The 112693-nt window shown below is 43.2% G+C and overlaps 1 protein-coding gene across 4 annotated transcripts; it reads left to right on the forward strand.

The window, feature by feature from the left end:
- Window positions 1-3850: 3850 nt before the first annotated feature.
- On the forward strand, window positions 3851-101131 carry Pak1 (p21 (RAC1) activated kinase 1). Of its 4 annotated transcripts, XM_075953036.1 has the most exons (16): window positions 3851-4229; window positions 23642-23748; window positions 62182-62395; window positions 68212-68312; window positions 68757-68904; window positions 72669-72706; window positions 76659-76775; window positions 78638-78812; window positions 80917-80980; window positions 85093-85141; window positions 89898-90010; window positions 91636-91753; window positions 93327-93426; window positions 94351-94547; window positions 96599-96736; window positions 99846-101131. In XM_075953036.1, the coding sequence occupies exons 3-16, from the start codon at window positions 62206-62208 to the stop codon at window positions 99930-99932; spliced, it is 1635 nt and encodes a 544-aa protein (XP_075809151.1). In that variant the 5' UTR covers window positions 3851-4229; window positions 23642-23748; window positions 62182-62205; the 3' UTR covers window positions 99933-101131. The 4 variants fall into 4 exon arrangements, with proteins under 4 accessions (XP_075809151.1, XP_075809150.1, XP_075809148.1 ...); XM_075953035.1 differs by lacking the exon at window positions 23642-23748 and having other exon boundaries at window positions 3852-4229; XM_075953033.1 differs by lacking the exons at window positions 3851-4229; window positions 23642-23748 and adding an exon at window positions 49018-49380.
- Window positions 101132-112693: the final 11562 nt, after the last annotated feature.

The following is a 112693-nucleotide window of genomic DNA, read 5'->3' on the forward strand; positions in this document are numbered from 1 at the left end:
TAGCCGGGCGGTGGTGGCGCACGCCTATAATCCCAGCACTTGGGAGGCAGAGACAGGCGGATCTCTGTGAGTTCGAGGCCAGCCTGGTCTACCAAGAGAGTTCCAGGACAGGCTCCAAAGCTACAGAGGAACCCTGTCTCGAAAAACAAAAAAAAAACAAAAAAAAAAAAAAAAAAGTCCTGACATAGCCCTAGCACAGGGATGCCCAATTTTTTTTTTTTAACATTTGTCCTTATAGGAATAAAGAAGAATTAAAGCTGTCCTAGCTAGGGTTTCTACTACTAAGATGAGAAATGAGGACCCAAAGAAAGTTGGGAGGAAAGGGTTTATTTAGCTTACACTATCATACTCCATCACTAAAGGAAGTCAGGGCAGGAACTCAAACAGCGCAGGAACCTGGAAGCAGGAGCTGATGCAGAGGCTGTGGAGGGACGCTGCTTACTGCCTTGCTCTTCCTGTCTTGCTCAGCCTGCTTTCTTACAGAACTCAGGACCACCTGCCCAGGGGTGGCCCCACCCACAACAGACTTGTTGCGCCCCTCTCCAACCCTGTAATGGATCACTAATTTAAGAAAACGCCCTCCCTACAGCCAGATCTTCTGGAGACATTTTCTCAATTGAGATTTCCTCCTCTCAGATGACTCCAGCTATGTCAAGTTGATGGAAAACTAGCCAGCGCAAAAGCCTTCCCATTCAGACAAATGAAATGTTAAATAATAGATTTTTTAAAAAAGATTTATTATGTATACAACATTCTGCCTCCATGTATGCCCGCACACCAGAAGAGGGCGCCAAATCTCATTACAGATGGTTGTGAGCCACCATATGGTTGCTGGGAATTGAACTCAGGACCTTTTGGAAGAGCAGCCAGTGCTCTTAACCGCTGAGCCATCTCTCCAGCCTAAATAATAGAATTTTTATCAAGCAGTACGGCACTCCATAGGCCACACACCATTATAATATCTAAAAATGTTCTCCTGTGTAGGTCCCAGATTTCCATGGAGAAATCTCAGCCCTGCGGAGAGAATGCTCAGCACTGGAGAGATAGAAGGGCTGCATCACATTTTGTGTTGTTGGTTGTGTTTTGTTAGCAATCTTGAGAGTCTCGAAGAAATTTCAGGCTCAGGTCATTACTTGCGTATCAACTCAGGATGTCACGTGAAATCCAGAGAATCTCCACGGAAGACTGAAAAACAACAAAGCCCGTCGTCTTTGGCAGCTGGGGGAGCAGACCATGTTTCAGGGGATGTCCTGAATGAATGGTTGTGTGTTCCATGCCTGTAATCCATGCACTCAGGGCGCTGAGGATCTTGACTTTGGGACTAGCTCTAGGCTATACAGGAAGACCCTGTCTGGAAAACAAACAGAGAAACACAATGTAAAAGATTACTAGAGATGTCTTGATGATTTGCTTTGGCACCAAACAGCAAATGGTATCTAACAATTGGGGTAGACACATTAGGGTGTGTTTGCCTCTAGCAAGCACCCCTGATGTGGGATTTCCCTCTATATACCACTGATTAATAAAGAAGCTGCCTTGAGCCTGTCACAGGACAGAAGAGAGTAAGGTGGGAATTCCAAGCAGAGAGTATTAGCAGTTTGGAAGAGATCCTTTTTGTCTGCTGTGCAGATGCAGAGATGGTGTAGATTAGGATGGATTTTCTGGCTCGTGATCCTAGAGTATATTATGCCCTGTGCATATGTCTCAGTTTCCCCATCAAAGAGAAACAGTATGAAACCTCAAAGGGTTGTTAGAGGTTTCTTTAGGGAGATAGTGTTAATGAGGTACTCAGAACAGGAGCACACAGTAAGCATTTATTAAATACATTGTTTTGGACACAGGATCTCAGCGATTTGCCTGCTCCCACCTCTTGAATGCTAGGATTAAAGGCCTATGCCACCCCTAGGCTATTAAATATATTTTTAACATATCAATTGATGCTACGTAACACGCTCCAAGTGTGGAAGATTCAGAGAGGAATAGGATTTGTGAAACTGATGGAGTCAGACAGTTACAGTTACTACACCTGTACTTGAGATAAAAGAGCCAGGCGAGGTGGTGCACACAAGTGGGGGGTTGAGGCAGGTGGATGGTCACAAGTTCTAGGCCAGCCATTCAAGAATCCTGAAAAAAAGAAAAACAGAAAGAAGGGAAGGAGGAAGGGAGGGAAGAAGGAAGGAAGGAAAGAAAAACGAAGAAAGGAGGAAAGAAAGAAAGAAAAAAAAGGGACAGAGAGTAAGAGGGAGAAAATAGATGTGAAAAACTTGATATTGTTAAGTTCGGGGAACCTTAGAAATAATAGTCAAATTCCTAAACAAATGTGACCCTGGAGTTTCACAGTGCAGAATGAATAGGTGTCGTCCAGTCAGATAAGGAAGAAGACTGTTAAAAGGCATTAGGTAGTGTTCTGACGTGACCGCAGCGAGGGTAGAGCATACGATGAAGTCAGAAAGGCTGGTATGAGCAGCCAGCCTGTATGTGCTGTGTTAAAGTTTGAACTTTATCCTAAAAGCTACAAAGTCTCCCACACTGTTCAAACAGGGGAAGGAGAGACCAGAGACCATAATGGGTTAGATTTCTAGAGACTAAAGGTTGCTTCTGTTGCCCAAGTGATGGTAGTGACTAGAGAGAAGGGCAAGGCTTGACAACCTTTATTTTTTTTTTGCAGATTTTACAAGTTGGAAGCACAGTTTGAAATAAATGTTGAGAATGAGATCTGGCTTCGAGGGCTGCTGGATGGTGGTTCATTGGCTGACCACAGCAAGGGAAAAGGACTCTAGAAATACCCATTATTTTCAAAGACAATGGTGGCTAAATTGCAGCTATTATTATTACTATTATTATTGTTGTTGTTGTTTATTGTAAAGCTAAAGTTTAAAGAGGCCAAGGCCAAGTTAGGATAGCCAAGTGTTATTTACTATGAAGAAGTTGGAAGGGTTGGAAATTCAAAGTTTTTTTTTTTAATTTAATTTTTATTTTTTTGTCTTTTCAAGGCAGGGTTTCTCTGTAATTATGGCTGCTCTGGAACTTGCTCTCTAGACCAGGCTGGCCTTGAGCTCACGGAGATCCGCTTGCCTCTGCCGCTCGCGTTCTGGGATTACAGGCGTGCGCCACCATGCCCGGCTTGGATGCAAAGTCTTAACTTGAACATCTGGGGTGTGAAATAAGGCTTTGAGTTCGGCTCAGAGTTATAGTGCCTCGGTTTTGGACGTACCGAATCCGAGTCACAGCAGGACAAGTAGTGAACGCTGTTTCCCAAGGAGTGAGAAATAGAGAATCTGAGCTCAGGAGAAAAGTTTGCGTCAAAAGTAGCCTCGGTGGTGGGAGAGAGACGGAAAAGGAGCCTCTTCCCCCCCCCCCCCCCCACATGAATTCAGTCTAGCTCGACCGTCTCCGCTATTTCTTCCACCACCCTTGCATGTGACACCTAACGTTGCTCAGACCGCCAATCCCAAGACAGAAGAGTAGATGTCCGGCTGGGAGATGGCCCGACAGCTTTCACACATTCAGCTCTTGGCGAGCTAGGGGATGCGCTGGTGCTTTGCAACCGAAGGTATCCCCGCGTTCCACCCCTCCAGACTCGCAGCAGACGCCCAGCCCCAATGACGTCACGTGGCCGCCAGGTGATCCTCGGCCTTTGGCGTCAAGTGCTGATGACGTCACCCAGGCGCGGAGCCTTCCACCTCCCCCCCCTCCCCCGGCGTGGTTGGTCCGGTTCACGTGGGTTGGACAGGCGCTCCCGCCCCTTCCCACCTGCGGGGGGCGGAGTCCGGCAGGAGGGGGCGTGACCTATCTGAAGGAGGCGGGGCCGGGGCGGGGCTGCAGGGCGCGGCGGCGGCCAGCCGGGCTGCATACAATAGCCAGGCTGCGACGGGGGCCGAAGGTACGGCCGCGCGGTGGGCGCCCCGCACCACTGCCCGACCCTATCCCGCCCGGCTCCGCCCGTAGGCTGCACGGGGTCCCCTCCGCCATCGCCGGCTCCCCGCAGTCGCCTCTCCCCGCTCAGAGCCCGCGCTCTCCCCAGTCTCCCCCTCAGCGAACGCACCCCGCCCCCTCGCCATCCCGGCGCGCCCCCCTCTCCCCGCGGCCCGCAGCGGCCCTCCTTAGGACCCCGGGCGTGAGGCACCCGGAGAACGCAGGGCGGCCGCCCGCGCACCCTGTCGCGCTCTCCCCGGGCTCGGCGGCCGCCGCCAGGAGGAGGAGGAGGAGGAGCAGAGCGAGTGCAGAAGGTGAGAGACCCCCTCCCCGCCCGGTGCTCCCCGCATCGCGGCGTCCGGGCGCGGGCACGGGTCGGGGAAGGCGCGGGGGCAGGGGCGTCAGGTGAGCAGAGGCGGGCGCCGCCTCGCGAGGCCGACCGACCGCTCCCCTTCGGGCCAACAAAGGCCCCCGGTGCCAGCTCAGAGGCGACCGCGGGTCCCCGCAGCCGGGACCCTAGGGGACCCCGAGGGCGTGCTCTGGCGGGAGAGGGACCACAGGTCCCGGTCCCTTCGGGGTTTTGGGACGCTGGAACGGACCCGTGACGCAGACGTAAAGCAGGCGGTTTTGGGTCTTTGGGGTCGGTCCTGGTTTGAGAGTCACTTTGCGGGTTCATCGTCTTGAAAAATAAAGACTGGAAGTCAATGACTTGTGCCGCCCCTCCCCCACGCCGAGAGTACCCCGTAACTTGGGAAGTTCAGCACAGACTTTTGGAAAGGGGGATGAGAATCCTAGTCTTTTTCACGCCCATTTCAAAAGGGCGTGAATTATTCCAACCTTTCCAGAATTATTCAACCTTTTAACTGTAAACAATACTGTGAGTGTTTTGGAAGAATACTTGACAATTATTGGGTGATTAAATCTTTTAACCTAAGTTCCTTGTGTTAAACCCCTTGGATAATTACCCTACCCTTTACAATACTCCCAGAACTGCGACAGGTAAAAGGAAAGGTTAATCGTAATGTTAGTACTTCTATTTTAAGGATCTTTCTTGAGGGAAACTTTGTCCCTATGTTTAAGGGTCTCAACCCTGTCAGGAGGGTTGTTCAGAGATACCTCTTTCGGCATCACCTTCCTGTGTGACCTTGAACAGGTCCCCTCCAGCCTTCAAGTTCCTGGGGTTTGCTATGAATCTTCAGAAACAAGCAGCTAGGTAGCAATCACCTATTCCGCTTTCAGGATTCCACCGAAGAATACTCCTCACTGCTCAGTCTTTGCTGGCATCCTTCCTGGTAGAACACAGTTGTCCCCTTTGGGGCTCCTAGTGGCCCACAGAGGTTTCAGTGTCTGCATTTTTAACGCGCTCGCTCTGTTTGGAAATCCGAAATCATGTATACTCGAACTCAAGCCACGTCAACGAGAAGCCACATTCCCCTGAAGCCTCTTCATAGTCTTGTGTTTGAACTCATGGCTTGGCCTGATCAGTTTGCTTATTTATTCATCTGTTCACCCAACATAGTAATAACCTAGGTAACCTAGACTCTGGAGTGCTCCAATGTTTCAGGCTGCCCTGCTAAGGTCTTAAGGTCTGTGTGGATTTCAAGTGCAGGATACAGTCGGTCTTTGCTCACACGTCTGAGAGCTCAAAGTTTAGTGGGTGAGGTAGACGTGTAAACAATGAAAGCCCTCTGGGGGACTCTAGCCCAGCAGGGAATGGTGTGCAGTAATTGAGGTTGCTGGACCTGTCTTACAAGTCTTGTCCTGGCCAAACCAAGTCCTTAGGGAAAGTGACTGCCCCTCATCTATAAGAGCTGCCCTTGACACGTAGCTTATCCAGTCCAATTCAATGTATGTTTTCTGAGAATCTGCTTTGACGCCTTGTGCTAGGTTTGCAGGAAGCTGTGCACCTTGAGGGAGGTCTTTGTAAAACAAAACTGGTCATGGAAATGCTTCCTACCCCCACCCCACCCCACCCCTCCCTCTCTTTTCACAGTTGAAGGATCAGACTCTTTAGGATGGAATAAGAAACCTCTGGAGCCCAGGCCATGCATGGTGTCCTACGTCCCCTTTTTCTTGTCTCTTTTCCGTGTGCCGCTTGGCCTGGAGTGCTGCTTTCTACCCCTTTCTTGCCTGGACGGAGTTCTTTGTTGAATCTCTGAGAGCTAGTCCCTCTTTTCTCCTAGTCTTCTTTTGGAGTGAGCTGCTCCTGTAAAGTCCTCTTTCCGTAATCAGTCTCGTAGTGAGAGTCCACACCTTTATCTCTCTCTCTCTCTCTCTCTCTCTCCTTTCTGTGGTACTACGGATCAAGTGTTCTACTGCTCAACTATATCCCCAACCCTTATCACATTGAACATTTCAAAATTTTGAGTCAGAACCGGCCTTGGACTCATTCTGTAGCTCAGGCAGTGAACCTGTGGTTCTCCTTCCTTAGCTTCCTAGCTGGGAGACCATTAGGTCCAGCGTCTTGCGAATCTCGTAGGGCTTGTATGAAGATCAGAGGGCAGCTTTGGAGAATCGGGTCTCTTCTTCCTAGGGATCAAACTCAGGTTATCAAGCTTGGAGGCAAGCACCCTTTCTGGGTGAACCATCTTGCCAGCCCTACATATTTTTAAGTGTTATCTATTGTTATTGTGTGAGTGTTAGTGGGAGTTTCATGGAGGTCAGAGGACAACTTTCAGGAGTTGGCTTGGTCTCTCCTCACAGTGGGTCTCAGGGGTGGAACTCAAGGCCATCCATCAGGCATGCTCTTTAAAACAAGGACTTTTTTCCCGCTTTGACCTGTTGACCCATCTCGTTGGATCTACTTTTTAATTTGAGAGAGGACCTACCCAAGTTGCTCAGGCTGACCTTTGAACTCCGTGTATAGCTCAGGCAGTCCTTGGACCCAGTTGGAATCCTTCTGCTTCTAGCTTCTGAGTAGCTGGGGTTCTAGGCCCAGGCCATTCAGCCTATCTCTGTGGATTATTTGAGGTCAGGTTATATTTAGACTTAGCTCCTAGCACTGTTCCTGGGCCTATGAATAAGTGCTCGAATGCTTGAATATGAGAATGGATGAAAGAAGTCCTGTGAGCTCCTGAGCTGGGTTACCTAATCTGGATGGAACAAAAGCCTGGCTCTTGGACCAGCGGTGTCAACCAGGGAATTTGTCAGCTTATTGTTGAGTCTCATCCCAACCTACAAAATAAAAAGATCAGGCTTGGGGCCCAGAGATCCCTGCTTGTTTAGGTCCTCCAAATGATCCTGATGCTTATTAAGGTTGAGAAACCACTACAGAGTTTAAAGATCTTTGTTTTGGTCAAACCAGCGCCGTGTCCTCTGTGTCCCGTTGTCCCCCCCCCCCTTTTTCTTACTTGCAGAATTTGGACCCTGCCGTTCCCTTCCGTTTACACCCCTTCCCTCCAATAGATCTCTTGCCACCAGAGTAAATGCTCCTTGAGGGCTGGAAGTCTCTCTGTTCAAGTTCATCGCTCAGAGCCTCGAGGAGTGACTGACCACAGCAACACAGACACTCAGGCGTTTGTTGGGTGAATGCTGTGATTTAGTCCTCTGACAGCCAGCTGCTGCGTTGCAGTCTTGTCAGAGAATAGCGGGAGTGAAGAGCAAGCCTTTCCGATTTGCAAGTCCAGAAGAATCTTACCGTTTTGGGGCATTCGTTTTTCCTTTAGCCATCTTAGTTAGCTACCTTCCTCCCCTCCCTGTTTTGTTATTTTTGTTTTTTTAGTATTTTGTGAAATAAGGGTCTTTGTAGCCCAGATTGACTATAAATGTGAGACACTACAGGCCTTTTCCTGGCGTTGCTGTCTCTTTACTAGAGAAAAAAAAGCCTCCAGAGCTTTCCAACTTAGAATATTGTTTTAGCCACGGCCTGAAAACTGCTGAGATATCCTAGGCCAGGATTCTTTCTTGAGAATTTACAACTTGGTTTTGTAGGCCTAACTTCTGCAAGTCAGACTTTTGGGTCTGAACTTGAAACTGTCTCTTCTAGATGGCCTGTGGTTTTTGTCTTTTTCTAGTGATGTTTAAAGCCATATAAAGGCTTACTTGAGTCCATGACTTCCTTATGAAACTCTACAAGTGTTTTATTTTTTTCACTTTCTGTTTGTGTGTGCGTATATATGTATGCATGTGCTGTTTTCTTGTGTGTATGTGGTATGTGTGTGCATTTGTGTCTGTTGAGCATCTTCAATTGCTTCTCCACCGTATTCTTTGAGACGTGGGTCTCTCACAGCCAGGTAGACTGGCTGGCCAGCAACCCCCGGGCATCCTCTTGACTGTCTAGCCAGTGCTGGGATTAGCGGTCTACTCTGGCTCCCAGCAGGGTTTTGCGGTATATTCCGGCTCCCAGCTTGAGACACAGGTGCTAGGGATCCAGATTCAAGTCCTCGTGCTTGCGTGGAAAGCGCTGCACCGAATCACTTCTCCATCCCAGTGCATTTGTCAGTTTCTTATTAGCCTAACCCAGCGTGTCCAGGCGTCCCCTTGCCGCCTAACATCCTTCAGAGAAGTGGCTTTGTTGATTCGTCCTTGACCTTAGGAACAGTAACTGGGCTCAACTCTGCGCATACCAGCCCTTCTCTGGGGTGGGTATTCACCTGTGTATAGGGGATAGCCCAAGCCCTTAAGGAAATATTGAAATGAATGGACAAATAGAGGGATTTGATTGTAAAGGTGAGAGGAAGCTGCCTTTGTGCCCCCTCCCCATTTACAGGTAGGTTGTTAAGCAAGTGTCATTTTAATAAACACACTTCAAAAAATCATTTTGAAGCTAGGAGTGTTGGCCAGTGTTTTTAAATTACAGCAAGTAGAAGGTGGGGTTTTTTCCAACCCGCGGAGTAACCACTTATGATAATGTTGGTGTCTCGGAGGTGAAGAAGCAGAGGCTTGTCGCGGTACAGGAAAGTCGTTCAAAGACTGGCTGCATGTCGGTGACAAGCCTCAGTTCTCATCCATAGCCACCTGATCCTAGCAGCCACGCACTATTTCCTGTTTCCAGGCTGCTGGAGTTTTTATTCATGGGGGCATGGGAATATTTCACAAATAAATATATTGCTGTTGGAGCGAGAATAAAATCTTCTTCGTGTAGCCTGCCCTTCTTTGTGCCTTAGGAAGGCTGAAGGACTGATTTGCGCCATGAGCAGTTAATCATTTCTGTGGGAAAAGGGTTTTTCCTGGGTGTCATTTTCATCGGTTTCACAGTAGCCCTGTATTCCCATTTTTTGAGTTAGGAGACCAAAGATCATAGAACAGTGTTGGTTTGCTGGAAAACATCTCAGCCAATGCCTGAGTATTGGCGTGGAGCACACTTCGGGATTCTAAGTACAGTAGCTTACTTCTGCCTCTATTGTATTGACTTTGGAACTCTGTCCATCTAGACTCTGGGACACTAGAAACATCCCTTTAGGTTGATTCCTAATTTCAGTTTTTTGCTTATTTTTTTAATTTTTTTCTCAAGACAGGATTTCTCTGTGTTACCTCGACTGTCCTGGAACTCTCTCTATAGACCAGGCTGTCCTCAAACTCATGGAGATCCGCCTGCCTCTGCCTCCCAAGTGCTGGGATTAAAGGCATGTGCCACCATCGCCCGGCCTAATTTCAGTTTCTTTTTTTTGTTTGTTTGTTTGTTTTGGTTTTTTTCGAGACAGGGTTTCTCTGTGGCTTTGGAGCCTGTCCTGGAACTAGCTCTGTAGACCAGGCTGGTCTCAAACTCACAGAGATCCGCCTGCCTCTGCCTCCCGAGTGCTGGAATTAAAGGCGTGTGCCACCATCGCCCGGCCTAATTTCAGTTTCTTAATCTTAAGAAAATCCTAACCAGAGAACACAGTTTGAGCTAGATAAAAAAAATTGCTGAAAATTTTATGATGGCATAAATTTTATGAACTAGAAAAAAGTTGTTAGCAGCTTGAATGTAGCATTTCTTGCCCTGCCTTGTGTATTTATTGCGTTATGCACTGTCCTGTTTTCAGCCTTTCCTCAAAAATAGCTTTCTCTTCTTAGAACCCCTCTTTTTTTAAAAATATTTTTTTCATGTTTCTGTTTTTGCTGTCATGCATGTTTTATGACTCTCTAGATTACGCTGTGGGCTAGCATGTGGCTCGGTTGATAGAACACTTGCCTAGCATATACGAAAACCTGGGCTTGATCCCCAGCACCACAGAGAGCCAGGTTTGATGGCATGTGCCTGTAATTCCAGCACTCTAGAGTGAGAGGAAGGTCAGGGTCATCTTTGGCTATATAATGGGTCTGAGGTCAGCCTGGTGACCAGAGACCCTGTCAGAACAAACCAACCAACCAAATTATTCCTTGTCAAGGATCTTGAAGTAATAAGTCTAGGAAGAATTTGAGGTTCTTTAATTCCTCATTACTATGATTTACTATTTTTTTTTAAAGGCAAGTCATAGTGTTTTGAAGTAGTTTTTCTTTGTTTTAAATTTTTTTTTTTTACACATGTGTTTTGCCTGCCTGTGCACCACGGCTGTGCCTGGTGCCTGAAAAAGGCTGGCAGAGGGATTCTGATTCCCTAGAAGTAGAGTTCCAGCCTACAGTGAGCTCCTGTGTGGGTGCTAGGAACCTAACTCAGGTTAAGTCTTTCTACAAGTTTTCTAACCGCTGAGCAGTCTCTCTAGCCCCTCATTAATAGGATTTTGGGTGGTTTCGATTAATCCTCTAAAATGGATCCAAGTCTTAAGTTATACAAGTCCATTATGTCTTGGCTCTTACTCTCGAGTCAGGGTTAAGTAATTTACATACAGCCTTGGGAAACCCTTTCTATCGTGGAGCTTTCTCCTTTCTTCCTTTCTGCTTCCAGCTCCCTCAAGTTCCCTTTCCCTTTCAGGCTGGGAAAAGTCCAAGAAGGGGGGGCAGGGATGTTGGGTCTTTCTATAGAATCTGCCTTTGGAGTCTTTTGTTACGATAAACAATAATGCCAATGTCTGCCCCTTTCTCGATGGTCTGTCTGTGCAGACTGGATCTTCAGGCTCCGCTCTGCTTGTTCCCACCCTGCTTCCCACAGAGCTGAGGTTTATGTCTTCCTGATCTAAACCATAGTTCCATAGTTCTTGTGTGTTCCCGCAACCTTTGTCGCTTTCCTGGGAAGGAACTGGGTATATATAAAGTTACCCAGAAAAGCAACTTACTTACTTAAATCTAGTTCTTCATGAAGAAAAGAGAAGAAACGCTTAACTCACATAGTTGTTGTGAAAGTTAAATTAATGTTTGTGCAGATGGGTTGCAAGATTTTGATCTGTAAGGTCTTAGAGTAATGTAATTTATGTGTAGGTAAAAGTTTTTAATTTTGATTATGTTTGAATTACTTTTCAATATTAATAAAAGCACTGATGTCTGCCTTAAGTTTACTTTAATCTCTCTCTCTCTCTCTGTCTCTCTTTGTATGTGTATGTGTGTATGTTTGTTTTAAAAGATGGGGTCTAATATGGCCCATGGTGGCCTCTAGCTGTATAGCAGAGACAGCTTTGAATTTCTGATTCTTTGCCTCTACTAGTTGTGCTAATATACCTTTCTTAGTTAACTGTTTTAAATGTTTATAGATGATTCTAATATGCAAACATGATTGCCAGTATCTGCTCAATATCTCAACATTTGCTGTGAGTATCTTACGTACTTGTTACATAACAATAAGTGATTGATTGCTATTTGAAGTCCACTCATTTGCCAATCACAGTATGTCTTAGGCGTTGTCTGGGAGAAGATGGACCTGCATGTAGACAGTTACGTTCTAGTGAGACAGAAATGACAGGTTAAGTTATGTGCAGGTGCCATGTGACATGGGAAGGGAATCTGCACCACTAGTAAGGGGGAGGCTTGGCACACCTTGTTAAAGGAAGTGACCCCGCGGATGAGGGAGGTCTGAAGTAAGCAGAGGTTCCTAGGGCGGGATTGTGGAAAGGGGAGAGGAAGGACGAAAGACAGCAGTTAGGAAGGCCAGGAGACTGAAAAGCTTTTCTGCTGAGTCCCGAGGAGTTCGGTATGATGATGGAATCCTCCTGTGGGCTACACAGGTCCTTTCACTGTAATATGGCTTCACTTTGCTCTTTGAACAGTTCTCTGGGTTAGTTAGGACAGGTGCTGTTTTATCTCTGTTTTATAGAAGAGAAAACAGAGGTTAATTGAATTGCCTGAGGCTGTCTGGTGTAGCTGAGATTGGAAGCAGATCATCCTTGCGTTTGGGCTCAGGTGGTTTGCGCCTTTCCGGAGCTCGAGGGTCAGGAGAGAACCAGGGGTACCGGAGCTTGAGGGTCAGGGGCAGTTTGTAAGCTACACCGCTCTTGACTGACTTTGGCTCTTAGATGGGAGTTTCTGGTTGGAACTTTTATTTTTTTGTTTAATGTACTTTTGGGTTTTGCATGTATGTATGTCTGTGTGAGGGTGTCAGATACCTTGGAACTGGATTTAAAAGTAAAAAAAAAATGATTTTATATTTTACTTTATTTTGAGACAGGGTTTCATGTATCCGCAATCTTCTCCTTTCATCTCTAAAGTGCTGGGATTATGGCATGGGCTGTCACACTTGGCTTATAGTTCCTTTAGCTCATAATCTGTGGGCGTTCCTTAGAATTCTCCTTAATATCCAAGCATTTTCTTACCCCATTGGAGTTGCTAACCAGGCTCCAATAAGCTAGAATATTGTCAGCTAATTCTCCTCCAGTTTTTTTTTGCTTGCCTGTCTGTCTCTCAAACTATTCGTATCCATGTTATTTTGAAGCATTCCAAAATAAGTTGTAGGCGTTAGTATTTTACCGTTAGACACGTTAGTATTCAGTATTTTACCGTTAGACACACTAGTATTCAGTATTTTACCATTATTAGACACGTTAGTATTCAGTATTTTACCATTATTAGACACGTTAGTATTCAGTATTTTACCATTATTAGACACGTTAGTATTCAGTATTTTACCATTATTAGACACGCTAGTATTCAGTATTTTACCATTATTAGACACGTTAGTATTCAGTATTTTACCATTATTAGACACGCTAGTATTCAGTATTTTACCATTATTAGACACGTTAGTATTCAGTATTTTACCATTATTAGACACGTTAGTATTCGCGTCGTCTGTTTTCACAGAGCCACACCCATTTGCTGTCCTGTGGTTTTATTTGATTAATGGCTGTCTGTCCTACTGGAACCCAAGCTCCAGAGACTCCGTCTCTTTAAAACGTGACGACTTAAAAGAGAATGAGGTCGTTTTTGTCTCGTGGTTGTTGTTTTGGGGACAGGGTCTTGTGGAGCTTAGGATACCTCGAATTGGCTGTGTAGCCACGGATGACCTTGAACTCCTTGGTCCTTCTGTCTCCACCTCTCAAGTGCTGGAGTTAGCAGGTGCTTGAATTTATTGAAATACAAAGTAGAATTCCTTTTCTGTTAAGGGCTGTTGTGCTTGAACCTGGCATGTAGTAGGTATGTAATAGCATGTAGTAGGTATGTAATAGCATGTAGTAGGTATGTAATAGCATGTAGTAGGTATGTAATAGCATGTGATAGCATTTGGTGCATAGTGAATGAAAGTGGAACCAGCAGACACGGGAGCCCGTGTTACTTCCTGAGTAAGAACATTAGCTTAATTTTTCTCCAGCTCAACAAACATAAAAGAGTACTTGTGTGTTTCTCCTTTGGATCTCCTCCCTTGCTTAGGAGTTCATTCTTTCTTCTTAATCTATGTTCACACAGCTTTAAAAAAAAGGTTATTTGAATATTTGTCTAAAAGGTGATAGGGGTTGCTAAATAGATGACCGTTTAGTACAAATACTGCTGACCCGAGTAAGTGCCGAAGGCTTTCTTGACGACCTCTAAAAGTGAAAGTTTCAAGGCCACCTCCAACTGTCTTGCCACTCTGGGTATTTCTTTACTCCATTTGAATTGAGGAATTAACGGGTTATCAAGGCCTTTGTAGGATGATGACCTTCTGCCTGGCAGTTTGTTTGGTTTGGTTTGGTTGCACAAGTGCTGGCTGTGAACCTTGCAGGTTCATTGTAATTATTCTGAGGGCCAGGCCTTTCCTCCCAAGGCAGGGCTTAAAAATTGCAAGTTTTTTTTTTCCAATTAGTATTAAGGTGTTTGTTTCTTTTAAAGTACTTTTTTTTTCCTTTTGGCAAGGTATCTGTGTATCTTAATTTGACCTTACAATCTTAATGCTGGGGTTACAGCCAGGTACTACACCTACCACACCCGGTTTAATGTTAGTATCTTTCTTGTTTAAAATAAAAGATGGTAAAGAACATTGGCTGCTCTTCCCGAGGACCCAGGTTCAATTCCCAGCACCCACGTGGCAGCTCACAACTGTTGTACCTGCAGTTCCAGTGGATCCCGCTCCCTCATACGGACACATGAGCCCAAACACCAATGCATATACAGAACTAAACAAAGGAAAACAAAAAACAGATCTGGGGCTGGGAGCCTAGCATAAGTAGACTGCCAAGTTCAGTCCGCAGTACCACAAAAAAACAAATCAAACCAAAGCAAAAAAATCCCAAAGAGTTACTTTTCTCTTGCTGTAACGCAACACCCTGAGCATGGCAGATTACAGAGAAAGTTTCTCTGGGCTTGTGGTTCAGAGGGCTAGAGTCCCGGTGGTGGAGCGGAAGCAGCAGGCGTGATAGCAGGGTCGAGAAGCTGAGAACTCATCGCTAAAACTGCAAGCTTGAAGCAGATAGAGCAAGAATCCTGTAACTCTCAAAGCCTGCTTTAGTGACAAACTTCCTCCAAAAAGGCCACACCTCCTAAGAGTCCTCAGACAGCACCACCCACCGCCTGGGGACTATGCATTCAAACGGGGTGGGGGAGGTGGGTGGTGGTGGTGGTGGTGGTGGTGGTATTTTTCACTCAATCACTGCACTTCTCAACCACTTCCACCATCCTTCCAATTTGTTTGCTGAAGACACCACATTATTTGGTAGGGTTATTCGCTTCAGAATTTGTATCCTATTGTTAAAATGACTTTTTGGGGCCTATGTATTTATTTATTTTTAAAACTATTTTAATTTAATTTTATGTATGTAGTTTGCTTGCATGTATGTGTGTGTACCACCTGCGTATCTGGTACCAGAGGAGGCCAGAAGAAGGCATCAGATCTTCTGGGACTGGAGCTGTAGATGATCATGAGCCTCCGTGTGGGTGCTGGGAATTGAACCTGGGTCCTCTGGAAGAGCAGCCAGGGCTCTTCGCTGTTCAGCCTTCTCTCTATCCCCCTCACCCCTTTTTGTTTCTACAAATCCATAGCTGGGGTTAGAAGCCCAGCTCCATCCTCCCCTCTCCTCTCCTCCTATCTCCCTTCCCTCTCCTCCCCTTCTTTAACAGGACCTTGCTTGTGTTAGACAGGAGCGGTAGCCCTGAGTCAGGTCTGCAGAAGCGCGGTCAGATTACGTGCATTTTACTGTGTTTTGAATGAGTGCCACTTCATTGTTATTGGTGTGTTCTTTCACCCAGAGGCTCACGATTCCCGGATGTCTCTCTCTGTGTGTTAATAATCTGGATGTTAACAGCTGTGGAAATTCCCTCTTTGTTCTTAGATTGTTGTACCTTTCAACCTTTGCTATTCTTGTTAAGTTCCTTCTTTTTTAAAAATATTTATTATGTATACAGTATTCTGTCTGTGTGTATGCCTGCAGGCCAGAAGAGGGCACTAGACCTCATTACAGATGGTTGTGAGCCATCTGTAAAGTGGGAATTGAACTCACGACCTTTGGAAGAGCAGGCAATGCTCTTAACGTCCGAGCCATCTCTCCAAATGACTCTGTACTTAAAGATGCTTCCTGCCAAGTCTGAAGACACACATACATACATACAAGCAAAATAGGTAAATAAAATGTAATTTTAAATAACCTTCCTTTGTTGGGTGTTACGGCACATATGCACTTAATAGTCCCAGCTACTTGAAAGAGGCAGAAGTTTTGCTTGTGCCCAAAAGTTGGAGGCCTGTTTTAGTATTATTGTTAATATGTGGAATAATTCAATTGTTTAAAAAACCAGAATTCATGCATCTTTTTCTGTTCTCATTCCTTTTGTCAGTAAGAGCTCCCCCCCCCCCCCCCGCTGAGACAAGGTCAAATTGTCTTTTTATTTGAAATTTTTTTGTGTTATACACTTTTCTCCACTTCCTTCTCTTCTTGTCCTCTCTCCTCCTACCCTCTCCCATCACACCTACCCTCCCAATATACTCAGGAGATCTTGTCTTTTTCTAGAGTACATCCATGTATGTCTCTCTTAAAATCCTCTTTGTTGTCTAGGGTCTCTGGAATTGTGATTTGGTAGGCTTTTTTTTTAAATGTCTAAAAGCACTTATGAGTGAGTACATGTGATAATTGTCTTTCTGGGTTTGGGTTACTTTACTCAGTATGATGTTTTCTAGATCTATCCATTTGCCCGCAAATTTCAAGATGTTACTTTTTTCTGCTGTGTAGTACTCCATTGTGTAAATGTACCACATCTTCCTTATCCATTCATCAGTTGGGGGCATTTAGGTTGTTTCTAGGTTCTGGGTATAACAAATAATGCTGCTATGAACATAGTTGAGCACATGTCCTTGTGGCACGATTGAGCATCTTTTGGCTATACACCCAAAAGTGGTATTATTGGGTCTTGAGGAAGGTTGTTTCCTACTTTTCTGAGAAATAATCACACCGATATCCAAAGGGGCTGTACCAGTTTGCATTTCCACAAGCAATGCAGAAGTGTTCCCTTTTCCCCACAACCTCTCCAGCATAAATTGTCATCAGTGTTTTTGATCTCGGTCATTCTTACGGGTGTAAGATGGAATCTCAGAGTTGTCTGATTTGCATTTCTCAGAGTTGTTTTGATTTGCATTTCTCTGATTACTAAGGACATTGAACATTTCCTTAAGTGTCTTTTAGCCATTTTAGATTCCTTTGTGGAGAGTTCTTTGTTTAGGTCTGTACTCCATTTTTTTTTATTGGATTATTTGTTCTTTTGATGACCAATTTCTTGAGTTCTTTGTATATTTTGGAGATCAGACCTCTGTCTGATGTGTGTACCCCACTTTTTTAATGGCACAATATTAATATCTAATAATATGACAGATTCTAAAATGGAATTGAAGAATTTTGGGAAGTTGAGATACAGTAATTCTGGAAGATGGCTTGAGCCACACAGAAACCCTGACAGGTGAGAATTAGATTAGGTTAGAGCACTTTAAATTTGAAGGGATTGTGTACAGTTAGTATGTTTAAGCTAAAAGTTTAAATACAACTGGAAGAAAGATTAATGTGGGCAATGAAACGACAGGAGATTCAGAAGACACCAACTTAAAATAAGTAACAAAGGATTGAGAAGAACCTAGGGGAAAATTGATGAAGTCCCGAATATTTTTACCAAATTGATCGTATCTACATAATTTGGAAGTTAAATGTAAAGCGACCGATGTTCTTTACGATTTTTGTTAGTGACAATTAAAACAATCTTAGTAATGACGATGAAAAATTGATTTTGATTTATTTTGATAGATTATTAAACTCCTTTCTTTCCATCAATTTCTTTTTCTTTCACTCCCTCCCTCCCTCCCTCCCTCCTTCCCTTCCTCCTTTCCTTCCTTTCTGTCATCTGTTTTGGCAGGGGAGGGAGGTTTACTAGAAATTCTGGTTAAATTTAAGTACTATTTTGGGTCCTAGTTATCCTTGGATAACAAGAACCCCTCTAGTGTCTGATGAGACCGGGATATCCTTTATTGGTTGTGTTTCTGTGATGTCTGAGAAGAGCATAGTGAGAAGTAACTGAAGGTATTTGGCATTCTGTGGTCTAGGGCGTGTGTGGCAGGAGTATAGTAGGTTCTGTCCGCCAAACGTTGTTAGGTCCAAGTGGAAAACCTCTTACTCTTCCTTTTGTTACTGTGTGGTGTGTGCTTTAATATTCAGAATCTGTTCTCTGCCTTTGTAGCCCTGGTCTCATTGTGATTCCTCTTGGAGACTGAGATGGAAATGAGAGGCTGTGGGCTGCTGCCTGGGTGTCCACACTCTGGAGAACTTAGAGATGCAGAGGACCAAATGCCTTGACTGACCTAGCAGTGCCGGGTCAGCCAGTCACTGCTTTCCTGATCTCCCTTTGTTCTCTGTGCCTTTGGCCTTTTATCTGCTGGAGTTTTGTGCTACAGCTGTTTCTACCAATTAATGTGATGCTAATGTGCCCCTTAATGAAGTCTTGGACACACACGGTCCCAGTCGGTGGGCAGGAGCTCCGTAGCAGCAGCCTTCACAATGCCTTTTCCCCAACAGATGGACACCTGGAAACCTTTTCATCCTGTGTTGGAAACCATAGAAACCATAAGCTGAACACACCGTTTGGATCTGGGAATCTTGACTCCTCATTTTATTTAAGAAGAAAGACGAGAAAACACAACAAACAAAAAACCAAAACGGGCTTATGCCAAATTTACTCCGTTATCACATACGTCAACAGAGATGTCCGATCTAAATTTTCTCTGTTGTATAAACAGTTAAGCTTCTGCCCCTTCCTAACTCTGTAGGCTGCGATGCTGCCATTCCCTGACTGTGTGTTATGGGAGTGCTATACTCCGTAGTTTTGGTTTATTTACATTTAAGATTGTACTGATCATACCTGCTTATAGGTTTGCATTAGGATTGCATGAAGTGCTAATTATATAACACCTAGCAGATTTTGAGACTTAACAAACGCTCAGCAGACGCTGGCCATCACTCCAGGTTAAAGAGGCAGCTGGGAGGAGCTTAAACAACATATAGCTAGCTCTGTGCTTGAAACCTGGCCTCTTAGTTCCTCAGTTAGGATTCAAGCCTTGTGAAATCCAGAACCTTCTCTCTTACTACCCTGAAGTTTTCTTAGCACCTAAAAAATAATTTTTTGAGACAATAGTATCATATAGCCTGGGCTGTCCTTACACTCACTGTGAAGCCAAGGATCTTCCTACTTTTAATTTCAAGTAAGTTACCTGAGATTGCAGGTAAGTAGCACCGTGCTCAGGTTATGTGATTCTGGGGTCAAACCCAGGGCCTCTCCCAATGGAACTATATATCCCTATCATTTATAGTACAATTTTTAGTGTATCATGGATGCTTAATACATACTTTCTTTCTCTCCCCTCCCCCCATTTTTTGAGACAAGGTTTATTTTATCCTTTGTTGGCCTGGAATTCACTATGTAGAGCAGGCTGGCCTTGAACTCAGAGATCCCACCTGCCTCTGTTTCCCGAGTTCTGGGATTAAAGGTTTGTGCCACAATGCCCGGGTCTGTGAATTTTTTTGAAGGAGTATTTTCTAAATAATGTCTAGGTTTAGATACATTGTCCTTGGTTGTTTTTTTTCTTTACAGTTTTTTTTAATATATAAATTTGTAGTTTTTGAAAAGGTTTGGGCTGGCAGGGAGGCTCAATGGCTACTTGGCTGCCCACCCCACCACTTGAGTTCACTCCCAGGATCCACATGAGAGCCAGCACCGCGACTTGTCCTTAAACTTCCACGTGTGTGCTGTCACCTGTACCTGCATACACATGTGTGCACACAAAATGAACTGTCTTATGTCTGCTCGTTCATGGATCTTTGTTTCCTTTGCATTGTGAGCCTTCAAGAATGCGGTGGGGTGCACACCTGTAATCCCAGTGCTTTGGAGGTGAAGGAAGGAGAGGGGTCAGGAATTCAAAGTCATCTTGAACTACACAGTGAGTTCCGGGCCAGCTAGGGCTCCTTGAGTCTCTATCTCAAAAGCAAGCAAACAAACAAACCAAAAACAAAAAAAAACCCAACACCCCCACAACCTAACCCTCAAAAAAGCAAAGTGACAGTGATCTTTGTTGTAAGAATCTTCACCATAGCTCATAGTATGGTATTTTTGTACAGTTTTGAAGATTTAGTAAATATTAACATTAGGTTATAAAAATCATTTGGATTCAACTTTGTTGAGCAAAAACTAGTATAGGCTGTGGAATCATTCCAGACTCTAGGAAGTGAATTTTATAGGTGTAATTCTCATGGCATGGAGTGCCTTACTGCCTTTATGAAGGTCGCTCTTTGTCCCCGAACTCACCCTTCCTGTCTCTCTCCTGTACAAGGACACTGGTCATTTCTGGTCATTTCTTCGATGCTCTCTCACTTCTGCCAAGTCTCCCTGCTGCTGCTTCTCTGGGATCAGCTTCTTTCTATGTAGGTTGGCTGATGAGGTGCGACACTAATGAGTCAGTGCAAAGATATGGGCTGGGCATTATGGGAATATAGTATATGTTGTGTGTTATTTTTCACGTGGGGCTGTTTACCGAGTCCGTATGAATCAATAGAGGCAGAAGCAGAGTCAGTTTTAGCAACCTTAAACAGCATGGATTCATTGGAGGTTATGAAGGGAAGATGCTAAAGGCTCCTTGTGATGGCTAAGGATGCAACTCGATGGTAGACTGTGTGTCTGGCGTGCTCAAGGCCCTGAGTTTGTCAGCACTCAAAGGAAATCTGACGAAAAGCATCCAGGTTGAATTCATTTGAACAAACTCTGCAGATTGCATTAAAGAACTGAGCTCCCGAGGATGAAGGTTTCTGATGGAAGCTGTTGCTATGACAGCTGGATCTAGACTTGTGCTGTCTCTGCTGCAGTTTGTTCCCACAAAAGGATGCGCTGTGCCTAGCCTTATCCTTTCTCTAATCTGCTTCCAAATTGCTATTGAGTTTGAGAGTAGATACTCACTCTTGGCAAAACCTAAATCATACTAAGTAGAGCGTATAGGAAATCAAATTATATTTCCCAAACTGTGTAGTACCTAGAAGGAGATTGAAATAGGTTTGAGAAAACTAGTTGACAGATTGGTTGTAGAGTATTCAGATCCTAGTGCATTTTCCTAGTGCCAAATTTGAAATTCTATTAATACAAAATCTTAATTTTTTTATAGATCATGTAGACATTTATATCATGCTTGTTACCTTTGTCCCTATGTTGACGTAGTGAATTGGAGAGAGAAAGAGAGAGAGAGAGCGCGAGCAGGAGGGGAGGGGAGGGGGAGAGATTATGAATACTTGCAATCTAGCTACTAATTTGGTCTGGTGCTGGAAATTGAACCAGGAGCCTCTCTCTGTAAGAACAAGCGCTCTTAACTACTGAGCCATCTCTTCAGCCTCTTAAAGTGCCCCCTCATCTTCTAAAGAGTCAAATTGTACTTGCCTGTCTCTGATTGGTTAAACTTAATCGCTTACCAGGAAGTAAACCTTGACAAGGAGAATGGGATTAATAGGCCTGGTTTGGTTTTATAACCAGCACCTGTCACCTTTCCCTTAGGATAGCGTGGTTTTCAAAATGTGGCCGTCTAGTAATTTTTTTTTTTTAATGTGCTTGCTTTTTGTATTTTGAGACTTGGTCTCTTAGGTTGCTCAGGCTGGCCTTGGAGTCTTGCTGTGTAGCCAAGCCAAGGATGACTCTCTGAGCCCAAGCTCCAGGTCATCCTGCTTCTGACTTCTCCCACTCCTGCCTCTGGAGTGTCCAGATGATAACACTGGCAATATACAAAGTTTTGAACCACATCCCAGACCTAAGTAAAAAACTCTAAATGTGGGGCCTAAATTCCAGGTGGTGCCGATGATATATGCTTGTTACAGATGAGGGATGCTAAGTCTGAGGACTCACTTAAGAGAAGGGAGGCAGGATAGATGCTGTGGGGTTTCAGAACTGTAATGTGGATAAGGAGCCAATTCACGAGGGATCTGAGTGTACTTTCTAAGGTTGTGAAATATAGTGGGTAGTGTGTGTCTGAGGACTTGTAGGATGAAGGAGACAACGGAACAGCGGGAGATTAGATTTTCATCCTGGACTCTTTCTCTCATTCAGCTTTCAGCTCTCTTTCTATAAACAGAACATGGCCATTAGGGTGTTGGGAGAACTTAATGAACAACACACACTTCCTCCAGGGACCAGACCTCGCCTCATTAGGGTCGTCAGCAAGCGCCTTTCCCCACTGAGCTATCCTGATGGCGGCTTCTTCTTCTTCTTCTTCTTCTTCTTCTTCTTCTTCTTCTTCTTCTTCTTCTTCTTCTTCTTCTTCTTCTTCTTCTTCTTCTTCTTCTCCTCCTCCTCCTCCTCCTCCTCCTCCTCCTCCTCCTCTTCCTTTTCCTTCTTGTTCCTCCTCCTCCTCCTCCTCCTTCCTCCTCCTCCTCCTTTTTTTTTGAGTTAAGGTCTCACTCACCGCATTGCCTAGTGGCCTCAAACTCACCACCCTCCTGTCTTAGCCTTCTGGGAGCTGGGATCAAGCATCTTTCCTTTAAGATAATATCTTGATTTTCAGTGATTATTTCAGGACTCGGGCACTTGATCAGATTCTCCCGCCAGCTCTGGTTTAGCCATATGGGATGTGTTCTGCCTCTGCAGTCTTTGGTGCCATGTGAATTGTTTAATTCCGTTGTCCGAGGGACATGGAGGTTTCTTTCTGCTTTTAGAGCTAATGTGTAGTAGGATGATGCCACCATACATGCCTTATCTTCTACCATAGCATTATACCCCATTCCTTTTTAATTTGTGCCACTATCCCCTTTCCTCCAAATTTTTATCACTTACATATTTCACATTTTGTAAGATGGAATATTTTCTAGGTTACAAACAGAAAAGGTATTTAGACTTGATTTAGCTTCTTCCATACTTATATTTAATGAAACCAAAACAGAAGGAATTTACCCAAAATTTTAAGGATCTTGCCACTTCCCCTTTCACATTTCTGGGCAGAAAAAAATTACATCTGAGGTTAAACACTTTTTTTTTATTATTTTATTTTGTGTATTGGTATTTTGCCTGTTTGTATGTATGTATGTATGTAGGCAGACATGTCTGTCTAGTGTCCACAGAGGCCAGAAGAAGGTATCAGATCCTCTAGAACGGGAGTTACAGATGGTTATGAACAACCCTGTGGGTGCTGGGAGTTGAACCTGAGTCCTCTGTAAGAGCAGCCAGTGCACTTAACCACTAAGCCATCTTTCTGTCCCACAATTTTTTCTTAACTATATTACTTTTTATCCAAAGTTATATGTAAATGCCTTGACTTGGGTTACAGACTTTCTGATGTAAATGAAGCAGAGCTAAGGTCTTCACCTAGGAAGAGAAGTCAGCTAGTGGACAGAAGTGTAAATCCAGCAGAGAGAACAAAGGTTCCTGCTCCCTGACTGAGGGCATACCCTTACATATTTGGTATTAGATAGTCCAGCTGGGACTATCTAATACCAAATATGGCACGCCTTTAATCCCAGCATTCAGGAGGCAGAGGCAGGCGGATCTCTGTGAGTTTGAGGCCAACCTGGTCTACAAGAGCTAGTTCTAGGACAGGCTCCAAAGCTACAGAGAAATCTTGTCTCGAAACTTCCCCTCCAAAAAAAGAAAAAAAGGAAAGAAAGAAATTCTAGTATTGGGTTACTGGAAGGCATGAGAGCTTTGCTTATCTAAAGTGTTTGGAGGAAGAAAAGGCATGAGTTGAAGTGGGTGACTTCATGTGGTAGTAGTAAAAATGACTTGTTATTCTCCTTTCAGAATGTAACTCTGTGGAAAGGAAACCCAATAAGCTGCTTCTTGTAAACATATCGTGACTAATTAAAACTTAGATCACCAGACTTTGGGGACTCGCTAACCAGACATTAATTTTATGAATGAAACACTGGGACTCAGAGAAGGAAAACTCTTGATTTACCTGTTCTATTAGAAGTTTGGGTTAAGGCTACGTTTTGGCGCTCGTGCCTCCTTGATGAGTCTGTTTCTGTTGGACTCCTTCTAGGCGTGGTACACAAGGACCTGTGACAGATAGCAGAAAGAGGACAGACCTGGAGGCACAGGTCTACCTGCACGCGCATCACACGCTGCCTCTTACTCATTTGCCTCTGAGTCGGTATTACTTCCTCTGCTGGTTTCCTCAATTGTAAAATGAGGTTATGCTGCTCCCTCTCGAAACTGCCTTCCTCCCCTCCTCCCTCCCTCTTTTCTTCTTTTCTTTCTCAAGACAGGTTTTCTCTGTGTAACCCTGGCTGTCCTAAAACTCAGAGATCCACCTGCCTCTGCCTCTTCCTGATTCTTCTGAGTGTGGCATTCACCACCACTGCCCGAATGACCACTTGTTCAAGGATGGCACTGCTCATAGTGAGCCTTCTACACCAATCAATAATCAAGAAAATAGCCCACAGACTTGCCTCAGTCTCATTTGATGATGCATTTTCTTATCTGTCTGTCTGTCCATCATCATCATCTAACTATCTGTATAAACTATGGTACCAGAAAGGAAAGCATTATTCCAGAAAATCTACAATGATAGCTAGCATAAAGATCTTAGCTGGGGTCAGGAAGACGACTCAGTGGGTAGAATCAGATCTAACTAAGCCTGATGACCTGAGTTCATTTCTGGATCCTGGATCTCATGTAAGAAGATAGGTACCATCTGTAATTCCAGCACTCCTGTTTCAAGATGGGTGGTAAAAACAGGAGGGTCAGCTGGGAACTCACGGGCCAGCTAGCATGGAGTATACGCCTTAGTAAAAGAAAGAAGAGAAACCTTGTCTCAACAAGGTGGAAGAGAGAATTAACACCCAAAAGTTGTTCTCTGACTTTCCATGCAGGCTGTGGCCCATGCTTGCCCTGGCACGCGTGCGCGCGCACGCGCGCGCGCACACACACACACACACACACACACACACACACACACACTGGACAAGGTAAAGCATACTTATAGTTCCACCTACTCAGGCGGCTGAGGCAAAGAATCTGATAAACCTCGGGACTTTTGAGCCAGTTTGGGCAGTTTAGTAAGATCAGTCTCAAAGGAGAGGGGGTAGCTTCAGGGTTGATCCTTGGGTAGTTTGGCAAGTACCTTATAGCCAGCACTGCCACCATCGCCACCATCACCACTATTCACAGAAAAAGTTTCATTAGGAAAAAGACTACTTCTCCATTGAGTAATCTTCTAAAAATTCAGGGTGCAAAGAGCCTACCTGAACTGTGAAGTGCCCTGCTGTCCCTGCTCAGCACCCTCTCCGGTTTTCGTTGGTCTTACATAAACGACGAGATGGATGTTCTCCTTGGCCTTGAGAACTTAGATAATTAGATAATGCTCTTGCTTGCGTTACCATGGTAACGGAGATGTTCTGCAGCTCCTTTGCTTCTTTAGCCCATTGCTTATTTCCTTTCAAGTTTGTTGTCTACTTTGTTTTTTTTATTGACCTATTTTATTTATTTTACTTTTTAAATGTTTCTGTGTAGACCTGTGTTCCCTTTTGAGGTTGAGTTTTGTAAGGCCTCAGGAAGTGGTGGAAGCACCTTCCTCAAACCTGGTTGCACCAAAGCCCGTCAAGTCAAGCCTGGTCCCTAAAGAGGAAGAGAAAGCCGAAGTTCCTGACCGTAGATAAGAGCTTCTCTTTTGAGCTTCCTGGGTTAGTTTCTCCACTAACAGAAGGGACATTTCCATTTAGGTGACAGCATTTATTGTCCTGTGTATTTTATACTCCATTCTCTGGTAATGGTTCTCATATCCTGTCTGCCCCTAAACATTTTCTTACAACCATCTATCCTTCTAAGGTTGGAGGTAGCTATATGCCAGGTGATCAATAATGAGGAGAAACCACGTGCTGAGAGCCTTATAAGCTTGTAAGCGCCCAATAAATATTTCCATGTGGTCTTCACAGTGGTCTGTGACATGAGTATTATGTCCCTTTTACATAGGATGTTGTTGAAGCCCAGAGAGAGAAAGGGGTTTACAGCGTCGTGACTGATAAGCTGGGTTTGCTGACCCCATGCATGAACTGTGATTGGAACTCTTCTTGTGATTTCCAGTCTAGCATTCTTCCCATTGCTACTGCAAATGCAGAAACCAAGTGTGGCTTTCTTCAATGTAGTGGTAGAGAGGAGTTCAGATGGGAGCAGGCTGGAATGGGGGGCATATTGGTGCAGCACACACTTTTTGCCAAATTACGAAGTTACCTTGGAATCTTTATAATGTCCTCACTGGAACTGTAGGCAGTCCATAATTTGGCATCTTAAAATGATTTTGCGCTGATTAGCAGATGTAACACCACCAACCTTTAGGCGTGTTCCGTCCTAAAAAGATGAAAAGCTGCTTCTCACCACCAAAGGCAAGGTAGGTGAGCTCAGCTTTGACTTGAAACAGTTCGTACTTCTGTTTTGCCCCCAAGCTTTTTTATTTTTCAATTTTTAAAGCCAGGTGCCAATAACCTACATTTTCAGTGCTGTAGAAGCATTAGACAATTGGGACATGGGGCTCTTATCCCAGCAGCCATTTCTCACCAAAGAGTCAGGTATTAGGCACCGTGCTTGCTGAAAGATAAGCTTTGAGACATGACTCTGCCTGCTTGTGTTTGGCACGGGTTGTTGATTCAGTCTGAGGTTTCCTAAGAGGACTAAGTGATATTGTGTAGCAAGGTAATAAAAATAATACCTGGGCTCAAACTCTTGTTAACCATGTGAGCTTGAACAAATGATTTCTACCTTCCAAGCCTTTTCCTTCATGTGTTTTAATGGAGCAATTCTCGTTGTCTCTGCAGGAAGAGACTGCAGCCAGAGACCTGATAGTAGTCTAGACTATCAATTATTCTTGAGTCAAAACCCCTCCACTTGTTATCTGTGTTCTGAATGGTTGCTGAAGTCTGTAGCATGCAAAATAAAAACCCAGAGACAGATATTGGGGTTCAACCTCATGATTAGAAAAGCAAAGCGGCCAGCCACTAGTTCCCACCTCTACCTCAGACTGGAAATGGGCGATCCTGCCTCCAGGAATCCTCAGATTGAGACTGAGCTGATACCTGTCTCCTGTCTTATATTCCCCTCTAGTGCTGGGATTAAAGGCATGCACCATCACCTCCCGGCCTCTATGGCTAAGCCTGGCTTCTTTGCACTGATCTGCAGGCAAGCTTTATTTATTAAAACACAAATAATGCACCTCCATAGAAGACCTTACTGCCTGATATCTTCATCATTGGGCTTTATACCTTCTGTATATTTTAAACTGCCATTTTAGCATGAATTTGAGGGAACATGGGTAAATTTATTTTTGATCTGCCAACTTGAATTAGAAGCAAACTTCAAAAGAAGTTAAAGGAAAGATGAAATTGGTTTTGTATCCAGAGTTGCAAAAGCTTCTCCATGAGAGTAAATGAGATGAGGGTAAATGAAGCTGGTTTCCTAAAGAAGAGACCAAGACTGAAGCCTGGCCGTACCTGGTATCTGCCTTTGTTGTATTGCTGTACTCACAGGCCGGCCCTCTCAAGATGGGTGAAGATTACTTTTGATGACCCAGGCTAGCTACAACATTTATAAGGAAGTGAACCTTTCTAAGCAAGCTCTAATTCTGTTGCATTTTCCAGGCTTGGTAAATACGGGGAGAATTCCCATATGTCTTTAAGGGATGGTTTTTGCCGATGCATGAAGCTGGGACTCCTTCAGAAGCCTCCTGGGTCTCATTTATCTACGAAGGATCTTTCTTAGTTATACCACAGTTATGCCTGTCTCTACACACAGCAACAGCAGGGTACTAGTGAGAGTTGGGAGCACCGGGGATTGCTTTGCTGGTTGGTGCTCTCTGGTGAAATCATCCTCACTAGTCTGAGCATCTTAACTTTTTTGACTATATAGAACATTAACCGAGGGAACAGTACTTTTCTTCAGTACTTGGTATTTTTTTAAAAAAAAATTGTTTCGTTCATCTTCTCCTGGTCTTCCTAAAGGAGAAGTGTGAGGAGCTGGAGACTAAGTGGCCTTGCAGTCAGTGTGGGTTTGCCTTTGGCATTGATTCACAGTGAGGTACAGTCACCCTCTGACTTCAGGACACTAAGCTGGAGAGTCAGGGCTTTGAAGTAAACTCTCATGGGTTACTGGGTAAATTTGGGAAGTGGGAAGAAGCTGAGGAAGTGGACTTACCCTTCTCCATTTCAGACACAATAGTTCTGCTTTTGTTTATTTAAATGTTGAGGTTATTTTATGATCTGATTGGAAAGAAACTTTTGAGACTAAAAAAAAGCTTGGAAGTGGATTGCTCTAGTGATTAAAAGTCTTAAAGTTCTCAGAAGAAAGGGGTAGGCTTTTTGTTGCCATGGATAAGGGGCCTAAGGGATGTGAGGATACCCTCTTTTCTGTATTTCTGAACAAAAAGCAACAAAATATTGCACCTAAATGACTCCTAAGAGACCAAGATTTTTCTTCCTCTGAGAATTTTTATTTATTTATTTTAACTAGTGCTTGCAGATATAGGCATTGGTTGCTAATGGATATATCTCCTGTCCCTAAAGTGGTATAGCTTCTTCAGGGAACCTAGGTCTTGAGGGATAAAGACATTCCTTGGGAAGACGGAACGTATGGTATACATAGATCAAGCCTTCCAGGTGGAGCAGGGGATGGGAGGGCAAAAGAGGGAGGACTTCAGTTGACATTTGCTTTTAACTGTTTAGGATATCTCTTTTTTCTTTTCTTTTTTTTTTGGAGGGTGGGGTTGAGACAGGGTTCCTCTGTGTAACAGCCCTAGCTGTCCTGGAACTTGATCTATAGATCAGGCTGGCCTCAAACCCAGAGATCCACCTGTCTCTACCTCTCCCGGGATTAGGGATTAATGAGATTAAAGACGTGCGCCATCGCCGCCCCCAGCTCTCTTATTGTTTATGGCTCCAGTGCTCACTGTTATTTCCCTTACGGTAGAAAACAGTTGAGGGAAGGTAAGCTGTTATCCGCTCCCCCATTCTGTTTTCTTACTTTCCAGGTAAACATTCTGGTTTGGAATAGAAGCCTAGAAAATAATGGTTTGGTGAAAGAAGGATTGGACTTGGAATCAGTAGAGCTAGGAGAAATTCCGTGTCTTCTGTTTCCCTGTGTGGCTTTGGGAAGGCTTCGTACCTTTCTCCGTTTGTTCCGTTTGTAACTAGGGGTTGTTGGGAGGACTAAAGGTGTAAAATGAGGCCCTGCACTACACTTAATCCCACATTCATTGCTTATCAGGTGCAAAATATTTGCTATTTTCATTCATGTATCTTTGAGACTTTTGGATAGATACTAATTAAAAATTTAAAAATAGTTTATGCCAGAGTAGCAAAATTAGTACTTGATGAAATTTAGTCTTGTCTGATACATTCATTTACAGTTCTAAATGTTCTAAAGGCAGTTTGTCTTTGGAGTTGTTCAGGCTCTGAGAGAAGCAATGAATGGCTCAAACTCATCTAGTCGAGGCAGCAGGCAGCTCGATGGAGCTAGTTTATAGTAGTATGGGCGTCTGGCACGACTAAACATCCATACTAGGTTCCTAACTTCAGTTTTGAGGGTCGTTCATCTGTGTAGCTTGAGAAGCCGGCGGCTGCCTGCTGTTGGGTAGAGGATCTTACATGTTCCTACTGTCTTTAGATGTTTTCTCCGATGTGGGTCTAGGTTCTTCCCTGCAGATACACCTGACTCTTTTCCTATAACTTAAGGAAAAGAGCCCTGAAAAGGAAAAGCAAGGAGCACTGGTGCAGCCTTTACCTTATGTTGGGGCTCACAGTGTAGGTTTCAAGGGGTTCAAGTCTGGGTACCGCAAAACAGCAGAACAGAGCAAAACAAAACACCATGTAGGGTAGATTTTATCCTAAAAATATCAAGCTGTTTTTCAACTTTAGAAGGGAAGGTTAAGAATCATACCCACAGCATTTATGGATCACAAGAGAGTTTATAGACTGCTTTAGACATGAACAGAATACTGTGTTCTAGCTTCTATATAAATGTGGGAAATTCCAGCTTCCACACACGTGTCAGAAAACTTCACTTTTCTCAGTCACTTGTTCTTCCCCGCCTTGTTCCCTCACTCTGTTTTTTCGGTCTCTCACGGAAGTGTGCCCCATTATAGGATTTATTACCACATGCATTGGCTCTGTGCTGCACTAAAGAATTTTGACATTTGATCTGGGCAGCAGACCTGGGTTGGATTGGAGCAGAATACTAGACACACAGTTCTTGCCATGCTAGCTCCATCCAGCTCCATTGTAATTATTTTTATTGTTGTTCATGCCTCTTTTGTCTCTTTTCGTCTGTGAATTTCTCGAGGTCAGTGTTGTTTCAGACTATTGAGCTATAACTGGTGTCTTTAAGAGGTTCAGTATTAGATGATAAAACGGCTTAGCAGGTGCTTGCTGCCAAGCCTAGTGACTTGAGTTGTCCTCTGACCTCCGTAGCATGGATAATAAAAATCCAGAGACACTAGAGAAGTCTACTTCTGCCAAGGCTAGGCGACCACAGACTAAGCAGCCTAAGCCTTTCCTCTCCCATTTAATATTCCCTCTAGTGCTGGAATGAAAGGCGTGGCTTCTTAGTACTGAGATTAAAGGTGTGTGTCACCATTCCCTGGCCTCTAATGGCTGTAGCTTTGCCTCTGGTCTTCAGGCAACATTTATTTGTTAAAATACAAATAAAATACCACTGAATTTCCCATTTTTTGTATAAAATAAAAAAGAAAGGCTATAAATAACATAAGAAAAACTATATACAATTAGTACAACGACTATATATATTATATACAGGCAGTAATAAGTGCACCAACAATGTCTAGTCCATTTGCATTTGGCAAATTCAGAGAAAATATTTCGTATCTATCCTATCTTGTAGTGAGTCTAAATTTTTGTACCTAATTTACTTTCTATCATAACTTGCTTTCTGCATCAGATAAACAAGGAAAACTATAACCATCCAGTCTCCAACTCCCTCAGAGACCCGAGAAGGAAATAATATTAACTGAGTAAGAAGAAGTGTGAGCAAGCTACTTCCAAAAAATGTGAGAAATGACAGAAACAGCTGGCTGCCTGGACAGTCACCCAAAGTTCCTCTGCAACGTTGGGGCATCTGTCTTTGTCCTACAGGCCTAGCATATCTGACAGACTTTTCTATGCAGCAGGATGTTCTGAAGGGCTGTCCCTCCTTGTGTTGACAATGTTCGGCAGTCACTTTCTTCTGTGTCCTGCTTTTCCAATTTTTTTCTTTTGCCCAGTGGCTTACTTTTGCCACAAAGAGAGTAAACTCCATCTGGAGTTTCTTTGATGTCTATTATCTTCTCTGAAGTAGACTGGTGCTACCAGGAGCAGACATGTATCATAGTCATGAAAAAGAAGAACCTAGGTTATAAAAACATCTTAAATGCCATATTCTGTAGATCTCTGAAGTGTTTGAAAATGACCTGTCTAAAATATATTTTTGTTTGACCTTGGTAACATACCTAATGTCACTACAAGTTCAATTACACTAGATGATTAACTACTAACCTGCATTTCCTTATTATCCTAAACAGTTAGTAATAATAATTATCAAGGACTAGAAATTTGCATCACATTGTTAAATGAGTTATATAGGACCAATACCTTGAACAAGGTTAGAAATGTATGTACAGTTTGCTCTAACCAAATTAATCTCAATATACAAAATTTGTATACAATATACAAAAGTCCAGTCCAATATAAAACATTAAAACTAGTAGTTGCCTTTTAGAAGATTCAATAATCTACTTTTTTATCTTATATCTGTCTCCTCCCGTTTTTCTTTTCAGAGTAGATTAAATCTACCCTTTTATCATATCATATCTATATTCCCCTTTTTTCTTTTCAAAACAAGAACCTTGAATCTAATTTCCTTCGTTTAGTTCTTCCCTCACTATTACCAATAATAATTGCAATTAACCCTGTAAACAGTGACAAGCATCCATGATCTATTGCATAACCAAACACCATCCATCCCACCTCTTGGGAATGTGGGTATTGTGTTCCTAAATTTACTTTCTGCTGTCTGGGGGCAACAGCATCTTTAGGGGATCCTGAAAAGAAAATTTTTTTTGTTAATTGTCAAGTCCTGGGAGAGGTGGCTGTATCATTTGTTGTCCCGTCTCTGTGTAATGGGAAAGTGCAGGGCTTGTCTCAAGTCCTGGCTAGAGCAATCTGTTAGCCTGGATCATCTCAGCTAAGTCACCTCAAAATTTTCCTGAGCAGTTTGTAGTCCAAAGCCCATCTTTAGAGGGTGCTATCCGCTGAAATGGCATCATATGAACCAGGTGGTATTGTTGTGGGGCCCCAACTTCTTCCTGGAGACTTCAGAGATTACTGTCAGAAAATGTATGGCTCACTATGGAAAATTTAGACATTATTCATATCAAAATGGAAAGTTTGAATTTCAGTAGACATGTATTCAAAGAAAGGTACCATAGAGACAGAAATAGGTAAGGGGAGAAGTCAAATTTTTGAAAACAGAGTTTTGATAACCTTGGTCCCTAGATTTTTGTCTTCCTTCTGCCCCATACTAGGTGACACTCCTGCTATGAGACAGAAACTCTGAATTTTTCTTTTAACAACATGCTTGGGTTTAGAGAAGGCGAGAGCCACACTCCAACTCCAAAGCCAGTTTTAGTCTTTAATTGTATTGGGACTACAAAAAAAGACATTATATGTCTGTAGAGAAGAGCAGAAACAAACATTTGAGAAGACTTATGGAATTTTATTTACCCTGTTGGAAATGAAATATACCAATAGGCCAATTTACTCTTTTTCTTGAGACACTTTTTCTCTGGATGATTTGTTCTTTTTCTTCAGATGTCTCATTTGTCCAGTGATCTTCAGACTCCTCAGCTGAATGTTTTCGTTCTCCTGAAGACAAAAACAAAACCCCTCCCCAACCCTAATTTTGGGGAGAGTCTTTTTTGACAAGTTATATCTGATCAAATTAAAAGCATTTGTTAGTTTTATAGGTTAGTTCAGATGAAAAGGCCATGATGTTTGATGAACTGTTATCTCTTCTAATTAAGAGGTGTCTCTTGTTGAAATTGAATCTTTATGAATTTTGATGGTCTCTATAGCTTTTCTTCTCCAGTAGAAACAAAAGCAAAACCCCTTTCCCAGCGTAACACATGTCTCGGTTTCCATTCTGAGGTCAGTACATCCAGGTCTCCACAAAGAAACCCCGTCTCCACAAACAACAACAACAAAAAGTTCTCAGAGAAACCAAAAGTTTTTATTATAAATAAATGAAAAATACTCCACTAGGTATGGTCTCAAGTACTCAGGTGTAGGACAAATTCTAGTTGATTTAAATTAATTAAAACCCAGAGTCAGATATAGGGGTTAAAGCTGGAGATCAGAGAAGCAGAGCAGTAAGCCACTAGAGAGACTTTTTACCTCTACCAATGCTCAGACCGAAGGGGACGATCCTCAGACTGCCTAGACTGCATTGTCTCCACCAAACCTGACTCCACACTCCAGTGTTCCTGTCTCTTCCCCTTGTATATTCCTCTCTCCGCCCAGCTATTTTACTCCCGTCTTCACCTCCCTAGCGCTGGGATTAAAGTGTGTGACTCCCTAACACTATGATTAAAGGTGTGAGCCCCCACCACCTGGATCTTGTGTAGCCCAGGGTAGCCTTGAACACACAGAACTCCATCTGTCTCTGTCTCCAGAGTCCTGGGATTAAAGGTGTGAGCCACCATTCCTTGGCCTCTAGTGGTTTGGCTTTGCACTCTGATCTTCAGACAAGCTTTACATATTAAAATACAAATAAAATGTCACTACACTCAGGAAGTTGAGACAGGAGAATTTTGGTGAGTTTGAGGCTAGTCTGAGCTACATAGTAAACTCCAGACCTGCCTCAGAAAATTCAAAATATCCCTCCAGTAAATAGTTGAGGAAAGGAGTTGAGAGATATGTCAGTGGGAGCTTTCTCTTAAATCTTTATTGCGAGGTGTTGGCTCTTGCAGTTATAATGTAGGATGCTACTTTCAAGCTTGAAACCTAGTAAAACCGGGCATTTATCAGTTCGAGTCTGAAGGCCTATGAATTGCAGCAGCCGATGATGTAAATCCTCTTCTGAGGGCGGAAAGAAGAGAGGACACAGCGTTCAGAAAGGCTGGCATACAGGAAGCAAAAGGGGTGAATTCCCTCTTTATTTTGTTGCATGCAGGCCCTAAAAGGACCGGACAATGCCAATCCACAGTGCAGAGGGCCCTCTGCTGAGTCCACTGATTCAAATGTTAATGTCATCTTGTAACACCCACTAACAATATAATGTTTAATCTGGGCAGCCCGTGGCCAGTCGGGTTGGGACGTGAGATAATTATCACAGCAGCTTACCTTTCTGGCATAGGAATAAATTTCAGCTGTCACTTATTGCTTGGGTGACAAAAGGCAAGTTAACTACCTCCCTAGCCCTCATTTTCTTCATCTTGGAAATTGAATAATACCTCAGAAGCTGCTTGTGAACACCGAGTGAGGTCAGCGTCACACAGAGGCTGACATAATCAACGCTTGCTCGATACCCTCCCCAAGAAGAGGGGCATTTGTCCTTACAATACCGGTGAGAACTGGATGTGAGAACTACCTGTAGGTGTTAGCTGTTGGCTACCTCTGAAGCCCATTCTCCATGTTTTCTCTCGCTAAGATACCCACAGTCTTTTTCTCTTCAAAGCCACTTCCTGGGGAGAAAGTCCAAAGTAAGCTGTTAAGACTTGCCTTGGCCCCTCCCTGAGCCCAGTTCATTCCTGTAAGCTGGGAAAGGAAATGAGTTCACATTGTCCAACCCAAGCTCAACTTTTCAAGCAAAATATCTGCCTAACCTTGGGAAGGAGTAGCAGTAGGTGTAGCTTTGTATGAAAGGGACCCCTGGACAAGGTAAGTAGGAAGGCTCTTCTGACCCACAGACCAGCTCCAAATGTGAGGAAGAGAGGTCACTAGTGGCTGTCCTTTGATGAAGGAGCTAGATCTTGATTTAAACTTGTGGAAGGGTGGAGAGAATACTTGCAAGGTGTCTGAGATGTATCTTTGTGTTAGCTCCTAGAAAAAGCAATAGCCTGGACATGGGAGAAAAGAATAGCTCTTCTCCATTGACCTGAGTTTTAGTAAATGCAGCTCTGAAATGTTCACTCCCATTTAATAAGGTGTAGAAGATAGGTTTATGTGTTCATACAGTTCAGAGATATTCAGAAGGTAGAACTTCTGTTTTACTTGTTTTGTATATAGACCTTGAAGTCATGATTCTGCCTCCTGAGTGCAGGGTTTTACAGTTCTGTTAATCTATATTTATTTCTCAACCCCAGGAGTTGTTTCAGGCAGCAGAATTCTCTGTCCAGTGGATGTGGAGCAGTCCAATTAATAATTGAACGTTTACATAAAATTGTGTGCCTGTGTATATCTGTGTCTGTGAGTGTGTGTATGTGGTGGATTCTTGTGTTTGCATAGGGTTCTTACTGCTTGTGTACGTGGAGGCCAGCAGTCAACTTGGGGTGTCTTCCTCCGTTGTTCTCCACCCTTTTTATTGAAAAAAAAAACTTATGGTGTCTTATATGCTTGAATGTGTGTTTACTAAGTGTGTGTGTCCTTGTTGAATCCTCTGGACTGGGGTTATGGATGATTGTGAGTCACCATGTGGGTGCTGGTGGTTGAACCTGGCTCCTCTGCAAGAGCAACAAGTACTCACAGTGGCTGAGCCATCTCTCCAGCCATACCCATCTTGTTTTTTGACACAAGGCCTTTCACTGATCCTAGAGACAGACAGAAAGCTACAGGTGTTTCTCCGTCTCTATTTACCCAGTTCTGGGGTTGCAGGTTTGTGCCATTGTCTGGTCTTTATGTGGGTGCTGGGGATCTGAATTTAGGTTCTTGTGTTTGTGGAAAGCTTTTTTCGTAATGAGCTGTCTCTCCAGCTCTGGTACTACTAGATGCTAACATACTTCTTATCCCACAAAGTTCTCCTAATTGTAAATGTCTGGATACTGCTGAATGTCATTGTGGGGGCAACTCAACTGCAGCTGAGACTCAGCATTCTCTCTGTACATAAGTTATAGTGATAGGTGGAAGAAAAGCTAATATTGATATGATCTCCTATTGTAGTCGCTATGTGCCAGCCTTAAATATAGTAGCTTGTTTAATCCACTTAATAATTTTCAGTTAACTACTGTTACTGCCGTTTTATAGGTCAGAAGATGGAGGGAAAGAAAGGTTAAATGAATTAATAGGTGCTGATGTTGTTACAAGTGTATGTTGTTAGGGACTACCCCAAGTCCCTTACCTGCATATTATTTTATTATATCCAGCTTGAGTATTCTGTAGAGGTGGTTTTGTTAAACATAGACTTTTGCCTTCAGTAGTTGTCTTACTTGTGTGAATACTGAATTGTCAGTAAGTGAAGGAAGGTGATTGGAGGATGATGTAGTCAGGATTAGGTAGCATTTTGATAGTAGTTTGGGCCTGCCCCTGAATTCTCCGTAAACCACACACTGCTTGCCTTTTGTATTCTCATGACTAGAACTAAATGATTTTGTGCTGTTTGCTCCTCAAGTTCCTCAGTTTTCCTTTAACAGAAATGATAAGCAGCTGCTCTTGTGTCTTTTCCATTTTGGTTGCTCATAATAACCTTCTAGTATAGTCTCCGACCACTGAATAAATAAATGTCTCTGGAGGACCAGGGAGGCTGTGCTGTCTCTGCCAGCCCAGACTTGGAAGTCATGCTACAGCTACTATTCTTGACAACTGCTTCCTATTTCAGTGATGACACGGTGGTCAAGGCATACCAGCCAAAATAGAAAGTTAGTTTATAGGGAAGAAGGCTCCTTACAAAGAGATTCACTGCGTACCCTTGGCTGGTCTGGAACTTGCCCTGTTGACCAGGCTGGCTTCTAACTCACAAAGATTTGCCTGCCTCTACCTCCAAATGCTGAGATTAAAGACACCACCACACCTGGGTAACCTTTTTCCTCGGCATGTGTCATGTGGAGAGGGTTGTCTTTCCCTTCTTAGTGAATTTGGAGAGCTGCTCATTTTCTTTAGCTTATGGTGAAAAGACACAAACCTACTTAACTAAAATAAGAAAAATGCTCTTGTCTGTTGGTTTCAGTGGTTTTGGTATTGATAGCAGTGATAGCAGATTGATCAGGAAAATAGATGTCTCAGATAATTTAACAATATATAAAGTATTTTCATGTTTGTTTGTTTGTTAAACCCAATTCTCTGGATATTCCTATTATATCCTATTTTACAGATAAAGCAGCTAAGGTCCAGTGAGCGTATAGGCAGTGAGTGTTAAAGTTAGGGTTTTAACCGAGGCCGACCTCCTAAGTCCAGTGGGTGTTTTGCTTCTTTACCACAGCTTAGTCTGAGTTATGTTTAACAGCTTTATTTTACTTTTGTTTATTTATTTATTTTTTGAGATTAGGGTCTCCTATATGGCCTCACCTGTGTAGAGCAGGATGACTTTGAGCTTCTGATCCTCCTGCCTCTGCTTCCCCAGGGCTGGGATTTCATGACTATGTGGCTGTGGCCATGTATGGTGCAGTGCTAAGGATGGAACCCAAGATGTCATGTGCGGTAGGCAAGTACTCTGCCAACTCAGCCGCAGCTCTGACAGCTTTAGTAGATAGAATCATACACTGTAAAGTTCACACAGAGCATAGACAACTCAGTGTTAGTTTGGTTTATTCAGAGCTGTTTGTAAAACCAGTGCTGAAGTCTAGTTTTATACTATTTCTCCATCAAAGAGAAACAAACCCACTAGCGTTCACTTTTAGTCTCTTATAACCTCATTGTCCTAGTCTTAAGAGATGATTGAGTTACTATTTTATTTTTGTATATTTGATTTACTTTGGACATTGCCTGTAAGTGAAACCATACAACATGTAATCTTTGTGTGTGTGTGTGTTATAGGTGCACACATGTAGGTGCATGCGTGGAGGCCGGATGAGGACATCATATATCCGTCACCACTCTCTGCTATATTTTTTTGAGACAAGGACTGTAGTAAGACCTATTTTGTCCCACCAGCCAGCTCCCAAATAACTACATGGAGACTTCTTATTATTTATAAAGATTTGGATGATGGCTTATACTTTTTACTAACTGGCCCATATCTTTAATCTAAAGGCTCCTTTACCTTTACTCTGTATTGCCATACTGCTTCTTCTGCATCTGCTGGTGACTCTGGCATCTCCACCCTTTTTCCCAGCATCCTCTCTGCCCCCCAAATCCTGCCTAGCTATGGACTGTTTAACCTTTTACTAAACCAATCCAAGTGACAAACCTTTGCAGTATACAAAAAGATTATTTAATAACAAAGCACTCTAACTAAACCTGGGGTTACCTGTTTTTTTTTTTTGTTTGTTTGTTTTGTTTTTTTTTTGTTTGTTTTTGTTTTTGGCTAGACTGCTAGCCAGAAGTCCCAGCAATCTTTTTCCTTTCTCCTCTCATCACTGGAGCTGTAGGTATAGGGAATCACCCGTGGCTCTTTATGTGGGAGTTGGAATTTGAACATTTTAGGTTTTCACTGTATTCTTTGTATTTTAAATGTTATTTTTTTAAGACTTCACAATAGTTATTTTTCCTCATTTGACAGACTAAAATGTCCAGGTCAGAGAAACACATAACCAGCTCAAAGGATGGAGTCAAGAATCAAAACTGACTGGGCGGTGGTGGTGGCGTGCGCCTTTCATCCCAGCACTTGGGAGGCAGAGGCAGGCGGATCTCTGTGAGTTTGAAGCCAGCCTGGTCTACAGAGTGAGTTCCAGTACAACTAAAGCACACAGAGAAACCCCATCTCGTAAAACTTAAAAAAAAAAGATTCAAAACTTGGTTCAACTTTAAAGTCTCTATTTTCCTACTTCATTTTATTTCCTTTTGGTAAAGAGATCTTTCCCTCTGGCGCTCTCTTTTTCTGATAAAAAAGGTCTTGACATTGTGGGCGATATGGGTACTTTTTAAGGAAGGATAAAATTTGCTTCTCAACCTTCTTGATTTTTAATGCTATGTAGAGGTGTCTGGAACGGAAGAGAACGAGAACTCAGTTCTTAGGGCTTACTGGTCTACCCACTTGTTCAAACCATAGCTGCATGTTGAACCTCTCTTATTTATGAGTCCATTCCTTTAGGCCTTTCTTTTCTATCCTAAGCTGGAACTTTGTGGATTTCTGTCTATTCATTGGTGTTCTGTGATAGTAACAGTGATTAATAAAGAATGGGTTGTTTACTTTTGTATTTTCATTTAATTTTTGTTATGCTTGTTGTTTTGAGACAGGGTCTCACTCCTGGGTGGCCTGGAACTTACTGTGTAAATAAGGCTGGCTTCAAACTCAAGAGATCCGCCTGCCTCTGCCTCCCCAGTGCTGGGATTAAAGGCATGCACCTCTGTGCCTGGCCTCCCAGGCAAGTTTTTTTTTTAAAATAATTTCAAAATTGAGATAAGGAAATTTCTGTCTCCACAGAAATGGAGTCAAGGTGTTTATCTTTGTCTACATGGCTAACTCAAGAATATGTTCTTTACTCAAGATGGCTTCCTGGTGGTATTTGAATCTAAAAGGAATAAAACCTACTTTCAGTAATTGGGAAGTAGTATAGAAAAATGTACAAGATGGTGGATCAGATTCTCTTCCAAGTAGTGGCATTACTAGGTTTATAGTCTTTGTCAGGTGTTAAGCTTTCTGTGTCTCATTTTTCTCATTTGTAAACGAAGATAATAAGGCTACTTTGGGTGTGTGTGTCTGTGTGTTTGAGCGTGTGTGTACAGTGGTGGGGAGTGTGTTTCATGGTGTGAAGGAGATTGCTCTGAAGCACAGGAAGTAACCTAAGTCTTATGTATATAACATGTCTACCCTACACACTTAGAACTTGGAGACCTAAGTGAGAAAGCAACCGGTGCTGAATGTCTTCTCCAGGCTGAGGGCGGAAGCCTTGCCGGCGAGGTTGCTCTTCTGGTGTTAGTGCTGGCTGTCGCAGCGAAGAGGGAGCTGTGTTCCTGTTCTCGCATCCAGTGCGCTGCAGTGGCGCAGCCATTTCTCTGTTGGACTAGATCTTCAGTGTAGCTTTATGCTTTGTCCTGAAGTTTAGCCTCCAGCCCCTTTCTCTCTTCATTTCCGTTGCTTGTGAGACACCCAGTATTAGTAAGTTCATTTTCTACTCAGTCGTCTAGGCCTAATCCTTAGAGTCCTAGGCTGCTGCCTCTGGGACACGTCTGACATGTTACCTCGTTTGTAATAAAAGTTCTATTGGATGACAGCTACGTTGTTCATTTATGCATTGTCCATGATCTTTATGCTAAGGAAATAGAGTTGAGTGGTTGAGACAGAGATGACAGAACCTACAATACTAAAATGTTTGACCTCTTGCAGAAACAAGATAATTTTGTCTCTTAACAAATACTGTTTTTATCAAACAATGAGTGTTTGACTGCCAGTTTCATCAGAGCAAAATGGCTGTTTGACTGCCAGTTTCATCAGAGCAAAATGGCCCTGAACTGTAATGGCGGCTTTTAGCATGGGATGTTGGTGGTATGCTACAGTTTTATTTTTATTATCTGAGTAATGTGTTGTGTGTGTGTTTTATATGCATATTTATATGAAAGTCATTTTAAAAATAGGTGTTAATGTTTACTTTTTTAATGTTTTGTTTAAAGGACTTATTGGGAATATAAAATTTATGAAGTGTGCTTATTAGTGCTTTCATATTCATAGCCTCTGTAATTTAGCAGTAGAAACAGGGTTTCACGTATGTTAGAGACCACTGGCTGCAAACAGTAATGACCATAATAAGTAAGGGGACAGTGGTTAGTGAGGAATCGGTGTTTCTGACTACTTACAGTAATCTTTTCTCGTGATTTTTCTGTGCTCTGTAGCTTTATATCAGCAGCATTTCCAGCTGTGTGGAGTAGGGAACCTGACAGCAATCTGAAATGTAAAAATTAGATTTCTCTACTCAAGGAGGAGGTGGCTGGTGGCTGGCGTGGGTGGTGTTGCGCTAGCGTTTGGGAACCAGGTGTTTTGTCTTTCTTCACTCAGCTAAGGTTGGAGCATTTGCCTTAGGCCTTCCTTGTGCTGTGAGGTCTTGACTAACAGTCTGGGGACTGGAACGCCACATTTGAGGAAGGAAGGACGAGGGAGAGGCAGAATGAGGAAAGGAGGAGCCAGCACCATTTATGTCTATGCCCTATTTTACAGCTAAAAGTGACCATTTCCTTTGAATTCTTAAAAAGCATCCTGGCTGTAACTGTGTCTTATTATCACATTAAACCTTGGGGGAGGCTGGGGAGAGAGCATAGATGCTCTTCAATGTAATATGATGGGCGTGTGCCACCATGGAGCCATCAAATTGTGTTTATGTGTGTATATATGTGTGCGTGTGTGCGCGTGCATGTGTGTATGTGTGTTGCGTGCTTGTGTGCACACATGTGCGCGTTGTACGTTGCATGCTGTGGAGGTCAGAGGACAACCTCTGCTGTCAGTCCCCATTTCACCTTGTTTTGAGACATGGTCTCTCCTTTTACTGTTGCGCAGGACCGGTTAGCTGGCTAGTGAGCTTCTGGGAATTCCCTTGTCTCTCATTTCCTGTTGGTGCATGCTGGGATTACAGATGCTTACGCTACCATATCATGATACTGCATCCATCCTCTCTCTTGTGAGTCCTGGGGATCCTGAGCTCAGGTTCTCAGGTTTTCTAAGCAGTAGCCATCTGAGAGCTCCTTCTCTCCTTCTTCCCTTTGTCTTTGTTGTTTGCTTTTTGAGGCAGGGCATCATGTAGAGAAGTTTGCAAACTCCTGTAGCCAAGGATGACTTTGAGCTCTTGCTCCTCCTGTCTCTGCCTCCTGAGTATTGGGTTTTTATAGGCATGCTCCACCATGAAGCCATTCTATACAGAAAGCATTGTAAATTAAAAGTACATTTAGACAGGTGATCGCGGCGCACACCTTTCATCCCAGCACTTGGGAGGCAGAGGCAGGTGGATCTCTGTGAGTTTGAGGCTTGTCTGGTCTCCACAAGTTCTAGGACAACCAGAACTGTTACATAGAAAAAAGTACATTTAATGCATCAAACCTATTGCACATAATAGCTTAACATCACAGTGTGCTGTATCGTATCAGCTGCTTATTCTTGCGATCCCATGTTGCCTTGGGACAGCACAAGATGTACCTACCATGTTACATACAACTTGTGAAAGATCAAAATTAAATGTGAAGGGCGTGTTCTGTTGACTAACTGGAGGAGCATGCCTGTAATTCCAGCACCTGAGAAGTGGAGGATTGAGTGTTTAACATCAGTTTAGGCTACATAACAAGAACCTGTGTGGTGGTTTGAATGAAAATGGCCCCCACGATTCATAGGAAGTGGCATTTTTGAAGGTGTGGCCTTTTTGAAGTAGGTGTGGCTTTGTTGGAGGAGGTGTGTCACTGGAGGGTGGGGTCTGCATCATTCCACAGTGATGCTTGATGGTGTCCGTGTTTTACCAGAGTCGCCAACTTCTGGGCTGGGGGTAGACTACGTATTAAAAGAAGAGATGGAGTGTCTTTTTAGCCAAGAGCTGAGAAAAAGTATTAACAAAGACTCTTAGTAAATCAGAATGACTATTTCGGTATCTCGCTCTCTCTCTCTCTCTCTCTCTCTCTCTCTCTCTCTCTCTCCCTCTCTCTCCCTCTCTCTCCCTCCCTCCCTCCCTCCCTCCCTTCCTCCCCCCCCCCCCCTCTTCCTCTTTCTCTCTCTCCCTTTCTCTCTCCTTTTCAAGACAGGGTTTCCCTGTGTTGCAGCTCTGGTTGTCCGAGAACTCACTTCTCCAGATGAAGCTTGTGTTTCCCTTTTAAGTTCTTGGCTTTGTTGCAAATATAGTTTAATTTATGTGGCTTTGTGACTGACTGCTGCCAAATAGATTTTACTTTTTTCATTTGTCTCTTCTTGCTTGTTTTATTTATTGATACAGATTTTTGAATCTGAGTCTGATCCCAGACTGACTGTATAGCCAAGGGTGTTCCTGATGGTCCTCCTGCCTCCACAGCCTCCATGTGTTGGGATTACAGTTGTGTGCCATCACATAACCTCCTGATTGCTGGGATTATAGACATGTGCCCCCATGCACAGTTTTATAATACAGCTTTAAAGTTGGTAGTGTGATTTATTTTTTGGTCTTGTGTTTCCATACTATTTTGTAAGCTCAATTATTTTAAAAACCGTTATTTATTTTATACTCTATCTCGTTTGAAAAAGTCTCCTTAGTGGGCCTTGCCGTCCAATTACTTCAAGAAAGAACGGCACATTACATGGTTATTTTATACACTGTTGTTGACTGACTTCTGCGTACATTTAGTTGTGGTATCAGAAGAGCATAATTTCCATCCAGCAGTGTTTATTATTGTTTGTGATTGTAAGTGAAAACCTATTCAAATTCTGCAGCTACTCCAGTCATCATAGGCACCAGTTAAGTACATACATAGGTAAATTAAAAGTTTTAGTTTCTAAACAAAGCCAGGTTTCTGAGTTAGAATTATTGCTTGTTTGCTTTTATAGTAGAGTTAGCAGGTGGTCTATGCTTATATGCCTAATAAAGGGCCCAGTTAGGTCTAAGAAGATTTCACAGACGAAACATTGCTGTCCAAGGTCCACAGTTTATAACCTGTCAATTATTTACTTTGTAAATCAAAGGGATATATCATAAATATGAGGACGTTAGGTAGATTTCAGTAAGTCATCTGTTATCTGATTGATTTAATTTGTGTTTCAAACATAGAGTCTCATCTCTAAATTGCCTTCTCCTCATCCAGTTCTGCTTTCCCCTTCCTTTGTCTCTGCTGTGGAGACGAGATGTCGCTCTGGTCACTCTGTACCATTGACCAGTGATTCCCCTCTCTGTGCATGCTGAGTGCTAGATTGTAGGCGCTCCTCCACCCCTGGCTGATCCAAACGGTTGTCAGTCCTCAGTAACAAACTCTTGGCGTCTCATCAGTGTGCCTAGTTCCGCACGTCGGTGTGGCATCAGAGAGAGCCAATGTTGTTGTTGTTTTTTTTAAGGGTCAGTAAGTATCTTAATTTCTTCTTATTTTTAAAAATTAAAATGTAATTACACAACTCTCCCTTTCCTCCTAGTCTTTATGGGAAGGGAGCCAAGTTTCTTATGTCAGTCCTGAAAGTGAGAGGGGACAGAGTGGGGGGGGGTGCGATGGTGACGTTGGATTGCCTGTGCTGGTTAGGTATACAAACAGAGCTTTTGACAGATGGTTTTCCACAATTGAAGGCTAAACAGAAGATACCTGAATTTGGTCTTTCCGTACCATGTGATAGACATTTTTGTTTCTTCTGTTTCATTCTACATATTTAGTTGTCTAGTATACCAATTTTCAGTCTATTTGTGTGTTTGTGGTTGTTTTTGTGTGCACATTGTAGATGTGCAGTGCTTGCTGGCCTGGAACTCACGATGTAGACCCAGAGATCCTCCTGTTTCTGTCTTCTGAGTGCTGGGATTAAAGTACTATCTTACCACGCCACCATGCCTGGCTGTCTTGCCCTCTTCCCTCCCCTCCCCTCCCCTCCCCTCTCTTCTTTTCTGTGAAGATACAGTCTCATATAGCTCAGGCTGGCCTAACTTGCTTGTAGCTGAGGATAACTTTGAATTACACATCCTCTTACCTCCACCTCCAAAATTGTTTGTTTGTTTGCAGGGATAACGGGTGTGTGATGTTACCTGGATTACTTTTCAGTTATCCTACATATGTTGACCTCTATTGGTGATTTCCTGTAGATATAGGTAATTTCTTCATTTTTTATCTCTAAAATCTAGAACATGCAAGAGCACTTGATGGACGTGGGCCTGGTGGTCCAGGTATGTCATCCTAGCTATGGGGGAGGTTGAGGCAGAGGAAGCACAGTTTCAAGGCTTTCCTGAGCTAAAGAGTGAGCTCAAAGATAGCCTGGAAAACTTGGTGTCATCCTGTAACAGAGAAACCCTGTCTCAAAAAAACGAACCAACCAAACAAACAAAAAACACCCAAAAAACAAAACACAGAAAAAAGGAAGAAACATAAAGAGAAGGAATAGAGGTGTATTTCTTTGGTAAAAGGCTTGTTTGGCATCGGGTCAGAGAGCCTTGAGTTCATTTCCCAGTACTTCAGAGAGACAAAAAGAATTCATGATGAATGTTTAATAAATATTTTTAAAAACTGCATAATTAATATTTTTGTAGATTTGCGGATGGTCGTGTCCAGAAGGGAAAGCCAGTGTGCTCAACTACACACTGAATAGATGCCCTGGAGTTGAAGGATGAAGTTTAAGAGGACTGTTAAATTCTGCACTTTAAGTCTCAAAGAAACGGCAGCATATGGGCTGAAGGGGACTTAGCGCGATGCTGATCTTATGGATGTGGTGCTGTGGGCTGCCTAAGTTCCACTCCATCCAAAGGCATCGCGGTGGCTATCACTTTCATGTATCTCTTAGTTAGTAGAAGTACTAGGTATAAGGAAAGTAGTAGCACTGTGACGAGCAGGTTGTATTTAAGAGTAATTCCTTGGGTTATGCAGACAGCTGTGTTTAGTGGAGGCTGCCCTAGACCACCACCACTGTTCACGGTCTGTCGTCAGATAAGCATGGAAACTGAGAAGTATTTAGATACTGCAGCAATTTGCCAGTCATTTTATGTCTCATGAGCTTTGCTGAAAAGAAAGCACATCTTATCCGTGTCTTTGTTTTTTTCCTTAATGCTTTCTCTTTTCTGATCATTTTCAGTGCAGTTATAGATCTATTAAAAAATTGGGCCAAACATTCATTGATCCAGTACAATTGACGGAACCAGTATTGAATACATTATTGTTGACTGATGTCTGTAGCTTGAATTAGTCGTTTTGTAGGTTTTGAAACGTACTTAATACCATGTATTTATTATTATAGTGGTGTGAGACTCTTTATTCTAGAAACATCCCATGCGTTACATATCTATTTGTTAAGCTTTCTCTTCCTACACTTTTACTGTTTTTGTAGTTTGCCTTTTTCAAGACACCATGAGGTTGGAATCATGCAGCCCTTTTTCTGAATGGCTTCTTTTCACTTAGCAACCTACATGTAAGGTTTTGCCATGTCCCTTGGTAGCTTGTTAGTTTCTTTTTTGCGTATGCTATTGTGTGGATTTATCATAGTTTATTCATGTACTAATATGTGTTGATTGTTTCCATGTTGGAACTGTTGTATGTACAAGGGGGAGCTTTTTGGGTGAGCTATAACCGATTATTTTCATTTAGGTAAATACCTAGCTGTTCAGTTGCTGAATTGCTTACTGAGCCTTTATTTAGCTTTGTCAGAAACTGCCAAGTCGTCTTCTACAATGAGTGACCATTCTGTGTTTCAGCAGCAATGAAATAAGTTTCTGTTGTTTCCCGACATCTTCAACATTACTGTCAGTACTGGGGCGTTACCTTGTCGTAGGTAGGAACTAATCGTGGTATCACATCATTGTTTAAATTTGCAGTTCCCTAATGGCTTGCAATGTTGAGTATGTTTTTGCATGATTGTTGTCTTGGTAAACCTTTTGTTCAAATCTTTTGCCTCTACCTGCTTTTTAAGATAGTGTCTTACCATGTAGCCTAAGTTGTGTTAGAACTCATGATCCACCTGCTCCAGCTTCTTAAGTGCCCGGTCAGCACACTAAGAACCCCAGCCATTTGTTCTCATTTATTTATTAATCACCTACCTACCTACCTATTTGTTTATTATTTATTGCTGTGGTGTGCACTTGTCATTGTGTGCATGTACAAGTTGGAGGACAGTTTTGTGGAGTCAGGCTCTCTCTCCTACATTTAAGTGCTTTCTGGGAATCGAACTTAAATCATCAGGCTTCTGCAGCCATTTTTCTTAACCCACTGACCCATCTCTCTGGTCATACAATATTGGCGGTTCAACCTCAGCTCCACAGTTGGTGGCTCTCCACCCCACTCACCCCTACCGCACCCGGTGACTGAACCTAGGGCCTGTGCATTTCAGCCAAGTGTTCTGCCAGTGAGCTGCAGTCCCCAGCTGCTTTCCCATTTTTTTGATTTGATTATTTTCTCATTGCTAAATTTTAAGAATTCTTTGTGTATTTTGGGTACAAATCCTTTATGTACTTTGCATATGTACATAAATTTTGAAAATAACTTTTCCTTGTCTGTGTCTTTTCATTTTTTAAATATTGTCTTTTGAAGAATAGATTTCTCTTTTAATCAAATTCAACTCATCTAGTTTTTCTTAAATGAGTTGTGTGTTTGATAATGTATCTAAAAAACCATTGCTAACTCAAGATCAAGTGTTGTGGAATATTAGTCGAAGATGTGTTACATTCGTTTATGTGGTGGGATATTTGTTTAATGATGCAAAGATGTGTCGCGTTCTCTTATGTTGTATTTGTTTAATTCTGCAAAGATGTGTTACTTTGCCTGCCTAAAACACCTGATTGGTCTAATAAAGAACCTAACGGCCAATAGCTAAACAGAGAGAAATAGGTGGGGCTGCCAGGCAGGGAGAATCGGAGAGCTCTAGAGAGGAGGGAGGAGTGAGAAAAGGAGAGAGCACCAGGGCCAACCACCCTGCCAGGCACAGAGTAAGGAGGAAAGAAAGATATATAGAATGAATAAAGGTAAAAAGTTCAGAGGCAAAATGTAGTTAAAGAGAAATAGGATAATATAAGTTAGAAAAGCTGGATAGAAGCAAGCTAAGCTAAGGCCTGGCATTCATAAGTAAGAGTAAGTCTCTGTGTATTTATTTGCGAGCTGGGTGGCAGGCCCTGCATTATACTATAGACATTTTATAGGCCCTTTCTATCATTCAACCTATATAAATTAGAATGGGCAGTGTACAAAGGTAAATGACCACCTTTTTGGCTTTTTGAGACAGGGTTTCTCTGTGTAAAACCCCTACCTGTCCTGTAACTAGCTCTTATAGAACAGGCTGGCCTCAAAGTTACAGAAATCTGCTTGCCACCTCCCAAGTGCTGAGATTAAAGCACCAACACCTTCTGGCCCGTGAATGACCATCTTAAAACCACTTTAAGCTTGTATAGTGGTTGCATAACTATCTCCAGCATTTAGGAGGCTGAGACAGAATTTATCAGGGTTCAGGGGTCTCCTAAGATCCATAAACTGAGTTCCAAAGCAGCTTGGATTGGCACACTGTTTTACAGAACTAAACCAAATTAGACAAACTAACAAAATATGTAACAACAACAGAGAATGGGGGTCAGATCTCCCGGAACTGGAGTTAGAGATGATGGTGAGCCACCATATAGGTGCTGGGGACCTATCCTCTGCCAGAGCAACACGTGCTGAGAACCACCGAGCCATGTCTTCAGTGCGTGTGCATGTGTGTGTTGCATGTGTCACGGTGTGCATGTGGAACCTAGATAACACAGGAGGAAGAGTTAGTTCTGTCTGCCCTGCTTTCAGGCAGTGTCTTCTGAATGCGGTATTTCTTTTCATCCTAGACATCCGAATAAATTAGTCCTGTCTCCTCTCTGTTGCCTAAAGCTCTAAAAGATTCTGTTCACTCTCTTCTTGTCCATACTCCCTTCCATTGACCAGGGATCTTTTTAAGTTGTCAACTTTCGTTGTTCTGTTTTTCCCGAGCAGGTGAGGTGGCTCAGTGAGGCGAGGCACGTGTCACCAAGCCCGACAACCCAGGTTTGGTCCCTAGGACCTGCATGGTAGAAGAGCATTGATTCCCATGCGTTCTCCTCTGACCTCTGCGTGCATGCTGTGGTACTCGTGTGTCATCTACCATACCACAGAAAGAGTAAATGACTTAAAACGTTTAAACTCATGAGTTATGACCTGGAAGAGATCATCTGCATAACTTGTCTCCACTCATACACCTCGGAGAAAAGGGATAAGTTGGGTGACTGGGGGGAGAGGTACCGTCCCCTGGGGAGCACTGGGAAATAATGGGAAGGTAGATTTTTTATCATTTTAGTCTTTAGGAGGCATCTTTTATTGGGAGGTGGCAGTTCAGATACTGACTGGTATCTAGCAGGTCCTTAAGAAATTTGAAGAGCATATTTTTCTAGGACCCAGTTCTGACACCCATGAATTAAGGTTTGTAAAGTGCCGGGCCACATGCAGTAGATGTCCTTAAGAAATGGTAGCTGTTGCTGAGCGTTGTTCAAAGGAGCGGAGGGTATAAGGCCACCTAGTATCTGTAGGAGACGAGTTTTAGAGAGTCAGGGTAAGAGATGCATTCCCCATACACTCTAGTCGGAATGAATCTTGACTCCCATTTGAGAAGGTCCAGGAAGGACTCCCAGACTCCCTCGGTACCTGGCTGCAAAACTAAGGCGCAGAGGACCTCCTGTTTTCATCCTGACCCTTGGGCACAAGAGGACTCTGGCGGTTCTAGAAAGCCTGCCTGGCACCTCTTGTTGGAGCCTGAGCTGGGAGACCGGCAGAGACAACCAGAATGGTGGGAACGCTGCTATTTCCCGCCCACCAGCGCCTCTGCAGAAAGAAGGGGGAGGAGGCAGCGCTCTCCCCGCCCCCTTCCCCTCCCTCTGTCTGTTCCTCCCTCCCCGCCTCTTCACAGAGCCACTCCGTCTTGCTGCCGCCCAGCGAGGGGGCCGAGTGTGCTGCTGCTCCGAAGCTGGGTGGCTGCGCTGCTGCGAACAGCAGAATCCAGCCTGTCGGGCTGGTTCAGCCTGGGCTTTGTCCCAACTGCTGAGCGGGGAGAGGTGCGGCTCTGCGACAGATACACAGGATCATCAGAGATGCTGGGCCCCGCACTCCCTGCCAGGTAATGCTGGTCTTTTCTGGGCCTGGCACAGCTAGGCTGAGGCAGGATAGGTGGAGGGGGTGTCCTGCTGCCTTCCGGGGCAGAATGGGAAGAACATTATATTGCCTTTACCTTAAGGGACTCTTAATGAGGGAAGGGCCCGAGGGTGGAACCTTGCGATAAGCCCACTCAGGGCTAGGCCTGTGTTGGAATTAGAGATCTGGCTGGGGAAGGTTTATGAAGGGGAAGCTGGATTTTTGGGGAACTGTGTGCCTCAGGGGCTGCTCTCCTTTGTGAGCATGCTTCTGCTCGGTGGCCTGTTGGTTTAGCTGCCCGCTTACTGAGACCAGAGGTGCTGTTCCCTGGTGGGAGAAGCAGCGGAGATAGGAGACCCTGGAGCTGTTCCTGTTGAGGCAGCCTCAGTGAGCCTCAGTTTCCTTGTTTGTCAGAAACTGCGGCTTTCCTAGTCTGTCAGATTGCCCTGGAAAGGTGAACCAGACAGGGACAGGGAGCCAGCATTTTGCTGGTCTGTGTGCATTTTCCTGGTCTGATTAGAAGCAGTGACTTCAGAGCCAGACTGGCTGCAAATGCTCATGTTGGGGGCAAATGTAGGTATGGTGACTGTAGGGAGGTGGGGTTGAAAATAAACAGGTAAAAGTATATTCCTATTTTTCTCTGAATTGGCCAGTTCTTCGGTGATCAGACCATGGCTGTAACTAGGCTGTCTTCTCTGGAGCCCTGGTATTGATCTGCTAAGTAAATGACAGACCATGAGATTGTATAATGTCTTAATCACTGTAATTCCTTCCTCTGTTGTTTGGCACCAAGAAATACAAATATTAGGGTACCTTGATTATTTTGGACCTTTTTTCTCATCTCAGTTTCAAAAATGCTATGCATTTCCTCTGGCAGGCCTCCCTCTCCTTCCCCCTCTTCCTGGTTTTTTTTCCTTGCTTGTCCCTCACCTGTTTTCCTACCCCACCATCTTCCTTTCTTCCTGTCCTTGTCCTCATGCCTTCTACTTCTCCATCTCCCCCCCTCCATAACCAATTGTTTCTGGTTTTGTTGTTGTTGTTATTGTGGTCGTCTCTTTTCTCCCCGGTCCTCTCCGTCTTGGTTAGGCCTCTTCTGTTTTCCTTTTAGAATTTCTGACTGCTTTCTTGGTGGTAGTAGGTTTGCTGTGATGATCCTAAGGTTGAAACATTCTATCTAGTTTCCTTGTTTTTCACTTACACTCTGTTTTCTTTGAGTGCCAGGCTCCCTCCTTACACGTCCCTCAGGCTGTGTTTTGGTGCCTCCCAAAAATCAATCCTTCTTCCTGGTTTTATTCCCCATCCGTCCTTTTCCTTGAGTCCAGAGTAGGGAAAAAGCACAGGAGAAAGTCAAGAGCTTGAAGGCTGGAGCACCAGTACAAATCCAGCTAGATAAGAGACTTTACCAAGTCCGCATTTCCATGAGGAGTTGGGGGAGAGCCAGTTACCAGCTGGCAGCCCAGAGGTACTGCTGCCTTGAAGGAAGGAAGGTTGATATCTCTCTCTCTCTCTCTCTCTCTCTCTCTCTCTCTCTCTCTCTCTCTCTCTCTCTCTGTGTGTGTGTGTGTGTGTGTGTGTGTGTGTGTGAGAGAGAGAGAGAGAGAGAGAGAGAGAGAGAATAGCACAATGGGGGGAAGAGCAGAAGGTGGAGTTTTGGGGGTAAGAGAGTGTTCTTTTGAAAAGGAAGGTGGTCTTGACATCAAGATAGAGGTTATTTGGGGGTAAGGGTGGTTGTGGAGGGAGAGATTATAGGATGTGTAACAGGACCAAATTCTTTTCTCTCCTGATTTAGGGGTCTTTGAAGTGGTTTGTTTTTGCTCTGTAGTTCCCCCCCACCTTGGGCAGTGTCCTAAGGCAGGAGAGTAAGAGGGGACACAGAGATGAAAATGACAGGGTTGTTGTTTCATTGACACTATCTATAATATGCAGTTTGTGTGTGAGTGTGTGTGTGTGTGTGTCTGTGTGTGTTTATACACATATACAGAAAAGATTTCAGTGTGGTATCCATTATTAATTGTTCCCTCCGGCTGGTGAGATGGTTGGGCCCAGAAGGGCGCTTGCTTCCAAGCCTGACCTGAGTTCTATTCCCAGGTCCCATATGGTGGAAGGAGAGAACCAACTCATATAAGCTGTGTAGTTCCTGAGCCATGGCATACAGTCGCTGCTACCCCAGCACAGACATGCATATATAAATAGATGTAATGTTAAAAAGAAGTATTTTCTCAGTCAGCTATACCATGTTATAGTAAAAAAAAAAAAGTGGGAATTGATTCATTGTTTGCCTTCAGTTGGGGTAAAAGGTGTAGATCCTCATGAGTGATGAAGACAAAGGTTCAGCAGACCAGAGGCAGGGCTGGATGATAAACTATTCTTTAATGGTGACATGAATTTGCTTTGACCATGTCATCTTGTGACACGTGCATGTTGTGTGTGAAGGGTTTTCTTGTTTTTTCTGTCTTTGGGACTAGAGTAGTAGATATTACGGAGACAGGAAACAAATTTACATGTGGTAGGTTATTGTGCCATGGCCAAACAAATTCTCAGTATCTTGGAAGGAAAAAAGACTTTGTCCCTGCTCATTTCTGGCTCCATACCATTTAAGTGACTCACTGCTGAGCACCCTTTCTGAGTTATTTGATTCCTTTCTGCCCCTTTCTCCCCCTTTATTTTAAATTCAGCTTCTGGCACGAGATAGACTAGGTGTTTACTTCTCTGACTTCTGTCGAATAGAAACGTCACGCCCTGTAGGGCTGGTGAGGATCTAGTGAAGCAGTGAGTGTGCATGAAGACACTTTGTACAGTGATGAGCCCATTTTATTTTATGCTCAGATGCTGTAGCCCTGAAGCCTGAGGATGCCACTGGGTAGCCTAAAATTTGAGTTTCATTCTTGGTGAACACAAGAAAAAGAGGGACTAGACAGAAAAGGCTTTCAGGGTTGACAGTTGAACTCCTGCTCAAATGGAGCCAACTGGCGCTCACGCTTTATATGCAGATCAGAGAGATGGTGGGAGGCCAGTACAGACGATTGTATTTTCAGTGATTCTTTACGATAAACAGACTTTATTTTAGAAATCGCTGGTTACTTACTTGTTAATCTAGGTTTCATATATAAAATGAAAGGTAATTTATATTACCACTGAAGAGTTTATTACAAAGTTTAAAAGTAACTTTATAAAGAATAATTGCCTGGAGAGATGACTCAGTGATTAAGCATATCTGGGTTCAATTCCCAGCACCCACATGGCAGCTCACAACTGCCTGTAACTCCAGCTCCAGAGGATCTGGCACCCTCACGCAGACATACATGCAGGCAAAACACCAATGCATTTTTTAAAATAAAAATTACACGGTTGATAAGAGTTATTCTTATCCTACAGAAATAAACTCTGAAGTCATCTCTTCAGAAAGTCTTCCTTGGCCGGTAGGGCCTCTTCTGGATTTATGCCGCACCTCCCTGCACTCGGTGGTGGTGCTTGTGGCTGTTGTACTAGGCTGTGCGTTTTGAGGGCAGAGCCAGAGTCTGTACCTCTGACAGTCAGCGAAGTGTCTGTCTAGATGTTACGTATGTGTTAATAAATATACCATATTTAGTTGCTACTGCTTATTAAGGAGATGTGTAATAAATGAACATAATTAAACTCTGCGATAGCTGCTGTGATAACCAAGAATTCCTTTTGGTCATGTTAAGTTTAGTAGTCTGTGAGACAGCGGCACCTGCCACTACTGGACCCTGCAGTTTCACAGAAGTGTAGGTGGAATTGTCTGCCAAACAGAGCTATTTGGTTAAAAGGTGACACGTGGGTGTCATGTGCCCGTGGGCTGGGTGAGGTCATCTTGGGGACAGTGTTGTGTATGAGTAGAGGGTCTGGAGTCTTGGATGTGCGACCGATACGGGAGGAAGAGTGTACAGAGGGGAGAAGAGGAGGCAAAAAGATGGACGGAGAGAATCCGAGAAAGTATTTAAAGGAGAGCTGAGGTTGACTGCCGATGAGCAAGTGGACCAGGTAGGGACAGAAGTATGACCATGTGATTTTTCAAATGGGGATGATCGGCGATCTTGACAAGATTACTTTCGGTGACATAGGAAGGATGCCAGGTGGCTGGGAAGGGAAGGTAGTGGAGACAGTGCTATACGTATGAATAGATACCTCTTTGGAGAAGCTCTGCTCCTGAGGGCAGGCAGAGACAGAGCGGTGTTTGGAAGAGGAGTTGGTGTCAGAGGAGAGCATGTGCGCACACAGAGGATACTGTAGAGTTTTGTGTGCTATTCCAGTATTTCTTGGGTCAGGTAAAAATAACTACTTAGATCTGATTTTGCGTTTCCTTTTTCTTAGCTCTGCTCTATGGGTTCCTAAACCCTTTGGCTCTACCTTTAAGATACATTTATCTTTGAAGTTCTTTCTACCCGCTGTTAGTCTTATATTTAACCGTGAGTTCTTACCTTGATTTTTGTAACTTCCTAATGGGTTTGCCTTTATTTTCCTTTGAAGCCAGTTCTACTCTGGCTGGAGTGGTCTGTCTAAATTACGAATCAGGTTACTGCTTTAAAACACAGTTGCTGTGCAGTCCAGGTTCTTATTGTGGCTTATGAGGCCCTATACAGTCTGACTGTGTAGCTGATCTTTCTGTTCTCTGCCTCCGTCCCCATCTCTCCCCTCTTGCTGTCTGGGGTTGGGGCTCAAACCCAGGGCTGGGAACAATCCAGGCCATTGATTCTATCACAGAATTTCTAGCCTTAGTCACTTAATCTTAGTCTCTTGACATACTTTTTCTTTGCCTATTGAGTAAACTTTTATCTTGTTGGTCTTTTTGTTGTTCTGGTGCCCAGTATATATAGTTCTATAATCTATATTTGTATTTATGGTTCTGTCTGCTTACAATGATCATCTTCTGGATGTTACTAAAATCTGTCATCTCATTTCCTTCTTACTTGCTTCCTTTCTTTTCTTTTTTAAAGACAGAGTTTCTCTGTGTCACCCTGACTGTCCAGGAACTACCCTGTAGACCAGGCTGGCCTTGAACTCAGTGAACCACCTGCCTCTCGAGTTCTGGGGTTAAAGTCATGTACCTCATGGCTCAGCGGTTAAGACCACCTGGCTGTCTTCTCATTTCTTTCTTTTTTTTTTTTTAAAGATTTTATTTATTTATTATGTATACAGTGTTCTGCATCGTGTATGCCTGCATGTCAGAAGAGGGCACCAGATCTCATTGTAGATGCTTGTGAGCCACCATGTGGTTTCTGGGAATTGAATTCAGGTCTTCTGGAAGAGCAGCCAGTTCTCTTAACCACTGAGCCATCTCTCCAGCCCTGTCTTCCCATTTCTTAACCTCTGGGCCATCTCGCCAGCCCTTGTCATCCTATTCCATTCAGGTCTTAAGTGTTTCTTCCTCAGCAAAGTCTGTCCTGGTCAACCCTGCCCCATCCACGCACCTGTGCGCGGTTTTATTGAATCGCTTGCTTCTTGTCTGCCTCTGTTACTAGATGCAAGATTTACACGAACATAGAAATTCTGTTTTACCCAACTAGAGTAGTACTAAGACATTGTAAGTGCACGATATTATTTGTTAAATAACAGAATGCCAAGTGACTGGCCATATCAAACAGAAGGAAAGCTTGGTGTAATTGAAAGGCCATTCTAGGGAAGAAGTCAGGCAAGCAAAGAGAATATGGAAAAGAGAGTCGGTTTGGGGGGAAGGAATGACGTCATCACTTCATCATAACTGGAAGCCGGAAGAATGTGGTTGCGTGAGTAGGGAGGCATGTAGCATTTGGGGTGGAAGCTAGCGTTTTCCTGCAGAGATTTCTGTTCTCTTATTAGAAATAAGCTTCTCCCCATAGAGAGGAGTGGGGAACCATACAGTGTCATGCAGGAGGACAGCGACAGCTCGGAAGTGACCGGGTTTTAGTGTTCTCACACAGCGCTGCTGCCGTCCGGAGACATCAGAGAGAGTGAATCCCAGGGATCACACTCAGGTCGTTAGGCTTGGCAGCAGGTGCCTTTACCCTAGAGACAGAGTAGGCAAGGAGACAAGTCAAGGTGATGGCTATAGAAACTGGTAATTTTAGTGGAGATTCTTGAACTAGTTAGCTATTGTGTTTTAGAGGGTCTGTGATTCACTTTATAATGTTGGAATTGGTTTGTATTTGGTGATCAGGCAGGCCCTGGGTGTGATCCCATGGGTGTTGTCTCAGTTGGACCCGAGGTGAGAGAGTGGAGTGGTGTTGGCAGGGTCTTCCCTGTGGCCGTTGCAGTGATAACTTAGAATGGAGGAAGCAGACACTCAGGAGCTGAGTGAGGGTGACTAGGAAATGAGCTGTAAGGAGCAAAGCAGTGGTAGCAGCCGGCCGAGGTGACTCACAGTCGTCTCTCCAGACGGAGGCACAGAATGCTTTGCACATCACCCTGAAAACTAGGGATAAAGTCTGCAGTGTGAGCGTGAGAGCACAGACAGCCTCCAGTTTGGGGGGTGGCTGCAGTGGCATCTAGAGGAATCCCTTTGGGTTTCTTTTAAGGCTGGCATGCAGAGGAGAGATGGCCAACAGCAAATGGGAAATTCCAACAAAAATCGTAGAAGGGTTTGAATCAAGAGGGGTGGTAGAAGTGAGGATGGTGTGTGTGTGTGTGTGTTTATGTGTGTATGTGTGCGTGTGCGTGTGTGTGTGTCTAAGTACATAAGTACCGGGCAAGACTAAGTGAATTTTAAGTCTTTTACTCCCAATCTCTTCCATTTCCACATCTTTGTTGCCTTTCCTATTCCTCTTAACTTTGGGAAGCTTCTCAGTGTAGCGCTCTGTCTCAAATTATAATTAGTGTCTAAATAATACTTTAAAGAGAATCAAAATAATTAAATTAGTTGTGCCCTTGCCAATAATTAGTTTAGTAAGCTTAGGTCAATTATATACCCTGATAGGTTTCAGATTGACCCTTCAGAACCTTTCAGTTTCTGTATATTTTCCGCTAAGTGAGCTGTTGCCTGCTACCTGAGGCTCTCCATGTCTCTGCTGGGTAGAGGCCGTGGAAACATGGGGATTAATTATAGTTTTGTCCCTTGAGTTATTCCTTGCCGAGGGACCCCAAGAGGTAAAGATGAAACTTGGATATTGCTTCATAGAAGTATGTATAAAATGCAATTAAAATTTGAGGGATGAGGTAAGTAAGAGGCTTCTTCTAAAGTTTCTTAGAGGAAGTGAGTTCAGTTGGACCTTGAATGAGCAGGAGTTGACTAGGCAGACTCACTGAGACGCCTTAGGCAGATAGGACGGTGTAGGGAAAGGTGGGGACAGGAAAGTGTATCGATGGGTTTGGGGAGTGATATAGAAAAGTAGACAGAGAAGAAACAGATATTTGTTGGACATCCTTTTGTGCCATTCAGCATTCTAGGAACTGTTTCTTTTAAAAAGCTTTTCTGTGTTTAATTCCAAACTCTGGAATAGGCAGTCTTATTTGTGTTTCCCTTAAGAGTCAACAGAGGATCAGAATTAAAGTGGCTTTCAGAACAGCTCAGAAGCCACCTACAGTTCTCCCCCTGCAGCCCCAGCAGTTGCTGTCTTGTTGCTCTACCGGAGCCAAGTGGCTGGCTGAGGGCTACATGGTGGGAGTGTGCTTTGACGCATTAGAAGGACATCCCTCAGCACATTCAAGGCTGCAGCATTCCAGGCTCCTGCCAAAGCAAACCTCTTGGCACGATTTAATTAAAGATCAGATTCTAATAACCAGGCACCAAGGGCATACAGTATTCCTCAGCCTGCGGCTGGCCGTGAGTGTTTGCAGCTGCTCTGGGTTGTTTGGAGTTAGAATGTAGTTAGGATGGGAGGTAGACTTTACTTCTTCCTGTCCCTCCTTCATTCTGTTGACTAATTTATCGTAAACTCCTAACAATCTCTCTCTCTCTCTCTGTCCCTCTCTTTCTCCCTCTCTCTCACCCCCCCCCCCCACAGTGCTAGGTATTGAACTCAGCACTTTCATACTGTTCTGCCACTGAGCAATCCCACCACCCTTCCTCTTCTATTTAAGTCATGATCTGAGGGATTATCTAGAAAGTGTCTGCTCAGAGGACAGGTAGGATGGCTCAGTGGGAAAAGGCCCCTATCCAGCCTGATGATGTTCTGAGTTTAATTCCCAGGACCCACAGGGCGAAAGAGAGAGCTGACTCTACACCCCCTTCTGACATCCCCATGCTTGCTGGGTGTGAGCATGCGGCCACATAATAAATAAATGGAACCAAGTTGTTTTTAATTTAAAGCAAATTAGACATGTAGTTTTTCCCTTTACTAATAGAGGTAGCAGTGTGGTCCAGTGATCACACAAACTGTTTTTTCAGGACCCTGCCTCTTGTGCCCACCACGTGTGTGTTGTGGGGTAACTGGCTACATCCCTGAAACTGCTTGTTTGGATTTATTTGCTGTTCTATTCCTAGCACCTAGCAGAGCCTAGAATGAGAAAAGTGAAACCTACCAACTTGGTTTCCAAGATTTTATAAAGTGCGATCTGATGCTAGTGATTATTTAAATGCTTGTTCCAATAATGGTTGAAATCTTATATGTAAAAGTAATTAAGCCAGCTGGTTCTCTAGGGAAAAGGTTTCACAGGGTTTCAGCAACTCTGTTTGGGAATGTTAAGGACTGTCCTGAACCCCAGGTCCCATGTTGTAAACTCAAGACTCCCTGGGTTCCTCAGTGCAGGTGGAGTATAGCTGGTCCCCGCCTTTGGCGACACCTCTTTTCTCATTGTAGTTTCTCCATGGCCGTGTTCTGGCTGCACGTGAGGCGGAACATAGCAGACCTACAGTGACCCACTTTACTCCATTTTTGTAAAAATTATATTTTAAATTAATATTTCTTCCTTTCCTCTCATCCTCTCTTTCTTTGTCATAGAGTCTGGCCTCGAGTTTTCAGTTCTCCTGTTTCTGTGCTGGGATTACAGGTGTATGCATGTGTGCATACATGTTCTTGTGCGTGAGTACACATGTATGCAAGTGCATACACATGTGGAAGCCAGAGATGAACCTCGAGTTTTTCCCTTGGTCATTCTCTACTTTATCACTGAGACTGGAGCTCTCCTTTCCGACTAGCTAGCAGGTTTCCCTCGGGATCTTCTCAGCTTCCCTTCCCAGGTGCTGGAGGTGATGGGAAACACAGATTAGACTTCTGGGTAGGGAAGGGCTGGTTGGAGAGCTGCAGGGAACCTGGAAAGGAAATCCAAGCCCCAGGAGGCTCATAGGGCAGTGGCCAAGAGCACACTTCTGTGACTGTAGTTTGAAGGGACTAGGGGTGTTTAGCTCTGAGGAGGTAGGTCTGAATGTCTTGAAAGGTTACTTCAGCCACTTAAAATTCTGTCTGGAGGAGGTTTTCTGAAGATCCCTAAGAGATGGTACTCTAGTATGGAAAGGGATAATTATTCTTGTTTATTTTACTTGCTCTTATATTTGTTCATTCACATGTCCAATATCCCCCCATTTTTTTTGTTACTCATTCTTTGCCAAAAATTGAGTGAGGGATTGAAAATCATGTAAGATAGGAACCATGTAAGATAGGAACGTTTTTCTTCAGGGGTCCATAGTCTCAAGTCCAGCTGAGGATGGTGAAGGGGGAGGCAGGTGTGCAGACAGATGGTTGCTGTGCAGAATGAGAGACAGACCTTACGTGAGAACTCTTTAGATGAGGTCAACAAAGATAGACCAGGCTACCCTTTGATGATACAGATATCCTCCTGCTGTAGGTTTCCGGTGGAATATACATGACCCAGTCATCGTGTGGTACAAGGTTTCAGACATTAGATCCCAATAGATTAATCTACCCACCAAGAATTCTCTTAAACATGATAAAATGACCAAGAGTGAAGAAAAATACGTATCAAGATGGTTGGTGAAGCTGTCCTGGCATAATCCCGGCCTGTGGGCCTAATGGGAGTGAAATGTAGCTGCTGGTTGAAGGCTGGGAGGCCAGGAAGAGCCTGTTTTGGGCAGTAGGTAGCTGTGGGAGTATAATTTTGGAACTGGCAGCCTGGAGTAGGAGGGCATCGCCAACTATGATGCTGGATGCCTTCTTGGAAGAGCTGAGGAACCTGAGTTAGAGCTGGAAGAGAAGACAACGGCAGTCATATATGGGAAGTGAAGCTAGAAATAAATTAAACTGAAATAAAATGACCCAAATAGTCATATAGTTCATGCAAACAGAAGTATCTTTACTTGATTTGATATTGTTTGTTCAAAAGGGAAAGGAGTAATTAATTGGTTTGCCAAAGTTTGGTCAAGATGAATTAAAAAATCCAGTTGAGTTTGACTCTAAAAAGTTAAATAAGATTTTGATTAACGAAGAGAGAAGTCATTGGCACAGAGCTAGACACCCTCCATTCCTTGTCACTGGCACAGAGCTAGACATCCCCCATTCCTTGTCATTGGCACAGAGCTAGACATCCCCCCATTCCTTGCTCCTTTTCCCTTTCCTTCCTGTGTGTGAAAGAGTATTTGGTGAAGGCCAGGTGTGATGGCTCACATCTTTAATCCCATCCCTCGGGAGGCAGAGGCAGGTGGATATCTGTGAGTTTAGCCTGGTCTACAGAGTGAGTTCCAGGACAGCCAGAACAACATAGTGAGACCCTGTCTCAAGAAACAAGACAAAAAAGAATATTTAATGAGCTAGCAGGCAGTGTAGCTTGGTGATAATTCCCAGAATCTAACACTAGAAAGAAAGACAAGAAGAGAGAGAGAACTTGTCAAGTTCAGAGATTTCTGAGACATAAATTGTAGACTGTGTGTATAGCCTATCGATGTCCTAATATAAAGGACTGAATTTCATCTGTACTAATAAATTCTTTTCAAGGCAGTACACATACCTTTTTTTTGGTAAACTATTAACATGTTATCTACTGTACATTAAAAAGGCAAGATACTTTGTAGCCTTTGGTCTGCAAAGATAGCAAAATGGCTCTTTGGAAAGATATATCAGTAATAATTATAACAATACAAGGGAATATGATAACCTGGAAATAAATCACTGCCTTGGGGCATAGAGAAGAGGCACCTAACTTTTCGGGGGCCAGAACACTTTCTAAAGGTTCCATAGAAGAAATAACTCAATTAATCTTCAAAGGATGGGTGAATTCACTGTTTGATAGGGAAATAGGCAGATGGAACATCACGTGTGAGGGGACAGAGGTGTGAAAATGATGGTGTATTTAAAGAAATTAAAGAAGATGGTATAGCTAGACTGTACCAGGGACTAAAAGGAGTGAGTGGTGGCGTGGCTGGTGCATGGGCCTGGTCACATAAGAGAAGGCCTCTCTTGAAGACGCTGAAGAGCTTTTATTCTGGCGTGTCGGAAGGAGTTTGAAATAAAGAAATAGTATGTTTCTAGCCTGGTTTACAAGAGCTAGTTCCAGGACAGGCTCCAAAACCACAGAGAAACCCTGTCTCGAAAACCAAAAAAAAAAAAAAAAAAAAAAAAAAAAAAAAAAAAAAGAAAGAAAGAAATAGTATGTTTCTGTGGATGGCCCCTGGAGAAACCATTGAGGAAGAAATCAGAGGTTTTCCATTTACTAGAGAATATTAAAAAGACTAATATAATATTTTATAAGTTTATAAAAACTGTTACTTTTATCGAATACTAATCTTTTTAATTATTAGAATGGCAGATGTATTGCATTTTAAAGAATTGATTTTCAAAGCAGTGGTATTCCAATCTGGCCAACACTGAGCTTTTAATTTCTAAAGCACTGTAGTATCTAACTCCAAAGAGACTATAGTATAAGTAGTTGTGATTTAATATACAATTTCTTCCATTGCATGCATTAATAAGGAGACAATATAAACTCTGGGCGCATTCATATCTATATGTTGTCAAGAACTAGAACATATTTTAAGGTAATACTTGTTTTCATTAAAATCCCTGTTGGCATATAATGGGGATTTTCCTCTTTTAAGTTTTATTCTATGTTTCAGAAGCATGGGGAAATGCTAGTAAATTAAGCAGGACGGTTGCATCCTTGAACACTGTATATTAGAATTGAATAGGATCTGGAGGGGGATCCAGAAGAGCTGGCAGAAGGGCAGTAACTTCCTTGTGAAGGACCAAGAAGTACTTCATGTTTTCGGGCGTATGATCACTGCCTTGACAGCCTAACCTGAAAGAGAGATAGGTAAAATGTAAGTGAAGGAGTCTGGTTTGGTCTCGGTAAAGCTAGCTCCAAGAACAGAAGTTTCGCAGACAGTCGGCAATTGTCTCATCTGAACACGGAAAGAGTAACTTGTCTAAGAATTAGATGTCGTCAGCAAACTCAGTCCGTGGGATGCTGCTAGGTGCTAGCTCAGGGGTTCTCAACCTGTGGGTCGCATATCAGATGTTTTTATGATTGGGGGTTACCACGGTATGAGGAACTGTGTTAAAGGGTCGCAGCATTAGGAAGGCTGAGAACCGCTGTTCTTGTTAATCTTCGTGTGATGAATGAATGGACCCAAAGAAGCCGTGGGATTTCACTGCATCTGGTGTTCCTGGGTTTCCCACTGAGTTCTTGCCTGGCCTGCATCTGCCTTTCAACTACAGTGCAGGGTCTGTCTTTCTTCTGTAGGCTCTGAGGTGAGAATGCAGAGAAAAGTAAAATCTTGGTTTCACTTTTATCAGTGTTTGGCACACAGTAGGGAAGTGCGACTGGGTTACCGACTACATAGGCTGGTAATATTCATGGCTGGCAGCAGAAGGGATGTATAATTTGAATTTTAGAACATTTTAAATATGTATTTCCTTGTGCTAAAAAGTAGTAGGAGTGACTGTGTTATTCCTTTTGATTCTAGTAGCTGCTGCTGCTGCTGGTGACAATGTCTAATAACGGCCTAGACGTCCAGGACAAGCCCCCAGCCCCTCCCATGAGAAACACCAGCACCATGATCGGAGCAGGCAGCAAAGACCCTGGGACCCTGAACCACGGCTCCAAACCTCTGCCCCCGAACCCAGAGGAGAAGAAGAAGAAGGACCGATTTTACCGATCCATCTTACCTGGAGACAAAAGTACAGTATTTAATTTGTTTTCATAATTTTTGTGCTTTTAAGAAGGAATATAAACCAAAGCAGATCGTCTTTCCCCACTCCTAATCGTCTAAATGAAAGATCTGGCCTTCCCTGACTTCATTCTCCTTCCTACCTTTTATTTTCATGTTAACTATTCTCCATGTCTTGCCTTCCTAAAGTGGCTAAAACCAAATGAAAATTAGACTCATTGTTCAGAGTCATATTTGAACAGAATTCTAAGAATAATTTTGTTCCTGTTAGCTATCAGACAAATTGAAGGCAAATCTATGTATGTATCTCTTTTTTTTTACTTTTTAAAATGTTTATGAAATTATAAAACCTAAGCACTTTTAAAATGTCTTGGTTTGGAATTTTCTTTTGCCCAGATTGCTTTCACTTGGAATGCCTTCTTTGCATATTTTGATCCCCGCATTGTTATTTTCTGTCTAGATCTCTGTTTCCACACTCAGATTGGGGATTTAGTATCAGGAAGGAATGGCTGAGCAAAGAAAGCAGAGATAGGAAGAACTCACTGTGAGTTCACTATGAGTACGACTTCCTAGGCGACTTCATTTCCTGTGTGTGTGTGTGTGTGTGTGTGTGTGTGTGTGTGTGTGTGTGAGCCTAGATCTCACTGTGTGGGCTGTAAATGCTTGCTATCCTCCTGCCTTGGTCCCCAAGTGGTGAGATCGCTGACATAAGCACCCTGCCCCCCCCCATTACCTTCTTATTAATAGAATTTGAAAGTAGAATAATCAGAATCTTAACTGTGGACCTGAAAAAGTCACTGACGTCATTACAAAGTAGTGGGAACATAAAGGTTTGAGTGTCCTCGTGGCCTTTGCTTGGTACTAAAATGCTGACTTCGGTGACCGTTGACCTTCTTGTGTGGTTTTCATCTGTGAATAGTATAAGCTTCAGATTCAGATGTGCCTGATTCTCCACCATCAAGGAAATCAGACAAGAGATGACTTTCTGAAATTGCATATCTTATAAGGAACTTGCATCGCAAATACAGAAAGAATTACTACAACTTAACTAAAAATCAGATAACTAAGCTTAAAACTGGGCGAAGGATCTGAACAGACATCTCTACAAAGAAGATAGACAAATCACAATTTAACATATGAATTAATGTTCAGTTATCATTAATTTCCAGGGGGGGAAACGAATTCAAACGACATGAAATCCCACTCCACACGCACTAGGATGGCTGTAAAATGGGTGGATAATGTCAGATGTTGGTGAGAACACGGAGGTGTTTGACCCTCATAATTGCTGGTAGGAATGTAAAGGTAAAGCCTCAAGGAAAGGATCCTGGCGGTTCTGTAGAAGCTCAAATATAAAGATAAGTTACTACCCAGCAGTTTCACCAAAGAGAAGTAATGCTTTACCCTCATTTTTCATAATACCCAAATGTGGGAACAGCCTAATATTAAAAGTAAAATAAAGCCTCCATCTAATGAAGAAAGAAGTCCTGAGCCTCACTGCACTTACGAGTGCTTGAAGGTCCTGTTAGGGAAAAGACCCAGTCACAGTGGTCATGTAGTGTGTGGTTCCCTTGTCTAGAGATGTAAGTTCATGGATAAAAGCCATGTTAGTGGCTACGTAAGGATGCAGGATGGGTAAACATTGGATTAAGGGAGTGATGGCTAAGAGATACGGAATTTCTCTTTGGAATGATGAAAATGCCTGAGATGTCGTGGTGTTTGTCCAGCTCTGAAAAGACTAAAAGCCAATGATTTTATGCTTTATAGGTGAATTATACTAGTATGTAAATTACGTATCAGTAGAGCTGGTGAGTCCGTGTGTTGTGTGTGGTGTATATGCACATGTGGAGGGTGTGCTCACGCGCCTGTCTCATCCAAGGAGGACATCCTAATCTGTCACATTCGACCTTACTCCCTTGGAGCCAGGCGGGCAGTCAGCAAGCCCCAGTAACCATCCTGTTTCTGTTGCCCCAACCCCTCCACAATGTGGGGTTACAGACGCACATGGGCAAACCTTGTTTTTGACATGGGTGCTGGGGATTTTAACTCAGATCCTCATTCTTACATAGCCAACACGCTTACCCACTGGGCCGTCACCCAGCCCCCTTTATTTGTCTTTAACTAAGATTCCCATCTAAAACACGGGGTAGAAGTGGCTCCCCATGCATCATCGCAGCTGGATGTCAGGTTTGTGTCAGTGACTTCTCCGTAGATGTCCGTGTGTCCATCTAAACAGTGAGAGGGCCAGAGCCAGTGTCTCTTAGCTCTGCAACTCTGTATTGATGTAGATGACATATCGCAAGATGCCAGTAGATCAGGCTTGTCTATGTAGGTAGAGAGAAACCAGGCCATTGTGAGCTATTTTTATTGGTGACAGAGCGAGCTGTAGACCTGGAGGTTCTTCCGCAAATCTGATTGAGTACCCCTAGGCCAAATTGGGTCTGAAAATAAGTCTTCGTAGTTTGCATTTTTGTAGGTTGAAAGCTGTTAGAAGAAGTTCTTGCAAGGCAACCCCAAAGCCTGTATTTTCTAGCTTTGGGTTTTCTCTAGATTCCCTTAGCAGTGGTTTTACTCCTGCTTTAAGACCCTTGTTGGCTATTGTTAATGTGCATCAGGATGGAAAAATGGCCGAGTTTTTTCCGTTTCGTTCGGAATCTTACTTCAGCGAGCCATCTATTCTCAACTGCAGGGTACACGGCAGTGCTAGTTTGTACCAGGCTCTGCCTTCATATGTATTTGAAGATTGATACACGCTGCATAGAGAACTGGAAATGAACTCCCAGTAACCTGTATCGAAGTCTTCCTCCACATTAACTCTGTCATTTATTATTTTTAAATACCGTAATTTTAGAATCATCTGCAAAGTGGGAGTCACGCGATTCATGCTCATCTTGTATCAGCAGTGAGCACTTGTGTACAACTGTGTCATGAATGTAAAAGCATTTTCTAAACTATAAAACCATGCAGATATGAGGTTATTTTTATGAGATCTCATTCTTTCTTTTGGTTGATACCCATATCTACTGCCCACAACCTCTTTCCAGTTAGAAAGCAGCAGCTTCAAGAGCAGTGAGCAATGGCAGAGGTCCCATTGGTGGAGAGGGAGGGGAATGAGTAGAACCGAGTCTTCCTACAGCGTCTGTGGCCTCATGCTGGTGTTGGTGGCTCTCGGCACTGCGTATTGGACCCATGCATGCTGCTTCTCAGAAATACACGTATCAGCTCCTACCCAGACACCGGAGGCAGAATTTCTAGAGATGTAGCGTTGTGTCTCTAAGGGAGACGAGAACGAAGAGGTCCATCACGGTGGTGGTTTCCATTAGAGCTGGCGGTGGGCGGGGTCTGTGGGCATTACCTAATGCTGACCTCCAGGATGGCCTCAGATTGCGCTGGACAGCCTGCGTAAGTGACTGGAAGGAGAGGCTGTAATTGAAGGCTTGCAGTAGGTGCTGCTGAGTTGCAGAATTCCATGTGGCAAAGCCTGGTTCCTGTGGTTAGGATTTGGAGCCTTTGGTTTATTCTAAGAAGTCTTCTGGCATTTAGTTTGAAATCTCTTTCTGACTACATTTTTATGAACAAAGTGAAATTCTCTGAGCCTGGGAAGAGGTTAGTGAAGTTAATTTTAACACTGAACGACAGCAGTGTTGATCTCTACGTTTGGAATGTTTTTTCAAAAGACAGTTCCAAACTGCCTTTGCTCGGATTAGTTCAGTCGAGCCAATGAGAGGTGCTGTTTAAAAATAATTTAAAAGTAGGGCTAATAGCTCTCGCTAAAACTTTAGTGTCTGTGGTAAAACATGGAATTTTGTAGTCAGCTGCCTTCCCCAAGCTGAGCCCAGGCTGGACAAAGCCAGACAGGAGGACGGTTGAATATGCAAGCTCTTTTCCCTTGTTAGCTTCTCAAACCTAAGGTCTCTACTTGCATGAAATCAAGGTAGGTCTTTCTCCGTTCTGTCTTCAGTCATATTTGAATTCTCTATCTTAATCAGCTTATTGAGAACTCTTATATCAGTAGTTGCTAATATTAATGATCACTCGTAGTTTTAAGGTTCTTTAGTTTATAAAACCATATATTTTAATTGTTTCACACAATAGTAAAAAAAAAAGTAAATTGTCCTGGGTTTCTTCCCTTTTTTTTCCTTATTATTCTTTTCATTTTTTTTTCTTACCAGATTGTACTGTCTGATACTCATTGCTGTATTAGACTTTACAAGTGGTGGTGGGAATCACCCTTATTTTGTTTTTAATTCCAGAGGAGAAGGATCCAATATTTATAGCTATATTTAGTAGATATTAGCTAGGCAGAGGCAGGGAAGGACATTCCAGAAGCAGACAGAATAAGCAAAGGCTTGGGAGAGTCAGCAGTGTGCTCAGGATTTCCCCCTGGTTTCCATCTGCCAAAAGCCAACCAACTTCAGTAATCTCTTACTAGGCCTATTATGATTTTGGGTTGAGGAGCAAAACAGTGGATAAAGAAAATCTCTGCTCCTGGAGGTTCAATAGCCCAAGGCCACAAACCCCACCTCTCCAGCCTCTGTAGAAGGAAAGGTGGGAACTTGTGAGGTGGATTCAGAAGCTGCAGACAGAGACAAGAGTGAGTGGCAGAGGCAGAGCTAATTCAGAGTTAACCTTGCCCTCCCAACGAGTTACATGGTTTCCTTTCTCTGTCACTTTTCTAGAAACTACTTGTTCCCTGAGCTACCATAGTTCTTCTGGATATAACATCCATGTTTGTGATGTTATATTATATACTTTATTAGTATGCAATGGAAGTCATTTATAAATCATAAAAAGATGTATAAACATAACATGTCTAAATCTAAATAAAACAATATAATTGTATTTCTCTAAAACCTTTTAAGGGATTAGCTTAGAAAGAATTTAGAAGCAGAAAGTGTTTCCAGAGCCTCGCCACATGTCCTGTACATTCTGGCTTTGAGCAGACAGATGCAGTTATGTCATAAGCGACTGCTGGTCTGGGGATCATGGTAAACCCTTAGCCTTCTCCTTCTCAAAGCAGCTGCTCTAGAAGGAAACTTGCCAAGTATATAAATAGTCCAACCCTTAGCAACTGGCATGTAGACAGGGTTCTTATGAAGTTACTGAAGAAAACAATCTTTGGGACCAGACCTGGGTTCAAATACCAGCCCTTGCTAGTTATGTTGACAGATCACTCTGTGTTTTCATCTAGAAGCAGGTAGTAGTGTTTAGCTTGTAATATAATAACAACAAAGGAAAGCTGTGTGTCACATATATACATGGTAAGTTCTTGACGTTATTTCTCCTTAGATCTGAGTGCATTTTCTCAAATCCACTTGCAGTTCTTCAGCAGTGGTAGAGGAGAAGAATCTAAGGGCCTGAACTTTTATTTCACTTGCACAATGATGAGGCAGGTCTGTGCCACAGTCTCCTAGTCTACACGTGAAGGTTGGCTCACAGGCTTGTGATGATCACGTGAGATAATACATATGAAATGCCTGTTAAAGGCTGTGGGTGTCCTCTCGGGAGACAGTGTAGCTACAGTGCCTTGAGAATACTCGTCTTCCTTGTTACATAAACTCCTGTGAACTAGAGATGCTAGACGGGCCCCTAAGATCGTCTTGTCCTTCTCCTTGAGTAAGAAAGCAAAGATCCAGAACTATATATTATGGTGAGGTGGACTCTAGATCTAACTCCCTCCCTTTCTAGCCTTCGAGGCTCTGTAAATATATATGCGTACTGGATAGAACTCGCTCTTCACGGGAACCTGCTGAAAGGCTAAAATAAGCCTAGAAACTGAATAATGCCTCTTTTTGTTTTATTGTATTATTTTATTTTCTTTTGTAGCAAATAAAAAGAAGGAGAAGGAGCGGCCAGAGATTTCCCTTCCCTCAGATTTTGAGCATACGATTCACGTTGGCTTTGATGCTGTCACAGGGGAGTTTACGGTGAGTCCTTGTGTTGGTCCTAGAGTTTGGGCTGTGTGCTGTTAAGTCCGCTTCTTTCTCTTTTAATTTTCTTGGTTGGTTTGTGGCATTTGGGTTTGAAAACAAGGCCCTGCATGTGCTGTATGAAGTCTTTACCACTGAGCTACGTCACCAACCCAAACGAATCTCTTGTAAGAAGTCCCATGATAGCAAGCTCTAGGTGGGGCACTAAATGCCGGAGTAATCAGACTTGGTTCCTGCTGTGAAAGAGATGAAGCTGGTGATGGAGTAGCCCTCTTAAGGAAGATACATGAAAGGAACTTGTATAAATTTTGAGGGACCAGGTAAAGAGGTAACTAACGGGCTCATTTTTATCCGCTAGCAGACATCAAAGTGTGGTCTGATATTCTTCCAGGGTCCTCTGCATCTGTGTATTCCTGAAACCCTTTCATGTCTTCCTTTTAGGGGATGCCAGAACAGTGGGCCCGCTTGCTTCAAACATCAAATATCACAAAGTCAGAGCAGAAGAAAAACCCACAGGCTGTTCTCGATGTGTTGGAATTCTATAACTCTAAGAAGACTTCCAATAGTCAGAAGTACATGAGTTTTACAGGTAAGAAGATTGTGTCCATGGTAATCCCAGCAAGAGAAGCTCTCAGGAGCCTGTTGGTGAGCAAGAGAAAAGGAAGCGCCAAAAGTTCTGCAGTATTCTCACGAAGGTGTGGTTTGGAAATGGCGGCTGAGGCGAAGGCTTCTGTCTAGTTACTGTTCTGTTGCTGCGAGAAGACACCATGACCACAGCAGCTCTTATAAAGGAAGAAACATTTTATTGAGGCTGGCTGAAGTTTCAGAGTTTTAGTCCCTTATTCACAGTGTGACATGGTGGGTGCAGGCAGACAGTGTGCTGGGGAAGGGGCTGAGAGTTTACATCTCTCTCACTCCTCAGAGCTAGCAGAAGGAAACTGTCACATTGGGCCTAGCTTGAGCCTAGGAGACCTGAAAGCCTTCCGTTAGCAAGGTCACACCTCCCAGTAGTGCCGCTCCCTGTCGGCCAGGGCCAGACCTAATCCAAACCACCACAGCCTGTTTGTTTTCATTCTGAAGCTGCCTGTGCTATTTTTAGATGATGCATTTTGTGGGGGATGGGGGCATGCATGCCATGGTGAGAACATGGAAGTAGGCTCTCTTTCCACCACGTGAGTTCTCATGTTTGAACTCAAGGCCTCTGGTTGTCATTGCCATTATTTCTGATATTGTTTCTTAATGACATTAGCAAGTATCTTTTAAGTCTCCTTTAAGGACTCCTTTTGACCTAGCTCAGGCTGGTTTAGGCTTAGAACTCGCCATCAGCCTTCAGAGTGCTAGGATTGCAGATATGAGCCATTAGATCCTGCGTGAGTGACTAAATTTTATCATTTGAATGAAAATCAGGTCAGTAGTAATTATAAATGTTCTTTATATGTACTTTCTGTGGAAGGGATTTTTTTTTTTTTTAGAATGTTTTTAGTAGTTGACTTGGGATTAGAACTCAGGTCTTCTCACTCCTGGCCCCTTGTCTTTTGAATTACTTTGCCTCTAATAATTTTATTTGAAGCATGTCCTTCCATAGCAGAGGTAGTTTTCTTTTTCTAGACTAATTTATAACAAAAAGCTTGTATTTCTGGAAACTTGTCTTCTATCTGTTGGAAAGATTTGTTTATTCATGAATTTGTGTGATCTGCCTTCATGCACACAAGAAGAGACAGTCAGATCCTATTACAGTGGTTGTGAACCACCATGTGGTTGCTGGGAATTGAACTCAGGACCTCTGGAAAGCAGTTACGTGCTCTTAACCCCTGAGTCACCTCTCCAGCTCCCAAAGCTATTTTCTTTATAGCATCTTAAGAGTGTTAAAGCAAAGCTAGGCATTGTGGTTTAATCTTGTAATCCCAGGTAGATGTAATACAGGAGGGTTAGGAATTAAATGTCATTCTTTGCTATGTAGTAAGTTCAAGGCCAACCTTGACTACGAGAGGACTTTGTCTCAGAAACAAATAAATAAACCAGAAAAACACAACAAAAACAAGGGGAAAAATGGAACATTAGATCAAGAAGCATATATACACCAATTTTTCACTGTTTGCAGATGGGAAACACAGAGAAGGCCTCTGCAGTGTGCCTAAGTTAGCATCAGGCCTTGTCTCGTACTTACTGTTAGCCTGGTGCTCTTGGTTTCTGCAGTCTCCTTCCGAGCAGAATTGTTGGAGAAGGTGAGAGTCAGGATGAACGAGCTGACTTTGAAGGACGACTTCCCCAGCTAGTATCTGGCTCGTATCAGAGGGTACAGATGGTCAGATGATGGGATGCAGCTCCGCTCAGGCTGCCACAGTGGGAGAGGCCATGCGTCTTCCCAGCAGCCTTTCCCTCCTCTCCTCTGTGCCCACTGGGTCTGCTGTCTTCCTCTGAAGGATTAGATGATTCTTGGGAGGAACTGGGTGAGGTTGCTAAGTAGCCAAGTTTCCTAGTTGTCGGGAAATTGGAACTTCTGGTTAAGGACTTTATCAGAGAGATATCATATTGGGATCTGTTTTTGATGTCCGTATGTAGATAAAAGGAAGTCGCATGTATGTATGGTGTATGTGGATCATTGCCCCTGTGGACTTGTGTATGGTTGAAATTATAGTCCCTTTAAGTGCTTACGAGTGGATATGTGTATAGCTATATACATTCAAGTAATTACATATACAGTCATCTATGAACGTATACTTAAATTATAGTTATTGTATCTCTACAGATACATATACATACTTTTATTTTGTGTATTAACATAGACATGTCTATGTGCACTTGGAGGATTTAAGATTTTCTGATTGCTAAAGACAAGGGCCAACTCTAGGCACAATTCTGTATTTGACAGAGATTATTTTTAATGTGATCCATCCATTTTTCCTGTTTCCTCTTCTCCCATATTGTTAATTAAGCTATACTATATAACAGTTGTATGTGCGCTCCTGTGGCTTATCTCCTATGACTCTTATGTGGCGTACAGGGGTTGTCAGGGCAAAGGTTTGTTACCCCCATTGTACACACTCAAAGAAGTTAATTAACTTTAAAGAAATTATAACTTGCTCATTATGATGTAACTGATATGTTTCTTATTTTTATTTTAGTTCCTTTTTTTTTCTTTTTTTGAAACATCGTTTCATTATGTAGTCATGGCTGTCCTCAACCTCAGAGAGAATCAATCCCCTGCCTCGACCTCCTGAGTGCTGGGATTAAAGGCTTGCACCACTACATTGCCTTTGGAAGTGTGTTTTTAACTTAGGCCTCTCAACACTGCTCTTGATAATCCACACAACTCTCTAGTCCCTATTATTATTTTGGTTAAGTTTTCTGTGACTTTTGATTTTCCATACAGTTAATGTTAGGGAGAAAGTAGACTAAGCTGATACCATTTTTTTTTTTTTGGAAAAACGAAGCAAATTAATTATGTTTAAATTATGCCTTTGATTGATTTCTTCAGAGCTTAGCCATTTAGGGCTTTTGTTACTGCTTTTATTTTATTTATAGCTAAAGTTTTGCTATATGTTTGTGCACTCTATTCACGTGTGGTGCCTGGGGAGGCTAGAAGAGGTGGTCAGGTCCCCTAGAACTGGGGTTAAAGTTGGGGTGCTGGGAACCAAACCTGGGCCGTCTGCAGGATCAGAAATACTTTTAATACCGAGCTGGCTCCAGCGAACAAGGTTTGCTTTAAGAACGTATTATCATACATTTCTTCACTTCTGACTTCGTGGATTCTTTATTTGCTGTGGGCCAGTTTCATCCAATAGTACTGGGATCTCGAATGTTCTCCTTCTGGGTTCTTGATGACATTATGTCAGATCTGGTAGAATGTATTCCTGATCCCACTGGTGATAAACTGACAAATTAATTCTTAGGACTTAAAGAGGCAAATCAAAGACACTCCTAGTCTGTAAATTTCTTCTTTTCTGCTAAAATCTCTTGTGGGACTCAGGAACACAGCATGGATTCCTTGCCTTTATCTCAATGTCGGACATTTCCTTGACCATTGAAAACTCACGATGTGGGTGCTGTTATAGCATAGTACTTAGAATTAGATCAGAATTCAGGTTGAATCATCAGTTTAACCTGTGTACACTGGGCAAATTATTAAACGTCTCTCAGTTATCCAGTCTACTAAAGTGAATATAGCATTAATACCTAGAGCCATGGTAGAGGCTAACGGAGCTGATAGGGATAATGTGCCCACTGTGGCTTCTGCTCACCATTACCGTCCTCTGGAGCTGGCAAGTGCTTGGCCAGACCCATTTCCTTAGCCCTCAGGAAAGGGTTAACTCTGCTTGTTTACTAAATCCTTTGTCTCTCTTCTTTCTACAGACAAGTCAGCTGAAGATTATAATTCCTCGAACACTTTGGTAAGTTTATGTTTCTTCCATTCTGGCCTAAGTGGGTGTGGAAGTAAGGTCAGAGAGTGTGGTAAGGTCGCGCCGGCCGTGGAGACCCTTACCTCGGTCAGTGCCACGCTTTAATCTCTTCCCACAGTGAAGGAGCTGGAATGGTGGGCAGAGTTGTCTCTATGGGCACAGTGTCTCTCTTCCAGCTTTCCGGTGTTGTCGAAATTCTAACCTTGAAGCCAGAGGTGTAGCTTTTAGGCGGTTTCATTTGTAGGTCTGAACACTGGGAAACCCAGTTTGTCTTTCTGTGGCTCAGATTTTTCCACAGTCAAATGAGAATGATACATTTTTCCCTTGACTGGATGTGTTTAGGAAGGAATCTGCTCTTTCATCAGTAAGGCCTGCTTATCCAGAGGGCACAGATTCTGTTTAGTTAAGAGCAGCGTTCTCCCCTCTGGGGCTCTCATAAAGTTCTGTGAAGGATTATGGGAGGGATCACTGAAGAACTGACTTGGATATGTACCTAGATGGCCTTAAAAAGTCCCTCTATGTCCCTCATTTTAAAAGTTGCATTTTTCATGGCGGTTATGAATAAAAATGAGATGCTGGTATCTCTGTCATATAAAGAATAACACTTGGTTATATAAATAGTTAGCTGTGAGTCTTTTTTTTTTTTTTTTTTTTTTTTGGATTTTCGAGACAGGGTTTCTCTGTGGCTTTGGAGCCTGTCCTGGAACTAGCTCTGTAGACCAGGCTGGCCTCGAACTCACAGAGATCCGCCTGCCTCTGCCTCCCGAGTGCTGGGATTAAAGGCGTGCGCCACCATCGCCCGGCTAGCTGTGAGTCTTATAAGAGAATATTATTCTTCATATGGGTGTTACCTTTTATAGAAAACTGTTTATAGCCAGACTTGGTGGCCACACCTTCACAGACTAAGGCAGAAGAATTAAAAGTTTGAGTTCATTTTGGGCTGTCGAATGAGTTCAAGGCCTGCCTGAACTACTTACAGAAACTCTGTCTCAAACAAAAAGTTAAAAGCTGTCTGGGTACGTAGGTGAGTGGTAGAGTCCTTGCTTGTCATGTGAGAGGCTGTAGATTCCATCCCCAGAACTACAGAAAATAAAAGAAAGCTACTTACGCCATATTGATTTATTAAACGTTTACAGAAGCCCCTGTTCTTTGTCAGGCCCTGTGTGGAGCCGTCAGACAATCTTACAGAGGATAGGAAGGCACATGCATTTACAGTTCAGTGCGCTGTAAACATCATGAGGTCAGGATCTATGTCTGTCTTACTAATTGATTTGTCTTTGGCGCTCAGCAAGTTCTGACATTTGCTAAACATTTATTGAATGAAAAGTTGGATGTGTCAATGAACACATCTCGTTATTTAGAGCAAGAATTGGAGAGATGAAGATATTTCAGATAGAAAATTATATGCGTGGGGGAAAGAGGTTCAGAAGGTATGTGTATTCTGGGAACTGCTCGTAGTTTGATATCTCTGGAATATAAAAATGTGCCGGAAGAGAAGTTGGCGGTGAAGAAGTATGGGAAAATAGGCCAAGTCAAGTAGGAGTTTGGCTTTCTGTAAAAGGTAACGAAAGTTTAAAGGGTTTTGAAGAGGAGGATAGTATAGAGCACAGGACTGAGCCACTGGCAAGCCTGGCTGGCAGCAGAGTCATTTACCCCATTGGCAGTTACAGAAAGAGCAGCGAGCCAGCCTGGTACTTTGCAGTGTCTTGGGTCCTTTCTTATTCATTATTTCTTTCGTTTTTCACAGCAGTGTAGTGAAGCAGACTGTAGCCCTCGCTTTATAGGTGATAAAGCTGAGACGGAGAAAGCTTACCTGCCGTACACATTCGATTCCTCTGCTGCCCGCTTTCCTCCCATTCATGCTGCGTAGCGTCAGCTGGAAGAGCTATGTTTAAACGACAGGGAACGCGTTTGCAACTGCACTGTCTGCGAACAATGAATTATTGATCAGTGGATTATTGAAGGAAGGGGCTCAACATAGTGGAGCTGTGACCTGTGGGTCAAGCGCCTTCATGCTTTATAAGAAGAGGATGTTATCTATTATTTAGTGGCTGCTCTGTGCCAGCCGCTGTGTTAATATCTTCATCCTTAGCGTAATTAATCCTCACAGGTACCTGGGAGGGCAGTGCTGCTGTCCTCCTTTTCTGGGCAGAACAACAAACCTTCCTAAAGACTCACACTAAGAACCATTTTAGAAACCAGTTGTGGAATCAGCCTGTAAACCCAGCACTTGGGAGGTGGAGGCAAGAGGACCAGAGATTCAGGGTTGTCCTTGACTACATAGTAATTGGATTGGCCTAGGTGACGTGAGACCCTATCTCAGAAAACAAAACAGTTCCAGGGCGGCCTAGATTCAGAGTGAGTGTCAGGGCAGCCAAGGCTACACAGAGAAACTCTGTCTTAAAAAACCAAAAACATGGGGCTGGAGAGATGGCTCAATGGTTAAGAGCATTGCCTGCTCTTCCAAAGGTCCTGAGTTCAATTCCCAGCAACCACATGGTGGCTCACAACCATCTGTAATGAGGTCTGGTGTGCTCTTCTGGCCTGCAGACATACACACAGATGGAATATTGTATACATAATAAATAAATAAATATTTAAAAAAAAACAAAAACACAAGGAAGGAAGGAAGGAAGGAAGGAAGGAAGGAAGGAAGGAAGGAAGGAAGGAAAGAAAGAGTTAGAATCCCCTGAATCTCATGTACTCCAGGCTTTTTTTCCCTTTACTGTGTCAGGGAAAGGTCTTTAAAGGTGACTGCAGTAAGCAGCAGCCGTGGTGTTGGTGCAGGAGAAGAGCCCCGTGGCTCAAGCCATATGGCTTAGAGGATGACACCTGCCTGGTTAGTATCTACAATTAGAACCGCTCAGACGGTCAAGGACATTTCCCTAGAACTTCCTGTTCCATATTTCCTTATTAGTCGCACACTGAGGATGTGATTTTATCATGCTGGCATATTACTGATTTCTGTACTGGCTTATACACATTGTTTCTTTTCATTTATGAAATAGTCAAGCAATTACTATCTCTATGTTATAGATTAAGAAAATGTGGCACAGACAGATTATGAGTTGTTCCCTACTATTGAGTTAATAGAGTCAGTTAAAAAAATTCCATTCTCTTGGACATTCATGTATTTACTCATTTCATAAAGACTTCCTCATCATTTTTTTTGTGGCAGAGCACAGGCCACACAAAAGTGAATGTGTCTGCCTAGACCTTGAGAAGAATCTGATGGTGACTTGGGGCAACAGGAGCCAAAGGAGAGGGTTGCAAGAATAATGCCCATTCAGGTCATATTTGATTTGTGGTTTGTTCTTTCTGATACTTGAGGGAAGTTTACACACGAGGTCCTAGAGGTTTGCTCATTTAGCAAACACGATCTTGTCGATCTCTTTCAGCTTGAAATGTCGTTATCTGTGTCTGGGATCTGACTCTTAAGATTCTGTGGTATTTTTATGGCTGACTCTTATTTGTAGAATTCATACTATCCAGGTGTGGTGGTGCAGATCTGTAGTCTTATTCAGGGGGCGGAAGCGAGAGGGTCATCATAGGGTCAGGCGTTTGGAAGAAGGGAGACTGGGAGGGGTGGCTGTTTAGACCCCTGGTTACAATGATAAAGTGTAGAAAATTCAAAACTGTTTTTTTCTTTCTGTTTATTTTCTGCTCATTATAAAGAGTGAAATTTATAAACTAAGAAGAAACTGAAGTTCTAAGGATTCGCTTGTAGGAGGCAGGCAGCTGACCACAGTTCCACAGCTTTAGGTGGGAAAAGGAAGCATCCAGAGTGCGTGGATATTGATGACCGCACGGAAGTGGAGACTCTGAGGCCAATGAGGCTTTCTTAAAGGGGGGTGGGGGGCCAGAATTGAGTTCCTTCTAGAAAGCTAGCAGACCCGGTTTCTGAAGTTCCTCCAGACCAGATAATTTTGTCTTTTCTGTATAGAATGTGAAGACTGTGTCTGAGACCCCCGCGGTGCCGCCGGTGTCGGAAGATGAAGATGATGACGATGATGCTACCCCACCTCCAGTGATCGCTCCTCGCCCAGAACACACAAAATCTGTGAGTCTGTATGTTCATTCAGATAAGAGGCGGATGGCGGTCCTACAGCTCAGAGTCCAGTGTAGGGGTCCATAGACCTCAGAGCTGGTACAGTCGCTGAACTACGTTTGTTTCTCCTCTCCTGTTTTGAGACAGCTGCTCACTGTGTAGTCCAGACTGGCCTTGGTTTAGCGTGCTCCACATACCTTACTCGCCCAGTTGCTAAGGTTACAGGCATGTGCTGCGATACCCAACTAGACCACTGTATGATTAGAGAGAGTAGTGGATTTGTTACTTCAGCTATTCCTAAAGTCCCCTAGGTGTTTATGCTGGTCTAACCTCAGCTGCGTTCACGCTGGTCTAACCTCGGCTGTTCCCTTGGCCTTTGCAGATGTGACAGGGAGATGATATGGAGAATTGATGCATTTTATTACATAAATTATTCCAGTCTTTTAGGGGGCAGGAAATTACCTTGCCAAAGGTTTTTTTCTTTTAAGGTAAATATGCAGTGTTTAGCCCCTCCAGCGTCTTTGACGATGCTGACAGACCCAGGGGAGTTTATAAATACATTAGTACTATTAATACGCTGGGCATTAGCAGTGCATTCTGATGCCGGATGCTGGTAGTGATTTCTCCTTTAATTTCCTCTGAGGTTCCTGCATTTCAGAATAGCTTCCGTCTCTCCCGCACTTGGCAGACTCGTGTGTTTGCCTTTTATTTGATTTAGTGTCACTGAGCGGTGCTCGCCCGTCAGATGGTTCTCTCAAACACTACTGATGTTGTCTTGGCTTTTTATTATGAGGAGAACTCCATAATGAAAGAACCATTAGGGCTTAAGCTCTGTGCTGATTGAATGACTAATGGAAGATGCTGTGGAGGAAACCCAATTAGACGACCTACCTCTTAGCCTGAGAACCTACAGAGAGAATTGTCGGATTTCCTTGTCTGTAGGTCAAATTTACCTTTAGGAAAATAGCCTTCTGAATCAGTGAGCTGTCAATATTTTCCATTGATGTGTCCTGTTTGTGGTTTGTAGGCAAATTTATTTAAAATACTTTTCTCTCTAAACCTTTAATTCTCTCTCTCTCTCTCTCTCTCTCTCTCTCTCTCTCTCTCTCTCTCTCTCTCTCCGGATCATCTATCTATGTGTGTTATCTATCTTTTTAATACCTGATATAGTTTTTGACACAGGGATCATAGAGAAGGCAGTAAATATTGAATAAAAGAATAGATTGATAAATTTGCTTTTCTTAGCATTCTTCTCTGAAAAATATATCACTAGTTCCTAATTTATAGAAGAAGCAGGTGAGATATAGAGAGGGGAACTGATCTACCCACACTTAGCAAGCAAAAGCCAGGGTTTGAAAGCGGATAATTAAATCCAAGTCCAGGTCACACTCCACAGTAACACATATACCACATTTGTGTGTAGACCTACACTGAAGCCAGTGAAGGATAATGTTACAGAGGGAACAGACAGGATATCTTTCCTCGAGGATCCATAGATAGAGAAGCAAAGAAGGTTAAAATACCCGGGGTGTAATTGCTCTACAGGTTCAGAAATAAAAATTGAGAAATCATTTTTTTTTGGAGTGGTCAGAAAGCCAGTCTAGTTGAAAGATCTGATTCTCCAGACTTTTACGGAGAGTTGTCTAACTAAGGCTGCCACTAACGATTCTTGTACTATGAAAGTGATACAGGCCATTTTACCCAGGGCAATAGGCTGGGTCTCACAGGAGGAATAACACAGGTTTTGACGGATAAGAAAGACTGATCTGGGAAGTGGGAAGTTCCTGGGGATATTCTAATTGGAACATCTAGAAGAGGGTCTACTACGCTAACAAAAGGCTGGTTTTGTCAAAAACCTCCCGGTGATTGTGCAGGTGTATACACGATCCGTGATCGAACCACTTCCTGTTACTCCAACTCGGGATGTGGCTACGTCCCCCATTTCACCTACTGAGAACAACACTGCTCCACCAGATGCTTTGACCCGGAATACTGAGAAGCAGAAGAAGAAGCCTAAAATGTCCGACGAGGAGATCTTGGAGAAACTACGTAAGCACACTACAGCTTTTTTGATCCGTGGCTGCTCAGTTGTTGATGTGGGACGCTGCTGTAAAGGTCTGGATCCTAGGTTTCCGCCATGTTCCTGGTAGGCCCTGTGTAGCGCCAGAGCTATGGAGCCCACTGCTCACCATCTGAACTTTGACCTTCTGTATATCCCCAGCTCTGGGTGTGCACTGCCTTAGGATACACAGGGACATAATAGGAGAGAACGTGGGGTATAGACATGATAAGTAGCTGTTATTAGTGGATAGTCTAGAGTATCGCATGATTCTGCCTGGTGGCAAAGACCGTTCTTGTTGATGGCTTCCTAAGGAGAAGACTGCTGCGTCATCGTGGATGTAGAAAAAGAAGGAAAGAGAAACCAATGTTTATGAACCTGTACTGTGTAACAAATGACAAGCAAGAAAGATACTTTCTTGAATTTTTAAGTTTTTTTATAGTAACTCTGTGAAGGTACCCATGATAACCTTCATTTCTGAAGTTAAGGTTTTTAAGACCCAAAGATTCTAAATACCGGGCCCTGGATCACAGAGCTGCACAGCAGACAGCTGAGGGCAGATCGAGCTGGGATTCCGTAAATAGAATGTGTCTTGACGCTTACAATCAGGTATAGGGGTTTTTGTTTTGTTTTGTCTTTCTTGGAAGAACCAACCATTGGAAAAGGATTTGACATGACTGGTTTGACCAAGCCTGTATACTCACATTGCTTTCTAAAGCTGAGGTTTCTGGTTCCTTAGTTTAGCAACTTCCTGTTTCTTCTAGCAATTCTTGTTTGACCTTTTTTATTTGTTTGTTTGTTTAGTTCACTGTCTTAAAAGAGTTGCCCTTGAACTAGGTGGTGGCGCACCTTTGTAGAGACGGGCGGATCTCTGTGAGTTCAAGGCTAGCCTGATCTATAGAGCTAATTCCAGGACAGCCAGTGCTGTTACAGAGAGAAACCCTGTCTCTAAAAACCAAAACAAAACAAAACAAAATGAAGCAACAACAACAACAAAAAAAACCCAAAAGAGTTGCCCTTGCTAGGGCCTTCCTAGCTTTAATCATGTGTACTCAGAAGGTCCCCTTACAGTAAATACAATGTGTTCTAGAAAGCAGACTTCCCTGGACAATTTCCTGCTGTCTTTGAGCCTCCTTACCCCCTCACACCTTTTAAATAGTGACACTTTTAACTGATTTATTTCAAATTGAAGTACATACAGTGTATGTGAGAAGTACCAGATCCTAGTGAGTGAGGTATCAGTGGAAAAGCTAATTGCATTGAGAGCCTGGAAACCAAACTCTGAATCTTAGCTCTGGAAGCATCTTCCTTCTGTGGGTGCAATTCTCTGCCTCCAGAATACAGGTGTGAGACCCATGGGCTCTCTCATGCTTCTGTGCCTTTGATATAAACTGTCCCCTGCTACAGAGCTCTCTTGGCCTTCTTAACCTCCCTGAGTTGTACTCATAATAAAGGCAGCCCAGCTAGCGCCTTTCTGAAACCTTTCCAGCCTGTTTCTCTCCCTCTTCTCTGTCCCCTGTGCTTTCAGCATTCATCACAGCAGTGCTCTGGAGAGTAATGACTGTCTTAAGTGTACCTCGTCTTCCTCTTTTTTTCAGCACTCAGCATAGAGTCTGGTAAACGTAACAAACGAGTAAATGTTTAATGAGTTAATTTAAAGTGAATGAGTGGCTCTTAGAGGTTTAGAAATGGAATAAAATACTGTGAATAAACACGATCAAAGATATAAGACTTTCAGTTGTAGCCAGGTGATAATGGTACACGCCTTTAATCCCAGCACTTAGGCACAGCCAAACGGATCTCTGTGAGTTCGAGACCAGCCTGGTCTACAAAGAGAGTTCCAGGACAGCCAAGGCTGTTACACAGAGAAACCCTGTCTCAAAAAACCAAACAAACAAAACCAAAAAGGGCCGGGGGTATACAATTTCTGGTTTGGACTTACTGGGGGGAAGTTAATGGTCTGGTTTGGATGCTTTGGGGGAACTTGGCACAGTTCTGTAAAACTTGTCAACTTAGGGGTTTAAGAGGATCGTGGGATCTCTTGTGAATCTTGAACTGGAACAAAATGATTTATGGTTTCTGTTTCTTTCAAAGGGAGCATAGTGAGTGTGGGCGATCCTAAGAAGAAGTACACACGGTTTGAGAAGATTGGACAAGGGTTAGTAGGGCATTCTGTTTCCTCGGAGAAATGACTTAAGATTGTATGTACTGGCTTATATGAATTTACTTGGGTTTTTTTTTTTTTTTGTCTCTCATCAACCTTGTTCTTCTTTTTTACTTTTTTCACCTATTTGTTACATTAGAATGACTTCCAAATTTTTCAGAATTGTGCTTTATATGAGAGATGTGTTATGATCTGGCCATGCTGAAGTAGCCCTGCAGCAAGAGTAAATGAGACCTGTTTTTTTAAGCATAAATGAAACCAGCTTCCCGAACTATAAATGATTTTCCATATTAGCTGTTTGCCTTAGTACTGAGACCTGCCATCACTAATATGAAATCTAAGATTCAGATATGTAGACTCTCTAGTAATGGGATGGGACCTATTTTTCCTAGGTGGATGACAGAATTCATGACTTATTCTCCAGGTTCATCTCTACAACCCATATGCTGTCCTGTCAGCAATGAACTCAGCACATCTTAGCTGAGTTTTTGTTGTGTGTTGAGGAATGTGAATTGGCTATGAATCTGGCAGTCTCTGTCCTCAAGGATCTCAAGTCAGCTAGAGATAGAAAGGCAGAAGAATTATAGTGTAGAAGTCTCTCTTTGACTGGAAGGAGGTCAAGTGGGACAAAGAAAGAGGGAATGTTGGGACTGGAGAGATGGCTCAGTGGTTAAGAGCACTGACTGCTCTTCCAGAGGATCCAGGTTCAATTCCCAGCACCCACATGGCAGTTCACAAATGTCTGTAACTCCAGTTCCAGGGGATCCATCACCTATGGCAAAACATCAGTTTTTTTTTTTTTAAAAAAGATCTTTCTTTGAAAGAGGGAATGCTGCAACAAGCTTAGTAGTGAACATAGGTCATATACAAACCTAAAAATCAGATTGTACAATTAAAACCTAATGCAGAAAAACTTAGGTAAATGTACCTCTATATGAAATGTAGAGTGAAAATAATGAGTTTCTATGAATATGCCCAAAAAACCCCGTGAAATTTAAAAGAAACTGAAAAAATTAAGTTCAGCTCATACTCGGCTCTCAGTAGAACAACGCATTGTTAATAATTGAAATTTTTTGCCTTAATTTTCTTAGGCTAACAAATTTCTGAAAATGTGTTAATGAGTTGTGAAATATGGGGATGGGTGATCTTTTGCATAGCATTTTATAATCTATGTCTGTTACTTACATTGAATTTTAATTTGATCCTCAAATCAACTTTTGTCTGAGCAGATGTCATTTTTCCTGATCCAAGTGTCTTTTCCACTAGAGTCCAAACTGGTAGAATATAGCTTGCATATTGAGAAGAAATTATTTTCTTTGCCTCAATAGTGAAGATAGCATTTTTGTTTTTAGGTAATTAAATTGAGTTATTTAAGAACGTAGCAAAAAGGGCTCATGGGCAAATTGCAGCTAGTTGGATTCCTCTGGGTTTGAGCTTCTTTATCTGTAAATTTGGAGGATTGTGGATTAAGGACGTTTCTCCTCTAAAACATGCCTTTTAAAAAAATAGATGTTGGGCTGGAGAGATGGCTCAGAGGTTAAGAGTATTGCCTGCTTTTCCAAAGGTCCTGAGTTCAATTCCCAGCAACCACATGGTGGCTCACAACCATCTGTAATGAGATCTGGCGTCCTCTTCTGGCCTGCAGGCAGACACACAGACAGAATATTGTATACATAATAAATAAATATTTTAAAAAAATAGATGTACAACCCAGACACAGAAAGACAATTATCACATGTTCTCACTCATAGGTGGGTTTTAAACATAAAGCAAAGAAAGCCAGCCTCCAAAGCACAATCCCAGAGAACTTAGACAACAATGAGGACCCTAAGAGAGACAAACATAGATTTAATCTACATGGGAAACAGAAAAAGACAAGATCTCCTGAGTAAACTGGGAGCATAAGGATCTTGGGGGAGGGTTGAAGGGGGAGGGGAAAGACAGAGGGGAGCAGAGAAAAATGTAGAGCTTTATTAATCAGTAAAAAAATAGGTGTACAACATCTATGAAAGGTTTTTCTGCTTTATCTCACAGGTCTGCTAGGGCTAGGCAAGAATGAAATATTTATTAAGCACTTTTGTTAACATTGTATTCCATAATTTAAACAGTGCCCCACCAGTTGGATGTGTTGGTTTGGTACTGTTATAATTTAGGTTTACTTCCCTTTCTAAGACCTGGAGACTGTTAAGCCGTCTGGTCTTGTATCTGTGATAGAAATCATGCCCTACCTGGTCTGCCCATGTAGCTTTCTAAAACTTTGTACACACAGAAGATAAAATCCCAAATGTTTAGTCTCTGAGACGCAACTGTGTTTGCGTTTAAGGATGGTGTCTATATCGTAGCTGGAGAGATAACTCAGTGGTTGAGAGTAGGTTCGTCTCCCATTCCCCACATGGTCCTTACAAACATCCATAATTCCAGTTGCCAGAATCCCATTCACACTTCTGCCTTCCCAAGGACCAGGCACACACACAGTGCACAAATGTACGTGTAGGCAAAATACTTATACAGGTAAATATTTAAGAATTTTTTTTTTAAAAAAGAACGGTATAAATTGGCAGGAGTGCAGAGGGCTAGGGCCAGGAAGGTAGACTCACATTCTGTGACTAAAGCTCTCTGGCAAAGCTGGCCAGCGGTAAAGGAATAGCTACCAGGGAGCCTTCCAGACCTCAGATGATAGCCAGATCGTGTAATTTCCCTTGACATGCCTGTGGCTCGGCTGCCAAGGAGCGGTGGTGAGGCTGTGGGGACCATAGTTTCCAGCTGCAGGCATTTTCCAGCCGTCTTTTCCTCTTGAATTAACCTGACTTTTGTGGGATGCATAACTTCTGGATTTGCTGGGAACATCTTATAAAAGACCAGAATTTAAAAATGTCTGCAAATTGCACCATATATACGTGACATATGGTATGTATAATGGTGTGTATAGAACACAAATTGTCTAGACATATATAGGATTCGCGATTTTAGGCATAAGATGAAGGTTTTAATTGTTCCCTATAGATAGTGTTATATAGCATTATTTCCACCCATCTCTTTCACTTACCCCATCTCTTTCTTTGAGTGTGTCTAATAAATACCTACATATTTGCATGCTTTGGAGCGAGTCTTACTTTGAGGATGAGGTGGAAATAATCTCAGATTTTCTAGAAGTACATATGTTTGGAAAAGTATATGCAGTATCGTTTTATTTTTGAAAAAAACTAAAAATGCATTTCATTTAAACCGTAGGAAATGAAACTCTTTTGATCAGTTACTGCTGAAAAGTGATTTTAAAGTATCTGGAAGAGAAGAATGCTGCGGAACTATTTTAGGCTATTCAGTGTGGGTTGACCAAGTTTTCATAGTTTTTAAAAATCAGTTATACTTTTTAAAGATTAGCTGTGGAATAGAATCTTAAAAGCTGAATATTGATTCTTGCAGCTAGCTGTGCCCTACCACTTTTTTTAGGGTCTTGCCCCTCTTCCTCCCTTGGCTTACTGAGTTACAGGATTACAGGCAGACACTACCAAAACAGGCCATAGTTGTAGTTTTTAATGTAAAATTTAAGAGAAGGTGGCATATATAAGCATATTACTCAGGGAATTTTCAAAAAGTGAATACATGAGTGTAAGCTGCATCCAGGTCAGTAAAGAGAACACTGATACTCTGAAAGTCCAGATTTTAATAAATATGTATAAGCCATCTCCCCACCTCATTCTGACCTGCTCCTTGGTCTCCATTTCCCACCCCTCGCTCCCAGTCGAAGGTGTAAGAAATGAAAGCGAGTCCTCAAAGGTAGCAGAGAAGAGGAGGCAAGCAGGTGTAGGAAATGAATGTCTGAACTCTTGGTCCACTGCTTCACTAAACTCCTACGTACGTGTACAGGTAAAGCTCAGAGTCAGACGTCGCTTGAGACCAAACAGTAGGAGTTCTCGATTGGGTGAGGCCTTCCTTCTTCACGGCCACACACTGCCTTTCAGATGTGAGAGTGGGCGTTGCAGAGGAGGTTTCACCTTCGCTGCTTTTGTTAGTGTATTTCCAGGTTGTGTGTCAGGCTGCATAGACAAATCCTGCATCGCTGAACACTCTGTTTATTTTCCTCCCTCTCTTTATCTTTTCTTCAGTGCTTCGGGCACGGTGTACACTGCAATGGATGTAGCCACTGGACAGGAGGTGAGTATTCACCACCAACTGTTGGGCTTCTGCGGTGTTTGGTTTTAATGTGGAATTAATCTTACCCTTCCCTCCCTGCCCCCCTCTTTTCACTTTCCTTCCTTCCTTCCTTCCTTCCTTCCTTCCTTCCTTCCTTCCTTCCTTCCTTCCTTCCTTCCTTCCGTCTTTCTTGTCTTTCTTGTCTTTCCTCAATGGGAGATTTCTAGCTTCTTTCTGTACCATGCTAGGCTCAAATAGTAGACTAATATGAGACTTAAAATTTTTGCAAAGTCTTCCAAAGATCAAGTGTGGCGAGCAAGTGAGAGGAGGAAGAACGGACCGTGTAAGCCAGGAGACTGTTGTGAAAGATGATGTCATAGGAGTACGTAGACCTGAGAAGTAGTTAGCAGTGACTTGGTCTAACTCAGCGGTAGAAGGTGAAGGCAGCTTCCAGGTGTGCAGTACTGTACAAGGAGAAAGAATAAAGTCAGAGGTGTAAGTGTAGCGGATGTAGATACTGCCTGAGATCTTACTGAACTGCCTAGGTAGAGGAGATTTAAACCCATGGCTGTCAGCTTCTAATCTAGGAACTTCCAGTTCTGCTCCAGGTCCCACTGGACTTTGGGGCCCTCATTTATTTGGAGGTACCTCTTGGTCCTTATTTTATTAAGCCATGAGAACACTGGCCTTATTGCTAAAGCCCTCTGACCCAAGATCAGCAAAAGGAAGCCATGAAGTGGATAACAAGTAATTGGAAGCTCCTTGTAGACTGCCCCTGGCTGGCTACAGCACAGGAATGCTGGCAGGTGGGTCACAGTTAGTATCACCTGGGAGAAATGTTTAGTTAAAAGAGTATTGAAACTCAAAAACTGAGAGAAGAACCTCTCAGTTATGTTTCTCTGAGAGAGGCTGCCCGGATCTACTTGTATGTTTTTGAAATTCTGGTCATCAAAATCTTGTACTCTTGTTTTCTTGGCTTCTTGTTAACTTTTTAGAAGTGTAAAAGTCAAATACTGATGTTGTGTGAGAGTGAGTCAATTTTCAAGATCACCAGTATGGGAGCTGGAGAGATGGCTCAGCAGTTAAGAACACTGACTGTTTGCCCCTCAGTTGGGTGACTTGCAACGGCCCCCACCTCCATCTCTAGGGGATCCAACACCCTCTTCTGGCCTCAGCAAGCACTACACTCATGTACACAAACCCACACACAGATACAAACATAATACGCATAATTAAAAATGAGATCTTAGCTCAACGGTGGTGGCACACGCCTTTAATCCCAGCACTCAGGGATGTAGAGGCAGGTGGATCTGTGAGTTTGAGGCCAGCCTGGTTTACAGAGTGAGTTCCAGGATAGCCAGGGATATACAACAGAGAAGCCCTCTCTCGAAAACAAAACAAAAATCTTAAAAAATAATTAAAATCCTTATTATAGTTAAGAATTAATTGAGGTGGCTAGAGAGATAGCTCAGCAGTTAAGAGCACTGTCTGCTCTTCCCGAGGACCTGGGTTCAATTCTCAGCACCCACATGGCAGCTCACAACTGTCTGTAACTCCAGTTCCAGGGTATCCAGCACCCTCACAGATATACACACAGGCAAAACAGCAATGCACATAAAATCAAAATAAATAAATTATAAAATAAAAGAATCAGTGGAGAAGTTAAAGGCATGGGAGCTTGCCTAAAGTTATTTATATTAGCTTGGGTGAACTGTTTGACCTTTTTCTGCCCAGATGATCAGGGTCTGAGTTAGAATTAAGTCTTGTGTGCTTTGGGCTGCAGCGTCACAGCAGAGCTAAGGGTAGGTGTTAGGGACTTCACCTACCATGTTCCTGGTCTCTTGGGCCTTGTAAGCGTTGAAGGAAGACAGACAGGTGATGGTTGAAGCCCTGGAGATGGCAATGTGAGGGCGGGACCACAGGAAAGAGAAACTTGACTCTGCTGTGCGCTTGTCTCGTGAAAAAGCTCTGAATGGAAACAAATCCATTAGCGTGGCTAACGCAGTGTGGTCAGGACGGCCTTGCTTCCTGCCCAGGGGAGTCTAAATCTGTGTGAGGCCAGGGTGTTCTCCAGCTCAAAGAGGGGAGTTCCTGTCCGAGCCATATAGATGGATAGCACTGGGTGCTGGGAAATCTTCCCGTTAGAGATCAATCACTTTTCAAGCTTATTTTTAAAGGTAATGTGTTTAATAGCAGGAACGATTGGAGGTGCTTTAGGAATCGTACTGGTCTGAGAGCTGCGATCGTGATGCTAGGCAGTTTTCTTACATGCCTTGGCTTTGGGTTTGGCTTTGATAAGCACAGCAGGAAGCATGGTCCTCATTCTCGCTGTTCTGTGCCAGGTGCTGATCAGATGTGGGACTACCGTGCTGATCCTATCCATTGCTGGCTGCCTTTATTACTTAAATCTTTGACTTACAAGTGAATGACATGTCTATTTTTTCCTGTACTCAAAATATATTTTGACTCAAAATAGAAATCAAAGTAGAATTGTGGTTATTATTTTCAGTACATTTATAAAGAGATTTAGGTTCATAAAACCAGCAGTTAGTCAAATTCGGAAATTGACTGTCACACCTAAAGCTTAGATCTATTAGGTCAAGTCCAGTTTTCTTCTTTTATAGGAGTGGTATTGCCTGTCCTAGATGGACAGGGTTTTATTAGGTCAAGGCCTATAGGCAGAGCCCTCGAGCCCAATAGAGGTGGCATAAGGGGTTCTTGGTATCCTGTCCTAGCCTCTGTTTGCCTTCTCCCTTGCTGCTGCCTCTGATGACCACAGGGAGGTTCACAAGCACTTGCTCATCCTCCAGGGCGGCCTAAGGAGCACCAAAGGGACTCTAAAGGCCCCCATCCTAGTCATAAAGGCTTACTTAATATGTACAGCCGATTAATGTGTCCCTTTGCAGCCAGTAGGAAAAGGTACTCCTCGGCCGTTACAGAAAGATGCTGTGGGCCCTAAGGTCTGACCTGCTGGGAAACCCCTTTCCAAACAGTTCATCAGTGCTAGAAATGGAAGAGGTCAGATGCTTAAATAAACATTTTTAAAGATTTTTATTATTCTTGTGTGTGTGTAAGAGAGAGAATGTCAGTGTGTGTGTGTGTGTGTGTAGGAGAGGGGACGGCATGCCGATGACCGTGATAGCCATGGGAGGAGGTCAGAGGGGACGGCATGCCCATGACCGTGATAGCTGTGGGAGGAGGTCAGAGGAGAGCTTAAAGGGGTCTGTTCTTTCCTTCTGTCATGTGGGTCACAGGAATCAAACTTAGGTTGCCAGGTTTGGCTGCAAGAACCTTGGTCCACTGATCCATCTTGATGGCCCGTAAGAATTATTTTTTATTCTTAATCATTAGCTGAGCCTCTTCAGAAGAATATATTGGCTCCAAGTGATATTTGGCTTCAAAATCTCTGCATCTTCATTTTTTAAAAATTTTTACTTATTTTTGTGTGTATAGGTGTTTGCCCTGCATGTATGTCTGTGTACCTGGTGCCCAAGGAGCTCAGAAAAAGACATCGGCTCATTTGAAACTGGAGCTAGATAGTTAAGAGCTGCCATATGGCTGCTGGGAATTGAACCAGGTCTTCAGCCATCTTAACCCCTGAGCCAGTACTCCAACCTGCATCCTTCAATCTTATTGCTGCTTCTAGAAAGTGGTTCTGTTGGATGTCATATTCTTGTCTGCTGAGCAAGGAAAGGAGAGACTATCTCTAGGGGAAAAATACTTAACAAACAGTGTAACCCTGTGGGGTGTAGTGGTGTCTGTGTGTATGCGCACTCGTGTAAACAAAGAACTTACTGACTTACTGCTTCTCTCTCTCTAAGCACCAGCTTTATTTGTTGAGCCCTGTGCTTGACACTGGGGTTTTGAGTTTTTAATTAAGCTCTGAAATGTCTAGATACATTCATGCGTGTACACGCACATACACATACACAGACATACATAAATTCATACAAAGTGGCAGGAATAATATGGTCTTACAGGACTTTCCTAAAAGGGGGAAACACACACAATAGTTCATTTTTAAACTTTAAACATTTAAAATTCATTTAAACATTTTTAAATGAAGTTTCCTTTGCCATCGTACCACGCTTCTGAGTGTGTAAAAGTGAGACGTCTGTTCCAGAGAGAGGTGAGCTTCAGTGAAGGCAGGGAGAACATGGAGCATGTAGTGCAGTGGGAAGTCATGGTGAGGAACTTGAATGTCGAACCGAGGAACACGTCTAGGCAAGCAAGAGCCATTTTGCTTTCAGATGGGAAGACCGGTGTGTATGGGGTCGGTAGACCAGTCTGTGTTAGCAGGATAAATTGAGACAAAGTGACTTTTACATGTATGTGTGTGTACATGCCTCAGACAGTTAAACTATGAAGCCAGGCTGGTCACCCATGTACAATTCTATCTCAGCCTCATGGGTGTTGGGATATAGGTAGTAACAACCCTACTGAGTGATTTTTTTAAAGTATTTTTTAAAAATTGAGGTATCAAATTTTGATGTATGTCAGAATAGCACAATGGCTTATGAAGACATTTTTTTTTTTATTTCAGTAAGTTTGTAGTTCCCCCTGAGAACATTTGTTTCCAGCAGTATTTGAGCTGGTGTTAAATGCTACCAGCTGAGAGAAGTTAACATTGATAACTTATGAGTTGCTTTAAGGCTAAGGCCATGTCTTCCTCGTCATTGTTTAGATGATAAACTTAGAACTTAAGGTCTGGCGCTGAATGTGTGCTTAGTAACTGCTGTGTGACCCTTGGTGCGCATCGAATGTGCTGTTCTTTCAGGTCGCCATCAAACAGATGAATCTTCAGCAGCAGCCCAAGAAAGAGCTGATTATTAATGAGATCCTGGTCATGAGGGAAAACAAAAACCCAAATATTGTGAACTACCTGGACAGGTATGGAGTGGGTGGGTCCTGTGAGAAGTTTCAGGCCTTTAAGACAGCTGTGTTAGAGAAGAAAATGAAGCCAGCACTCAGAGCTGCTTCCGTTTAAGTATTTTCTGTCCTGAGCTCTTTGCTAGAAAATCCTGGGTGATGGTTAACCCACCGCCCCACAGCTTCTAACAGCTGTGCCTTCTGCTTTAGGGAAGGCTGCCTCTTCAGTCCGCCTGCCTGATGTCTTTATTTCCTTCTGTATCCCAAGCATTTCTTCATCCCACTCACCTTCTTGAAAACTCCTTGTTGTCTATACACTCTTAAAACATGGTGCTCGATCCAGTCTGGTGGTGTTTTGAAATCTGACCACCATGAAAACATGGTTCTCTTTGTTTTTCTAAATTCAATAAAAGTGCATCTGTTTGTGCCCCCGCCCATGCCTGTTGTCAGCTACTAATAAGTTTGTGGTCAACTGAAATTTATTCCCCCCCATATAAACTAGCATTAAGCTGAGAATACAGAACATTTAGCTTACCAGCTTCTGCCTCCAGACTACTTGGATTAAGGCACGCACTGCCATTTTTAACTTGTCCTATTTATTCTTTATTACCTTACAAACATGGCCGTTGGGTTGGGGTGCAACTCTGTGATAGAATGCTTGACCAGCACATATGAGGCCCTGTGTTTGGTTCCCAGCATCCCCAGAAGAAATTACAGCAGAACAGAATTAGAATCTTACCTTTGTTTGAGATAAGTCTTAAAACCTTTCAGGTCTCCCCTCTACCAAGTAAGACCCATTCCCAGGATCTATCTCACACCTTAAGACAACACGTGCTTTTCTCCAGCATGTCATGGCGGCAGCAGCTTCCTCTCGTGTCTGCAGGGAGAAGGTGTCGGCCAGATGGGCTGAGTTACCTTTCTGTTTATCACGTAATGAGTCTGGGAGACCTGATCTCTGAGTCAGATTCAGTTCTAACTCGGGTCAATTTATAACATCCAGGCTACCACACCACAGCCAGAATCTTCAAACTCAGAAGTCATTGTCAGCATGGTAGCCTGGTGTACATTTTACAGCCACTAAAGACCTAACACAACCCTTTCACTTAACATGTATTTAATAATATATATTTAACATGGTATCTACTGTGCTGGACCCTGGGACTAGGGTCTTGAACTAGACCCAGTCTGCCTTGTGGATCTCAGTCTAGTAGAACTCCCAAGGAGGCCCTGTGGCCCTCCGTTTTCATGGTAATATGGCTTCCAAATCCCATCCTTTTCACGTGTGTGCGTGTTGCCTGTATGCTTTTACAGGTGTGGGAATAATGCTGGTATTTTTAGTTTTAGGAGGTAGCAGAGAAATGCGATTTTATATTTTAGCCTTGTGTTCTTAGTTTTAGTGTTTGGGACTTCATAGACCACGTATGTTTTGTCTTTTCTAGGTGTATCCCCAACTGTTTTAAAATTGATGATTCTGTCCTCCAAATTTGGGGTTTTTTTGGTTTTTTTCCAGAGTAAGAAACCCTAAACCCTTCCAGAGCTGCCTGAGATGGTTTCCCTTGTACCCTCACCCCTCGATTCTGAAACCCCCTGCAATGGCTTCCTGTGTTCTAACCGTTCCTTCTCGCCCTGCATTCGCTTTCCTGCAGTTACCTTGTGGGTGATGAGCTGTGGGTTGTCATGGAGTACCTGGCTGGAGGCTCTTTGACGGATGTGGTGACGGAAACCTGTATGGATGAGGGCCAGATAGCAGCTGTGTGCCGGGAGGTAAGGCCTCTATATCACCATCCATGTGAGTTCACATCCAAAAGAGGCTTCAGTCTGGGCTCTGTGGAAACAGAAGTTAGTTCTGGCATTTATCATTTATGTTTTATGGTTACATTTCATAATTTCTATAATAATTTTTTTTCTTAAGCTAACTGTTCTGACCATGGTAGAAAAATTAGAAAGTACCCGGAAGTCTATACTAAAACAGTCATTCATACTTTGAATCTGTAATTATAGCTATTCAAATGACATACCTTTGAACCACTTTTTCCATGCCTCCCTGCCTTGTGTATGGTGGAGGAAATAACTCCTGGTAAGAAGGTAGTGGCGTCTTTCAGATAGGTAGTCAGAGAAGGTTTCTCCCTTGATTGGAATATGCATTTGAGTGACATGTAGAGGCAAGCCAGCAAAGTTATAGGATAAATTTACTGCAGGCAGAAAGCCTGATGTGGTGACATATGCCTGTAATCCCAGCCCTGGGGAGGTGGAGGTGGGGAGATCATCTTTGGTTGCATGGCAAGTTCCGGGCCAGTTTGGGATACAAGAGACCCTGTCTCAAGCAAACCAATAAGCAGTCATAACTCCAGACAAAAGAAGCAGGAAAAGGAAAAGCATAAATAGATATTCTCCTTCTTCCTCACTGCAGTTAGACATCTCAGGGCCTGTGATGCTGTCATCAGCTTTCCAGGTTTCCACGAGAAGCATTATCCGCAGAGGATAGGCACATTTTCACCTTCCCAGCATCCTGAGAAGGATGCTAGCGGGAGTAAACAGGATGTTGAAGAAGCTGGTGTTTTGGTTTGGTTTGTTTTGTTTTCCTTTTCTTCTCTTTCCCTCTTTCCCTCTTTCTTTCTTTCTTTCTTTCTTTCTTTCTTTCTTTCTTTCTTTCTTTCTTTCTTTCTTTCTTTCTTTCTTTCTTTCTAAAAAGATCTTTCTCATATCTTTTACTGGTTGTAATCATTCCTGAGCCTTAAAAGTCTATTTGTGCTGGCAGTGTGGGTAAGTGAGAGAGTGTGTACTTGGTATTTATGAGACCATGGTTTTACTTCTCAGCCCTGAAAAAATAAATCTATATTTGTGAATGATTTGTAACTATCTATCTCTATATAGAACTGGGATGTCAAATTCAGTGTGGCCCAGTAGTATAGACTTCTTTCCCAAAGTAAGATGGTCTGTGAACATCACTTCTATGCATCACCTTTCCTAGACGTGGAAATGTATTGATAGAACACTTCTGATTAAAGCAAAATTGTAAGATGAAAGCAGTATGCAGTTTTAAATTAAAATTTAAATTGTGTGTGTGTTTGGGGTGGACGGTTACATGCACATGTCCGTGGTACCCAAGGAGGCCCCGGAGCCATCACTTCAGCCTCCCCTACCCTGCCCACAGAGTTTTAAAAGACTTCTTAGTTAGGAGACAGAAGACGTGGTTATATAGCCGGCTCTGCCTCTATGTGGGGCAAGTCCGTTTCTTCCTGGAGGCCTTGCTTCCTTTATCTTACAATGAGGAGGTTAGATTATCGTTAGTCTTCTAATTATATGTTTCTTTATTCTGCACACACTAATGCAACAGTGTCTACAAGCTTTGGAGTTCCTACATTCGAACCAAGTCATTCACAGAGACATCAAAAGTGACAACATTCTGCTGGGGATGGACGGCTCCGTCAAGTTAAGTGAGTACGGCTCTCAGGAAGGATGACGCGTCTCTCCGTGCAGGTTGTGGCTCTCAGGAAGGATGACGCTTCTCTCCGTGTAGGGCAGTGGCTCGGGTGGCTAATTAAATAACAGTAGCTACAACATTCGCCAGAGAAACCTTATTATTTTATAAGGTGTTATGGGATATCTGTATTCCTCTGTAATATCATACAGTGTCTTTTTACTATTTTCCAACTCTTTTACATTAACACACACACACACACACACACACACCCCAATGCCGACTTCTGTGGTTCTCGGATAGGATCTGAAATACATTTACCAACCTTCTAGGAATCCTCAGTCCCCGAGAGACCTGTAACGGATTTATGTAACTCACTCATTCAGTTATTTATTCGGGAGCCATTTGCTGAATGTCTGTTACGTGGCAGTCCTTTTAGAGGTATAGGGAAGACAGCCTTTACTGTCAAGGTGTGGCCAGTTTAAATAAACGTGTAGTGTCAGTGTCGTGCGAAGGAACGGCATTTTGTACAAAGGTGTGAAGCCAGTTACCTCGGCAAACTGTGTCCTAAGGGGGTAGATGGCTAGAGTGAGGAGCTGAAAGTAGGGATCTAGCCCAGTATTGGTGCTTAATTCAGTGACTTATGTCCAGAAGATAAGAGATTAATTAATTGCAAGATTCTGAAGTGTGGAAATGTTTTTTATGTATAAAGGGCTAAGCATTTAAGGCCAAAATATCCTACTGGACTTTGACCATTTGGTTTGAGAAGGTGGGAGGCTAGAGATGTTGTTCTGTATGTTCCTCCTGCTTCTCTTCATGGTTGAACGAGGAGGGGACTGGTAGCCATCAAGTGATTCTTGCTTTGGTGAGACGGATTGCAGGGAGCACAGCTCTTACTGACGGACTCTCCTAAGTGTGTCTCTCCTCTCCCTGTTTCTAGCTGACTTTGGATTCTGTGCACAGATAACTCCAGAGCAGAGCAAGAGGAGCACCATGGTGGGAACCCCTTACTGGATGGCACCTGAAGTTGTGACACGCAAGGCCTATGGACCCAAGGTTGACATCTGGTCCCTGGGTATCATGGCAATTGAAATGATTGAGGGGGAGCCCCCGTACCTCAACGAAAACCCTTTGAGAGTGAGTGTTCCCATCTTTTTTCAAAGTATTTGGGCTTCTGTCTCTAATCCCAGAAAGTTGGGTTCAGGCTCTTCTCTCTGTATACTTGGGCATAGTAATACATTCTTATAATCTTAGACTCACAAGACTGAGGTAAGATGCCAGTTTGAGGCCAACTTGTCTCAGAAAACAAAACCAAAGGGGTCTGTGAGATGACTCAGTGAATTAATGTTCCTGCTGCCAAGCCTGACGATTTGATTTTAATCCCTGGGACCTAAGAGGTAAGAAGAGAGAACCAGTTATTACAGCTTTTCCTCTGGTCCCCACACATGCACTGTGTGGTCCACATGTGCCGCATAGACATGTGCACACACTGAATCAACAGATGTCACACACGTGTAAGCCCAAAGACTAGATACTGTTGAATATAAAATATAAAAGGGTCTGGGGATATAGCTTACTTTTAGAGCTCAATCTTAGCTCTTGTATGGTTAGGGGAAGAAATAAGGGCTGATAATATATACAAGATACTGTTCTGATAATAATACCAAATTATTATATAGTAACAGGTGGTAACTGCTGTTGAAAATGTAGAATAAGAAAGATTGAAAATGTGATGAGGAAGGTCTTACTAAGAGGGAAGTTTTCTCTTATTATTTCAGCAGAAACATGAAGAAGATTTAGTCTTATGCAAGATTTACCAAGTATCGAGAATTTGATTTGATTTTTTGCTTGTTGAGCCCCACGTTCAAAGAGGCTATTTCCCTAAAAGGAGTGAGGAGAAAGTAGACTAGGAGCTAGAGTCAGGGGTAAGAGAGGGCTGGCTGCTAAGACTTGTGGCGATGTGAGAGCTTGGTTTATCGCACTGGAAAGGGCTTCCCGCTAGCTAATAGAACAGGATACAGTTTGTGCTGGCAGTGAGTCATGCTGGTTGCTTCTTTAGAAATCGGTGAGAGACCGATAGAATGGTCCAGACAGAGTTGTGGCTTGGATGGCCCTGGTAGTGATGCAGGGGAGAAGTAGACTCGGAAAGCATCTTGAAAGCAGCTTGACGAGGTGAATTGGAATAGCCCAAATTGCTGAGCAAGTCGATTCCCCTTTGCCTCAGTAACTTTGCTGTCGCTGTGACCAAGGCCACTTAGAACAGAAAAGGTTTGTCTGTGCTCACGGATCCAGGGGGTGAGAGTTCATGGTAGGCGAGTGGCAGGAATGGCGGCAGGAGCAGGATTCTGAGAATGTCCTTCTGGAACCACACCCGAGCCCGCAGGCTCCGCCTCCAGTGACAGACGGACTTCCTCCTGCAAGGCCTTCATGGCCTGTTCGTAGAGGGATAGGGACAGACACCTAACTTGAACAAACCCATAAGAGCAGAAAAGGAGAAATTGAGATGGCATTTATAAATATTTTTCTCTTCTTATATGAGAAAGGGAACAAGATCTTGCAGAGAGTTGAGAGGGTCAGGCTGAAAGCTGCAGGCTTGTTAATGGCGGTGAGTTAGTGCTGAGAAGAAAATGGCCATTTGAGAGAGAGAGAAAGAGAGAACCTTGTAATCAAAGAGTACTTATAAAACTCATTAGTATGTTTTTCTTCCCTTTTCAAGAGTGGCTTCATGTCAGGGGCAGGGAAGCCGCAGAAGAACAGTTGCTGTCTAACCAAACATGCCATTTTTATAGTCCTCTTGGGTAACTGAGTTCACCGAAGGGGTCAACACTGATTTGGGTCAGCTACTAAAGAGCTGTTTAACTTACCATGCTGAGTGACTAATAAACTGTTTATATCTGTAATCAAGAGAAAGAATAAACCCTTGGACTTGTAACACCTCAGAGCGTACGAAGTGCTTTCCAAACACACTCTTTATTTTTGTGGATATGAAGTATTGTTTTATTAGCAACGAAGTTATATATTAGCTACGTATACATGGTCACATGGCCTTGAGATGTTAGACTTGATCCTTTAGTATCTTCTCCTGTCCTGGAGCATCCCGCAGCTGGCCATACTTTGAGAAGACATGTCTCGAGACCGAGAGAGCGAGCCTCAGTGAGACCAACATGGTTCTTCATTTGTATCGCCAGGCCTTGTACCTCATTGCCACCAATGGCACCCCAGAGCTTCAAAACCCAGAGAAGCTGTCCGCTATTTTCCGGGACTTTCTGAACCGCTGTCTTGAGATGGATGTGGAGAAGAGAGGTTCGGCTAAAGAGCTGCTGCAGGTAACGGTCCTTCTGTAGCGAGATGCCCGATGGGAAGAAGCGCCAGCCCAGCCTTTGTGTCTCGTTTTCGTCTTTGAGGTTGCTTCCCGTAGGCTGCCCTCCTGCTGTCTCACTTTGTACTTCTAGCTCTCTGGCCGTCACCCCTGGGCCTTTGCTTAAAGCTGTCCCTTAGTTTCTTCCTCAGTCTGTTTAAACTTCACACATTTTCTAGGCTCAACTCAATGTCTACTTTCTGAGCTTCCTGTGTCTTTCAGATATCTTGTTTTGCCTGAATTAGCCTATTAAAGTTTGGGTCATGTGAAATAGCTCTCTGAGAAGTCTAATTTTGTACATTTTACTAAGCAATACAAAGGAACAGTGTCTTGGGCAGTGGTTCTCAACCTTTCTGATGCTGCGACCCTTTAATACAGTTCCTCATGGTGTGTGATTCCCCAGCCATAAAATTGTTTTGTTGCTACTTCAGAACTGTAATTTTGCTGCTGTTGTGAATTGTAACGTAAACATCTGATATACATGGTATCTGATATGCGACCCCCAAGGGGTTCATGCCCCACAGGTTGAGAGCTGCTGGTCTGGGGGTAGTGCAGTTTTGGAGTCTTTATAGTCTTGTCATTGCAGACTCCAGATGGTGGCAGCGATGTTCTGTTTGTTTGGAGTGAGACTCTGTAAGGGTGTAGTGAAACAGAGTTGGATTTACCAAGCCGTTTATAAAAAGTACTTTTATTCTGTGGTCACAGCTTAGTTAGTTCATATGGTTTCAAAAACTACCTTTAGCAAGTGACATCATTCATAGTTAGCATCTTTTAAAATACAGTTTCTGACTTCTTGGGTCATTTTACTGAACTGCAAACTGGGAATTTATTGGGAAGTATCACATTATGGAGGTGACAGTGTATGTCTGCAGGTTAACCATTACCGTGGTGTCGCTAGACCAGAGCATGGCCAGCAGAGCAGACACAGGACCTTAGCACCCGCCCTGTAGTGGTTACACATGAACCTCTCTGTCTTGACCACTCTACTGTAAACTCTGTTTTATTACTACCCGGGCTTCTTATATGCGATCTGACTGAGAATCAGTGCTCAGACAATATTTATAGAGTTGAATAGAGATGTTTACTTATCTATGTTTCTAACATCTGTTTGTGATTGAGTCTACTGTTTGGAGCACTGGTCTGTTAGGTATGGGATCTGGGTTCTGCCAAGTATAAGTCGTTAGATCCCTTGGGACTAAAAGGCTCCTTAAACACATGGTACAATGTAGAGTCCTTTTTGCCTTTCATGTGACTTGTGTGCTGGAAGCCATAGGCCTTGGGAAATGTATCAACTCTGTACTAAGTCTGTGGTCATTGGAAACATTCTTAATTAGGTACCCAATTGTAGCCCTTGAAAGCGCCCTCTAGAGTTCCTTCCTGGTACAGCAGGTACATTCTGTCCGGCAACCCTGTGAGTTACAGGATTGGTTATTCCCATTTTTGCAAGTGAGGAAATTTACATGTAATAACTTTTGTGTGATTATACCGTTGACAAACAGCAGATACAGTGTTTCAGTATGTCTGTCTGTCTCCCAAGTGTATATGCTCTTGGTCATTGCTTCTATAGACTCAGAACATGTCAGCTGGAAGGTTTATAGGGCTTACCTAGTTTATTTTGTTGAGAGAAGTAAATGGAGGCTTTCTAGTTGAGTATTGGAGGACGCTGCTTTCTTTCTTCAGAAGACTTAGAAAAATAGGACTTCATCCGTAGCTCCTTAACATCAGTGTTATCTGGTAAATATTCACAACCTAGACTTTTCAGGATCCTCAGTCATGAAGTTTCACACCTGTTTCTCCTGTGAGAATATACATACAGACAGAAATATATAGGATGAGACAGAAACATATAGAACCCCAGTATGGGAGCCGTAGCTTTAGGCTTCAGCCCAGATCATTCTGGTTCTCAGTTCCCCTATTTCTCCTGTATCTGTCCCAATAAGTTGAATCAACCTCCAGCAATGAATGTATATGAAAAGTCTCTGTGTGTCTGTACACATATATAATAATACTAAAGTTATTATAAACATGTTAGAAGAGCCAGATAATGTTCAATAATTACAAACATCACATTTGCTCAGAAAAGGAAACGTAGCTCTGATATTTATTATCAAATGGAAGAAACAGTCTGCATCCTCAAGATAATTGTAGAAAACAAAACAAAACATAAACAACCCACCGTTTTAGGTAAGTGGTTACATAAAGAATTGTTTTCTGTAACATTTTCATAGGATATTTTCTCTTTTTAAATAAAAGCATGACTCAAAGTCTGTTTCAGTGAAAGTAATTTTGGAAAGCACCAAACTATTGAAATTCTTACTGAACACTTAGCCTTGCTGGAGTCAAGGCTTTGACAAAGAGTCCTATGTGGTGCATGCTTGTATTCCCGGCTGAAGGCTAAGGTTGTCGTGTTAGGACTAACTCTCAGTGTCTTTCCCAGAAATAATAGTTACTCTGTTATTGCAATAGTTTAGTTTTACTTAGGAACAAACAAAATCATAGGAAATGAACTTTTGTCTTCTTTCACTCAAAATGTCTATGGTATAGAGCCAGGCGAGGTGATTTACACTTTTGATCCCAGCAGAGGCGGGCAGATCACTGTGAGTTTGAGGCCAGCGTGATCTATAGATTACAGTCCAGGACAGCCAGGGCTGTTACACAGAGACAACCCTGTCTCACAAAACAAAAACAAAAACAAAACAAAACAAAAAGAGGTCTATGGATTCATTTTGCTTTCAGTGTGTCAATTACTGTGTTAATATTCTGTATAGTTTTTTTTTACAGGCATTAACTATTATAAGTAAATTTGTATGCTTAGTCAGTGAGATAGCTTACTGGTTATCCTGGTACCTGCTGCCAAGTCTGACAACCTGAGATCCCTTCCCCTGTTCCTGTAATTGTGAAAAGAATTGATTCCTGAGAGTTGTCCTTTGACGTCCACACACACACACATACAGAGTAAAATATGTTTTCTTCCTTCAGTTTGAGGACGATCTGACATGGCTGTCCTTACTGTCTTCAAATGTCTGCTGAGTGAGAATGGTGAATAATCAGACTCTCTCTGCTCTTTCTTCTCCTAGCACCAGTTTCTGAAGATTGCCAAGCCCCTCTCGAGCCTCACCCCACTGATTGCTGCAGCCAAGGAGGCCACCAAGAACAGCCACTGAACCACGTCCACCCCAGCATCATCGTGCCAAGCCTTCTAGGAAAGAAACACTCGTTTCAGGAACTCCGACCCTCGTGTCCTCCCCCCCTTGCCTCGCTTCTCCCATTTCCTGATCTAGTGCTCTCGTGACTTCGACCTTGGACACCGTGTGTGTTGCACTGAAGAGAACTGCAGCTGGGTGACCAGCTAATCCAGCAATGGCCATTTCTAAACAGGACTTCCCTTCCAATTCGTGGGCGTGCGGGAGGTGACTTATGAGCAGGGGTTTACCTGAATAAACCTGTTTCTACGAAACAGAAATCTCAACCATCCCATTCCTCACCCCTCACAATCAGTTCTTGGCTGTATAAACTTATGGTTTGATAGCATTATCAATTTGCGATCAGTCGAAATTTCTTTAGCGCCTTCTTTCTGTGACCAAATTGCCCAAACACCTCGTTGTATTGGAAAACCGTAACAGCTTTGGAAATGCCGTGGGGCCTGATGTTCTGCCAGGGATGTGAACCGTGACATTGGTGCAGCCGACCCCGACATGGGAGAGCTACCGTGTTTTTCTTTGTGTGTGCTTCTAGCAGCTGTTCGGGAGAACCTTGGCTCAGTAGTGTCCCCTGTGCTATTTCTAGTGAAGTGGTCTTAGCTCTGTAGCAGCTTTTGATTCCCTGCATCCCCTAGGCCGCTGCCTGCATTCTTTTATGAATCTTATTTATAGCATCGAGAGATTTCCTAGAGCACAAGTCGAGCGGGACAGCGCGAGAAAGCAGAGGGCAGCACAGCTACTTTCAGCGTATGCCGGGCTTCAGTGCCCGTCGAGCTAGGCCCGTGCGCTATTTCAAGGTCTCAGCCTCCATTTCTACCTGGGATAGGGAGCTGAAAGACGAAACTCAGATCGTTTGGTAGCTTCACTATTTCGGTCGAAAGAAAAGGTCTCTAAATCTGAGATGTTGTGCTCCTAGCGGTAAAGGGACCCGCTTTTTAAATGCATGACCAAGCTCTCTGCAAACGGACATGCTTACTCTGGGTGTTGGGGATATTTGCTACCTCCCGCTTCCTTTGTGGATTTGGTTCTCCCACTGTGGTAGGATGCTTGGCCAGCATTGTGGCTTGTCGTGTCAGCCCCGCTGACGACTTTGTCCTGCTCGGAGGTGCGCCTGCCTCAGCAGCACACGTTTCTGTTTCCTTCAATAAAAGGAAATGAAAGTACGCTATGTGGAGTCTGTCTTTTCCCCTTCTCATGTTTCTGCTTCCCCCACTTCTCATGAAATAATACCGATTCCTCATGAACCCTTTGGAAGTCAGTTGCAGATAGGGTACCCCTTTGCGGCCATAGACTCCCATTTGTCTTTTCTTTCTAAAAACATTTTAGTTTAGATATATACTAAAGAACTTGGCCAAAACGAAACAATCACGACAAAATGTGCATTGTTTAAAGAATTATTGTAAACACGCATGTCTTCGGTGCCCATGTAAGAAACAGCACGCCTAGGACCCTAGGACCGTCTCCATCTCGCTGTTCCCTCATTGCAGCCTCCTCTCTGGTGGTAACCATGACATGCTTGGGTGAAATCATATGTGTCTACACTTTCACAAACTACAAATGTATTCCACAGCAGCTCGTCCTGCCAGGTTGGTTTTCCTCCCTCCCCCTCAAGGCTGTTTTTAGGAGCTTTGCAGCTATATATAGGTCTAGCCTAAGAACTGGGGGTGCTGAGTTCAATATTCCGGCTTAGTTAAGAAGACCACAGACTCAGCCTGAAGTTGAAGGAGATAACTGAGGAGACCGGATGCAGCAACAGTTGGCCAGCTAAAGTCTAGGCATACCCTGGCTTGATGTTCCTGCTCCGGCTGTCTGGCCTCAGGGCACAGTCAAGGTGTCTGGGGCTGTGTTTCACACAGTACTCAGAGCCCTCTCCCAGGCTCACTGGTGGTTGATAGAAATTCACCTCCACCCTAGAGAGCAAAATCTAAAGAATGATTCTCAACATTCCTAAGTTGCTGTCCTCATGGTGTGGTGACCCCCAGCCTTAAAATGATTTTCATTGCTACTTGCTAATTGTAATGTTGCTACTGTTAGGAGTTATAACTTAGACTCAGGTTGAGAACCCCAGCCCTAGAGGAAACAAGTAGCAATAATGTAAAAAATTAATTGAGTATGTTTCATCCTGGCTCACCCACAATATATATGCCCTTGGATATACTACTTAAGTCACCTAAACTTCAACTTCTGGATCTGTAAAGTAGGTATAATAATAGTATCTACCTCTGAGTTTCTGAGGAACTAAAATAATTTTTGCCTAACATTGGGTACAATCCCTGGAACATGGCAATTGCAGTCCTATGTTGTAATGCTTGAAGTGACCTGGTTTGTCAGAAGACTGTGTGCTAATTCTGACTTTCACTGGCACTAAAATAGGAGCCTTACATAAGAATCTATATCTGGGAGTCTAAGTTATACTTTAGCATTTTTGTCAACGCTGGTTTCTTATCATAAAATCAACAATCACTTAAACACTGGCCAAAACTTGTGTTTGACTAGGCATGGCATTAAAGGCCTGTAATCCCAGCCCTTGAGAGACATGCAGGAGAACAGCTTGAGCTACGTTTTAATATTGTCTCAAAAACCAAACCAAAATAATAAATTGTGTCTAGTCACTGCTGCTTGACAAGACTGTTAAAGCAGAAGAAGAAAACTGAAACTCCTCTTTTCCTGGCTGAGTTGCTAAGTGATAATAATACCTGGCGTTCATATCTCATGACTCTTAGACTTGGAGTTCAAGTTTCTTTATTACAGTTGTGTTAAAAGCAAAGAATGGCAGGGCATTTGTGGTGCACACACTTTTAATCCCAGCCGTCAGGAGGCAGAAGCAGGTGGATCTCTGTGACTTCAAGGCCAACTTGGTCTACAAAGCGAGTTCCAGGACACACAGCCAGGAGCAAAATCAAAAGAATTGATTGTAATGTTCTTGCAGGTAAAAGGAAATTGTGGGAGCTGGGGAGATGGCTCAGCAGTTAAGAGCTCTTGCAGAGAACCTAACTTTGTTTCCCAGTACCAGGATCCGACTCTGTCTTTTGGCCTCCGTAGGTGCACACACATGTGGCATACACTCACACAGACATACACATAAAAAAAATAAAAGATTCAGAGTCAGTAATCTCCCCAGGTAAAGACATTTATGCAGCCTACTGACACGTGTTCCAAATCACACGATAAAGGAAATTAAGAAAGGAATAAAAGTTTTTTTTTTTTTTTTAACAAGAGCAGATGACTTGTCAAACAGGAACACTGTGCGTGCCTAACAAAAGCGTTGCCCAAGATTGGGGCTGATGCATCGCTGCTGGGTGGTTGGGTAGGGCCTGGCACCAGGTCTCGGCCGGCAGGATGCCAAGAAAAAGAAATCAGAAGCTGGTACAAGACCGGTGGCATATGCACTCACAAGCATATCCCTTTCTTCATGCCACCTTTCTCGAGTTGATTTAGACAAATGCCACTTAAGACAGCCTTGACTGTTTATTCATCCTTAGTCCAAGAGCTAAAGCGCGGAACTGCTCTTCCAACAATGAAGTCACAGCTGGTTTGGAGAAATCCTGCACTCAGCTTCAAACCACAAGGAACTTGGAGAAGTGGCAGCAGTTTTAAAATGACCAACATATTTGGCCGAGGGGTCTCTAAGCCAAGGGGAGCATGTACCACTGCAAAAGTTTAAATGTGTGCTGGTGTTTGCATGTTTGTGACTGTGTCCCCCAACTGTTTGAAGTAGGTAGGCCTTAACGTCGACACCCGTGGTGAGGCACAGATCAATGGAGATGGGTTAGTTTAGGATATAAGAATTAGCCAGAAATACGCTTAAGCTATTGGCCAAACATTATTGCAAACGATACAGTTTCTGTGTGTTTATTACGGGACCAGGCGGGACATGGAACCTCCACCAACAAGGACTATAGAAAATATATGGACTTTGGGGAGGTGAACGAAGGCATGAGTAATGCAGAAATCATGGACATTTTGGGTCCAGGATCAAGATCAGCAGGAAGGTCACCATTGTCAACTGTGGACAACTCTAATTTCTGACTTGAAGGCATCTTAACCACCAGACTGTACTTTCTATATCTCAGGACAACGCCCCATTCCATCTGCTCGTAATATTCCGCAATCTTTGCTTTCACCAAAGTTCTTCGGGTTCCACAGTTTCCTCGTTCCCCTCCCAGTCTAGCTGGATTGTAGAATTAAGTTCATGGTTATGAATATAAACTAAATGAGAAAGAAAAGGGAGATCAGTTCAAGACGCTTGGGGTTGCTGGGAGACAGCGGAAGTGGGAATGGAGGAAGAGGGAGGAAGGATGGGGAAAGGGACAGAATCCACGTTAAGAAGGCTCAACTTTAACTTCAGGGGTTCGTGCTAAGCCTAGTCAGTGTTGTTAGAAGATCAGCATGGCCTGCTGCTTGGGAGGCTTTAGGGAGTGTGAGTAATTTGATCTCTTAACTGGGCGATGCACACTGAGAATTTGGGGGGGCTAGTGGAGTTCGAAATTCAAGAAATGGAGAGAGGCGGACTAAAGTATTACCTCAAGCTAAGCTAAATTTCCTCCCTGTGCCAGACTACGAAGGAAAGGGGGGTACCACGGTTGTGACACTGGGTTCGGACCTCGTTTAGAGCCACGGGAGATGGAACCAATCTGAAAGGAAAGAGAATGGATTTAATCTGCAGTTTACAGAGTTTGAAGTCTATGCAGCAACACACCATTGAGGACAGCCAAGGTGTTTCTAATGCAGAGAGAGACCTTGTCTTAAAGGGATACAGCCAGAGTAAGAGGGGAAAACACCAGAGATCCGTTTTTAGCCTCTGTATCTATAAGTGTTTCTGACCATTCTGATACATGTAGGCACACACACACGTACGCACAGCCTAATACTTAAATAAATAAGCCCAAAGGTAAAATGGCCCAGTGTCATATCTGAAACAGGTTTGCTTATTTTCCTTTAAGGGGGCCAATAAGAGAATTAAGGGGCGCTCTGAATAATTTCGCTACAAAATGTAGCCACCATGAATTAAGCAAGCAATAAGAACTAAGCTTATTATTATACACATCATAATAAATCAGAGAGTGTTTCCCTTAGAAGACGCAATTAAAACATACTGCCCCGAGGAAATAAATTCTAACCCCAAGCATCACCCAACAACAGCCAACCACCCACAGGGCCTGGTCCTAAGGCTGGCCTGGCTTGGTTTTCCCAGGCAGCAGCCCCGTGCAAGGGCGACCACGCCCTCATGGCGGATGGCCCCGCCCTCATGGCCCCGCCCCCGCGCCTGTGCCCTGAGGTCAGCCGCTCACCCTGCGGGTCCTCCATTTTGAGAGCCGCTTGCTAGTCTTCCCAGGTGTGAAAAACAGATTAGCGTGAGGCGTTGGAAAGTCACCGTAAGTAGCATGCCCCTTTCTGCGGAACTCCCAAACATCCCCAAACAGGAAGTTACCGTAGGTTTACAGCCCTCAGCCAAACTCACATGGCCCAGCAAGTGGGATCAGCCTACCGGCCACTTTCCAAAGGAGGAGTCAGGGGACAGGGGCCGAGCTCTGCAGCCCAGGGCGGTCCACCTCGAAGTCCTCGCAGGGTTGTGTCCCATCTGAGAATCCCACTCCTGAGCCGCCCGCCAACGCTTCCTTCATCCCTCTGGTTGTGGCAAGAGGCATGCCCACACTCAGTGCAACTGTCCCTTAGACAGAGACCCGACCGGCTTCTAGAGGAATAGATTTGGGGGGAGGGTGATTCACGGTTGAGCCTGACACGTTGTTTATCTTGAAGTACCTGTAAGGAATCTGAGTGGAGCGTTCTTCAGGCTGTTGGCATGAATGAGCAAAAAGGCCTAGGGTGGAAACAGATTCACCGATCCCCTGCTTAGTATTAGTGTTTGGTGAGAACTCAGCTACCCTGACTAGTGCATACACTCAAGGCTCTGTGGGCTCGTTGAATCGCTAGCGATCAGGATTCTGAGTAAAAAAGCTGTCTTATTTGGTGTTCAGTTCACCATTCTTTCACCACAAAGCCATTGCTCACATCTGCCATTAGATTTTCCACTATTTGCAACTAGCCACGCCGAGATATAAACACACACACACACGATTTCCTCAACTAATTTGTTTCTCATTTCCATTGTTATTATTTTGTGTTGACTCGTGATTTTTTTGTAAGTGTCTTTAATTCCCAAATGTAAAGTATTCTAGTTGTCTGTTTCTTACGGATTCACGGATACATTTCTCTGTTGTTAAAAAACCAAAACCAAAACATTTTGGTTTCTGATAGCAATCTGGGGGCACAGGCCATTTGGAAATAAGATTTTTTTAAAGATAAAATCTTTTCTTGATGCGTGAGGTGAAGAGATGAGCAAAGAGTGGAGCTGCACAGACAAATCCAAGGACGAGGAGCATCAAATGGCTCGTCCATTGTGCGCACCTTTGCAAAGGTCTCGATAAAGGGGACAGATGACCCTTTTATCCATTGAAAGGCTCCGCCATCATTGCGGCCTCTGTATGTTCTCACTGACTCCTCCCCAGGGTTGTGTATAGATAGCATTGGTGTTAGCATGGAGTGTTTGCGTTTGTTTTTTTATAGCTGCAAAATATACGAAATCTGGCCTCTAGAAAAAACTATGTTCTTAAGACAGCAATTCTTTAAAGCCACTTACATGATGATGATAACTTCATTTTTTTTTCCTGTCCTGGGGACCGAATCCAGGGCTTCACAAATATACGACTATTCTATTGCTGAGCTATCCTCCCATCTAGTCCCTTTTTACATGTGATCACTGAAATTGTTAAAAACAAAATTCTTATGAATTGTGTTCTTAGCTGAATATCTTGTTCTATAAAAGTTATTAAGGCTAGTTTGTTGTAATCTTGTCTATACACGTCTGAAGAAATTCTTCCTTCTGTGTATATGTGTATACACACATGATTGTGTGATTACAGGTACGTATGTGCCATGGCTCACGTGTAGAGGTCAGAGGGCAACTTTTGAGAGTTCCCTCCTTCCACCATGGGTTCCGAGGAGGGAACTCAGATCATCCACTTGCATGGCAAGAACTTTCGCTCTCTGTACCATCTTGCTGGCCCACACAGTTTTGTTTTGCTTTGTTTTTGTCTGTTCATTTTGTCCTTTATAGGTTTGTTAAGTCTCCTACACAGTGTAACTGTAGATATGTTTATTTCTCCTTTGGAGACTATGTGATTAAGTGCATGTGAACTGAAAACAATTTTAAAATTATTTTTTCATCATCATGTTCTTTTTTTGTATCCAATAATGCTTTTTTTTTGGTCTTATATTTATTGGGTCGGTCCTTTAGTAGAGTAGAATGCCTTATTTGGCCCTAATTCTTCACCAATCAAGTCCACCTCTTTTAAAGATCCATTTCTATTTCTTTCTGGGTTTGTGTGTCGCATAGAGTGGCTGGCCTTTCACATGCTGAGGATGTCTCTACCCCTGAATCATACCCCCAGCTCTTTTTCCCTTTCTGTTTCAACAAAGGAAACACTGGTGCCTGGCTATCTACTAATTGTACTTTTTCTCTTAGCAGTTTTAGAGTTTGGGTCTTACGCTAAGATTTAGAGTTAGTTTTTCTGCAGAGTGAAAGAATAGTATTGAGTTCTGTCCTTCTACACGTAGATACTCAGCTTTGCCGTCACCATTTATGAAGAAGCCCTTTTCTTTCAGTGTATGTTTTTAGCATCTTTGTCAGAAACCAGTTGGCTGTAGCTGTGTGGGCTTATAACTGGGTCCTCGTCCTATTCTGTAGATCAATGCGACTGTTTCTGTGTCTGCACTATGCAATTTTCATTACTATGGCTGACCTGTACTATGACTCGAAATCAGAGAGATCACCGCGAGACAAGGATGTCCGTACAGGACCTGACTAGAAGAGTAAGTCAAGAGAAAGGTTCTTCTTTCTCAAGGTTGCTTTGTTTACATCGGATCTTCTGTGCTCCCATATGAGTCTTAAGATTGTTGTCTGAGTCTCTGTGAATAAGTGTGCTGGGATTTTGAGGGAGGGGTTTCAATGACTGTGTAGATTGCTTTCGGAAGGACGACAGTTTGCACGCTGTCAATGCTTCCAGTGTTTTCCTATGTTTGTTATGGTTTGATTTGTATCTATTATATTACCTGTTTTAGAGAATGGGCTGCTAAGAAGAAAGTGCATCCTGAAGTGTTTGAATAGAACGTTCTGCAGTTTAGCTGGAGTGTTAGGTCCGTGACGTTACTTAATTCAGACGTTTCTCTATTTTGGGTCACATTATCTGTAATGGTAAGAGCCAGCTAATAAAGTCGCCGTCTGTTATCGAGTTTGAGATGAATTTACAACTCGTAGTATGTGTTCTCTAAAAGTGGGTGCACCTGTGTTTGGTGACCGTCTGTTTAAAATTGCGATGCCCTCTTAATGGATTGTTCTGTTAATAATTACGCAGTGAAAATTTTAACCTCTTCTGAGTAATTTTCATTTCGAATCTGTTTTGTCAAATATGAGGATGGTGAGAGCTGCTCGTTTCTCAGGAACGGGTTTTTCTGTTCTTCACCCCAGGAGTCCCTTGTTTTTAGTGACGGGAAATAGATGGATCCTGCTTTTGAATCCAACCCACTAGTCCATCTTCCGAGTAGGGAACCGAGACATTAACACTCAGAGTTTACTGTTGGAATGTGTGTATTAATTGTTACTTCATTGGCTGTAGTCTTGCAGTGTTTGATGTCTTCCTGCTCCTCATTTGCTTAACTATACTAATGTTATTTCTTGTGTCCTCGTGGGTGTGTTTATCTTTCTTGTAGGTTTGAAGGATTCCTCCAAGTATCTTTTGTAGAGCTCGCTTAACGGCCATAAATTGCTTTAGCTTGTTTTTTTTCCCCCAATCATGAAAAGTTTTGTTTTCCCTTCAGACCTTACAGTTTGGGTGCTATAGTGATCTGAATCGCAGTTGGTGTCTCTTAGAACTTGAAATGCATCCTTCTGAGCCTTCTTGACTTGTTTTTTAAAGACGTGTTTATATTTTATGTATGTAGTTTTCTGCCAGCATGTGTGTGTGCCTACAGGCCAGGAGAGGGCGCCAGATAAAAGTCACTGTGGACAAGTTTGCTGTTTTAGTGACTATACCTCAGATGCAGCTTTGTGTTTCTCTAGTGCAGCTTTCGGATGCTGTCTTTGTCCTGTTTATGTAGTATTTTAACTGTAATTTGAGGAGGTTCATCTCTGGTATTGTCTGTTTGGTGTTCCAAATTCTTCCTGTACCCAGATATTTTCTGCCATGATTTTGATGAAAATGCTTCATTTGCTTTGAGCAGGAAAGTGTCCTTCTTTCTGTCCACGTTCACAGATTTGATTTCCTCCTAGTGTCCCATGAATGTTCTGTTGTAGTGTCTTTGTCTTTGTCACTGTCTGGACGCTCCAATTGCGCTTCATTGTCTGTTTTACCACTGGGAGGGGGGAGCAGCCTCCAGCAACACAAGGCTTTGAAAGGAATCCATGGCTAAGACTTTTTCTATCTCTTGATGGATACCTTCTTTCTATTTGTATGTTCTTTTAGACCTCTATGTCAGGAAAAAGGTCCAGCTTCTTCTGATGGACTAAACTGGACCCAGAACAGCTGTACAAAAGTGTATTTATTGATTGTTACACAAGGCATTTCCTCATTCCAAGGTTCCTAACCTTAATTTACATGCCTTACCGAAGGGGACCATCACATGCCTCCATACCCCGGTCCTTCACTATGTATTGTGTGCAGTGCACAATCATACAGTGCACACACATGGGCCAGAGCGAGACCCCAGACACCTTCTACCCCTTTACTGCTTTAGAACGGGATCTCTTATTGAGCTCGGAGCTCACTCTTTTTGGCAGGTCCTTACCAATGCTGTCGTTACAAGCACACATGCCCAGCTTTTTACATGGTGCTGAAGCTTCACACTCGGGTCCCCAGGCCCTGCTTGCCGAGCCTGCTTTTCCTGACTGTGCCAACCCTCAGGCCCATCTGGAGCTGTTGTTCAGCTAATGGGTTTCTCACTCCCATTACTGCAGCTTGGCTTCTCGTCAGTGTTCCTATATCTCTGTTGGGTTCCATTTCCACGTCCTATGTTGAATTTCTTACTTCATTCACTTGTTCGTGTTCTTTAGGAATTCATTCAGAAATCTGTGTCTTCTTTGTTTTCTTTAGATATACTTACAATCATTCTTTTGAATTATCTGGGATTTTGTCTAATTCACTCTCACTGGAGGCCATTGCTTTGTGAATTGTTCATTTTGGAGGAGTTGCACTTGTAGGGTGAAAAGCACCAAGGAAAAACACCCTGCCCCTGACTTGACCCCAGGACCAGGGTTTGAAAACCCACCAATCCCCGAGTTTGCTCCAGAGCCAGACCACAAAAGGCCAACCTAGAACGCTCCACTCCCAAGGAACCCTGTTCAGTTTGCTGCTGCTCCTCACCCTCCTGGATTCTTCCTTTCCAACAAATCCCTTGAGTAAGGTCTGCAGTGCAGTGTGACATTTTTGCCAGTGAGGAGCCCCGCTGTAACAGTTCTCCCTGGAGCCGAGCCGAGCAGAACTGTAGAACACTTTGGCTGGGGAAGTTTCCGCCAGCAGAGCGGAGCTGTAACAACTTGTCTGGGGAACCCTCCCCGCCCGGGGAAACCTTTCCCTGCTCGGCCTACAGTGACTTTGTGGCATTCCTTGTCTCCCGACTGCCAGGACACCTTTGCATCTGAGCTGCAATGCTCACAGCATTGTTTTGGGGGTTTTGTATTTCTTTGTTTTTGCATTGGGACTGATGCATCTAGGGTCAGGTGATTGGTTGGGTTGCTTTTAATCATCCTCATTCTTCCAGGGAAAGTTATCAGCATTCAGCTGTAGACTGGGGAGTTGAACACGTTCTTCTCTCTAAATCCTTTTTATCTGCATAATTTTGGGAGGCTACCTAAATTCTCTTTCTTGGTACTTTGACCTCATAACTCTATACATATTATAAATGAGTTATTAACAATACTTCCATTGTTTTCCCTCTCTTGGGTATTCTTTATTATCACTGACTATTTTCCAATGTTTGAAAACTGTTAATTTTCCTTAGCTTTTAGTCAGTTAAGCTGGAAGGGTCACTGTAATTCTTGCTACTCTGTTTTGATCAAGTTAAAAGATCAGACTAGGGATTTTTCTTGTTTGTCTGTTTTGTTTATAAAGGTTTATTCGTGTGTGTGTGTGTGTATGCATGTGAGTAGGTACCCACAGAAACCGGAAGAGGATGTCAGATCTCCTGGAGTTGTAGGTGTAGGTAGTTGTGAGCCTTCCCTGTGTGGGTTCTTCCTCTGAAAGAGCTGCAAGCAGTCTTAATCACCAAGACATTGCCAGACCCCTAGATATTCTTTAGTACAGGCACAGAGCGATATTCATAAACCAAACGGAACATGGCTGGAGCTTTTCAGGAGTCGAGGATGTTGCCTAGCAGCAGATCTTTCATGACTTTATAACATCTCTAATATTATTATATCATATTATCTGTTTTCCTCATGACTGTTCTTGTTTGTTTTTAAATATTTGTGTTGTTTCCTCCCACCCCACTTGAATTTGGTGTTTCTTGAAAGTTCTTTGGTATGAGAACAACGTTCCCTAACTTTTTAAAATACATTTCATTTGTATTGTGTGTGTATGCTGTGTGCCACAGCACAGGAGTGGCAGGAGACATGTGTGGAGTTGGCATTCTCCTATCATGTGGACACTGGGTGTCAAACTCAGGTCGTTAGGCTTGGTGGAAGCTGCCTTTACTTGCTGAGCCACGATGCAGCCCAAGAACAGCACTCTAAATCTTACTACCCTGAGAAAATTTAGTAACTATTTCTTCAGTATCTGCCTGCTCCCCTTTTTACCGTCTCTAAGAATCTTTAAAGGAAGGCTGCATTCGCTCCTTTGTTCTTCTGTTTTCTGCTAGTTGGAATTTGAGGTGGTAGTTATAGCTTGAGTAGCCATTTTAGCAGAGAAGGCAGCTCTGTACTGAGAAAGGTGAACAGCAAAGTGGAAGGAGCCTAGCTTCTTAGTGCCATTGTGAAGCCACAGTCCTTCCCTCCCTCCCTCCCTCCCTCCCTCCCTCCCTCCCTCCCTCCCTCCCTCCCTCCCGATTTCTCTCTCTTCAAATTCATTTTTTGTGACATGATCTGAATATGCCGTCCACATCAACTTCAAACTTGCAACCATCCCTTCTTTCTGCTCAACCTAGAAGATGCTGGGTTACAGGTGTGCATCACCATGGTGTATAATCTGTTGTTGTTGGCAAAAAGGAAAAAAATGTGTATTTTTCAGCTGGGCAGTGGTAGCATATGTCTTTAGTCCCAGCACTCGGGAGGCAGAGGCAGGTAAATCTCTGAGTTTGAGGCCGGTCTGGTGTACAAAGTGAGTTCCAGAACAGCCACGGTTGCACAGAGAAACCATGTCTCAATAAAACAAGACAGAAAGCAAAGGTGTATTTTTTCAACTGTTGCTGATTTTCTACCATGCATAGCTAACTGTGACTGATCCCACATAGTGAGTGTGCTGTATAGTTTTATGTCAAGTTAACACAAGCTAAGGTCATCTGGCTATAGGCAAACCTGTAGGGCATTTTCTTAATTAGTGGTTGATGGGGGAGGGCCCAGTCCATTGTGGGTGGTGCCATCCCTGGGCTGGTGGTCCTGGGTTCTATAAGAAAGCAGGCTGAGCAAGCCATGAAAGCAGAGCTTCTCCATGGCCTCTGCATCAGCTCCTGCCTCA

Source organism: Microtus pennsylvanicus, chromosome 18, assembly GCF_037038515.1.
Source record: "Microtus pennsylvanicus isolate mMicPen1 chromosome 18, mMicPen1.hap1, whole genome shotgun sequence".
Lineage (NCBI taxonomy): Eukaryota > Metazoa > Chordata > Mammalia > Rodentia > Cricetidae > Microtus > Microtus pennsylvanicus.

Excerpts from the sequence above, each read along its gene's own strand:
- Pak1 (XM_075953036.1), top strand. The coding sequence starts at position 62,206 with ATGTCTAATAACGGCCTAGACGTCCAGGACAAGCCCCCAGCCCCTCCC. Across the intron at positions 62,396-68,211 it reads CATCTTACCTGGAGACAAAA|CAAATAAAAAGAAGGAGAAG; the intron begins GTACAGTATTTA and ends TTTCTTTTGTAG. Across the intron at positions 93,427-94,350 it reads GGACGGCTCCGTCAAGTTAA|CTGACTTTGGATTCTGTGCA; the intron begins GTGAGTACGGCT and ends CCCTGTTTCTAG.